Source organism: Bradysia coprophila (assembly GCF_014529535.1).
Source record: "Bradysia coprophila strain Holo2 chromosome X unlocalized genomic scaffold, BU_Bcop_v1 contig_173, whole genome shotgun sequence".
Classification (NCBI taxonomy): domain Eukaryota; kingdom Metazoa; phylum Arthropoda; class Insecta; order Diptera; family Sciaridae; genus Bradysia; species Bradysia coprophila.
This window is the reverse complement of record NW_023503302.1, coordinates 3151584-3295762: the sequence shown is the minus strand read 5'-3', so window position 1 is coordinate 3295762 and position 144179 is coordinate 3151584. Positions and strand designations below refer to the sequence as shown.

At 34.8% G+C, this 144179-nt stretch overlaps 7 protein-coding genes and 1 long non-coding RNA gene across 13 annotated transcripts in view; 6 read left to right on the top strand and 2 right to left on the bottom strand.

Moving 5' to 3' along the window:
• The first annotated feature begins 18831 nt into the window (after positions 1-18831).
• LOC119068186 (translation initiation factor IF-2, mitochondrial) lies at positions 18832-21737 on the top strand. Its single transcript, XM_037171681.1, has 6 exons — positions 18832-18892; positions 19153-19406; positions 19478-19996; positions 20055-20104; positions 20281-20495; positions 20557-21737. The coding sequence occupies exons 1-6, from the start codon at positions 18858-18860 to the stop codon at positions 21587-21589; spliced, it is 2106 nt and encodes a 701-aa protein (XP_037027576.1). The 5' UTR covers positions 18832-18857; the 3' UTR covers positions 21590-21737.
• A 17263-nt stretch (positions 21738-39000) lies between these two features.
• On the top strand, positions 39001-83331 carry LOC119068178 (papilin). 5 transcript variants are annotated; one of them, XM_037171667.1, is made up of 27 exons: positions 39031-39058; positions 39261-39416; positions 65648-65708; positions 65789-65964; positions 66051-66111; positions 71774-72007; positions 72074-72197; positions 72257-72869; positions 72935-73055; positions 73119-73298; positions 73358-74126; positions 74201-74776; positions 74834-74929; positions 74996-76789; positions 76853-77032; positions 77413-77583; positions 77700-78361; positions 78424-78607; positions 78935-79129; positions 79231-79404; positions 79746-80012; positions 80084-80412; positions 80481-80631; positions 80788-81261; positions 81804-81962; positions 82044-82160; positions 82442-83331. In XM_037171667.1, the coding sequence occupies exons 2-27, from the start codon at positions 39394-39396 to the stop codon at positions 82615-82617; spliced, it is 8067 nt and encodes a 2688-aa protein (XP_037027562.1). In that variant the 5' UTR covers positions 39031-39058; positions 39261-39393; the 3' UTR covers positions 82618-83331. The 5 variants fall into 5 exon arrangements, with proteins under 5 accessions (XP_037027565.1, XP_037027561.1, XP_037027563.1 ...); XM_037171666.1 differs by having other exon boundaries at positions 39002-39416; XM_037171670.1 differs by lacking the exon at positions 80788-81261 and having other exon boundaries at positions 39001-39416.
• A 2040-nt stretch (positions 83332-85371) lies between these two features.
• Positions 85372-86527, top strand: LOC119068196. The gene is made up of 3 exons (XM_037171696.1): positions 85372-85536; positions 85625-85879; positions 85952-86527. The coding sequence occupies exons 1-3, from the start codon at positions 85501-85503 to the stop codon at positions 86273-86275; spliced, it is 615 nt and encodes a 204-aa protein (XP_037027591.1). The 5' UTR covers positions 85372-85500; the 3' UTR covers positions 86276-86527.
• A 3717-nt stretch (positions 86528-90244) lies between these two features.
• Positions 90245-91350, top strand: LOC119068364 (polypeptide N-acetylgalactosaminyltransferase 5-like). The gene is made up of 2 exons (XM_037171933.1): positions 90245-91081; positions 91150-91350. Exons 1-2 carry the CDS (start codon positions 90689-90691, stop codon positions 91348-91350), a joined length of 594 nt encoding a protein of 197 aa, XP_037027828.1. The 5' UTR covers positions 90245-90688.
• A 2456-nt stretch (positions 91351-93806) lies between these two features.
• Positions 93807-97606, top strand: LOC119068199 (polypeptide N-acetylgalactosaminyltransferase 5-like). Its single transcript, XM_037171700.1, has 4 exons — positions 93807-93974; positions 96537-96676; positions 97085-97297; positions 97362-97606. Exons 1-4 carry the CDS (start codon positions 93935-93937, stop codon positions 97497-97499), a joined length of 531 nt encoding a protein of 176 aa, XP_037027595.1. The 5' UTR covers positions 93807-93934; the 3' UTR covers positions 97500-97606.
• A 1356-nt stretch (positions 97607-98962) lies between these two features.
• Positions 98963-104567, top strand: LOC119068189 (polypeptide N-acetylgalactosaminyltransferase 5-like). The gene is made up of 8 exons (XM_037171687.1): positions 98963-99080; positions 99138-99704; positions 99778-99974; positions 101899-102076; positions 102919-103096; positions 103848-103987; positions 104076-104288; positions 104364-104567. The coding sequence occupies exons 1-8, from the start codon at positions 99042-99044 to the stop codon at positions 104499-104501; spliced, it is 1650 nt and encodes a 549-aa protein (XP_037027582.1). The 5' UTR covers positions 98963-99041; the 3' UTR covers positions 104502-104567.
• LOC119068208 lies at positions 102201-115252 on the bottom strand. Of its 2 annotated transcripts, none has more exons than XR_005086106.1 (3): positions 115237-115252; positions 110585-110587; positions 102201-102291 (listed from the first exon to the last, which is right to left on the bottom strand). It is a non-coding gene; the product is annotated as an uncharacterized LOC119068208 (long non-coding RNA). The 2 variants fall into 2 exon arrangements; XR_005086107.1 differs by lacking the exon at positions 110585-110587 and adding an exon at positions 108605-108607.
• Positions 115253-133802: 18550 nt separating this feature from the next.
• Positions 133803-144179, bottom strand: part of LOC119068197 — a 23824-nt gene continuing 13447 nt past the window's right edge. The window contains exons 2-4 of the mRNA XM_037171697.1: positions 143656-143778; positions 136696-136818; positions 133803-136088 (exon numbers count right to left, since the gene is read on the bottom strand). Of these exons, the coding sequence (XP_037027592.1) occupies positions 135988-136088; positions 136696-136818; positions 143656-143778 (347 nt within the window). The 3' untranslated portion in view covers positions 133803-135987. The remainder of the gene's footprint in view (positions 136089-136695; positions 136819-143655; positions 143779-144179) is intronic.

The window sequence follows — 144179 nt, the reverse complement described above, 5'->3', positions numbered from 1 at the left end:
ATCGGTGTGTAATTTGTTTGCAAAGTACTTTGACTCTGTGTATAACCCGGTCATTGATAGCGGATCCGAAGAAATCATTTTTGATCCGTTCGTTTATCAGCAAGGTTCGGATCTTGGAGAGACGGATGTTGAGCTCACTCCAGCGCAGGTCGAGGCAGCGCTGAAAGGATTTGACGTAAATAAGGCTTCTAGTCCCGATAATATTCCGATGATGTCCTTCATTCGGTTATCGTTGTCGTTGAGCCTCCCGCTGTGTATTTTATTCAACAAGTCTATTAAGGAGAGTAACTTCCCTACTAGGTGGCATATTGGCTTTGTTTCTCCAGTGTTTAAAGAGGGTGACAAGAATGACGTTACTAATTATAGGCCAGTGACAATTTTGTGTGCGATGTCAAAGATTTTTGAAAGACTGACTTTCAATAAACTGTTTGATAACGTAAAATTGATCATTCACAGCTCTCAACATGGTTTTTTTGCTAAAAGATCAACTCAGACGAATCTTATGGAATATGTTGCACGCGTAGCAGATGCCATAGTAGCTGGTGGTCTGGTCGATACGGTGTACACGGACATTTGATAAGGTTGACCATTGCATTTTACTGAAGAAATTGGAGTCCATCAGTATTTCACATAAGATGGTCCAATGGTTCTCAACATATCTTCGAAATCGGTCTCAGTTTGTTGTAATTGATCAATCTAAGTCTACAAGAATCGCTCCGACATCAGGGGTTCCGCAAGGTTCCATACTTGGACCACTCCTTTTTATTATTTTCATAAATGATTTGCTAACATCTCTCTTCGTGCTCAGGATTCGCAGACGATCTGAAACTATACAAGTCTATAAGCAGCGTCTACGATTGCCAGTTGCTCCAAGATGATATATCGAAGGTGATTGACTGGTGTAGCAAAAACCATATGCATCTGAACGAGGACAAATGCGCAGTGATGTCAACTACTCACAGCCCGAACAAGATAATCTTTCATTACGTAATTGATGACCATATCCTGAAAAGAGTTGAAACGAAGAAGGATCTGGGAGTAATCTTTGATGACAAGCTTTCATTTATAGAACACATTAACGATATGACGAGAAAGTCGTATAGGCTGCTTGGGTTCATCTTTCGCTGCGGAAAGTATTTCTCGCATCAATCAAGCATGCGCCTGCTGTTTTGCTCGCTAGTCAGAAACCGTCTTGAATACTGTTCGACAGTCTGGAATCCTCATTACTTAAATGCCAACGACCAGATTGAAAGGGTACAGAGGAAATTTAGTAGGCTAATGTATTTTAAATTTCAGATTGCTAATCCGCGGCCTGAGTATCCTATACGATTGAAGTATCTGGAGATGCACACACTTGAATCGAGGCGTTTGGAGAACGATGAGATTATGCTCTACAAGATCGTCCACAATCATGTTGACACGTCGCTAAGACTCTCGTATCGTGAACCAGCGAGAACGACAAGACAAAATGCGATCTTTTACCTGCCGAAAATGACTACGAATTATCAAAGAAACTCGCCACTCAACAGAATACAATTAAATCACGATCTTTATTTTGGCAGTCTAAATGTTGTTGGGTCCACCATAAATAAGTATAAAGAGTTGGTGAGAAACTATTTCGACTGGTAAGCACCTGGATGATTTGGTTTACTCGAATGGACACGGACTAAACTAGATGATTTTTTCTGTTTGATTTTCTGATTTTATGTTTGATTTTCTATTCTAAACTTATTGTGATTTTCCCTTTGTTATCATTATTTTCATTTGTATGGACTGACTTGTCATTGGGCCTCGGCCTGTTAGTTGGTCGGTAAACGATAAAAAATAAAATAAAATAAAAAATAATACTAGTTACCAGGACTGTAGCTACGCCCGATTGTCTAACACAAGAATCGTGATTAATTAATAAGTTTGGATCTTTCGTTGCGGATTTTCATCAAAAGATTTCATAATGTCGATAATAATAATATCAACAAAGATTTTCTTGAACCGGCAGGAAGATATGCCAGAAATAACAAAGAATCGAGATTCATGTTCAGAACAGTTCGTCCTATCGAAGAGAAATTTTTCGAAAGTAACTCAGTAAGAAGCGACGGATCTTTCATCAGATTGGATTGAAATTTGGTAAATTAAAAAACTAACATCACGAGCACTAAATTTTACTAGTGTCGACGGGTAAAACTTTCTCCAAACTCTTTAATATTACCTGTAAAATTTTGGTTTCTTGTTCAAACTCGACTCGGTTAAACCATTTAAGCATGGTGGTGCAAGTATGTAATTGGACAACATAAATAATGAAGTATGTGCTGTACTTTATAGAAGAGATTCAGTTCCTGGACTAAGTGGATAGTAAGGTAACTTTTCGTTGCTTCTTCATTAAGCGGTAGTTACTTCATTGATAAAAAAAACTATTGAAACGGTACGGTGGGTGTCTGTGCAAATGAAACTGTCTATTGCAATTATTTCCACAACAACAATCTCGATAGTCACGATCTAACATTTATGATTCTTCAATAATAGTCAATCGCCTTCGGCTCGAGCTCCAAACTAGTACTTAATATAATACCATTAATGATTGGTACAAACTTAACCTACAAATCCTTTACTTCATAAGTTTACCATAATACTATGTCTATATAAGACAACACGATCATCGTGTTACACGATGTCGAGTTAATTGCTGATTTTTGTCGTGGTAGTCACTGACAGATGAATAAACATTTATAAGCACATTTTACATTAGTAAAATCAATCCTAGAACATTCTGCTTTGTTTATAGAAATTTTTGGAGTTGATTTGAAAAAGATCCGCAGTGTATTGCACATGTACATGATTCTTTCCACCACAGTATTTAACAACTTATCCAAACGATCCGTTTTACAGGTACTTCCTCATCGAAGTGCGTCTTTTTTATAACTTTCTATTCGACTAGTCGGTTGGCCTGTAGAGGCGCCACATTTTTTTTTATAGTACTTCAATCTCACTGGACTATTTTTTTGTGTAACAACTTCACATTGATTCATTTCCATGGAATGTCACAGCAGTGAAGTTTGTTCATGAAAAAATAATTCAGTGACAGCAGACTTTTGATGAAGAAAAGTACTAAATTGTATTAGATTTTACCCTTAGTTTCTAAACCCCATTCTCCTATTGTTGACCTAAAACTGTTTCCTGAAATCCAATTGCACTGAATTTTTATCATGTTGTCCGCAGTTTTTTTACGATTCTTGGAAATGAATAGAAATTTAGTCCATCAAATTTAATGAACCAACCTCAAGTCTTGACTTTTTTATTGATTTGCACTCTTGGTAATTATTTCTTTCTTTTTTAATTCACTTTTCTAACGTTTCGAGATCACTTGCACTAACTTGTCTGTTTACTTATTATTTCGATTGTTCATAGCCGGAACGTTAAATCAAAATATATTAAAAACCAGATACCTAGCACACATGCACTCCTCCTTTCCCACCTTCCGCCTCTTTCCATAAGAAAAGATTATCAATAAATTCACCCATATGCATAATTCTAACCCTCTTTTACGAACAAATTTATTTCCGCCACAGTCTACTAAACGCTTCCTCTTAAAAATTCTAAATCTTTTCCACTCAACACCCTGCGGGGTTTCCTAATCCAAACGCAATAAAACAACGCTTCTTTCATTATCTATACGGCAAAGAGTAAAAGACCAGCTTTCGGTTATTGCTTCACAATGACTTTCATTCGACTTGTTAACCACTTTATTGCATACAAAACAAGACATATTACGGGTATCACAAATTTTTCCATGTAATTTGAACATTGCTCGGAGAGGAGATAAAGCAATATGGGGTATATCATTGGTAGTAATATAGGAAATTATTTACCGTGCAATATATATAGCACCGTGCATAAAGAACTGATTAATATGGGGGGTGGATTTTTGTTTCTTTTGATGAGTTTTTTTATGCTGTTTTATTAGAAACTCGGTTGAAAGTAGGAAATTGTGTGCCATTCGGTTTTATTTGTTTGTTTATTAAGGTACTATGAAAACTACAAAAAAGAGAACTGAAGACCTCAACAGGTAAAACGTTGGAAAATTGTTTAGTTTATTAGCATCCTGTTCGACAGGTTCGACTCACTTAAAAAACAAAACAAGAAAAAAAAAGTTTTTATTTTTGGTATAAAAACTTGCGAAGTCCAATGCAATGTTATAAGATTTTTGTTGTTCTTAAATTATATTTACGAACCCTAAACACTTGCTGCAATGATGGTGACGATTTAACTTTATGGGTGGTCCCTTGGCTCAGTTCCATTTTCATAAATACACAAAGATAGATACTTATGCGATCATTGAAATATAGCACATATAAGTTAAAGGTAACACATCGACCAGGTAAAGATAATGCATGCATGGACCTTGGCATTGTGCTATATATAATGAATTGTATGTTTTTTTTTTATTCTTTAATATTTTGTTGTTATAGAAATATGCCGCGATATGTCAATATTATTTTAAAATTTTCAGATTTTAGTGTTTGAATTCTGCGTGATCTTCCATAAAATCTCGTATACATATAAAAAAAACTCTAAGCCGTGTTTAATGCAAATGAATTTTAATTATTGTCTCCGAAATTCTGTTTTTTAAAAAAACTTTTTTTTTTGTAAATTTCGATTTTCATTCAAAAGAATAACCGACATAAAAGAACTTATGTGGTTATTTAGTGTGGACATCAAAAGCATATATAACGTCCACGTCCAATAAGTGGTTTATGAGTGGATAATTTAGAAGAAGACGACGAAATAATAAAAAAATTGGACTCTTCAACCATACGTAGGTAGATGGATAACTTCAAAGATCCTGATCGAAAATTGAAATGATTTTTGGGCACGTTCGACTTGAAACGTAGTTGAAAAAATTCAGAACGGCTTAAAGGTAAATAAAACATTTTTTTTATAGAGAATGACAATTTTTGAGCGGCAGATAAAAAAGTAGTTGTTTCTAAAAGGAATATTTTTTGTAAGTAAACGGCAAGCGTATAGAGATCAACCATTAGATTTGTTACTCTTTAAAGTAGTGTCTGATGCTTGATGGAAAATCCACTACCTACTCATAATTTCTCGTCCCGCCAAAGGGGTTTGTATATTGGGGTCGGTCGATTTTTGAATATTTTCCATCCGAGCTTCTGGACCTAGCTGATCCGACTCAGCGAAGTCTAAAGAAAATTTTAATTCAAAAAAAATATTTTCAAAAATGTTCTATGCTTTGACCAAGACAATTTTTTGAAAATCTTCTAGTTTTTCGAGGTATCACTGTGAAGGCTTTCTTGTCTATGGTTTCGCAGGTTTCCGATACAGTCAAAGGCAGTCAATTTTCAGCATAAATTAGCTTCGGCTGTTTTTCAGCTGATCCATACAAACAATCACAACCGTTTATACGTCTTTATACGGTTTTACCACTATCATGCGCGTGCGTGTAGCAGCTTCAACCGTATGAACAAGTAAAACCAGTTTTGATTGTATGTGTGGATCAGCTGAAAAACAGCTGAAGCAAATTTATGCTGAAAATTGACTGCCTTTGACTGTATTTTTATTTAAGAGTGGTTTCTATTGAAGATTTTTCCACGAAATGAGTTTAAATTTTGTCGCACAATAGCTTATTTTAAAGCTATGTTGATATGGAACCAATAAGTAAAAAGATTTTGAGAAAAGTTTTAAATGCGGTCGAGTGATCGCCATTAGAGTGACTAAAAATTAGCCCTTTACAGTGTCGATACCCCGAAAAACTAGAAGGTTTTTAAAAAAATCGTCTTGGGCAAAGCATAGAACATTTTTGAAAATATTTTTTTTGGTCTTAAAATTTTCTTTAGACTTCGCTGAGTCGGATCAGCTAGGTCCAGAAGCTCGGATGGAAAATATTCAAAAATCGACCGACCCTAGTATATGAAAACGTGACAGTGTGATGTCAGTTGTGGACGGCTCCTAAGAGAATATTACTTAGAAATAATCGATTAAAGTTGTCTAGCTATTTTGAACACAGGAAATTAACAAAACGCACATCTATAGCAATGAATCATAATAAAACAGTCGGATGTCCTTTAAGCCAAGCCGAGCGACGGCTCGAGGGCTCGAAAATCGAAGACAAATGCCAGATTTACAAGCGATATTTGGTCGAGATCTATGTACTTTCCAAACCACACGACCGATTTTGTGAAACTTCATCTTGTCCTGACAGGTATGACGTCTATCAATTACGCATATTTATACCAACAATGCTACAGTTAGAGACAATGAAATTTTAGCATGTTTCAGCTGATCCACACAAACAATCAACACGGTTTATACGTCTTTATTCGGTTTTACTACTACCACTCGCTTGCGTGTAGCAGCCTTAACCGTATAAACAGTTTTGATTGTTTGCTGAAATTTCACTGCCTCTGACTGTACAGAAAATATCGACAAACTTATCCGGACCCTTGAGAAAAAAAAACTATGTTTTGGGTGTATATCCAACAGCCTTGAACCTATCGGAGCTGGAAATACACTTCTTATCAATATCTTCCAGGAAAAAGTTTATGCAGAATAGTGGTTATACTACTAAGCTATGTAAAAATATCACAATTTTGTAACGCAACTAACTTCTTTGATCAAACAGGTCTTGTTTCTCCATTTACAACTTTAAAAATTTGGTTGACGTTAAGGTGGGTTGACATTGTTGACATTTGTAACGCAACCAACTTCGAAATGTCCTATAGATACAGCTGCGAAATATATTTGAACATGAATAAAGTAAAGGGCTTTCATACTTTTAAAAGTATGTAAATCTATAACTTCATTCCGGGAAGTCACACATTTAGTACTAAACTATTAAATTGTAAAATTGTAAATTGTAAACAATTAAATATTTCAAGAACCACCTTCCTTAAGTATATATCAGTAGCTTTTCAATTTATATCTCGAAAATATGTAAAACTCTTCTAACGCAAATTAAATTCATTACATTCCTTTGTATATTAAGTTGGAAAGAGTTTTTAATTCAAATTTTCAAATATATAACAAATAAAACTCGAAATAAATTTTATTTGAATCCTGCCATACAGCAATGTAATCGTGTAATGAAGTTTTAATGAATTATGAAAGTGTAAATAACATATTGCTTTTCATCTTTCGCTAAAACACACCCTTTACTTCCAACAAAATTGCCTTAAATGATTTAATACTATGAAAGCCCTTCGGTGTATGTGCGCCAATTATATATTTATAGTACAGCTTTATAGCTTTGCTCTAACACACAATTTCTAATTTATTTAAAATAAAAAGTTTCGCTTTTAAAACATAAATTTCAACTTTAATGAATATACGATGAGAATATTTAATTCTTTACATCGTCTATATTCATCTTAATTAATAAAGTTTTTGTATAGCTCAAAGTAACTTTCTTCTTCTCTCTTGATTCAACTAGAGGAAATTTTATCAAAGCTTTTAAATATCACGAACATAAAGATTTTCTATTACATTAGAGACGAATTTCTTCGTATACACCGTTTGAAGATAAAAACGCGTTTTATGCCGCGCGCAATGTGAATTCTATGGTATATGATGTGTACATCTACATCTCACAAAAAAAACTTTTGATTTTCAGAACTTTGTGCTTCTTATTAAATTAATTTCAATTACGTTCTGGAAAAAATTATTTTTTAATTTCATTTCGTTCAACTCGTTTCGTGTAGAGGCAGAAAAAAATGAATAAATTTAAATCAAAGCATTTGGCGGAGCTATAAATTTATTAATTCAGCTTATCGCATTGGCTTGGCATCCGAACGGTTTGTATTTTTCGCAGTAGAATGGAGACAATTTACATTCCGAGTTAATTTTCGTAATTAAATATCCGTTCCATTATCTTGTCGTAATTTGATAATAAATAATTGATGGGAAATGTTTTCGGTCGTACCATTTCTTTCAGATCAATCATTTAGAACGCATGTCATTGTTTATACCGCACTCGGTCTTATTAATGTAATAAGACATAGCAAATTGACGGCGTCGTTGGGTCACAATTTAATATTTAAATTAAGAAAAATGTTCATTTGTGAAAAAGAACTTGGGTATTCTCTGTGGATTTCGTTACTTTTCCGGTAAGTGTTGACCGAAAATTATCTACCATGCAGTCGTACCTCTTAATTTACAAAAAGGCGTACTGAATTATAAGAAGTAACAACTACAATCGAATCGATGCAATTCGTTCCATGCGTATGGATATATATTATAACGTTTAAATCGCATGTGGAGTGATTAATGTCGATTGTAATTGTTGAAAATTTAACATCTTTTATTACTTCTACTTTATATCGATAAAATCTGTTTTAAGGTAGGACAATATTATAATGTGACTATTGGCACACAACTTTGAGGACTGTAAACTTATGTGATTTTATTCTGTATTCTGTATTGTAGGTCTAAGTTCGATTCAATCGACGTAAGCTTCAATGAAAATAGTCTCTATTTCAATATTTGGACTACACCTACACTATAATAAGGAGACCATTCGCACTGAAAGACAATAGTCATTGACCAAAGTGCAATGAAAAATCTGGTGTTCTCTCACATTTTAAGAAAAACTAACGTTAATCTATGCTAATTTCAAAATGTTAGCAGACCATTCGACTGCAAATAGCTCATACATTGACTAATCTTTCGTTTCAACTATCAAAAGAACATGCTTTTCAAACCAAAATTTCATTTCGTTAGATTTAGTGAATTATATTGACATTGAGTCGTGACAACAATCTGAACAAAAATAATCAATATTTTTTACTTCCGACGCTTTGAGATTTTTGAGATGAATAATTCAGTTGGAACAAACGAAACTTCATCCTAACACAATCTGTAGAAGGATGAATTCAGTTGGAACAAACCAAACTCCTTCCTAACACAATCTCTAGAAGGATGATTTCAGTTGGAACCAACCAAACTCCTTCCTTACATAGTTTGTAGAAGGATGCATTCAGTTAGAACAAAACAAACTCCTTCCATACACAATCTGTAGAAGGATGAATTCAGTAGGAAAAAACGAAACTCCTAGCATTTTCGATAATATAATTCATACGGCCTGCGAACAATGATTTTTCAATGATTTTCGAGAAATTAAATAATTCGGGTGCAAATAGTGTTCGTTGTCTTTTTATTTATCGTGTGCCAATAGTCACATTATAATACTGTGGCTATTGGCACTTTGTGCCAATAGTCTCTTCATGATAGTTTAGCTATTGGCACAAAGTGCCAATAGCCACAGTATAACAAAGACTCTTTGTCAAAGAGTATTATAATGTGACTATTGGCACTTTGTGCCAATAGTCTCTTTGTTATACTGTGGCTATTGGCCATATTTCTATCTGAGATGTTAGGCGCACTCACTATTTATTAGAAGCATTTTGCAATAATCATGTTTAATGATATTTTTAAATTATAGAAACTTGGTTATTACAAAATGGTGTCCTTATGTGCTTAAAATAGACTTGTTTTATTTTGTAGATTGTAGATAGATTGTAGATTGTAGATTTGTAGATATTTATTCAGACTTGTTTTACATTTTCATTGACAAAAACAGGTCTGTTATTTTCCTTAAGACACAATCGCCAGAAGATGCTCCTAAATCGTCAGTTCAAATCGAAACAGTGGACAATTTTTGTAAGTTCGAAATATGTTATCTCTTTCGTTTATACTAAACTACTACTGCAAAATCTTTTACTTCATTCAATTCGCCATTTCTTCTGCTGAAAAGAACAGTGGTCAATATATATGGAATAAGGATTATATTGGTCGTCTCTGTCGATACAGATAACTAGCAGTTTGGAAAATACATTTACTTTACTAGTGAGGTAATGTGGCTATTCCCTCACTAGTGAAAACCTTTTCCCTCGCTCGTAAAGTAAAACGTTATACATTACATGTGAAATAATTTGATATCTCGTATCACGATGAGTAAAAATATCCTGAAGCCCGAGGCCCGAAGCCCTCGGATACTTTTACTCGTTTGGATACGAGATATCAAATTACTTCTACGATATAGTAATAAATTTGGTAAATGGCAAGATCGGCAAAAAACTATTCAAATATCCAGTGTAACCAAGGCCCAGAAAACATATAAAATGACTCATCTATATGTTACATAAAGTGTTTTAATTAATTGACATAATAAAAACATTCATTTTGTGTTTTCGGTTTTTCTTTTGTTTTTCTTGATTTCCCTCTAGACATTTGCTTTTATGTTTGTTGATATTGTGAGAGGTTCTCTGCTCCATATATGTATATATACATAAAATGATATATGCCGAAGCATTCTGAATGCTGATATATAAGTATATCCACAGAGAAAGCAGCACTCAAATGTAAACAATGTAGTTGGATGTACCACATTATATTTATAAGGGTGGTTTATATAATGATGCCGGTCGAAGATGTGATCAAACCGAACAAACTGTATTGCGTTCATGAAGGCATACTTGTATATACGAATTATATTGATGTACGTACAAAACAATGATGCAATAAAAATATATCTGCCTAACGTGCTGTTTAATTGCTGGACGTAAAAATTAGAGATTTTCCTTCGATGAGACGATGCAAATATGATGGATATGGAGATGCATAGATTTCATTTATTAACTAACAGCAACATTAGGAACGATTACAAACAATTTGCATCAATATTTTGTACAGAATATCGGGAGCGATTTTTCTTTGATGACAGTTTTGTCGACAATAAAGCCTACTACAACTGGAGAATATTTTTTATCAACCTTTTTTTCGTATTTAGGCCACAGGAATTTTATAAAGTCAATTTTTCGCCAACAATGGGTTTTCTAAGTATAAATTTTGTGTGGACGGGTAGGTAGGATCTCATTTTCGAACGGGAAATCCATACACAAAAACATATAGAGATTCATAGAGATATAATTGCAGGTATGCAGTGTGCAGTGCATAAATAAACGAAAACAATGGTAGAGACATAATACCGAATACTGAATTGTTATATCCATACAAAATTGAATGAGAGTCGAGGGTACATTCTGATTGCTCTTGAAAACCACTTCAGAAACAGTTCTCGACTTTCTATGCACGATGTCGATTTATGTTTTCATTTATCATTCCGCAACAAACCTCTCTTGGACATCTGTTAATATTTTAGGAAAAACTGACATATCAAACAACAATATTTCCCATTGTTGTTTCTAAACGCTGTGTATACACACTCCACACAACCTTTATTTTCTCCAAGTAATAATCCTTGGTACTTCGTTTCCAACAACGTTTTCTGTAGATGCACAGAAGAAGGGAAGGAGTCCCTATGTAAAGCGAATTTTCCGTCGTCGAATTTGAACAAGAATGTTTTTCTTCACAATTGAAAATTCTTTTTTTTTTTATTCGTTTTAACCTAAAAGAAAAGTTAGTTGCAATGGCTGGACGATGTGTGCTTTTGATGTCTATTATTCATAGAGGTTTTAATTTTAAAACTTGATTTTCAAAGGGATTTTCTTGAAGACAAATTTTCTTAAGAAATGTGTGTATGCTGGATGGAAAATTTGAGGGTTGACAAGAACATGCCTTAAGAGTTTTCTTTTGTTTCGTGTTGTTGTGTACGTTTACACTTGGTAAATAAAAATTGTAAATGGAAAAGCAAGCTTTAAAAACTAGAGAATTCTTCTAACTGTTTTTAACTTTCAATTAAATAAAAGGAAAAATTCAACATAATTGAACCGTTGGCATAAATTTATAGGTCTACTGAGCCTATTGTTTTATAGCGAATCTGGAAAATATTTTCGTTTGGAGCAGGCTCAAATTATAAGTAAAAAAGATGACAGTTTGTAATACATGAAGTTGCCCCCTTTTTGGGTGCCAATATTTCTTATGTCTTATGGTTTGGCTCAACTAGTTCTAGTTCTAGTACTTTTTCATTTTAAAATTAAAATGAAAACTCATAGACATATTTTGGGCGGAGACATTCTTCAAATCAATCTTTTACCACCATGCATCATTTTACTGCTAATACAAAAAAAATGTTGAAGACAACACGGTTTACATATTTGTACATTTACACAAAAAGAGCCATGGTAAAAAATATATTTAAAGACCTGAATTACATGGGTCTTTCTGGTATAATTCGCGTTCTTACGATTTACTAAGCGTATCGCGATAAAATCATTGAATCTGCTACTTCTTTAGTGTAAGATATATAATGGTTTTTAATGCAAAATCTTTTACTTCATACTGGGTAATGATTCATCGCTTTTTTTTGTCGGCAATGTCGATAACAGATAACTAGCCGTTTTTGACAGACTGGAATCAAAGGTCTCACTAGTGCCAGATTCAAATTACATAATGTTTTTGTAATTCTACATGTTTTTCTGACCAGTTCCACTGCTTTGAATACCTTACAATCCACTCGTTAAGTGCGGTACAGGGTTTATTTCTAAGAATTTTATTTGTAAAAATTTCGAAAGTGTTCTGAAAAGTCCCAAAAATAAACCCTGTCAGAATTCGCTTACTCCGAGCACCCTTATTGGTTGCTTCATTTCATCTTCAAACGCTGGAAATAATAAACGAATATTTCAGTTGTTTATATTCGATTTTCTATAACATACGCGTCACAATAGCACATAATGTCACAATTATATAGATATTCAAATATGCACAAAAATGGAAGAAGGATAAAGAAAAATACAAAAACGAGAAATTGTATGAGTGCGTTTCTTCATATCTCGCGTATACTATGCAAAGTTACATTTAAACAACAGGAACGATTCGATTTGTTATTTCCAGCGTTTGAAAATAGAGCAATGAGGCACCAATAAAGATGCTCTCAGTTGTGTACATTTTTTAGTTACAATTTTTTCATGTGATATATGCTTCACCGTCTTTGTCAATCTTCGCGTAACGCGTTTAAGGAGTAAATCCCAATAATCCGAATTGTATGGCTATGGTTAATGAGGCACAAGTGGATCATTGTGGATTTGAAATGATTCATTTCTGATGACACTTTTTTATTTCGACCTTTCGCATTGCTCCCAGCAACATTAATTTCCATTTTCTGTAGAAATTAAGTTTTTATTGAATTCGTTCAAGACCAACATTGCGATCTGTTCCTGTCTTGAGAACTTTTATTTACTTTTGCTAAAATCTTGCAAGTAAAATGACGTTAGATCTGTTTTCTTTGTTAAAACTTACAGCGGATGTTAATTTAAGGTACAATATTCGCGAAAATGTATTACATCTCCGATGTGTATATTAGCGAAAAAAAGAATCCGAAAATCTGCGATCTCACCATTACCTATTGCATTTTATTTCTTTATCATAAATATCGTACCGAGTCATGTACCATTATTTTATTAAATATATCGTATATACCGTACAAGTTCTCTTCCACATTTAATTCGTGTAGCCATCGGCCATATTTGTTTGTTCAAGTCCCGCCTCTTATACATAATCCTCTTCTTTAAGATGTTATGGTTTGGTTATGTTCCCTTTCTCCGTGTAAGAGTTTTCTTATATTTTCTATATGAAAATAATTTGTCGTTTGTTTTCTTGGTATATACTTGTGCGTGCATAAAAAATGCTGTAACGGAAATTAATCATCGCATCCTCTATGCGCATTTTTCTTAATTTTCTCTATATGCACATTTGTGGTGGCATTGTTTATTTTTCTAGTTAAATAAATTGCCTGCAAAAATATGCATTCAAAAAAATGAACTTTAATTGGTGAGAAAAAATCGCAAAGCGCTGCAACAATGCCACCTCAATACAAAATACTCCTCAAAATTAGAGCTTATTAATTTGAATGTGTATTTGTGGTGGCAAATATATTATAAATATAAGAAATTGCATTTGCAACATTAGCTTTGCGTTTTTCTCAATTAAAGTGCATACAAAGTGCAACACAAGTACAAAACAGAATGTTTGTATCGTTAATCATTGCAATATGGGTTCAATAGTGGTGTGTTTGATGAATTTCTCATTTCTCTTTTCGTATGTACAAGTCGAAGAAATTATTTTTGATTTTCATTGTTCTTCCCGTTACAAATGTGACTCCGAAAATCTTCTTCTGTGCCACGTCCCTTTCTTCGAATTTTATCTACAATGTTTTCCTGGTATACGCTGTGTGGCGTATACTCTAATTTTAGATAGTCAAACATAATTAAAACCAAATAATCTTAAATCCCAAATAAAAACAATATTCCATATACAAACTCCCCGACAGCCCTCGGTGGAATATTTTTCGTTTGTATACGTACAATTCATTACCATAAGGATTGCATGTAACGTACGAAAGGTGCCTGCTTATAGCGTATTATTAGACAAGTTTAATTTTGTAAAGAGCCGAGAGACAGAGAGAGAGAGGAGGAGAAAGAAAAAACAATTTTCCATTTTCGACAAATGAAACGTGGATTAAGTAAACATTAACACACGTTACTTGTGTTGATTTTATTATTGCTCGCATTATACTCAAGTTTTCATTAAAATCATTTCATCCCCGAGTGTAATAAGTGTGTGAGATTTTGTCAGATTTTTTGACAGGAAGTGATTGCACGAATAGTGATTTGGTTGTACATGACTGTGCTTCAAAACATTCATTCTTCGATTTCAACTCAGAAAATCGTTGGACAAAACTATCAGATCAAAACTATGCAACAGCCTCATAAGCAAGTATCGAAATAGTAGATTACATTGGATGCTGCGGAGGTAGTTCATTAAATGAGGGATCAATTTTGTGATACGAGCCGAACTCACAAGTGTGGTTATAAGCAACAAGCTTTGGAAACGGTTATTTTGACAAGTGTAGAGTTTGCATATCCGAGCCGAAGGCGAGGTATGCAACTACACGAGTCAAAATAACCGTTTCCAAAGCGAGTTGCTTACAACCACACGAGTGAGTTCGCGAGTTCACAAAATTGATTACGAGTGTAATGAACTACCAAGCAGCATCCAATGTATGCTGTTTTATTGCCTATCCACCCGGAATATTGTTGTTACGAGTACATTTTCCCACCCAAGGACCTGAGAGTTCAAAACCAAAAGTGTTCCTAGAACACTGTTCCAGTAGACAACTGGCAACCTCTTGAATATCAAAAGATTATTCTAAATTAATGCACAATTTCACAACATTTATGTCGCGCTATTTCATTCACTGCCAGACTAATACTAAACATAAAAACTACCGATACAACAAAACCAACAAAAATATCTGTTGTTGCATTGAAACGTTTAAAAACGAATCTAGTCTGCTGATGAAATCGGCTCACACTTCTTCATTATATTAATCCCGAAAGCATCACTGGCAACACTACTGTTTTGGTGACATGTTGACAAACTACTTCGACTGTTTTGTTTTTGTGAAGTGATAGATTCATATTTTGCGTAATATTTGTCGATTTTGGTGGTGTTTCAATAAATTTTGCTGTGAAGTGAAGTGAATACATGATAATAAAAGTAAAAGTGTTAAGTGTTTTTGAAAATAATTGAAAAATGCAAAAATAAAATTGTGCGGCCATTGGTGTTCGTCGAAGTTGAAAAAATTGAAATTATGGCTATAGACAAAACTTTTATTTTTGTGTTTTTTATTTCATTTTTTTTTTCGAAAGTTTTTAATGAATTTGCTTAGATTGGTGTGCACTTCATTCAAGTGACAAAGTTTGTGATATCAAAACTAAAATAACATCGCAAGTATTGTTTCGATTTCAGTGTTAAAGAATATTTCATGTGATACATTTTTACTGATAAGTAATGAAAATCTGCTGGTATGTAAAGAAAATCTCCTGATATGTAATGAATTTTCATATGAATATTCCTTCACTTGTGATGTAATGAAAAAGTTCCCACATGTAACGATCGCTTTCCGCGGGTGGGAAATGTACGTGTAACAACAATATTCCGGGTGGATAGGCAATAAAGTTATTTTTCATATGTACGGTGTGATGAACCTAATTTTGTCCATTGAGCCATGAGAAAATGACGTTCCGTGATGACAGTTCAGTGGAGAAAATTTTTATTTTTTTGCTTCTAATTTTGACAGGGGAGAAATAGTATATTACTATACAAGGGAAGGAATTTAGCCCGAGGTACTTTTACTCATCGTGATACGAAATATCAAATTGAATCGTGAATAAAAAGCTTAATTGGAGTTGCAACAGCATCAGCAGTGTGTTCTGTTATTTTTCATCGCAATCTCTCTATTTATTCTATTAGTATTACGTAAACTAACTCTTTACCAAGGGTATCCGGCGTAAAACGATTAAATTTGTTAATTTGTTGTTCGCCTAGTGTTTGGTATCAAACCTTTTATTTCGTTTGTTCGGACCCTTAATTTTCCTTATATATAGGACTAACGCAAGCGAAAATTGACGCTTCATTTGTAGTGATACAGGCGACAGCAGATGACAAGCCGTTTCTGAAACGCTGTTCATATGAGGCGTTATTTTTAGATGTGTAGACCCCTTTTTTCCTTGTCCCTGTCTGTAGGGGCCATCTTAAAGATGTGTCGATCGATTTCAGGAACCATCGATAAAGATGTTTGGTATTTCGACCCCATAACCCATTTTTTGTACTTTTTGAATGCCTATCACTATAACCATAGCACTTGACTCGCTTTTGCAACCGTTCGTGACTGTTCGCGTCGTTATGAACCCATTCTATTTTTTCATTTTCCTGTTTAGTTTTTCATTTTAGTTGCATTGTTGATCATAATCAATTAATAATCGTAGCTCTCGATACAAAATTGATTACGCAATGGTTATAATCAATTTAGGATCGAATTTATGTTTCGCATAAAATTCTCACAATTACTTTCGTTTGTAATGTTTAGATGCATATATAGTTATATGAAATATATAAACATCATCCATTTAATTCCAACTCTGACTACATATAGTCCATATTAAAATGATTGCTCTTCTGCAAATATCGCATCTGTTTGAATTATGATGGAACGCGCAAATATTCCAGAAGCAAATATTTACTATCGTTTCGTGAATAGGAGAAAGGGAAAATTATAGAGAACGGGTGTACTCAATGGGTGATTTGATGTTAAAAACTAAGCCTTTTATGAGCGTTATAGTAATGATATTATCTTTTACTTTTGGGGTTTTTGCTTTTTTTTATAAATGAAATTTTAGATTAGAATAGTGCGTAAGTTTTTTTTAAAAATAAAGTTTGCAATTATGTGAAGATCAACCCATTTGAAATTTGACGAAAACCTAATTAAAATTTAAAAAAAAATCTAGCCAAATAAATGTTGCGATTGTACAAATGTAAGGAAAGTCAAATTCAAGTAAAATTTTGGTATACATATTTACAAAGAAATAGAGAAGACAAACATCAAAGTCGCTACCGATACATGTTGCTCCATCTTTGGAAAAGCATTTAACTAAATGAGAGCTTTATACTACTTGTTAGCATATCTTGCGGCTAATATATTAGGCTTTGAAATTCGTTCAATGAAAATGAATCTTGTAGTGAAGTAATTATTGTAGTCGATATGTGATGTGTCTGTTTTTCCTCAATTTTTTTTTTTTTTGTTGTTGCTTTAATTCAATATTTGAATTGATTCTGCAACTTAGAACCATAGCATAATACGTTGTAGTTGTAAACATACGCTTTAACTGCAGGGATAATAGTAGATGGCGTATTTGTTTGGAGATTTTTATTTTCCCTCGTGTTAAATTAACAATATCCAAACAATTACGTAAGGTATTTTACTTGCGAAGCCTTGCGAAAATGAAAATTATCTCAAGTGTCAAAGGTGTGTCCCATGCGAAAATTTCATTTTCGCAGGGTGCTGCAAGTAAAAATATACACACGAAATATTCACAGTTCTTATGATTATTTTCCGTTACTGCTAAACATCTCCTGGTAATCTTTGAGCTCCTTCGGGGAAAACGTTACTAGTACAATTTGCAATGCATCGAGTTGGACTTTGCGTATTTGTAAGTTTAAATAAATCATATTTAGATAGAACACGCTCGCTTCACCGAAAGTATAATCAACAAATCGACTTATTAAGTCTGACGATAATTGTAATGAGTAAATTAATCGTAGATAAGTTAAATTATTCCGAAGGAATGTCTTTGAAAGTTCCGAAAGATGTCCAACTTTTTTTCGATTTGAATAAATCGGATTTTTTTCGCAACTAATCAACTCAAGACACACGTAGCATCGAAAACGTGTTTCGACTAAAATTCTCTTTGTTATAGTTTCGTTGAAAGCTAAAAAAAAATTGCTTCAAATACGTTTTCGATGACTCGTGTATTTTGAGCTTAAGGCCGTTGGATATAATAAATCATACCTTTTTGACCCTGGGTACTTGATATAATGTTACAATTCAATTTTCTCAGATTTTCAACATTTTCCATAATTAGGTGAAAAAATCGGAGAGTTCTGTTAAACATGGGAAAATTTTAGAAAATATTGGAAAATGTTTTTCCAAAAATAGTCCCTGATATTGTCTAAATAATTTTTAATACGTAAGGTAGGAAGGAATATGAAATTCGTAATTTTTCAAATTGCACTGTGTGACTGTAACATTTTTATTTTTATTTTTTAAAGAGATTTGTGACAGCAGTCATAACCACTCGTTTCCCAAGTCAGATAGGAAAAGTTAAAAGAACATTACTATCAGTCAATATATACCTCCAAATGTTTTTCACAAAACCGAAAGCTGGAGCTGGTCTGCTGGAAATGCTAACGTTCAGATTCAAGCAGCATTGTTTTTTGTTGCTCCACTCCAAATAATATTTTCAAATCTGCCCCTTTTTTCGCATATGAAGCACGATTTTTATCTATTGGGAAGTTTTTTGTTAGACAATTATTGACAGTTCTCTTAGTTCCATAACATGACTTCGTCTGTCATACGGTGTTTGGTTCTGAGGTAATTTCTTTCTTTTGCTGTAAATCCGACCCCCGGTTTTCTCACTTAATTTTAAACCATATCCTCTCGCAATGTTACTATTCATCTGAAAGCCGGTTGTCAATTTAGTTTTTGTCCAATGATGTAATTTCATTGCAATAAAACCTGCAACCGATCTTCTTCTTCTCCTTCCAATGAAAGTGGCTTCAATATTGAAATACACTACGGTCAGCTGTTTTAGCGAGAAAAAAAAATATTTGAAAAATAATTCACAATTTTAGAACTACAGTCACCGACCTCCCATGGAAACATTTTACTCGGAAATGGGTTCATCCAGCCACTTTGTCGGGAATGGTATCGAATCGTGGTATAGTCTACTCAAGGATAAATTACAAAAAAAGAAAGGTCGACGAAAAAAAGGTTGTCAATGAGACGGAGAAAAAGTTCAAGAACAAAATCAAAATAGTGCGAATTGCCGATATCTGGAAAAATATGACCGTTCAGGAATTGGCAGATTCACTTGAAAGAGAAGTTGGTATGACTTATGCAAGAAAGTTAAATTAAAAAATCAATTTTGAAACGTACAACTTCTTTCTCACCAAATAGAGTCCGTTCAGGAGGTAATGCTGTATGTGGCAGATGCCAATAATTTAGAACCATCCGCTCGATTGGAAGACCTGCAAATAACTCGAGAAATTGCCTTAAAATGCGGTCAAAAAACTAGAGTCGTAGCACCTCCCACCAAAGATACTGTGGTCGAAGTCAAGGAAAAGGATGTTTTCCCTCGACCACCTGCTCCCAAGGCCAATTTAAAATTACGTGCGCCCGTCGTCACTGTAATGGGACACGTCGATCACGGTAAGACAACGTTACTGGATACACTACGAGGTGCTTCGGTGGCTGCTGGTGAAGCCGGTGGTATAACGCAACATATCGGTGCCTTTACGGTACGCTTAGAAAATGGTGAAATGGTTACGTTCCTGGACACGCCTGGCCATGCAGCATTCAGTGCAATGAGAGCTAGAGGCGCAAATTGTACTGACATTATTGTATTGGTCGTTGCGGCTGATGACAGTGTTATGCAACAGACTAGGGAAGTTATACAATTGGCCAACGATGCAAATGGTGAGTTGACGATTCGGTAGTGTGATAAAACATCAACGGATGAATGTTTTCCTTACAGTTCCCATTATTGTGGCCATTAATAAAATTGACAAACCTCAGGCTGACATCGTAAGTAGTTTCTGTCCTTACAAATTTAAGATTGACTCGAATATTACAGTACTCGCCATGGATTCGGTCAATATAACTTTTTCCTTTTATCGCTACCGTAGAATTCAAACGCAAAAAACTTTCAATCTCAATAGTTAGTTGACCGAATTATGAATGTCTCGCTTACCGGATTTTAGGAACGCACAAAAAAAGATTTACTGCAAATGGGAATCGCGTTGGAGGGTCACGGCGGTGATGTTCAATACATTGGAATATCAGCATTGCATGGAACCAATCTTCAGGAGCTGGCTGATGCTGTGTCGACACAAGCTACTCTTATGGATTTGAGAAGTGAATATACTGGCCTTGTCGAAGGTGTGGTGATTGAATCGAAAAGGGATCCACACAGAGGGTAAATCTGAAAATTGTATTTTATGTCCGGTACAATGTGACCAACCAATTCAATTTCGTAGAAAACTTTCAACGGCAATAGTTACTCGTGGGACGCTTCGAAAAGGGGCAATTTTGGTGAGCGGCACTGCTTGGGCTAAAGTTCGTGGATTATTCGATCACACTGGGCAACTAATTGAGTGTGCCACTCCAGGCACACCAGTGGAAATTCTTGGTTGGCGTGAGCTTCCATTTGCTGGCGAAGGAATTCTGGAAGTAGAATCCGAGAAAAAGGCCAACTCAGTCATCAGTTTCCGACAGTCAAAGAGTCTAACCGAAAAAGCTCTCAGCGATTTAGAGGAATATCGTCAGAGAGAGGAAAAACACAATGCCGAGTATCAGGCAAAGCGAGCGCTACGCAAACAAACCGGCCATAGAGCGAGAATTGCAACACGTCCAAAGGAATCGGAAGCGGATGACGGCATTCCTCGCGTTAACATCGTGCTAAAAGGTGACGTACACGGATCTGTTGAAGCCATACTCGATGTGCTGGACACATACAATCGAAGCGACATCTGTCGTTTAGGTGTCGTTCACTATGGTGTGGGCGATGTTAATGAAAGCGATCTGGAATTGGCGAAAGCCTTCGACGCAATCGTGTACGCTTTTTCTGTAAAACCACCAGCGGACAAACCGAAAGGAGTTGTTGTCAAGGAATTCAACATTATCTACCGACTCGTTGACGATTTGAAGGAACAACTCAATGCCAAACTGCCACAAATCGAAGTGGAAGAGGTGCTGGGCGAAGCAAATGTGTTGCAGATTTTTGAGGTGAATGAAGGTCGCAAAAAAGTGTCGGTCTTGGGTTCTCGTTGCGTTAAAGGTGTGTTAAAGAAAGCAGGTCGATACAAGTTGAAACGACTCGACGAAGTTTTATGTGATAGCACATTGGCATCGATGCGCCACCTAAAGAACGAGGTCGACACCATAAAAAAAGACGTCGAATGTGGATTGAAGCTGGAAAATCAAGAAGTAGTGCCACAACCTGGAGATGTATTGGTCTGTTACACAACGAAGCTGCAGGACCAAAAGACAGATTGGGATCCGGGATTTTGATGGTGTCATTGGGACATGTTTTAGGCAACAATTCAAGATGTACGTTTCGTAAGCTTTAGTATTCAAATCGAATTGACAATACGTTTATTGTTTGTACAAGCAGAGCAGTGCTATGAAGATAAAATAATAAAAAGAACATTCTATATCATTTCGCTTGATGGTTTTCCCCGCTTTGGCCGAATATCACTTCACTGAACGAACTCCAACCGATATATTACTCGTGATTGAAGGTAAGTTCTACTAAGACTAACAATTTTGTTACACAAATTCAAAAACAACAACAAACAGAACACAAACATCTCGTTGGAGCGTACGCGCAATATTTATTTAGCTTTACCGTACAATGAATCGTTACGTGCTACTGACGATTTAAATGAAAATGTTGGAAGAGTGAACAGTCGTGTTACACGCACTGTTGCAACAGTAAGATTAGCTACACACATGTAACAGACACCGATTTACACATTATATCCAATTGATAACATCTATCCCGAATTGAAATAAATTATAAAATTGACCACACTGAATTGTTACACAGGAATGTCAGGCTCGTCAGGCTTTCAGACACGTAAATCGTTGCTATTCGATCGTCCTTAAAAGGCTTAAGGTTATAAGATCCTTTTATAGGCCAGCTAATCTACGAAAAACTAAGAACGGTTGATGAATTGAACACTGAGACAACAAATTGCCTTTTAGGTACAGGCATGAAATGAAGATGACTGGAAATCATCGGTCGAATACGAAGCGAATAATAAACGAGTCTAACTTGTAAATAGTTGTTTTTACGAAATTGTTTCATCGAAGATAGAAGGACATGCAAATTTTCTGTCTAATGGGAAAAGCTCAGAAACCAGCATTTATGATCCTCTGCTAGTATTTGGTATAAAGCGGTTTGAAGAAAATATTTGAATTTCATCAGTGTTTAGGGCACCACAGACGGTAGTGATGTGACTGCATGTGTATGTGTGTATATGAATATAGCACGGGTCTTATAAACTTTTCGCTGTCGTAACGGAGAAAAATGCGCGAATCCCATAACATGCACAAACTTTGGGACTCTGGCTTTCTCTAATTAGAGATTGTCTGATTACACCCAAGTTTCGCGACTACTGCCACACGGTTGTGGTCGGACTTACTACTAGCATTGTTATTAACTAAAATAATAATCACAAAATGACCCATTACAATTTGGCACATGAAATCCTTAACAGGGATGAAAATCTTCCCATTGAAGACAAAAATGACAAAAAGGTTTCTAGTGATGAAAAATAAGATGAACAAATTTTAAAGTAAAAACTTTCTCTTTCGAAAGGTAAAGAGAAAATAACAAAGTATATTTGAAGTCTTGAAAGTAGAGAAATATTTTTTTACTTAGAGGATGAAAATTTTCTTGAATGTAAATGTAAAGTTGTCTATTCATGTGGGGACAGATGAGATATGAATGAACTATCATATGGGATGACACACAAGAGGACAATTTTCTTACTTGGATGTGTGTAAATTATTTCAGCAAATGGGCTTACCACTTTAATGTCAATTTTTGGCCCACACATTCTTAAAATCGATTTTTTAACCGTGACGGCATGATGGCACATTTTTGGCCAAATGGAGAAAAATGTACATCACGCTGTCTTCCACATCTTTCTCCATTCGGCCAAAATCATGGCTTCACTATTAAAAATCGATTTTAAGAATGTGCAGGCCAAAAACGGTCATTTAAGTGGTAAGGTTCCCTTGACTCAAAGATAAATGAATCTTTGCATTCGATTCGTCGCATATAGTAATGTCTGCCTTGCCTAATATCAGCCTTGGATTTTGGATTCGGAATTTCCATCAGGGCGCTTAGCTTCAAAATTCATAGTCTTCACTATCTTTGACATTGCGGAGGCAATTCCCAGGCTAGAGTCTGATACTTGATTTTCACCAATAACTTCAAATCATACCAAGTTTGCAATGGAACAGCTGTCGTCACGGAGGTTGGTGAATCCACTGCATCTAGTGCAAACCTCCAAACAAGCAATGGCCGTAGCAATTTACTTTCGAGCCGTTTAAACTTGATCATTAAAGGGAACTAAATAAATTTCCATAAACAACATCGAAATTCACTTTCTACCCTAGAAGAGAGAACAAAAATTTCCAAGAAAATTCAAACATCTGAAATGATTACCCAAAACGAAACTTTAAACAGAAACAAAAAAAGAAATTTGGTTAAGAGAGATACAGAGTTTCTTCATTTTCATACAATTCTTGAATCACTTAAAAATCACTTAATCACTTAATTCTGATGATTTTATCCATCGATGCAAAGTCATTGTTTCGACCTAAGGATTCAGTGACATACAGAAGCTAGCGTAATCTAGCTATCATCAATTGTTTCCACTGATACATGGCCTAATATTTGAGAAATGATTCTCAAAAGATTCCCTAATATGAACTAAAATTTTATGAATCTTTTTGTGAATCTTTAAGAATTTTAGGGAATCTTTCTGAATCCGTTCTCAAATACTAGGGCTTGCTCTCTTGGAAAGGGATCAACTTCCAAGACAGCAATTTTGAGAAAATTTAGAACAACACACTACCGAACATTACGTCTTTCATGTTGGGACCAAGGGCGAAACTACGCGAGCAAACACTGGGACAGGTGCCAACAGATGTACCAACAGTTACCAATAACACATAGATGGATGGTACAATATTTGCTCCTGATTACACCTGATTGCTTCAAAATTTTTAATTTTACGAATTATCTGACTCACAAATTCAACTTATCAATAACCATTTCCGAACTTATTTCAAAATACGCGGAAAATAAATACGTTGAGGCAAAGGACCTGTGACGATAAAACGTCTAAGCTTAAACTAACGCTGGAACCTTTCCATACTATTTCTAATGTCCAATAAAAAGACAGTTAACTGAGTAATATATGAAATCCTTTACCTATTTGAAGGACTCAAATAAGTCAGTTATCGTAAGTGTTTGTAAAAGAAAGTAGATGGCCAAATTTTGTATGAGTTTTTGGGTTCAGTAAAGAAATCAATTTAAGTTGCAAATAATTGGAATTTTTGTATATCCGCATTGTGAATCTATGACTAAATAAATACTTCAACAGCATTTAATTAACCAGTAACAGACAGCAAGCATATGACCAATATTATTATCGGTATATACGGTTATACCTCTATCGATCAAAGTATTTTCATTCTGTTGATTTCAAATCTTGTACTTCAATTTCTTTAACATACATTCTACTATATAAAATACCATATTCTGAGCTTGTTATTACCTTTGTCGTCGTTATCGATAACAAATGAATAGACGTATGTGACAGGTTAAATCATTCGGCTGCGATAATAGTTTATAATTAAATGAGAAGGGATGAGAAGTAAAAAAATCATGTTTTCGTGTGAATTATGTTGATCCGAGTCAAAGCCGAGGTCAATAAACACTCGCAAAAGTGATTTTTCATTTTTATTCCAAGTTTCGAATATTCAGTATTTTGTCGATTTTTGTCAATTTTTTTCATATATTTGGCTTCGGTATCGTGTGCGTCACATATTATACACATCTCACTATCGTATCGTTCAATATCGTCATATTTGCAAAATTGTTGGGAATACGACGAAAGTAAAGCCTAATGTGTATCCGCCTTTACTTTAGAGCTTTCAACAGATCAGATTGATCTGAACTATTTTCAGATTTTCTAGCTCTCCCTGAAAATGTATGGAGAAAACCCATTTTTTCCAAATATTTTAAAAATTTACCGCTAAAATTATGAGGTGCCGGAACAAAAAAGTTTTCTTATGAACTCACAAACAATTATCCGTCGAAACATTTCGTGAGCATCAACTTTTTATTTAGCTTACCGTGTGCAGAGATATGATAACAGGGATATGGGTCATCTGTTATCATTTCATCATCTGTTGATATGCAACAAAATACTTTGTATACTGTCTAGCGTGTCTGGCAAATCTAACGGGACCGAGTTTCACAATAGTTTATCGTTACAATGAACAGGGAGCCCACTCAAAATTCGGCCTCCTTTTTAAGGAACAAAGGAGGATATTTCGATAATTTAAGGATCATTTCAATTTTAAAATATGAGATTTTGGATTAAATTTGATGAATTCGATTTTTTTTTACTTTCCAAAGTAATATTAAGGATACATGAAGTAGATTTTTTGGTGTTTCTCAGAGTATAGTCAAAGGCAGTCAATTTTCACAATAAATTAGCTTCAGCTGTTTTTCAGCTGATCCATACAAACAATCACAACCGTTTATACGTCTTTATACGGTTTTACCACTATCATGCGAGTGCGTGTAGCAGCTTCAACCGTATAAACAAGTAAAACCAGTTTTGATTGTATGTGTGGATCAGCTGAAAAACATCTGAAGCAAATTTATGCTGAAAATTGACTGCCTTTGACTGTATATTCTTTGGAAAATATTTTCCAAATTTTTCACAAATATTTCATCGACGATTTTTCCAAAAAAAAATTTTACTCTACTTACTTAATTTTTTGTCTTTTTTTAAATTTTTTTGATTTTATCTTCGTGCTGCTTGTAATGCCTGCATTTAAAATCATCTGTGCCTTGGCCACTGATGATTTATATAATTTATACAATGCTATTTCAGCTTCGATGCTTTGAATTTTGGCCTCTTTCTTATGCTTTTCGTTTTTGTCTGACTCGTTTGGTTTTGATTTTGCTAAAAACGACTTTCGCTCTTTTTCTACATCTAAATGTAAAAAATATCTTTTACGGACCGACGAGCAGAGGTCTAACAATTTTCGAATAATTTTAAAATCTTCCACTTTATCGTAGAAATACAAAGTATTCTAACTATCCGAATAGCTGCAATCGTTTCATCAAAGAGCTTTTCTTTGAAATTTCGGGAAACACAAATTTATTTACGCTAAATCCTCGCTCAGGATCAGCATTCCTATGATTGAGGAATAAATACGCATTGGCTAACTTAACCAGATGGCCAAACTTTTCTCAAACACGATACACACCAGACGAAAGTTAACAATTGATTGACAATAAATGATTAAGTTGCCAGCAGCATCAACACAATCGATGAAAAGAACAATTGAAGCAATAGGGTTTTGCAAGTACCTTTTAGCACTATCGATCACATTTGTTGAATTATTTAGGTTTCATGAGCTTTTTTTTGGTGAAGTAAGCGAGGAACGGTTTTGAATATATATATATGATTCCACAGTCAGAATTAAAATGTTAGATATTTTAACTAAAGTGAAACTAAAAATAATGAGATTGAGGAGGTTTCAGGAGGATTTTTGAAAATCAAGGAGATTTAAGGAATCAAGGAGGAGTGGGCTCCGTGAATGAATGATCGTCGCCCACGTGAAACAAAGTGAAATTTGTACTTCTATACAGTGAAGACTGAGAGAGCCCATGGAGATTGACAAAAATAATTCTGGGAATTCCCTTTTATAATCATACTCATGAATTCGCTTTTATTTAACGACGAACAATTTATAACTTTTTCTCTCTGATTGATCTAGTAGGCCTATATTTTTTGCGAACAAAATTTTTCAATTTGTGTCAGTGTTCATTTGAGTTCATTTTCATCCAGTGTATTAGGTCCCTTATTTGACGTTTCGAAAATGAACCGCTCCTGCCTGGTTTATTTTACTCTGTCGTGCACTGAGGAAAAAGATTTGAAAACTACAGCTGCAATAGGTAATAGATCAGCTATAATTGGTAATGTTTGGAAAAATAACCCACAGGAAGGAACGTATTACCTGTGGTGAGTAATTTTTGAAAAAGTTACTCAATGACGGTAATTTTTTAAGAAATTACCTACAACAGCCGCTCTCAATGATTACCTGCTACGGCTAATGTTGGGTCTTTCCAGCAGCTCTGCATATTCAGGACACGTTTTAAAATTAAAAAAACGAAATCTTTCGAGAAAATGGGACAAAAAAAATTAAGATAAAACTTTAACACCAACTTACTAATTGTCCGCTTATCGAAATTTTTAATTAAAAAAACGCAATTGGCGGGGCTATTGTAATAGACTCCATGCTGCAAAAATATGGAAGTCATTCGATCTGCTTCTTCAGTTCAATTTTATTTCGAGGGTTCTTTTGAATTTCGACAGGCCGAAATCGGTGCTATTTTTTCCGGGACTTATATGGATAGTTAGGCTCATATATTTTTGATCTTCCATAACTGGCTGGTGGTAAGCGGCCAAAAGTCGAAAAATGAGGTTTCGTAGTCTGGATTTCATTTCCGTAAGGTGATGAGGACACGGACGTGTATGGGCTCGTTGGAAATAATTGCATTAGTGAGGTCACAGTCCTCGGCAAAGTTCATCGAGGTTCCATCGATTCTGAGAAATTTTTCGGATGTCATATTTTCGGCCGTTTATCATCAAACTTTATGAAGGTAATATTTGCTTCGAGAGTACTCGACCTCAGATCTCCAACGATCTCCACGAAAATGAAATCCGGACTACGAAACCTCGTTTTCGACTTTTGGCCGCTTACCACCAGCCAGTTATGGAAGATCAAAAATATATGTGACTGGTTTTGGGGCCTAAGCACCAAAGCCTAACTAGGCATACATAAAAAAAAGTCCCGGAAAAAATAGCGCCGATTTCGGTCAGTCGAAATTTATTTTATTTTATTGAAAAAAAAAAACTTTGTCTTCCAGCCGGCTGAGGCAATCTACGAGGCAATCTAAGAACAACCGGCGACTCGGTTGGGTGAAGAAGTGTCGGCGGGTCTCTAGCCAGTGCTCGTTGAACCATTTTTCCAGACTTTAGCCCTAATATTTTGATTTTCATTTTTACGTGAATCAATATTGTCGCAATAATATCTTTCAACTATTAATGACAAATTACGTGTTGTATACACAGTTTTCATATGTGTATCTCATGTAGGTAATGTTACACCCACAATACAGCTACTACAGGGATGTATATTACCTATCAACGGGAATATGCGTTGTGTAGCTTACATTAACATAAGGCATTTGTAGCATACATGTTCCGTAGCTCAGGTGGATTTTTCTGGACTGGAGATCAAGAGGTCCCGGGTTCGCGCCCCAACAAGGCAAGAATATCAAAACACTCCCCAGTACTGTGAAATATAACTCTGAAAGGCCAGAAATATTTTCTTTTTTATTGAGTTAATTTTGAACTGACTTTTATCAAAAATGAAACCAAAATTATTTTTATTAATATTATTAAAAAAAAAAAAAAACAGGATCCGACATGATTCGAACCCGTGCCTATCGATCACAACATTTTGATTGTAGGCAATCACACAGCTATTGTAGGTAATCACAACTACAGCTCTGATAGCAAATAGAAAAATACAGCTGTGACAGCTACGAGCCGAAATATTTTCTGTGACAGCTGTATTTTCTCAAAAACTACAGCTGGAGACAGATCGCAGCTGTAGCAGGTAACTACTTTTTCCTCAGTGTGCTAAAACATTGCGAAATATAAATAAAGTGCACAGACAAGAAATAAAATTACTTCGAATTTCTTAACTCTACATCCGATGATATTTAATCAGTAAAATTAACTCAGAACACGTTTTAATGATCAAATCTGAAATCAATCTGAAAAAAATCTGATCTGATCTGAATCTGGAAAAAGACAATCTGAAATCAGATCAATTAATTAAATTAATTAAAATCAATCTGAACTGAATCTGAAAATTTCAGATTGTCGTTTTTCAGATTCAGAGCAGTTAAAAGTGATCTGTTCCGATCTTTCCTTTACTTTCAGCTTTTTTCGCATTGACTTTAAGTGTCAAACTTGTACTTGCTATCAAGTTATTTTTGATTGATTCATTTCAACACGGCAGAGTAAAATAGAACAAGCAGGAGCGGTTCATTTTCGAAACGTCAAATAAGGGACCTAATACACTATATGAAAATGAACTCAAATGGACAATGACATAAATTGAAAAATTTTATTCGCAAAAAATATGGGCTACTAGATTATTTAGGTCCCTTGTCAAACGTCCACTCCTGCCTGGTTAACTTTACTCTGCCGTGATTTCAATTGAGAAAATTTAGCAACAAATACAAGTTTCACATTTTATGACAATGGGAAAAGAGCTGAAAATAAAAGACATATTTCGTTAACTTTATATTCAGCAGTTACGTCACAAACCATAGACTCATTGATTGAAAAATATTTAACGAAACGAAAATTTTGATGGTTCTTTTTTCATTGAAGGCTTCGTCATTTTCTACCACTTTTAGAGTTAACCGTTCACAGACCGCAAGCATATCGGACATTTCGATACCACACACATTTTCTCAGTCGGAACGTATCGTGGTGATACCAAATATGTTTTAAAATAAAGGTCTGTCGTGCCAGACATTTAAATTTTTGTTAGGACCACTTCGCCGTCCTTAAAAATTTATTTCGCAAACTTTCAAAAATTTGTTCAGGTTTTCTGCAATGTTAATTTTGTTTTTTTTTTAGAAGTAGAATTGCTGGAAATGTTATAATGGCACATATACTAATAAGGCCCACTAAATTTCAATTTCTATACCTCGACCACGCGACATTGACCTAAGCTGTTTTTTATGAGGTAAACAGTTGTCTTAATTTACGAGTAGCGATGGGGAAAAGAACCTGAAAAACGAAACACGTTATGACATGCACAAAATCTCAGAGATTTTCAATAACTCTTGTGTTTCCCAATGATTTCTGATATCCTTAAAATATATCAGGACAAAGAGAGAGTCTGCTTGAGAAACTTGTCATCTTTGTTTGAAAAATTAATGCAACTTTTCAGGAGATCGTCGAGCTATTGTGCTTAGATTTTCCATACGATTCTAAATTAGAATTTCTAAGCAGGAACATTTATTTATCGGCTTCATGAAATGTATGAAGTGTTGGCAAAAACGGGAAACACTTGAAACTTGAGTAATTTTGGACCAATTTTTGAAAATTTTGGTTCAAACTGACGTGAAATCAAATTTCAGTCTCCTTCGTAGATGAGCAATATCGACCTAATGATCTGGGAGTTATTCATAAAAGAATTTGGTCTGGGTTTACGATGGCACGTTATTTGAAAATTTGTTTTTATGACCAAGAATGACATTTTTGGTGGTGATAAGTTCATACATGTACCGTGTCGAACTGATAAAAAAATCTGACAGCAGTAACTGATGCTCCTATTGAGATGTAAAAACGCCTGCAACAGGCAATATTTTTGCAAACTTTACCAGACCCCCTTTACAACTCCGTGTGAACCTCAGAGCATATCGTTGAAATTTCCAGCGCCAATTTTCACCAGTTTTATTCAGCTCTTATACAGCTCTGGTGAACCTTCTTACCTATGTCTTCAACTGCATTGCAATGGATTTGAAATAGCGTTTTATTGAAACGACTCAAATTACTGGTAAACAATTTCTCACTAGGAATCATCCCATAGGAATCGAAGTAAAGAGAGGTATTTCAATGTCATTTGATACAGTCATACGGTGGAAATTTTTTGACTGAAATTACTGAAGTTTACCAAAATTTTAATGAATTTATTGAAAAACTCTTTCGGTAAGGTTTAGTACATTTCGGTAGTAATTTGTCGTAATTTCAACAAATAAAATTGGCCCTGATTCTAAAATTTATCTAGGATTTTTCATTTATTCTTGCTCATGATTCTACTTGGTCTCTTCTTAATTCTTGGAATTAATCCGAGATTTCACAAGGTGGACTCCTGGCGAATAGTTTCATACGTATAAAGGTTAGGATTGCATGAGGTAGTTTTAAGTCAAGGTTCTTTTTTGTTAAAACTGTATTCGCGCAATACGTAGAGCCGTTGGTGCGGTTTCATAGATATTGCGTCATGTCCTATGAACTGCAGCAACAAAACATTCAAGTTCTGAATGAACTAAATCAAACTACTTTGCTGCTTCCATAGTTTATACCACTAGCGTGAATAGGAAAATTGTAAACGAAATAGACTAAAGATAACTTGAACGGAACTATGAACTGATAAGCAAAAAGAGCGCGATTTCATTTTTACATCACGATTCATAATGGGTCTGTGGTTTGCGTATGTGCGTATAGAGTGTTTACGATTTGTCTATTTCATAGAAATAAATCTATTTCTATATCCCGTATTGTTGGAATATGGTTTATATCGCACCATGTCCCTGTTTCATCGGAAAAACATTCATTTTCACAGAGATGGTCTTTCTATTCGGTATAATTTGCTGGTATCAAAATAATCAGTAAATGGAACAAACTTCCTTCAATGAATGTTACATTAGAGCATTTAATCCATATTCATTCACAACAACGAAATAAATAAATTTATGAATGATTTCAGCAGAATGTGTAGAATAGAATTAGGTTCACTACGGTCAAGTCAACGAGTAACAAACATTCAGTAACCTATAAGAAGCGGCAACAATCATTAGTCATATGATAAACATATGATAATATAATGGTCCATGGGACGAAACTGTTCTTCTCTTAGATTTTCGTCAGTGTCACTTATTTCAAACTATTGTGTTGGTAGAAATATAAATGCACCAGCACCACTGTACAAGAATGTAAATTTAGTGTGGGTTACGCTAGTTATTTGGACGTATTTTAGAAAAATTCACCACCATTTCTGTGATGATTAAAATCATTACGTATCAAATCATTAAAGTCAAATTTCCTGAAATTTAATGAAATTGAGGTCTGTCATACCTCTTCAAATTCACTTTCAACTTTCTTCAGAACTCGATATTAAAAGGTGGAAAGTCTCTTTTTCGTGTGTTTAATGTTTATTAAGCTCGGCCTCGCCTGACTCCCACGAGAACTGGAATTCAACTTTTAATCCCTAGTTATCTAAGTGACTATTTATGGTGCAAGTCAAGGATTGTTTTCTCCGCGTACGTTATTCGTGAAAAACTATTCTCTTACCTCAGTTACGAGAAGTAAAACTTTCGTTGATTTTTTTATTGAGTTAAAGTTAAAACATTTTTAAGAGAACTTATAGTGTCGCTCCTAAACGTGGATGACGTATTGTGAATATCTTTGATTTTGATATTTATGATGTTTTTCAATCTTGTGCGAGATAAATCTGTGCACTAAGCTATTATTTATAATCAAACCGAACAAGTAAGAAGTGTGTTTCGTTTAAAGTCAAAATCGTGCTAATTCCTTATTTATTCTTTCTGTATGCACCTTTGTGAACGAAAGTTTTATTTCTCGTCACTACGTTGAGTAAATAACTATTTATGCTGCATGACGTATATAATGCATTTAGAATCTCAAATTAAGCTCAGACTAGTGAACTGGGTCCTCTACCTTGTCTCTCCTGGCGTTTACGTCACATTGTCTTGAGTTGAAATACCCTTTTCGGTAGAAGCATAAATATTTTTTGTATACGCGTTAATTGCAGAAACGTCTTTCGTTGTGTGAGTTATTATGCAATGTATTAATGAGAATTAGTAAGCATTTGCTCTCTGATCGAATGCAGAAAAGCTATCAATGTAGTCAAACCATTCCGATAAACAAAAAAAGAAATGAATTCGGTGTATGTATGCAATCATTTAGGAAATGTAAACTTGATCTAAATTGTTCCAAACGGCATCTAGAACATTATACGAACAGAAATTGTAAATATTTAAACGAATTTCAAACGGCATATTGTTCAATTCAAAAACGAACGAAAATAAGTAAAAAAATGAATGAGAAACTTCTAATCAATTAGCTAAAAAAAAAATGAAAAAATGTTTCTCGGGCGATAATATTCCATTCAAAAATAAAACACGTTTCCTGCTGTTATACTTCCGGCGATCGCAAAATTTGGCAGAAATTTTATCTACAATTGTATTAATAAAGCGAAAAAAAAAGAATTTTCTAAACCAAATCACCAGCATGAGACTTGAAACTGTGGAATTAATTGGGTCAAATTAAAATCGTGTTATATTTTTTTCCTCTTCTAAACATATAAGTTTATTGTATCCCGGTGCCTATGGAAGTGATAAGGAGTTTCCGTTTTCTACATATTGAAATCAAATCTAAAATGTTGATGTTGATTCTTATGTTGGTGCTTTCGGAATTTTATTTGATTAAATGACATAACACACTGATTTGAATATGTAAGTTTCTGTTTATTAAAATAAAACGCTGTTGGAGGTTCTTTTTATTTCTTCAATGATTGCACCTACATACACACAATACAAACGCATAAAATGTTTTACTTTCGATATTAATTTTAATCACACGGTGAAATTATTTTTAAGATTCAAGGGCACTGGTCGATAGCAGAAAGGAAATGGTTTAGCACACTACAATGTAACGACGGATTTCTTTTGTTGTTGTTGTCACATGTACATTTTGTACACTTAGAGTTTTCAGTTTAAATTGACGATTTTTGATATTGTTAACGGGAAGTTGAGTTAAATAGCAATCGTTCGATTTTTTGAAAACTTGGAAAACTTGTATTCTACCACAGCTCTGCCCCTATGAGTGTTCGTGCTATGAGCAGTGCTTATGAAAAAGGGAATATGACATTTTTTCTCAATATTGTCTGTGAGATGACTTTTCATTGAATTTCGCTTCATAATGACTAATAATGAGTACCTCTATGAGTAGTATTTGAGTAGTATGAAAATATTTACACATTTTTACAGTGCCAAAATTTATTTGATACACTTTTAGAATAAATAGTAATAGACTGGCGTTCGTACAAATTTTTATTTTTTTTTCGAGCGCTGAAGTAAAAGTAAATACGAAATGTCTAATAGTGTAATCGGTTTACTTTAGCTTCAGTTTTACGTCTACGTATTGCCGGTCTAACCTATTTAGTCTAAGGATACACTGTAGAGTTTAAGTACTCTATTTAGAGTACTTTCATGCTTGCAGTGATTGAGGATAATTCAAAGAAAACGTGTTTGTAATGCCATTGAACTGCATATTCTGAATTTAGCACTTCAGGCTAAGTAGGACTAACTAATGAATGAAAAAATCTCAATACTTTAAAATCGAATCAAATTGAAATGATCAGTGAAATGATTGTGATTCGAAAACAAGTAAATACCTACACAGCGATCTTTCAAACTGTATTTATTACATTTGCAGGGCTTATTTAGTGTAATTGATCGCGCACACGTCTATTATACCGGTTAGTCGAGTTTATGCGGAGCCTTTAACCTTTTTTTGGTTTCACTGAATAATCTCTGCAAATGTAATTAAAACAGTTCAAATGCTCGCTATGTAAGACTAAACTTGTTTTCGATTCACAATACACTCATAATCGATATCCTCAGAATCGATCATTTTAATTCGATTTTACTATGAAACCATGTCGCATGTCGGTCCTAAATTAGAATTTAACATTTTTTTTTCATTTGATTTCATTTCATTTATTTTCATAAAAAGTAAACCTTTAACAAATGATCCGCGTAGCTCCAATATGTGTACAGTTCTAAGTCTAAGGAGCTACATTTTTATTAATTTTTTTGAACAGAAACATTTTTTAACCTTTCACAAACTAGCTTTATTATCAGATTTATCAGATCTACTTCATTTTCAAGAGGTTGATTTCAAATCTGTTAGGCCATTTTCTTAAACATTTTTTTAGCTATTTAAAACCGCATTATAGTGTAGTTGATAAGGATCACTTTTATGCAAACGATTATAACTAATTAATCGCTGGGCTATCCTTCTAAACATTAATTTATCTCACTGTAAAGTAGGCCAAATTATCAGTGGGTTCAATACTAATTTTTAGAAGGGTAGCTCAACGTTTATTTGATTGTAAAAGTTTTCATAAAAGTGGTCCTTATCAACTACATTATTAGTCGAGTCAGTACTTGCCGTTTATTCGATAACAGATGATAGTCATTATGTTACTTTCGATGTTTACTTGGAGCTATAAGTTAAAAGTTTTTCTCATTTGACGTCAGGAATGCAGTTGATAAGGAAGTCCTCTTATGTACCATCTAAAAATGAGCTATAGCAGGAAACCGAATTAAAATCATCAATTTTCGATGGTATTTCAAAGATATTTTTTTGCATAAATTGTATTCAAAAATTTGTACAATTTTGCCCTCATCCACCGGTTAAATCATTTACTTCATTTCATTGGAACTTACCGATTGTAGGTGGTTTTCATGTTGCAAGTTTGGGAATTATTAGGCTGACACGATGTACTTAAAAAAAATGAATTTTTCATACCTAGGACCCGAAAAGTGCGACCTCGTCGCACTTTTTCTCCGTCCAATATGAAAAAAACTATTCGTACCACGGACTAAAAGTCTTTTTTAGCGAATTCGATTCCAGACCTCGCCTTCGGCTCTGTCTGGAAACCTCTCACACGCTAAAAAAGACTTTCATTCATGCGTACGAAATGTACTATATCATTCGGTTGCATAATTAACTGAATTTTGTTACGAATGATGAAAAGTGGCATTTTTTTTGGTAGATTGGGCGATTCCGAGTCGTGTCAACTGGAAACTTTTATTTCGAATTATTTCACTTCAGCGCGGAATTCGCTCCCTGAATTGCATAAAACGTTGTACGAAACACGAATCGTATGCTGGCTTCGCCTCTGGTTGACAATCGACATCTAGTGCGATAAATCTTCATCCCATTAAAACAAAATCCATATTTGTACTACTTTTCTTCATCACTTTCAAACTGAAGAGTAGAAAACAAACAGAAATTTTTTTAGGAGATTTTTCAACACTGTCGAACTATTCGATCGAATTACAATAACCTTTTCAACTGATAAATGAATTTGAATACATAAAAATGATAAGTCCATTTCGATTGATATTTATTCTTCACGGCGTACGCACACTCCCTACAATCGCGAATATTCGCAAATGTGCAGCATTGTTCATGTGTATAGCTGCTACATTGTATCTGACTCCATGGATTCAACTGTCAGCCAGTTTGAATTTTTTTTCTTTAAAGTAAAAATTTTATTCCCAACGAAAATTTGCTCAACTTTGAAGTGAAATCTCGGATCATGACTAGGTCAAATCGATCGTTATTTAACAGAAAAATTCACGAGGAATTTACAACAAAAGAGTTTTGAAAATTGGATGGAAAATGTCAAATGTGTTCCTGAAATAGATTGTCCTGAAAGAGGTTGAACTCAGCTTACACCGTTGCTGTGACAATTAGAATTTTTCTTTGTAATTGCTACCCGAAGTAATTCTAAATCCGAAAATTTTGATGTTTTTGTTATAACTTCGGACTTTTTTCGACATTTTGTGACTTATCTCATTGTGGCAATGGGAAAATTGTTCATTTGAAATATTTAAAAAATGGAAATTCTTTAAACGAAACGTTGGACTTTTTGATCCAATTTTTAAAATCGTCTTCGAAAGTTCGTATACGACATTGGTTGCACTTAATCTTACGATTCCAAGAAAATATTTAGAAAACGAAGAAAACCCCTAAATTTGGAAGGTATAAAGAAAATACGGTAAAACTGCTTGATTGAGTTCCAATCACCAAGCCTAACATGATTTGTAGAATGTTAGCCCATCCATTCATCTTATTTAACGCCTCGTCAAAAATATTTAGTTGTAAGTTTTCCCTGCATCTTCAAGCATTCATACAAAAACATGAACAAATATGGAACATTTCGAGCTGGAAAGTAAAGAATTTCATTCCAAAAGACGGCTAGGTCTTGGTAGCCTTAAGAAAATCACAACTTCTAAGAAATGTCTAATTTGTTCATCTTTTTTCATAATTTTGCCAAACTTAGACATAAATTCGGTTTACGTCAACTGGTAAATTTTACCCTTATGGGTGGGTTAGGTCATTTCTGTTCAAGTTTTCAAAAGAGTTTGAAACATTATTTTACATGCGTCGAAAACCGTACTTTGCTTGTTTCATGTTTCAAGCACTATTTTCGACGCCATCAGCATGTAAAATCCACTACATAACTCGGGATAAAAATGAAATGTCTCATTTTTGTGTGTTTATTGACCTCGGCTTCGCCTCGGATCAATACAATTCACACGAAAACTTTACTTTTCATCTTTATATCCCCAGTCATGTAAAATACTATTATTTTATTTAGAATGGCGGTACAATGAATGCAAAACGACTGCAAAGTAAAAAGACACAACACAATCGAAGGCATAGATTAGGAGATAATATCACATACAAGTGGATGACCATTCCAAAATAAGGAACATTAATAGCTCTCTTATGAAACTTTTTTGGTTTGCCTTGGTTCCTGATGTATTTTTGATGGTTTAAAATACTTGAGCCCAGACACGCTGCAATGAGCCTAAAGCAAATGGAAAGAGAAACAGCACAATCGAAAGTATAAATGAGGAGATACTGTCACAAGAAATTTTATTTCAATTCTCGCTGCAGCCATAAATTAATTTTGATTCGATTTTAACCCGAAATGCCATGTTTTAGGTATTGAAAAGGCATGCAAAAGGAAGGTGGAGGGAGAATCAAAACCAAAGGAAAAATTAAAAAACATTGTGCTGTTATAATATTATCAAAAAATAAACCGCCAAAAACATTTTTCTTGTGCAATGTGAGATGTTCCTTATACGAAATGCGACAGAAAGTCATAGGGACATCTTCCTTTTATAAAATGTAACTAAAAAAAATGTTTCATCTGCTTAAACAAGACTCTTCAACTAATAAATTAAAAAATATCGACTCTTTACAACTATTATTATAGTCAAAAATCACCCGACAGTTCAACGATACATTTTTTTTTATTACCTCACCACTAAATTATGATTCAGTGTAAAAAGATTCCAAATACTTTTCTTTGAATCTCAACTGGACTCAAATCTGATATAATTAAAATGTTGAAAATCTAAAATACCTAATAATACGAGGAAGATGACGGAACCCTATTACCTATCTAAAAAAAAATCCCTAATCATTTATAAATTGTGTTAATTCAAACATATTTTTTACAATCGATAATCTTGCCATATTCACACTATCTGCGGTTATATTAGCTGCATTAGCCTAACCCGATTGTCTTAATAAATCCTGCTTCCATATAAATCCCTATCAATACAACAATATATTACTGACTTGTTAAACAAATCGCATCATTTCAAATAAATTAGAGGCGTAAAAAGTCTAACAGCATTCTAATATAATTTTGCTACATCTACACCGCTCCGATATTTCCTCCAGTTATACTCTTTTTATGAATCACTTAAAGGGCCATGCTGATGCTGAGATTTTACATTATCGTTTCTTTACTCTCAATAACATTTTTTTTCTTCCTTTAAACAATCTTCGAGCACGCGGGTATATTACTTATACATACATCACATATAATATATACGAGCGATATATGTATAGATATATGCACACGCAACGATAAAAAATAATCAAAGAAAACCATCATTCTTGCATAGAGAAATTTCTTCTGTTACTTAGCGCGGTCGATTTCAAATATATGGTCAGTCGTTTGCTGACTCTTCAGAGGATAGCACGGTTTTGTTTTTTTCAACTCGCCTTTTTGGTGGTGTGTTTAGTTTTTGATTAAAAAAAAATTTCATTTCAAATTCAAATCTCCCAAATTTATATTTCTTTTGTGATGGTGACTCTTCACAATCATAGTGTTTTTTCGTAATTTGCAGATTTTTCATTGATTTTGATCGTTTAAAAAAAATATTTGGCATTACTTTGTGTTGTGAATTTTTTTTTTCCGTTTCTTTCGGTCACAGATTTATAATTTTTATCTGGAGTTCTTGTGGTTAGTTTTTTTGTATGCAAGTTTGTTGTGAGGATTTGAAGGATTAACATTATATAAAGCCTAATCATATTCGGCCAGTGCTGGTCGATCTGTTGAACTGGAATATGGATCTTACAAGGCGATTGCAGTAAGTTTTTTTTTTCAACTAAAAAAATTAGCAAAAAAAATTTTAAAAAAAAAATTCCCTTTTGTGCATATTTTTGATTTCTGCGAGTTGTTTTATAATTGCAAAAAAAATCGAAGTCAACGAAACAACCGTTCAACGAAACAAATTGTACGAAAAAAAAACATTTAATTTAACAAACATTATTCAATACGAAAAACCAAAATCGCTTTAAAGAAGAATTGAATAATAATACCCTCTCATTTAACCAAAAGACCAACAACATTTTTCAATTCTGTTCACCGTCAAATGTGTACATTTACAAACGATCTTCTTCTCGTTCAGATTAAATGCGTGGTAAAAACTTCAATTCTTCCACCATACATAACATTATGTGCATTGCGAATTTAAACAAAAAAAAAAAAAAAACGAAACGCAAAGATCAAAAGTCCCCCATCACATATATAATCACCATACTACAAAATCCAACAACTCAAATTCGTTGGCATGTGATTTTGTTGTGTTGCGCTCACTCACAAATCCTTTTTACTCTAAAATTATTTCGCGTGTCCCGACCGATAAGTCATTCATCCGTTGCAAATCGATTCAGCCCCAAATGAATGACCATTAAACATGTTAAACAACAACGTGAAAAAAAACGTTGTTTCACATTCAATACTCACGCGGACAGATATCGGCTGATATTGAGAGACTGATCGGCTGATCGGTTCGCATTTTTTTTTTAAACATTATTTTCAAATAATAATAACTATTTATTAGGCCTCGCTTTATTTCTCATTTTTCACCTTAATTATTCACTTATCTGTACTCCGTTTAGTAATTCCCTCTTATTTGCAGAGTGAAGAAGAAGAAAAAAAATACGAAAATCTCGTGTCGATGATGACCAATGATCATTTTTGTAAATTACATAACATTAAACAATTTACACAATTTGAAATATAAAGAGAAAAAATTGAAATTAAGGAACTCACGGATTAACAATAACAACAGCAACACGATGTAAAAGGTGATTCGCTGTATGACTTTTAATTAGGAAAACAGATATTTGTTTAACGCGCCAATATTATTATTCTTAGTGTTAGCCTTTATTTTCGTTGGATGGAGTCATGTTGTGTTTAAACTGAAATCATCTTAGACAGAACACTTCTCAAAGTATGTGGTGAATCAAATATTTTACATGAGATTTTTATGATGTTGCTGAGATTTCAGATATTACGAAATTTATACTTACCTTCGCATGCTTATAAATATATTATATAGATGCGCTGGTCAATGCGAGAAATTTAAATGAAATTACTTATACACTTGCCATGATCGTGAGTGATAGAGAAATTCCACTTTTATGATTTTCTCCACAAATTCGAAGTGGCTCTGATTAGATGAGATTTATTCAGCAGTGATTTTGTTTAGAATGGACCGACCGAATGTCTTGTTGATTCGAAAACAAATCAAACTTTTCGATTATTGAATTTCGGCCTTCTTCTAACAAACATAAAAAAAAAACTTCTTTCGAGCAAACATCAAAAGTATTTGATAAATAAATTTATCTGTGAAATTAACACATTGAGATGCCGATTTTAATATTTCTAAAAAAAATTATCGAACCTAATGTATGATCTTACTGTAATTTAGAGGAAAAAATGTTTTTCTTGACAACATTTTTTTAACTTGACGAACTGAACCGAGAGCTGAACATACCATGAAGTATATTACATTAATAGTAAAAGGGAATCGCAGGATCTGATCCTATCAATTGAATTCAGTGCCCGACTGGTCATACGGGCGATTCCCGAAGCGCCTTTTGCATTTATATATATGAAAACGGCCGTTTTCGAAATATATCCTTGTCAAGATTTTCCCGAAGGGTCCGCCACTGATTGAATTCAATAGTCGATCTAATAGAAGCTAAAACGTTTTTGAGCAAATCTTCAGAAAATTAGGTCAGATTATCGGTAAGGTAGATCCAATCATCAGTAAAGTATATGAAATAGGAGGTAATTTATAAGGTTGTGTATAGGGAGGGTATGATCGCCATTATTTAACTGGGCCCTCAAAATGGGTCGGTGAATTCAACCGCATTTTAATATAAAATTTCAAATGAACTGAAATTGTAATTTTGTTCGAAAATTACAACTTCAGAGGATTTTTCAGTACGTAACTTCGTCATTAAAACCTTGATTAAAAAGCGAAAAAAAAAACAGTGTTATTGGAAATCGACGTCAGGGTAAATAAATGGTAGCGTAAATATGTAATAGAAGATTTTGTCTACTTCATTCACACTTCGTCTTTAATTGCTAATACATTTCCCTTGTTAATCTAAATCGCACATTTTCCTCTTTCATTCGATACGATCTGGTCCCAGTCAGGCCAAGAAGTGCATGAACCTAACACTCAACTCAACAAATCCAACCTTCCAAGTGTTACTCGTGTCGTTATCCTACTCAACAAACAATCTAAGTCAATATTTTACTTGTTACATGAATTGATGGAAATCAATTCAATCTTGAATTTTACGACTGAAAACACCGTTACGATACTCGATTTTACACCTAGTGTTGGTGTTACAACAAGAAAAAGTCGAAATTCGTTTCTTGATGGGAAAAGTTACATTTTCTGTCTTCGACATTTCAATATTTTTTCAATTGTACACCGATTTTGCCTAGAACACTTCCTTATGTCTTAGGTAAAAGAAACCTTCGGGTACAAAATCAATTTATTCTTCAGCAATACACACGTGTCGTTGGGGAAATGAAAATGGGAGAACATTTATACTTAGTGCTATAAGCGATAATAAATTAAAGTTATGGGAACTAAATAACTGACTTGCATTTATACATCATACATATCCATACACACAAAGTGTGTACATAACAATTTCCCGCCTCTGTTGATAAAATGCTTTTTAGTATTTTCCACAACATTAATTTTTTCCGTAATTCGAATACGTTGGGACGGTAGGGTTAACAAGTGTAATGTGTTGCCATTTAAAATGGAATTTATTTATACTTCGTAACCTATTAAAATATCGTTTTCTTAACAATTTCATACCTGTGTGTCTATGGCACAATTGAACTATTCGCCAGCAACAATGTTAATTTCACTCTTGGTTTTGTTTTTTTTTTTTTTCGTGTGTACGTCTTCGGTGCACACACATATTATATAAATACCATGACCAAGATCATGATCGTAATGACTGAACTTCATCGTTTATCTTGAAACATTTATCCTCATAAAATCTAAAAGTTATTCGTAAAATGTGCAATAAAAAGACGATAAATCTTGGATTCTTAACTTTTTTCTCACAGAAGAGCCACAATATCATAAGACGAAGATTGAAAACGCACATATGATATACCCCAGAAGATGCAATTCCTTTTTATGTATTCCATTTAAAAGACTTCCAATAATCCCATTTCTACTAGACCAGACGATGTGTGCATCAAATTAACTCACTGAGACATCCATTGAATGTTTAACTAAAAAAGCACCCGACAAAATGTGCTAATGAAGTGTAACAAAGTACATTCTTAGTTAGAGCTGATTTTCTCGTTTACATGAGAATAGAATAAAAGTGAGCAGAATGTTGTGAATTACAACGCTAATATTTTTCTTTTAGAAAGCAGAAGTGAAAACATTATTCTCTTTATTTATGTCTAACCGGTGAAGTACAGCGCTCTCTCGATTGTGTATTTCACCAGTTCGTTTTTTTTTTTCTTGTCTTGTTCTTCTTATTCTTCAAATTTATTTTAACAGCTCTGTTAATTCTTATTTATTAAGAGGCTTTCCCTAATACAGAATATTGGTTTTTATCTCGAAGAATTTTTTTGAGATTATATTTTATACCCCAAACGTGTTATAGAAATTACAATAAAATAGTTAATTCATCATTGGTATGGTATAATATAAATATACCCTACTGAGCGTAAGAAAAATAATTTCATGGCATATATTGGTGTTACGGATGAAACGCGAAGAATCATCGACGTTTTTTTTTCTCTACTTCTTTCGTTCTTAATTTGAAAATTTCGAGTCGTCTATTTACATTTCTATTTTTTTTTCTCTATGAATATTTGGTTAATAGTTGACAAATACGGAGAAGAATGTCAAACTGTTGAATGTATACATTTTGGTATAATAAATGCATGGGACCCCTCGGATTTTCCTCGATACCTCACACAATGGAGACGAGAAAGGAGAGAAATGTAGAGATATTAATGTAATCATGTGACAGAGTATATTTATCTATATAAATTTATAACGATAATAAATGATGATAATCGCTAAATATTAATAATGACGATGTTGTTGAATTCTGTGCCAGTGGTAGTATCAACAAACGTTCTTCCAGCTACGTAAAGATAAATAGTAAGAAAAAAAAAATCCAATTTACAAATGAAATATTTCATCTCGCGACACCAGGACTATTGTTCAAAATTTTCTGTATTTCTTGAATTAAAGAAATTTATTTGATCGATGTGGTAGGAGTACAATAGATGGGCTCACGTTTAAGTAGGAAAAAATTAATTCTCTAAAAATTCTTAAAATTTTTTCAAATATCTATCTATTAGTATTAATGAATGAGAGAAGGACCAAGAAAGCTTTGTCGTTCGAGGTTTCAGGTTGATATTTTTTTTATGTTCTGAAGTTTTTGGAATGGAAAGATACCGATGGAGGTATTGTCAGATTTGTTCGGAAGTTTTTGCTAGGGCTCGAAACAGATCGTTCTGACCCGATCTGAATCTGAAAAAAGGCGATCTGAAAATTTCAGATTCAGATCCAGATATCTGGCGGCTTGATCTGATCTGATCTGAAATCTGAAAATTGAAAGCAGATCTGATCTGATCATAGAACTGAATATTTCAATCTGGAAATTTTCGGATCAATCTGAAATCTAAAAATCAGTATGACTAAACAAATGCTAATTGATTAGAAATTCTTGAACTGCTGGGCTCCGCGATAATAAACAGATTTCAGATCAGAATCAGATCAGATCAAACTTTTCAGATCAGATTCAGATCGGGTGAATTTCAGATCAATCTGAAAAAAATCCAGATTGATCTGATCTGTTCCAAGTCCTAGTTTTTGCATCTGCATCATTTCCGCTAACCACTCGTGGTCACCTCTATTAGACATGTATAATCTCGCAAAGTTGTAGAAAACTACACAGGTCGAAAAACTTCCCATATATTCTTCAAGGCTAATGCCCCGATTAGATTCAGTCAGTCGACCTGATTCAGTTTAGATTCATTTGAATCTTATCTTAAGGTTCACTTGAACTTGATCTTTAGGTTTACTTGAATCTGAACTTCAGGTTTACTTGAATCTGATCTTCAGGTTCAACTGAATATGAACTTCAGGTTCACTTGGATCTGATCTTCAGAATATGATTTCACCCTGAGCCCGTTATTCACGAATTTAATCTAATTTAATAGACCAATTCTTTGCACTTTCGTTGGTTGCAATGTTACACTCAAAGTTATATACTACGAGAAATGATTCTTCAGTCCAAATTGTGATATTTTTACTCCATCCATATTACTCATCACACCTGATGATGAAAGTCGAAATTATTCTGAATCTTCGCCGAACATAAAGTCAGTTGCGCACAATCAACAATTTAAAAAAATTCGCAATATCACATAAAAAAAAACTCTTAAAATAATTTCAAAAGCAGTTCAAATCCGACTTGTGGTATTAACCTAAACAATTAAAATGGAGAGAATTACACGATGGAAGGAAGAAAAAAAACATTTAAAAATATTTTATATTGCCGGCATTTTAATACACACACCGCGCGCGTAGATAAAATAAGACCGGTAAACGATAAATATATATATTTTCCCCGTAACTTATGCGTGGAACTTGAAGTATTGGTATACATTTCTCATTCAAGGTTTTATGTAATTCAGAGCATGTTTAAAATGTAAATATTTATCTTATTGATCACCAAAAAAAAATTTTTTGGGTGTATTTCACTCGAAATCAAAACGATGCTTAGAGTATACTTCGGTTCGAATGCTCGTATGGTACAGGTCAATCTCAACATCAATATAATATGTCTTATGTAGCCACAAAAGGCGCATAAATACATGCTGCTTAAGTAACATATAGAATAAATAAGTTCTTCTTCTTCACAAATTGTTTTTTTTTTCTTGTTCCAATGTTTAAATCAGTACCCACTGGATTAAGCATTATTCTAACAAAAAGTTTTTGGTTTTTTATTTCATTGGCATGGATGAATTGTGTGGTGGCAAGGCAAATAGTGTAGGGAAAAAAATGGTGTTTACGTTGAAACTATACTCTTGAAGTATCAAATGACGAAAAAGGATTTTCATAATTGTTTTAAATGTAAAATTTATATGATGCATCAAAAATGCAACCAACTTGCATTTTTGGGACTATGTGCTCGGTTTTGGAGAGTATATGTTACAAAACAGAACCAACCAACAACAAAAAAAAACCATCCTAAAAACTAAATAAGATAAAAAAAACTCCAGACTACCGATTCTAAGAATTATATGTCCTAAAACCCGAACATTAAACTAAGACCGCCTGCCAGTCATATAGACATTATCAGTCAAGAACAACTTATGTCTGCATTTATATGCATCATATTGTAATGGTACAAAAATTAAGATACAACTCATGAATGAATGGTTAAATCAGCAACATATGGTCGAAATGTATAATTGTTTTGTGTTCCCGTTCATAAAAAGTAAAAGAAAAAAAAATAGAAATGCGACTGTGAAAACATAATTTTCCATTTATTCTAATTGAAACAAACTAGATTGTTCCGAGTATATTTTGCACTAAAAACAACTCAATCGATGGAACATTAGAAAAGAACGAAAAGGTTTCGTTACATTCATAAAATTGATTACCATTAACGAGTTGCTAATTTTAACAACGGTTTAGCAATTCGAATTATTCTTTATTTAGAACTCTTTTTCGTTCGGACATAAAAACATAATCATTTCTTTCGACATTTCCTCTTCAGAAAAGTATATCTTTTCAAACACGTGCTGCTGCAGTCTGCAAATGGTATATATATACGAGGTTTTAATCGCATATAATTGCATTTTATTTAATAATTAAACAAAACTTGACTGAAACTTTTAGGAATGATTGCTTCAGCCTACCCAGCTGTTTATACAAACGTATAAAAATAGTTTCAAATATTATACACTAAAGTGCTACACTATATAGATTTTGTGCGGTCTACGTTACCTATATTATACTTCTTCTTAAAAACGAAAAAAAAAATCTCTCTGATCGATTGGAAATAGGATCGGTTCATAGATGTTACGGCTGGATTATTCGTTCAAATTTCACATTTTTCTTTTGCTTGAACGAAACTACCGATTCGGCGATGGTAAATTTATTTTCTCAGAACGGTGTTGTTTATCACAATTTTTTTTTTGCGATCCGCAGGGTGCATTCGTATACCAATTTCAATAAACAAATTGCATTTATCGACATGCAAAAGTGAAATTATATCAAAGAAAAACTTGTTTTCAGTTTTTCTTTTTGATTCGTACATTGCGAGAATCGGGAAAGGTTTCGATAGATTTCCTAACTGATGATTTACTTATATGCTTTGATTTCATTGCACAAAAATTGTGAAAATTGTTTACCAGGTCGTATGAAGAATGTATTCAGCCAAAGCACCTAGCAGGGTAATAGAAGTTTTACCACGTCAAATAAAGTAGTATTTCGCTACCAAAAATATCGTTAGCAGTCTTAATGATAACTTTTTTTTCTATTAGGTAATCTGATAGGTGCTTTGATTTAGCTAGAATGTTTAAAAAAAAAACAGGCGATGTCGCTTTGTGATAAAGGGAAAATTCTAAAATTGCCGACATATTCCGAAAAATTCTGGAAAAGGTAAGACAATCTGAATTTTTCGGAGCTTCTCCAGAACATTTCGGAATTCTTAGAATTAAAGAGAAATATAATTCCTGAAAGAAGCCCTGGATGAAAAACGTTGTATCTGTACTCATCATGCAATTAACCATGAACCTGTAAAATGTTAAGTATTATTCTTATAAAGACAATTACAAATTGCTGTTGACTCACGTTAACCTCTTGCAACAGCAATTTTACTGTAGTTTGAGAAGTTTTGCAACATTGTTTTTATGAAGTTAAATATTGTAAAAATGAATGAAGCAATCTTTCGTTGTTTCACTTTGTCTTCTCAATTTTATTGAACATCAAAGGAGCAACTTTCTTAAAAAAAACACGATTCCAAGAACTACAATGTTTATATAGTGTCCTAGACTCTCACAAGAAGTACCAAATTTAAACACATAACTCCATCTCAATGCAACATGTGTACGTCTCGCAATGTCGCACAGTTTATGCTAAAATATACGAAACATTTGTGTCGATCCACCAAAAACAAATTAATTTTAATCGCACAATTTATCAAATGCAACAGCCGAAGTGTGCGATTATTTTCATAATAAATACACCATGGTGGCCTGCATTTCATTTACACATAATTCATATCATTAAAACTTCATTTTTTTTCTCTCACTCATCCAACCACTAAAATTATGCGAGAAATAAAGAAAGAAAAAAAACTTTGTCTTCGGCTTTTTCGACAAACCTAATTTGTTTAAGTGATCCTATTGCTATAAACATAATAATTCATCGTTATTGCCTGTTTAACATACCACCGCACTTTGTATTAGGCCCCATAAAAATATGTGTGTCCAGAGAGAGAAGACCTCAGACTCTGTGTGCTGGTATATATTTATACTTTGTGATTTTTTAGTTTAGCCAAGCATCAAAAATATATTTTCACGTATATCATAGATACCACACATCTAATGTGATGCATTATGTGTATCGTATATAAATATATGATGTTGTATCCGAAGCATTGTGGAAACTAGTTTAAACATGCAATCAAGAAAGAAAATAAAAAAAAAGAAGCGAAACACAAAACTGTATCGAAAAAGGATTGCATTATAAATCGCTTGTTTGACATTATAAAGTAGTGACAGGGTCGAACAGGATCATTTTATCCAGACGAGACACAAGTTTCGCTGGAGAATATTCAGCTCATCCCGGGGGGTTGTTGTCTACTTACGGTATTCAGAACAATTGACGATGGTTAAATAAACAAATCCGAATTGAAAAAAAAACTCTTACAAAATTTCGGAATAGAAGTCTGAAGACAATACTTTAATATGCATAAAATCCTACAAACATTTCGTTCAGCTCTGTTCGTTCACAATTTCCATTCCTTTTTTTCCGTTCGTATACCAATTCAGAACAATAAGAAAACGGCACACAAAATCCCCAAAAATCTTTCTAATTTCTTGATTCGTAAGAAAGCGGTGCATTGTCTTTGAAGACTATGTGTACAAGAGGCATGTTAGTCGTTTGTATATACGTACATATATGAATGTATTGGTTCAGTCTCATGCAACATATTAAGCATTAAGGCAAAGACTGTTCAACTGTTCTTTTGAAATTCAAAATAAACGACTCGTTACACAGGGACTTGGTATAAGAACTTTTTATGTTCGACGAGAGCAACGAATTCATCGATTCACTGCTTGAACCTTGAAGTAAAGAAACTCCTTCTTCTAATTCACTATTGTCATTTATTGGTACTTATTAAGCCATTAATATATTATATGATTCCCGGCTACATAACAATACTTTCATCGCCGATATTAACGTTTGGATGCAATGACGTATTTAAATGTCTTTTAAAAGCCATCAATTTTTTTTTTTTTTTCATTTCGATTTTATTAACAAGTCATTCTCCTGTTTTACGTTTTTATGCTCTCAGAACATGTACATATTTATATATATAAAATATTCATGCATAGATTCAACATTATCGGTTCTTTGTGATTTTGCTTTATTCTTTTTCAAAATATTTATATTTCTCTTTTTAGTCCATTTTTACCTGGAACGTTTTGGAGTTGAATAACATTATTTCGATATAAATATGCTATATGAAAAAGAACCATCGCAGACGGTGTTTTCGTGGTTTTGCTTTCTGGTTAAAAATTTATAATTATTGACCGAAAAGAATTTTTCATTCCCTTCTTTCGGTCAAATGTTTTAGATTGTGTCGTCTTGACACGTTTCTTCTCTTCTCTTTTTTCTTACTTTTTTTTTCTTATTTTCTTTACATTTGTTTTAAGGTACCAATAATTAATCTTATCTTTGCGGTGGCATGTTTAAATAACAACTGTAAAGTTTTTGTAACAGAAGTGGGTTCTTCTCTCATATTGTTTTTTTTTCACTTCTTCTTCCTTTGTTTGAATAAGGGTCTTTGACATTTTATCATGCATTTTATGTCCAAATACATAAACAAACACAAACAGATGATTATATTGATTTAGATGACACGGAGTAAAGATCGGGAACTTTGAATGTGCGTGCGGTGTTGAGAGACATTCCAGTTTTATATTAGTGTTTTGAGTCGTCCGTAAATTTCGACAATTTACGGGTTTCTTAGCGTTCCAATAGGGATTCAAGCAGGGAATATTTTCGGAAACAACTTTTTTCATAGTTTTCCAAATTTCTTTACATTTTCCAATTTTCTCTCAAATTTCCCACAATTTTCAAAAAACCAGTTTTTTGAAAAATGGAACAAAATGTGGGAAAAATTTTATCCCAAAAATAGTCCCTGGATTAACTATTTGTCAAATCATGGCATGATGACAGATTCTGTAATGACAAACCAAATAGTCTCACTATATTATCATAATCAAATTTCTATCATGTTAAGTCCACATAAGGCTCTTCGGTTGCCGATAATTTAAGTTTCTTACCAAAACACATATTCTTCAATAAATTATCTAGAACTTTAGGAAACTTCTTATTTAAAAAATTGAAATCGTGAAAGTTGGATGTTACAATCATTCAATCCTTGAGATGAGAGACTATTTTTTGATTTTTTTTTAGAATTTTAAAGATATATTTGAGAAATTGATTTCCCAAAATAGTCACTGTCCACTCTTGAACATTTTTAGGCCAACAAACTTGTTTTATTAGCTTTAAAATCAAAAAATTCGACTAAATGGTCAGCTACGTATTTCGTAAACCTTAAAAACAGACAACTGAAACGGGTTCTAAACTATGCATCATAAGTACAAAATCACAATAGGCGAAAAGTTGCGCTCCATACCATCACCATCTACTTGAGCAACTATGTTTATAATAATAAAAAAAACCAAGCGAACTTTCTGCATAAAAAATAAATCTTTCGTCAATCAAAGATGCGAGTTATTACAAAAACGTGGGTGATCGTGTGAATAACTAATAACTCGCATCAACAAATATTTTTCTTTTTTTCACTTGAAAAATATTAATGAACCGAATTAGAACTCACATAATAAAACAAACATCATTAAACCCAACGGAAGAAAAGCAAAATTAACTCGAAAAGGAAGTAAACTTCAAGAATCGATGAGATTTTGAGTGAATGAAAAATGTAAAATAAATAAAAAAAGAGAAAAAAAAATTGTTAATAGAAAATTCCAAGCGAACCTATCGATTCAAAATGCACATTTCACGCACTCAATAATTTTTTGTTATGACAAAAGAGCCTAAACACAATAAGCAAATGACTTCCAGTGTTATTTTAACCCAGATTTTCCGTGTGTTTATATGGAGATTTATGCGTTTCTTATAACATCTTTGTGTGTACACAACCACATTCTATTGACTGTTTTAGTACTAATTTGAATTCATCGAGAAAATAAATAGACATTTTCGGCTATTTATAGACAAACATAAAATTTGTGTACTACACCACAGATATTGTTCATTAGAGGTGTTGTTTTTCATCTCTCTCGACCAAAAACGAACCCAATATCCTAGTTGATGTGGTACAACTAACGTCGATGGAAATTACCATCAATTTAATGACCACACTTCGGTACTATATATCAAATGCCATGAAATTTGTCATTTTATGTGTAGTTTCTCGGGTCTACAACAAAGTTAGGTTTGATTGGGCTTGATTTTCATTGATATTACCGATCAACCCAGTGTTTGCATAATTGTCGATGTAATTTACAAAGTTCAACGTATAATAATATCGACAACAGAATCTCTTCAGCAAATATTATTGTTTGTCTAAGAAAAAGTCAAAAAGTGTCGTAAAACAAATTTGAATTTGTTTATTGAATATGAGTATCGCCGAATGGAGTATATAAAACCTCATATACGTATACAACACGACAAACATAATAAACAAACGAAACATCAGAATTGGATAAAGTGATGGAAATAGCGATCACAATATCCTAGAAGTGAAACTGAACATATTAAGATGGGCCAAAAACTAGTTTGGTTTTCCAAATATTAAACCAGAATGAATAAAAAAATATTTGAGATACGACTCGTTTGTCAGTCATTCTGAAAAAAATATTTCTGCTAGGAAAATATTGTTTTTTTTTTTATTCAATCACCAGGTCACACATCAATTTCAGCAGTTAGCAAGTACACACAAAATAATATTTTGAACAGAAACAAAAAAAAATCATTCCAAAGCCGACAGACCATCCACAGTTCATCTTAATGAATTTGTGGTAAATCTTTTCTCTCTACACCCGTTTTATGAAGTGTTTGTAAGGAAACCACAAATCTGAATCAATTTTACGATCCGCTAACTTGCCATAAACAATATTCATAATGATAATGCTCGCAGTTGTCGGAAATCAGGATAGTGTAAAATTATCAACTCTTTTTACGAATATATACAAATTGACGTACTCCTCTCTCTGCCTTCAGATAAATAAACGAGTGAATGGAGCCTCGCTTTAAATCATTGACTTCTTCCAGTACACACCATACAATATAATACGAAAGGAGATAAGAAACATGGAATGTAATAACATATTGAAACGAAGCCGTATAGTTGTTAATGATGACTTCTAAGAGCTCAATATAAGCGATAATCATGTCTCCTTACTTTCGTTGTTCTCCGTTAAACATTCTACCTCGTTACGTGGTTTACACTTTTGTACAACGCTGTATGCACATACAACCGAATTATCCAGACAAAGCTGCAAGGTCCAAGGGACACATTATTATTTATTGTGCAAAATGATGCGATTATTCGAATTGTTTGGTAAAATTTCGTGACTTTGTTATTTTCTGATTATATTTTTTATGGTCTTCGGATCAGCCGCAAATCCTTGCAATAAAAATTTCTCATTTTCATACAAAAGCCACAAAACGAGACGTTTGTGAAAATGCCTCGAAACTTTCTTCGTAGCATTGATGCCACCGCAATGTTTATTTTGTAGTGAATTTAAACGGCTCTTCCACTAACTGTGCAATAATTTACGTCAGTATAAACAACAATTTACAGACTGTTACATACGTCGCTGTGCTGAATAACTTTTCACCGAAAAAGAAAACTCATCCACAAAAACAGACCGGAATGCGGTCACTGTATTCACTAATAATATCATTATCGATCACTAAAAAAAAAACACTTTTCCACTGATCGTTCATGTGTGTACTAACCTTCCGATTCAAAAACGTACATTCAATTATGTTTCAATGCTGGGTATGGTTCATTTTATTCACAGCTAACAAAAAATAGTTTGAAGAAATTTACCGAGAAAAATGTGCGGTAGTTATCAATATATCCATATTTTTCATTTGTAACATAAATAAATTAATTAGACAACCTGGGATGGGAAGTAAGCGAGTGGATAAAATTTATCTTTGAGAGTGGATGTTAGACTAAAACATTTTAGAAAGAGACAAACATATAGTCGAATAATCATAAGAATTTGTTTAGGAGATCAGAATTGAATGGCCGCAAAGGACTAGATGCAAACTTGTGGAAATATTTTTCGTAAAATATTTTTTTATTCAATATTAAACCTACTACTTCGTTTACTTAAAATATCGCAAAGTTTTGGTGCAAAATCTCTTACTTCATTAGTTGCAGAAAATATGTAACCAGAGTCAATCGCTTAATGCTCGGAACAGGTCAGGTTTGACCTGACCTGAAACCTCAACTTAAAAAACCTGAATTTTTTCAGGTCAAGTTCAGGTTTGACCTGATCTGAACCTGAATCCGAAATACCATTTTAGGTTGGATAGATTCAGGTTCAGGTCAGGTCAGATTCAGGTCAACCTGAAATTTTCGGTGCAAAACTTCAGGTTGACCTGAACCTCACCTGAACCTGAAGTTATCCGACCTGATTACAATCAGGTCAGGTTCAGGTTGAACCCGATATATTTTATACAGATTAAGGTGAGATCAGGTTCAGGTCAACCTGAACTAAATCAGGTCGACCTGATTTCGAGTCTTAATCGCTTATTTTTCTTGTTACTATCGACAACAAAGGACTAGCCGTTTTTAACAGATCGAAGCAAATTCTAGTTGACTATTTGCACCCGGAGAAACGATGTTGTTTTTTGAAATCGAATAAACTAATCTCATAATAAGAATGTAATTTTGGTGGGTTTCGTGTTACTTTCGTTTTATTTGTTCCACATGTATTCCACCACATAAAATTAGCATTTGTCTTTACGTTTCTTCAATTCCTCACGTATGTGTGAGTGACAAGACACTCTTTACGCTTCGTTTGTACATGTAGAACGATGTGGAACAATTAAAACCGTAGAATGCTAACCAATTGAGTTGAGTTTAATTTCTATATATTTACAATTTGAAACATTGACATTGCATACAAAAAAAATCTTTGCGGTCCTCTCTAGTGGCTCGGAGGAGTCGTTAGAGGGAAAAGCAAAAATGATTATTTTTATGCAGGGTATTAACTGCTGTTAACAGTTTTTGAGATCTTTTATAATTTCTGATTTCAAAGCTGACTGAAAAATCGATGCAATTTGTGCAATCAAAAATCGAAGAAAATGACACGCTCTTTCAAAATACCAACATTGATGGGTGGCTCAATTAAATTATTAGTTGTAAAAAAGCTCTAAATTCGTTGAAATAATTAAGATTCAAAAGTTAATTTGTTCTTTAAACAAATCGTCAATTCAATGACAATAATCATAATTTATTCGTAAATTTATTCGAGACACATTGTCGCCTCGCCTTTCGATTTATATTGCTGTGATTATTTCGTTCTTTTTTTTGGTCGGCATAAAAGAATTTCAATTCGAAAATAATGGAATGAACTAGAGAGACTATCTCTCTATCGTCATGTTCATTTTCCATTCAGTAATTTCAGTTTGGAATACTCACACACAACATATGCGTTGAAGATGATTGTAACATTTGAATTCTTTTATTTTTATAATTATGATTCATCTTCCTCTCAAGTTACATTAACCTCATCATTTGCATAATAGTATCAAATGTTCTTATCGCAAAAATTCATTCATAATGTGTATCACTGTTGAGTAGATTTTATTTTGTGTTTCTCTTGTTTAGTTCGTTAGTTCCTCTGTTTTTTTCTTTGGTTGTGGTGTTTCATTCCACACCGTGTTTAGGTACTATGTCTAGTATACTTGGACATATTTTCGTTTACATTTTTCATTGTTGCTACAATGTAACTAAAGGATAAATAAATTAGAAGGCCGAACTGTTATTCTATACCAATGGATTTGATGTGATTTTTTATTGAAACAAAAATGAGCTTATAGTTTGACGGAATATCTGGCATATGTTATCGGCAGCGATGACAAAAATGAGCGATAAACTGCGACCATTATTCTCTTATATAAACAAAAAGTACTGTTAAACAAAAGATTTGACAACAAATGAAGTAACAGATTCATGGCAAAACTCCTGTTCTTTTTTAGGACTGACCATATTCTCTTGAATTTGTACAATTTCTAGCTCGTTGAATTTGATTTTTGTTTTCGTTTCAGTGGTGTCATTTTACGATCGCACACCATTGATACCTATAAATGGTCTCCGTCTGTCCAATATTCGTATCAATGGCTTGTAATCACTACCATGCATGCAAACAACATCTCAACACAGTTCTTATTTATTTTCAATTTTAACATGCGATACGCAACGAATTACAACCTTACAACAAGCATATATACACATCTTTGTTTGATAAGTTGACGTAACATTATTTCCCTTTTGAGAAATGAGTATTATTATAAGTGAAACTTTGTTTTCCTCTAAAGCAAGCAAGCACCGCACCAACGTGTAATGAGTATTTATTTATTAATTTCTAACTGAATAATGTACCTTACCCAGCACCAGACTATTAACACATTTTATTATAAATCTAGTTGAAAATCATCAATGATCATCACTAACATTACGATGTGTGAAGGTCGTGTATCATGTTACCGTGCGCGGTAAATTTCGAATACGAAAGACGAGAAAAAAATCATTCAAAATTTCATTGGTTCATTTGGGCTTAAGTAAATCGATTGTACGGTAGATAGTGTATACAAGAAAAACAAATAATTCAGTTAATGTTGGGTGATGTAATTTTAAGTGTTTGACAAGTTAATAATGTTGTAAATGAAAATCCATAGTCGTTTTTGCTCCTTCCTTCTTAAAAAAATTCATTGATAAGTAAACGTAAAGCATTTTAATTTCGAATGTCGCTGAAGCACAACATTGCTCACAACAAATTGTAAACTTATGGCAATTGATACTTGCGACTTTGGATTTCGAAAAACATTTGGCATAAATTTCCGCGTCAGAAGTATTTTTAATCAAGTAAGTCTGTTCTCCCAAAAAAAAATTATTCCAATTACAATCTACACGAAATTGCCTTATTGCAAATCCTCATGTTCGTCTTAATTTGTTTTCGAAATAACCACCACCGTATTGGACCCGGTGTGCCAGGTATATACGTTGGTTGACCGCCGTTGTTCGATATCAAAATGAATTTTTAAACGAATTTCGTTTGCTGTTTTTAAGAGTAAGAGTGATGATTTGATTGTACTGAAGATCGGTTACTGCCAGTCTGTATTTAATGCTATGCCGAGAAACGGATAAACGCCCCTTTCTGTCAAGTGAAACGTGTAATCAGAATGGAAAATCTTTCGGACAAAAAGTGTAAGTTATCGCCTTATCTTCGGTGCAGTAACATTTTATAGGTCATGGCTGGAGGAAAAAAAAGCGAAAGTTGATTTAATCCTTTTTCGAAGCCATTCGTGATTTTCGTCATAATTGCTATCGAAGATCCGACGTTTATTAATCGCTAAAATCGCGATTTTATTTGCCAAACTTACACACTGTGATGTGAGAAATTGAACTGTCGACGCGTGTTTCATCTTAACTGAATTCTAACAAATTTTTTTTCTGTTGATTTATCGATTTTCATTACTCGAAGTGGAGGTCTTTTCGGTATTTTTTTTTATCAAAAACATGTGGTTAAAATACCGACAATGATTTATTGCAATATCCAAACATCAATGCACAAATATTTGGAAAGCTACGAAAGCAAATTGATTTTGAAATTGTGATGTAAAACTCGATGACGATGAGATAGAACTTGTTGCTGTGTCGAAACAATCAGACACGATCTAGCATTGTAAGTCATTAGTTATTGTATTTAGTGAAAACATATTTTATTGGATGCCCCATGTGAAAGTTGACCATTACATAACGGTTTGCCGTTGAATAATTTTTTCGGTTCACTGATAAAAAATTTCGTCAACGAGTGACACGAACAGTCACAAACAGTATGTATGATTATACGTCGGACATGTACGGTACACATGTCAGACATTGGAATATACATGTCCGAAGTAAGGCAGAAATGAAGCTGTCTGCCAGCCATTTCATACATTCTGGACGTATGTTGACGAAATTTTTTTATTAGTGTACATTTTACGTGAATTCCTTTTGTGATAATCGACTTTCGCATTCCGAAACAACTTTGTGATACTCGCAAACTTACTCGGTTGTTTTTGAGTTTACATGGGTAACTGTTTTCCGACAATATATAAGTTGTATACTTTCGGCCTCGACATATAAAACTCTACACTTGATGAAAAAACATTTACCGAAGCTTGTGAGTTTGTTTTTATCACAAAATTGTACCATCATGTAATGAATTACTTTCGCAGCATGCAATGTAATCTAATATTCTCACCTCTTCCTCAATAAATGAACATTTAAATTGAAATGTAGTTCTCGAAAGTAAGAAGACGAAAAAATGTCGAAGGAATATTATCTCAATCCGAACTCAATAAATCATTTAAATGCATTTGGAGGGTCCCGACAATATTCTTGTTTTAATAAATGTAAACTGATGAGGAAACGATCCCAAAACTTTGAACGTTCAATAACATATTGCCGTACATTAACTGAAAGGCGGCTTAACAAATTAGAGAACGTTGAAAATAAGTTAAAGGAATTATACATCGAAATCTTGAATTTTAATCGTGTATCCAATAAATACCCAAACAAACATTTTTCGTCTTACGGCTGTGGATGAAAAAAAAGACAGCTTCACCTTTACTTGTTGAATGGGAATAATATAATAAATTTCGTCACTGACCTACACACGGTTGGCTTACACTCATATCAGATGGGAAGCATTGTAACAAAACGAAAAAAAAAAATCAACAGAAAAAAAAAAAATTCTCAAAAGTCAGAATAAATTAACGTGACTGTGTTTATGTATCATTCTTTCCAATCAACACCCATCATCTGTAATAAATTAACTATGCAGGGGCAAGTGTGTTTCGTATTCTTTTTTTCCTTATTTTTTTTTTCTTTCCATTATTGTCAAAACGTTTTAATTGAAAAACTCATCTCTGAAATTTTTCTCTTCATCATTTTTTTCTTCTTCGTTTTTTCATTTTTAACAGCTCTCATGCATTTGGTTTTTAAGTCTTCCTGGGAATTTCATGTTAGTTAAATTATGTTGTGACGATCACTTGAGTGTTCAAATACAATACATCTACTTATGTGTAGCCTGTGATGCATTTTGGTAATAAATAACATTTTCACAGAGATTTTTCATATATTAAATGCTATGCGACCATAAAATGAGAGACGATTAGGATTTGAATGGATGCAATAAAAAACACCATAAATCCACTAATGAGTTCAGTGATATGATGGGCTATGCATTATTTTATGTCTGTGAATGGATTTGTGTGTGTGTGTGTCTGTGCGTGCGTAATGTTATGTTTTTATGTAATTTGCCTCTTGTTTTATTGAAGCGATATAATAATAATCTCTTAGTGGTTTGGGTTTGGAAATATCATGTTCGAAAAGAAAATGTGTGTTGCAGGAACCTTTAATAGTGTTTTATAGACGAAAATGTGTTCTATTTTAATGAAATACCATTTCATGCAGTTTATATTTTCTACTATGGGGGTATACTAACACACAATCACTTAGGTACTATTACTGGAATTTCAAGTCGGTTTTTGTTTTTTGTTGTTCTGAGAATAGTTACGCAATTTACATTTTTCAGTTCGTTTTTTTCTGATTTTGTTTAAATGTCGCGATCAGAGACAGTATTGCAACATCCAAACAATCGTACGAAATTCTATTTCAGACTGAAAAAATTGAATTTGAAAAATATTCCAACGAATTTTCTCTGAGAGGACACTGACAGGTTGTATACTATCACTTTTGTTAGGCATGACTGACGTTTTCACGAAGAAAAACGGGACAATACTTGACTGTTCACCCTATATGCTAGTTGTATGCTGTAAACGTCCTATTGATAAATTTTACGGTACTGCTGTTAGACGTAAATTCTGACGTAAATAATGTGCTTCCCCAATGTAATGCAAAAAAATCTTTTATTATGCGTTCAGACACGTACAATGTCCCTTAACTGTTACTGTGGATTTACATAGCAACGTAAAAGTGACAGATGCAAAAATTTTCTCATACGGCAACTCGAAATTTCATTCATAATTTTAATTTTATGAATGAAATTTCGGGTTGCAGTATTTAAAAAACATTGCATCTGTCACTTTTACGTTGCTATGTAAATCCACGGTTAGAATTTAGAATTGTTACAAACGGCAATCATGTTTAAACTTTTACTTTAGTTGATTATAGTGAATTACTGTCTCGCTGGGACAAAAAAAAATCCCAGCGAAAAAGCACGGTATTTTGTTGTCTTGCCAGAAAATGCGAAAAACTGGTTTTTGCTAACATGGTAATGATTCGTTTTCTGGCCGCAAGACAACAAAAATATTTCTAATGTTTGAACAAAATCTTCTACTTCAATTTTGCTATATAAGAGAACCCTGAGCCAGAGCTTCTCCCTTGCAGACACCAGATGAGTATTGAAAATTGACTCGATTATTTATTGAAATGGTTCAAAAAACTGATCGTGAGTTATGCATGCAACTTCTAGTAAATTTTCGGTACAGACAGGCCATATTGTATTTACTTAAATCACAAGGACGTAGTGTTTCCTTCCAATCTCAAGCAGCAGTTGCTGTTAATAATAAAATAAAAATAGGAAAGACGTATCTCAAAGAACAGATTGTTTTACGACATCCTTCTCATGGTTGTGAGTCTAGAGCAACAAACCATAATTTTGTAAGATCTTTTTTAATTCTACGGATAAATATAAAAAAATTTCTTTGTGATAGAATGAATAAAACCAGAACAGGAATTTCCTCAATGATTTAATAGTTTTTATAGGCTAACAGTCAATTAAAAGAAACTGTTTTAAGGCAATAAATTCAATAAAAAGACGAACATGATTTACCACCAGTAACCATTATCAATATTTCATAGTACACGTGTTTTACAGAATAATTGTGATAAATAGAATGCTCGCTTAATCGATTTTTTTTTTCTTCTGCTCTCCGTTGAGGAAGTGCATGCGAAGCATTAGTCGAATCTTCATATTTATACACATAGACACACAAAGACAGAGAGATCTGTGTTTGGAAGACATTATAACAACATTTTCACGTAGTCAATTAAAACATCATGCCAGCAATTTCATTTAAAAAAAAATTATTTTCATTCCATTCTGTGCCCTTACTTTAAAACATTTATAAATAAAAATTCGTCTGCAATGCATTACATTGTATATTGCATCTGGAATGCCCAGTCAGCTATTATATATCTTTTGCTGTGGATTATCTTACAGTATGACCTTCCACTTGAAATATTACCCATGGATGAAAGTAAACATTAAAAAATAGAATTAAAACATGGAGAATAATTTAATTTTCTTTAAGAGAACTTCGGTGTCAAAAGGTCGTTCAGATAAATTAAGAAAAATCAATTAATTTCAGTTGAAATATTTACCTTAAAGTAGTTTGATTCGTAAAACATTACTGTGTCTAGGCTATACATTATATTGCAGACAAATTGGAAAAGTCTTAGTGAATTATGACAACAGTACCATTTGTTTAGAGGTTGTGATTTACTGAAATGAGTTTGTTGCCTTTTAGTAATCATTGGATAATTATTTATGAATTACTCATACAGAGATTCAATTGAATTGAATGAATCGAAACGGATGAACTCACCACCAAGAAGTACAATTTCTGGGGGGGAAAATGACAATCTTTACATTCAAGGATGGTTTGAGGGAAATACATCACGATATGATCATTAAAACTGTTCCTTCGTTTGTTAAAACGATCACCTAGTTTTGATGCAAAATCTGTTACTTCATTATTTTAACGTATAATTTTGCTGTGTAAAAGTACGCCACCCATTCTTATATCCATCTTAATTGGAAAAGACAAGAAACCAAATTAATTAAAGTAAATAGCATAAGTGTGACTCAAAACTCACTGAGGCCTAACAGGTTATGCTTCTTAGTTTTTTTCTCTTCTAATTCAAATAAAATACAAAACAAATGAACACGATTAGTGTTTAATAAAAAAATGAAAGAATTAAATAACTAGAAATTTCAATAAATGCATAATAATGAGCCAAGAACAAAGTATAGAAAATCGTGAACTGATAAATACATTCGGTGTATATTTTGTATACAACAAAAGAAATGTTTGTGTAATAAGTGTTGCTAAGTGTTTAATTTAATATTTCGATTTTTTTTTTTCAAGTCTGTAAATCATTGGTTTCATTTACTGTATTTTAAACAGAGACCCCACACAATCGCTAAAAGACATAAAGAAATTCATATGTACTTATAGATATATAAAACAAAGTCTGTTTAACGACACAAAAAATCCTAAAAACCGAAGACCTTGCTATCATGTTTTTGTATACCGCGGTCAGAATCTAAAATTCGGATACATGAATTATGATTATCTTTACCTGAAGAGGATAATGGCAAATAAATTTAATTGGCAATTTCCCTTTGTTAAGCAATCACATATGTATTATGATCCAAGTTATTCAACGTTCAAAAACGAACACGGTCCGAAGACATTCGCAAGAATATCGTAAACGACCTGACGTGACATAAGTTGACTTAAATGTTCGAATACAATGGCGCGTCTGCTTCTTGTTGCAGATTAGACAACTAGAATCCTCATTATGTTCCTTAAGAAAATTTTAGTGATATCCTTATACAATGGTATAATCGGGCCTTCCATATGAAATATCACAAATCTAAAGTATCACGTTTCAGCATTTTTTTAGGGACAGATAATTACTAGGCCCCACCTTTTGGGCGGGTCAGGTCCCTTGACTGACAGTTTTTTCAATATATTTTTGATTAATTTCATTGCAGAACTTCCGAAGCATCACTGATACAAATGCCTACATTTGATCCCAATTTATTTTTACATATGCTGTATTCCTAAGAAATTGTCAAATTTAGAACATTAATACATCGATTACTCTATACATGACAACAAAATTTGACAAAAAAAGTTCTTCAAGTAAGACCTAATGATCTTTGAGTTCTCATTTTTCTTATAAATTTGAGGCAAGATTTTCAATTAACCATAAATCGTAAATAAAATGCAACTCGTGTGAATTACGGCCCTCGCTCCGCTCTGGCCGCAAACTTCCCACTCGTATGAGGTATCTATTATTCTGTTTGATTGCCATTTTGTCAAATTTAATCAGAGTAGATGCGAAGTTTTGCGAATGTGGAACGATAAAAAAAGTGAAGAATAGAAAAAACGTCTTTAAGTTACATTTCGTAGGATGAATTCCCTAGGAAAGAACAAAACGCCATCTCGTTACATTTTGTAAAAGGATGAATTCCCTAGGAATGGACAAAACGCCTTCTCATTACATTTCGTTAAAGGATTAATTGAATTCATTGAATTCCCTAGGAACGAACCGCCTTTGCTTTATATTTCCAAAATCGACAAAGTGTGAAGGAAAGACAATTTTTTTTTTACTTTTTACTGATTTACTGAAGAATATAATATCCCATAAAATATCACGACTCGTGAGAATTACGCAAACTACACACTCGTATCGGAGTTGTAATAGTACTTTATTTCATATGGAGTAGGATCCTCGAGCGACAGCGAGAATCCTACTCCATATGAAATACAATGCTTTATTGCATGAGCGAAAACGAGACAACAACATATGACTGTTTTGACAGCAAACTATTAATGTATGAATTAGCGCTCTAGATAAGTAATTTTTCGGGTAATCACACCGCGAATGCAATAAAATATTTTGTTTGATTGTTGGAATAATGAATTTAAAGAAAATATTCAGAAATTAATTGAGAATGATTTATCTTATGTTGCCTACAAAGAATGGAGGTTTAACGTTTTTCATAAAATTTCCAACACTTTTCAATCATAGTGTGCTCATTTGATAGCAGTCATTTTACTGCCGTAAGACATTGAGTAAAAAACATCTTTCTATGTTAGTCAACTATCGAATTTGTTAGTCAATTATCAAGTTGTTAGTCCAACTATCAGATTTGTTAGCAGTTCACTAACAAGAGTTGTTTACCGGTTAGAGGCTGCGCATTTACTGACGAAATTTTTCTTCCTACATGTTTCATGCACATTATCGAAAACAAACTTAGGATGATTTTCTCATACTACGCAACAAAATCAAATTTCATCAAAGTAATCTTTTTCGATTGAGGCTATAATCAACAGTGTAAAATGCTGTTTTTCTGGGATAGCTTCCGGATCCTTCGTCCCACATAGCCCATCTTCGAACTTAGCCTCGGGATTTTAGTTCCACACATTTAAAAAAAAGATTCATCTAAATTGGTTCAAAATTACTCAAGTTATCGTGCCTTCAACAAAGAATTGTTACCCACATTTAACGTTTTTCATACCATTTCATACATTTTCAATCACAGTAAACTTTTTTGTTACCCACATATTTCGGTATTTTCTGGTGTAAGACCCTGACTTTCAGTCAAGGGAATAAAGACAGGAGTTATCACCGAGAGCGAAGCCAGAAGGAAGAAGACACCACGTGCTTATTGGGATATTTGCATTTGGGATACTGTGATAGATGAGAGTTCGTGCACAATTAGGCTCACACAGTTAATCGCCCGCAAAGAATGAAATAAGCGGTGGCTACCGGTTGTTGTGTGTTTAGAAAGTAAAAAAGAATGAAGTACGAGATTTTCCAGCACCCACCAGGCGATACCTTGATCAAAAGAATTAAAAGATTTAATGATCATGTCGCTAGAAAGCTTGCCCTTTGGAAGGCTAACTGAATTGAATTGAATTTTAGATAAACCAATTCGCAAAATAGTCTTCCCCTAAGTGAGAAATACAACGAAAGACAATTTTGAGTTTTGATGAATTTTTGGAGTCGTTAGGTGGCAAACATCTGTTCTAGCATATTAATAGCACTGAAGACATGCTAGAAAAAAAAAAGAATTCTTACAGGTGGGACATTTGTGTGGAAAATTGAATTGTTTGAACAAGTTGACTATAGTTCACTACAACTATGGCTATTAATATGTCTTTGATCTACAGAAAACATTGTTCGTCTGAGCAAACAAAAGAGCACCTCGTTTATTAACTATTCTGTTGAAAAACTGATTCAATTTAAGTTCATTCAATTCCCTGCCGGTCCATTATGAGAAAATTAAATATTTTTAAAGAATTAGTCAAAAGTCTACACAATTGAGGCTCGGGAAGTTTCAGTAAACATTCATAGTTGATCTTTTTTTTTATCGTTCGTTTGTACGGTTGTTGATGTTGTCTTTTTTTCGAGAATAGACAGAGTCTCACCACCGTGCAGATGAATTTTTATGCCAGTTATTAATATTTTGAATTTATGATTTATGATTCATCGACAGCAGAAGGAATGAAGACGAAGAAAAGAAAAAAATTTATTCATCGCTTCATTTGAAAATAATTCTCATTTTTATTCAGCAATTATTTTTAGATTTATGTTTACGATACTACGATGTATACAAATAATAAAAATCGAAATGTTTATTTTTCGATCTTAAGGAGTGCAGAGCAAAATTTATTTATTCGGCTCTTATAAAACTTGCATTGCACATTGATATTAATGCACCATTGAGATTCAATAATAATAATAAAAAATTGTGAAATGTAAATGAAGATTAATATCAACAATAAACTTGAATTGCAACTTAAAGTAACAAAACTATTGAAGAAAGAAAGAACCGAAAGAAAGAAAATAAAAAGAATCTCGACGCATAAATATATTCTGGGATACATTTTATTGACGAATGTATCAATTGAAGTGAAATGCAGTGCATCAAATTCCTGTTGTATAATGTAATCGAAGTTGCAGACAAATTGTTCATTAAAATAATAAATTTTTTTCTTACAAAAACAACCGAGATGGAGATGGAGATGTAATAATTATTTCATAAATTTTAAAGTAGTGAGAATACTCTGCACATAATAATTACACTCTCGGTCAGAATACCATATTTATGTTGTGTGTGAAATATGTATCTGTCTGTATATACAATGCCCTCGCGTATATTATACGGAGAAAAATCGTTTTCCCAATCGATATCTTTATGCGTTTTTATTAATGTTCTCGGCCAAGAAATGTAAACAAAGTGCAATTTATTTTTACATTTCGCTCATAAGTGATAATTGTTGTCCATATAATATATTGGATGTGTATATGTGTGTGGTCCGGGTCGCTAGCGTTCTAAGAATTTGTTTACATTATTAGATCAGATTTTTTTTTCGCTTTTTAATTTATATTTTTCTCTGCCTTCAACAGTTTGTTCGTTATTATCACATCCTATCAATTGTTTCGTACATATTTCCTATATAGTCCGAATGAATGTGTTGTTGGCAGGGCTTATTATCGGAATATTTTAAAACAATTTTTAGAATTTTAAGAAAGTTTAATTTTTTTTAAAGAATTTCAAAGAATAAATACTGATACAGAAAATCTATATAGTAAACTATTTTCTTCTAACTCCTTTTTTCTTGTGTCTTTTCAGATATGCCGCCTTGACATTATTTTTAATTACCCTAGTCATAGGTTCCTCACACACTAGACTGGTAGGTGCCGTTTAAAATTTTACTTTTAAGCACCAAAACGAAAAATTCTGTCAAAAAATAAATGAACTCTTCTTCCAAAGCATGGTCGTCGGCACAAACGACAACATGGAGCACATTTATACCTGCCTGAAAGTTATATCGTACCAGAAGGTGAAGGTCGTCACGGAGAATGGGGAGACTGGGGATCACCATCCGAGTGTTCGAGGACGTGCGGTGGTGGTGTAGCTTATCAAACTAGAGAATGTTTAAATGTTGGGTAAGGAATATGAAAATTTTGCATGCGAAGAAAGTCGTTTTTTAATCGTTACTGACAAATCATTTCATTTACCAAAAAAAACGCAGATCCGACGGTACGCCAAGATGTTCTGGTGGCGATAAAAAATACTTTTCGTGTAATTCTCAAGTAAGTAATTTCTTTGTTTGTTTTTTCATTTTTATGTTCAACAACAATTTTCAAGCGGCATCACTTTCAACTGAAAGATGTTTGTGATTAAACACAACTTTTTCCATTCATTCATGAAAGAAAGAAAAAAACGTTTATGATGAAAAAGAAACGTGTGAGTATTTAGTGTGACAAATAACGTAATTTTGTAGAAGAAAACAAAAACCCGCTGCGTCCAATATATTAAGTAATCGTGTGTGTACACAGTTCGCATTGATTCATTGATACAGGGCGTTTCAGAATTTTCATGAACGAAAATGTTTAGATATCTCGGAAACAATCGGGGTAGAATGTTAAGGAAACGTTGTCAAAAGTAGTGGATTGAGTGCATCTTTTCAACTTCAATTCACACATTATGTTAACTAAAACTACGCTTCATTATGGGCAATATCGTTTTTTAAAAATGTTATAGAACTCGAATCGGATTCCGTAAAGGCTTCAAATTTTAGTCATAGAGTCAGTCAGTTTTTAGATAGAATGTTTCCTTTTAAATATTTTACAATCAGCCGGCATGCCGCGACACGATTAGCAATACATCTCTTACTTCATATGTTTAAAGTGTTTGCTAAACAATCTTTTACTTCATTAGTTTTTACAAGCATTTTCAGTATAAGACAACTATAGCCTGAGGGAGCCGCTCATTTTTGTACAAGTTGTCGATAACAGATGACATGTTGTTGTACGGACGAGAAATTAATTGTAAATTTCCCTACCGTTTCTGTACTGCCGGTCGGTGTATTCAATTTGTTGGACCAGAAGACGATGTTGTTGCGACTGGTGTTTGTATTGCTTACGTCAGCGACCAATATGAAAAATATATTTATTGTTGGATGTGGCCGTGCATTCAATCGGTCGGACCGATCATCTTCAGGCTGGTTTATTTATAATTTTATTAGTTTACATTTTGAACATATTTTTCAGGTTAATTAATGCTTACGCTAGTGTTTTATGTGGATTTCACACTCAAATTGCACTATGTTTTGTAGGTGATTTACTTATCACTATGACATGTGAACATTTGGTGGGAAATTGACACTAGCGTAAGCATTAATTAACCTGAAAAATATGTTCAAAATGTAAACTAATAAAATTATAAATAAACCAGCCTGAAGATGATCGGTCCGACCGATCGAATGCACGGCCACATCCAACAATAAATATATTTTTCATATTGGTCGCTGACGTAAGCAATACAAACACCAGTCGCAACAACATCGTCTTCTGGTCCAACAAAGATGACATGTATGTTTCGAAAATTCTGCAGTTCTTATGGAGTTGGTTGATAAATTGTTTTTCTTGGGTCTTGTTTTTGTTACCTGATTAAATCTACCAAGAGAGGAACGTTCGGGAGAACAAGCAAAAGAAGATGGGGTCCACAGGTTTAACATCTTGGTCATATGTACATACAACCTCTGTTTTCCATGTATATGACTTCGTGAACCGTCTGTGCAAGAGCATAGCGCCAACGAAAATAATAATTAGACTTTTTGGCGTTTACATTTGGCGTTTAAAATGTTTTGTTTATTATTTGTTTTATATTGATTTTGTTTTTTTGATAGTAATTTCAATTAATATTTTGTATTTAACACACCGTAATTGCTGTCATCAATATACGGCACTTTTTGTTTTATAAACATAACATTTCAATTTTGTTTTTATATAAATATGAATGTGATTTCTGGTTGGCCGTTGATCGTTGATAAATAAATACAGAAGTGGTGAATATTTATGGAGGAGTGCAGATTTGTAACGTATATACTTTCAAACTCAGTGGGCCATAGTATATAATAGTAAACACGAAAGAATGCTTAAAATATGTTCAAAATAAGGCAAATGGGGATGTTACTGCTTAATCCTGGCAGTATACGAGCAAAGCAATCATCATTTCTACAGCGCTTAGCCTAATTTTCATAATAAAATCATATCAAGCATAAAAAACACGCGATGGTCAATATGGTATCTCGTCATTTTTACTGTTTTTTACCCATCTTGTATTGGTCCATCAACAAAGTACGCATGACCGAAATTATCAGTTTAAGATCCTCTTCGCTGTGTGCTCCGGTTGCGCCTAATTACAAAAATCGACTGAAATGAACGGAGGTACCAACTTTTTTTGTCTTCAGAAATACCGATCTTTGGCCTTTTTGGCGCACGTTACTTCAACAGAGTGTCAATAGTTCCAGAAACACATCCCAAATTATAATTTTCCTAACTTTTGTGTTATCTCACTTCATTTAAATTGTATTATGCCAATTGGTTGTTTAATTACTTCAGTTACATCACCCTACTCATTCAATCTAGCATTCTAAACAACATAAAAGCTTTCGAAGTAAATATCATTTTGTTTGAAGCCGTGGGGAGGTCACGCATATCGCCATTTTATTAGAACAAACAAATTCACCAAAATTGAATTTGTATGGCGTGGTGAATTTTTCTGCGTGACCTCCCCAAAGTATACTTACAGCCTTGGTGGCTTTGACGCTAGAGCTCTTGACTCATCATAATCGAGAGGTCCCGTGTTCAAATCCGCGCTTGGACAAGATGATTTTTCCTTCATTCGTTTCAATGTTATCAATCATATGTTATTCTAATGGTCCATTACCAATTCGTAACGTTAAAAATATCGAATGTCCTTAATAGACGAACTTTTTACTATGAGAGTCTAACAAACGTGTATCAAAAGTAGCTTAACTTTTTTAATGAAATCAGGTGTGTACAATGTGAGACTACGTTGTTACTTAACTAAATCACTTGTGAGGGATCATTTTCAAGAGCAGCCAACCGAAATCGGACACATTTTCCACTGAAATTTTATATATGTGTCTTAGAAGTGTAAAGAACCCTAGACGCCTAAACAACTTTCAAAAAAAATCCCCGAAGCTTGTGTGACTAGTGGGAGGTGATCAAAGACCATAAAAACTTAAAACACCCACTTTTCATATGGAATATGGAATTTCTCGAGGTACAAAAAAGATAAAAGGCCGTGTGGTAATTAGAAAGGTAATAATTTCCAGGGGTCGTACTACTCCTTATTTTCCTGATTTTCCTTATTTTTGAAAAAACCACCTTATTCCTCCTTATTTTTGAAAAAGTTCCTTTTTTTTCCTTATCTTTCAATAATTTTGACGAGAAAACTACATTTTTGGATAACAGATAATAAAAAAAAATCGCTGCGCGGCAGAATACTGAGCAATAGGGTCATCGTAAATCTTCACCCGATCTCCTACTGCTAGTAAACAAACCATAGAAATGTAGTTCCTTGTTGTCGATTTTACTGAAGAAAAATATCCACGTGGATTACAGTAATTTTGCTACCTTCCCACTCAATGGATTGAAGAATTGAAGGTAACGGACGAATGTTTGGAAAGAATTGCCTCTGTCTCACGCTAAAAAGCGCGGTCATACTAAGTCAGTTAAAACATCGACTTTACAAAAAGTCAGTCTAAGAAACAATCTAACGACAATAGAGCACAGTGGGGGAGGGGGTCCCAAAGTTTCAAAATTTTGGTGGACGCCACTTGTGTGCTTGGAGGCTTGAAAAGGTCAATGGAATCTACCTGTTCCAAGTCATCTTTGGGAAGAATCATTATTTTATTATTTCACTGATGTACTAAGAGGGAAACTTTCCCAACAAACTATTTGGTGGTAGATCACACAAAAAAACAAGACCTACATAAACTTAAATTCATTTGATCAAATTATTGTGTTGTTTACAAATTTGATATAATTCTGACCTCAAATCTCTACTTCACCTAAAAGAAAATTAAGGAATGTAGCATATTGAGAAATGTACAGTTTTATCCTGAGGTTCAAAACACGACCTACAACCAATGTTGTAAAGAGCCATAGTCTTATTTTGTGGGTTGTGTGGATTATTTGTATTAATATTTACACGTAAATATTCACAGTCCACAAAATAAACAATTGACATGGTATAAGAAAGTAGCGGTAAGCTAAGGTTAATAATTTCAAATTAACTTTTACTATTAAACCATGGTAATTCGTTCAGGCCGCGTTCAGGAACGAAAAATTCTTCACTGAGTGAACATTCGTTTCGTTGAGTTAACGCTGTCAAGTTTAACTTTGAGGTTAGATTTCTCACGATGTACTTTGGTCGTGAAAGTTTACCCAGATGTCATGAACGTTTCGTTTCTGAACGTGGCTCATTGCGTTTAAGTGGATTTAAGTGGATTAAATTAGTGTAAAATCGTTGAATATGGGTATGGGAATTTTTGAAAAACTTCGTAATTTTTGATTATGAACCTAAAAAAGCGTGCAAGGGGTTGTGCGTATAAAAAATCATCAAGATTTTTACCCAAAAATTTACTTCCAAGCTCCTTATTTTCTCCTTAATTTCAACCGAAAAATTCCTTATTTTCTCCTTATTTTTTTAAAAAACCTCCTTATTTCCTTAATAAGGCACGCCATTTTTGAGTGCGAGGTCTGAATTTCATGTACTTTCAGGGCAAATAGGGTCTTATGGGAGTTTGGAAGCATCAATGTGGTATGAACTATGAGAAGTTGAAGTGTTTGAGTAGTCATATTTCATCGTAGAGTAGATTCCAACCCCCATAAGACCGTATTTGCTCTGAAAGTACATGAAATTACCTTTTTAATGACACCCCATTTCGTGCACCTGAAGAAATTTCCATATGAATAGTGCACTCATACAAGCTCCAAGGAATTTTTTGAGAGTGGTCTTAGCTTCTAGGGTTAAACACCTATCTAGGCTCATATAAAAAATTCCACAGCGTCTGACTTCGATAGGCTGTTTTATTTTTAAAGAATGCCTCTTGGGCATATACTGATCGTAAAAGTACCTTGCTGCACTGCTACTTGTTTAGGAAATAGATCAAATCGAACAAACAGAAATTGACTGAAGAAAATATTATCGATAACACCAGATGTTAAACTCATTCAATGTACTTTGAAATCGATAATTAATTTCTCTCGTTGTTGAGTGAATTAAAATCCGATACAGAGCTTCTGCAAATTAATTCCACACCAAAATAAAAATCATATCCGCTACAACCGAAAGATAATATATTTGAAGATAGATAAACGTTCCATCCAGCCTAAAAATAATTCATTTTGTATTTAAACGAGCTCAAACCAACATTATATCTTTCCATTTTGCATTAAAACAATCATTGGAAACATTGAACTTAACTTAAAAATTAAATATTTTAGTGTAAACAAAAGTGTAAAATACACACACTTAGGTTCTTGAAACGATTCATCATTTTTTTCGCTTTTTTTTCCTGAAATTCTCAACCGAAATGATGTAATATTCTATTTTCCATTGCGTTTCGTATACTACATCAACAAACATTGTGTCTAAATGCTGTGATATAATTTCGCGATAAAAAAAAATTATTGTATAATAATGTGAGTATCTCAAATAATGTTTATTTAAGCCGTTAATGATGGCAAGCACATGTTCTAAACAGTTTTAAATCTCCGGAAAGATCGTTTTGAATATTTTTGTCGAAAAAATGCTGTGTTTATGTTTGCGGCGCTTTCACCTTTTCCACATTTTATTTTAAGAAAATTTTATGCTTAACCTTAATTAAAAAAAAAACATTTTAAAACGAATCACAATAAAACCCTTTTCCATTTCCAGGATTGTCCCGAATCCGAACTGGATTTCAGGTCACAACAATGTGCACACTTTGATAGTGTACCATTCGAAGGAATTAGATACAGCTGGGTGCCCTACACAAAGGCACCGAACCCTTGCGAATTGAATTGTATGCCGAAGGGCGAACGATTTTACTACAGACATAAAGCGAAGGTTATCGATGGTACACCGTGTAACGATGAATCGTTGGACGTGTGCGTGAATGGAGAATGTCAGGTACCTGAACTCACCACTTTTCCGCCAGCAATCAATAAAACATTCAAAATTTCCATAAATGTATAGCCCGTTGGCTGTGATATGATGCTCGGTTCGTCAGCTCGTGAAGATAAGTGTCGAAAATGCGCTGGAGACGGTTCGTCGTGCAAGACAGTGTCCGGCATCTTAGACATGAATGATCTTCAAGTTGGTATGGTTCAGAATTAGTCAATTTTTATCGTGCTCTAACTTGAAAAACTCCTCAACTAGGCTACAATGACATTTTACTGATTCCATCCAGTGCCACGAATATTGAGATCCGTGAAATATCTCCGTCGAACAATTACTTGGCTATCCGAAATCTAGCCGGACACTACTATTTGAATGGCAACTGGAGAATCGACTTTCCCCGCCCATTGACATTCGCAAATGCTATCTGGCATTATGATCGAAAACCGCAAGGATTTGCCGCTCCAGATCATGTGTCTTGTATGGGCCCGATATCAGAGCCAGTGTATCTCGTGTTACTGTATCAAGATAGAAATGTTGGCATTCGATACGAGTACAGTGTTCCCGAAAGTTCAGCACATCTGTCTGAACCGGAAACGTACGCTTGGACGTTCACCGATTTCGGACCGTGCTCATCAACATGTGGAGGCGGTGTTCAGACGCGTACGGTGACTTGCAACGGAAGGACCAATCTTACTCGAGTTGATGATGAATTATGTGACATAAGCAACAGACCGAATGAAAGCCAGAAATGTGGGAAGGGAGCATGCCCTGCCAACTGGAAAGAGGGTCCATTTGGAAAATGTTCAGCACCATGCGGCAATAATGGAACGCAAACAAGGACCGTCACTTGTGAAAAAGTATTAGAAAATGGGTGAGTTTGAACGCTGAAGCTAGGCAGCTAGAATAAAATTTAAAACAGAAATCTGGCCTATCTAGCTCTTCACAGCCCATCGACGATTCAGTGTGTTTGCAACAAATTGGAGCTAAACCATCAACTATCAGTGAATGCAACGTGGGTAAAATTTGTGCTGAGTGGCATATTGGATCCTGGCAACCTGTAAGTAGATTCTTTGCTATCTCGATTTCTGTTTCTGTACGACAGCATGACAATCTTTTCTAGTGTGATAAACTTTGCGGTCCTGGTACTCAAAAACGAAAACTGAAATGCTTCCATAAAGTGAATGGTAAGATCGAAGTTCTAGATGATGACCAATGTGTTGACGAAAAGCCAGAAGAAAGCCGTGAATGCACACTACGTCCATGTGAAGGTGTGGATTGGATAACATCGTCATGGAGTGGCGTAAGAATTGTTATTTATAGAATGTAGGGAGGCTATTTACCCATACGACTTGTTTTCAGTGTAAAACTTGTGGCCTTACTCAAGAAACGCGTACGGCGCATTGTGCTTCGAAATCAGGTACCATTTACAACGAAACATTTTGTGCAAATCGAAAAAAGCCGGAACTCACACGTGAATGCCAAGCACCTGATTGTGATTATCAATGGTTCAAATCTCAGTGGAGTAAATGTTCAGCAGAATGCGGCAATGGAGTGCAAACCAGACAAATTGTGTGTGGTAAACTTGCCGGAAATGCCATTGAAAAGTCAGATGACGAAAGTAAATGTACCGATGAGAAGCCAATTGCCGAAAAGGAATGCTCAGTAGAAAAAGAGTGCCCTGGACAATGGTTCTCCGGACCATGGGGAGAATGTGATAAAAAGTGTGGGGGTGGAAAGCGCACTAGAAAAGTTCTATGCATTGCAAATGGCGTACCGGTTAAGGCAAATGAATGCAACGAAGACACCATAGAATTCAGCACCGATGAGTGTAACAAAAATGCGTGCATTGAAGATGAAACAATTCCCGTTGATTCGACAAGTAAACCAATAACTGAAGACGATGAAGGCGAAGATTGGTGTGACGAAGAAGATGAAACTGAAACTACGGACGAAATGGAAATTGTTAAAATTGTACCAACTGACTCTACAGGCATTTCAGATGGATTCGAAGTGGATTCAACGTCTGATACCACCGAGTCGTCATTGATCACCGACGATTTGATGCTTAGTGATGCAACTGGCTTCGAAACTGAATCAACACAAACGGATAGCGTCACAGATATTTCAAGTAGTTTCTTATTGCCCCGACAAGATGTGTGTGCAGAAGTGTAACTTTCGCAAATTTTCTTGTTTTATTTCCAGTTTCAACGGTTGATGGTTCTGGCGATGTAAGTGAAGATGATAGATTTGCTGGAACTGACGGAAGTGGTGATGACGAAAGTACTGCAACAACAGATGGCTCAAGCGTCACAGATTCAGCATCAACAGATAAAACAAGTGGTGGTTCGGATTCAACAGACCAAACTGGATCAGATTCAACCGATCAAACCGGATCAGAAGCAACAGATTCCACAGGAAACACTTCCGAAAGCTCAACTGACAGCATCATTTCTTCATCACAATCTTCGCAATCTCAATCTGAAAGTAGTAGCAGTTCTGGAGCAAGTTCTGATGATCTTCCAACTACAGCTTCTGATTTGGCCGACACAACCTCATCAGCGCCAGAAACAACCACCGATCTACCGACAAGCGACACCACAATCATATCTACAACAGATTTCACAACAGACACAACCACTGATATAATTACCACAGAATTGAGTACTGAAGGTACAACAGAGGGAAGCACCGAAGGAAGCACTGAAGGAAGTACAGCAGGAAGCACAGAGGGAAGCACAGAAGGAAGTACTGAAGCGGCGACAGAAGGATCAACTACGGGTAAGAAATCTTTCAATTATGTCTAACGTATAAGAGACAATGAATCGATCGATATAGGTGCTTCAGAGGCAACATCTGACGCATCAGAAACATCAACACAAAGTGGTACTTCAATTGATCTCACTGAAACAACAGATTCTTCGGCAGTTTCAGGTAATTTTATTAGAATTTGAAAGAAATTCTCTTCTCTTCAAACTCACTTAAAATTTACTTTTTTAGAACAATCAACATCATCTGGTCAGACAAGCGCAGATGTAGAATCCTCTACGGTAGCCAGCGATGGTGCCACTGACACAACTGGTATTTCGACTGCTTCCGAAGATGGAACAGATGTAACGTCATCAACGGACTTGCCTGATGCAAGCGCAACAACATCTTCTGGTACAGGTGAAACTGATGCGACAGAAACGACGGATACAGCTGGAACAACTGAGTCTACGATTGCAGTAAGCACTGAAGAGGATGTTGAAGGAACGACAGTAGATATCTGGTCAACAACAGATGCATCCGATCAAACAGATGAAGAAGATAAATTTGGAAGTACCCCGAACACTCTAGAAGCCATCATAACTCAAGAGCAAACGCCAAAGAAATGTAAGCCTAGACCAAAGGTTTCCGCATGTTTGAAATCAACATTCGGCTGTTGTGCGGATAACACTACAGCCGCAACGGGACCGTTTGATGAAGGATGCCCTGTTCCTGAGACATGCGCAGATACCAAATATGGATGTTGTCCAGATGGTTTATCACCTGCCGAAGGCAAGAAATTTAAGGGATGTCCCGAAGCTGAATGCGTTGAGAGCTTATTCGGCTGTTGTTCCGACGGAATTACCGAAGCCGAAAACGAAGAACAGATTGGATGTCCGATCATTACAACTACACCAGCACCTACAACCACTACTAAAGCACCACCTACACCTGCAAAATCAGACGCTGTCAAAGGTGCTGCCCCACACAAATTCTGTCAAGATTCACAATATGGTTGTTGCCAAGATGGTGTATCAGAAGCAACTGGCCCTAGATTCCATGGATGTGATTGTAAAAAGAGCGAATTTGGTTGCTGCCCCGATCAAAGAACTCCTGCTGAGGGACCAAACAAAGAAGGTTGCTCGCCATGTCTTTCTGAACCATTTGGATGTTGCCGTGACGGTGTCACACCAGCTCATGGACCGAATCATGAAGGTTGCTGCCTCGAATCCAGATTTGGGTGCTGCCCAGACAATATTAATGAAGCTCGTGGACCAAATCTTGAAGACTGTGGATGCGAATATTCTCCCTACGGATGTTGTCCAGATAATAAAACATCGGCTCGAGGTGGCGACAATGACGGTTGTGGTTGCGAACATGCTCCTTACGGTTGTTGTCCAGACAAATTAACGCCTGCCAAAGGACCTAAATTTGAGGGTTGTCCATGCCATTCGTTCCAATTCGGTTGTTGTCCAGATGGAGTCACCATTCCACAAGGTCCACTCAACTACGGATGCCATTGTTCACAAAGCGAATTCAAGTGTTGTTCTGATGAAGTTACCCCAGCCAAGGGACCAAACTTTGAAGGATGCTCATGTTCCACTAGTAAATACGGTTGCTGTCCAGATGGTCATACCGAAGCTCAAGGAAGCAACTTTGATGGTTGCGAAGACATTCCAAAGACACCGCAAAAATCCTGCAGTCTTCCGAAAGATGGCGGTACCTGTGGCAATTTCACCGTTAAAAACTTCTTTGATGTTGAATATGGAGCTTGTTCACGATTCTGGTACAGTGGATGCGGCGGTAATGATAATCGTTTCGAAACGATCGAAGAGTGTAAAGGTACATGCGAAGAGGCTGAAGGAAAGAATGCTTGTTTGTTGCCGAAAATCCATGGTCCATGTACCGGATATTATCCGTCATTCTATTACGACACCGACCGAAATATGTGTTCACAGTTCGTGTATGGCGGATGTCTGGGTAACAACAATCGATTCGAAACAATTGAAGCTTGCCAGGAACTTTGTGTCGTTGATAAGGCTTTACGTAAGTGGTCAAGTATTCTGTGCTGGGCATTTCATGTATGATTTCGATATTTCCTTTTCACAGCTCCATGTGATCAACCTCTTGATGAAGGGCCGTGCCATGGTAGTTTCGAAAGCTGGTACTTCGATAAGGAATCAGATACGTGTCGCCAGTTCTACTTCGGCGGATGCAAAGGAAACAAGAATCGATATGCTACAGAAGCTTCTTGTAACTATCACTGCAAGGCTCCTGGCATTCACAAAGGTAAGCGGTTGGGAATTGAGCTAAGGTTTTTAGTAGTTGGTTGATTGACTTTTGTTTGAAATTTTTAATAATTTTTTGTTTGGTTTTTTGATTGGTTTTTGAGTCTTCTTTGATTTTTTTTTGAATTATTCTATCTTCTATCGGAACGGTGTTTGATTAGAAATTCGACAATAGAATGGTTTTATTGAAATGTTAATTTTCTTGGTAGTATAGTGCAAAGCGGTGACATGAAATTTCGTTACAAAAACGAAATTCCAGCGGCAATATTTTTTGAGTCCACAAAGTAAAATGAATCCACATCGTCGGACGTTATGCACTTTACTATGACCTTCTCTATGACTAACTTTACATTTTATCTAACATTAACTAAACCACATCAGAGAGCTGCTCTTTGCCAAAAGCAACTGGTTCATGTGGTGGACGACAAGCCCGATGGTATTATTCAGAGTCTGACAAAACTTGCATGCCCTTCTATTACTCTGGTTGTGATGGTAACAAAAATAATTTCGTGTCTCAGGAAGAGTGTGAACAACAATGTCCACCGGAAATCAGTAAGGGTCGTGTATTTATATGCTTTTTGCAAGTATATTTAACCAGCTTACGCATCCACTCAATAATTGTCGATAAAAAATTAATCGGTTTGCACGTCTCTTCCCGATAATCGCAGTTAAAGACCTTTGTGCCAAGCCCGCAGAATTGGGTGAAGGACAAAATTATGAAACACGCTGGTACTACGATACAAAAGAGGAACGTTGCCGTCAATTCTATTACGGTGGAGCAGGTGGTAACGACAATAATTTCCATGATGAACAGTCTTGCCTTGCACGATGTGAACAGCAGCAAACCACAACAACTACACAACGACCACGACAACGACCAGAACAACGACCTGAGCAGCGACCTGAACAACGGCCTGAGCCACAGCAACCTGGACGCTTCGAAACAAAACACTGCTTCCTGGACTACGATTCCGGTGAATGTAGAGTGTCCGAAGCCCGATACTATTACAATAAGGACGAAGGCCTTTGTGACGTTTTCGCATACGGCGGATGCGGAGGAAATGAAAACAATTTCCATTCGGCTGAGGAATGTGAACAGCAATGCGGTGATGTTCAAGATCTTTGCGATTTGCCACCTGTGTATGGACAGTGTCAAGATAATGTAACCCGTTGGTACTACGATCGACGATCAGAGGAATGTGTCGAATTTTCGTTCAGTGGCTGCCGTGGTAATAAGAACAATTTCTACACTGAAGGTGAGTGTAGGAATCAATGTAGCCGACGAAGCGATCCAAGAGACGAAAGAACACAGGCACCTCCACATTCAGAAGTAAGTTGCTTGGGGATGGGTTTAAACATTGTACAGAATCTGACGAACGAATTTTTTTCCAGACTGAATCAATTTGCTCAGCTCCAATGGAATACGGTGACTGTGAAGACAACGTATTGTCCTATTTCTACAGACCAGACACTTCAGCTTGTGAAGCTTTCTACTACAGTGGATGCGGAGGCAATGGCAATCGTTTTGAAACCGAAGAACAGTGCGAACGCCAATGTGGATCTTACAGAGGAGTTGGTAAGTTTGCTTGAACATTTGTGAGTTCCAGGGAAGGGGAATTTTTGTTTGCTGATAAACACAAGTCTTACTGCCGAAGTGTAAACCGTGGTCTGCTCTGCAGTGGTTCTGTTCCATTAGTTTGTGCTTTTACGGCAGTGTCTTTCAAAATTAAAATTAGCTAAAGAGTTGGTTGACTTTTAAAAAGATGAAGAAAAAAATTCTCGGACATTCCTCCAAACTATAAGGATTACCAGGGACACTGACACGAAATTCCAATCGAGAAACTGTCGCCATACAGACACAACAACACCACACAATATTTCACAAAACACAAATTCGTTCTAGACGTATGCCACGAAAGAGTTGAGCCGGGACCTTGCGATCAATGGCAAACTCGCTATTATTATAATCAAGATGCTCGTCGATGTGAACCGTTCACATACGGTGGATGCCAAGGAAACGGCAACCGGTTCAATTCCGAATCGGAATGTCAATCGATCTGTATAACTCATGAAGAGCCTGCAAACAATCAGAACAAAGGTAACGGCCGAAATGGAACACGACTGGCTTTGTGGATTTTTTTGTGCATATTTTTTCTTAAAAACTTTTTTTTTGCATTTTTTTTCCGTATCGCTATGTAGCCGTCTGCTCATTGCCCGTTTTAGTGGGTAAATGTTTAGATTCGCAAGACTATCACAAGCGTTGGTATTACGATGATAGTCGCGGAAATTGTGTCTCGTTCATTTATAGTGGTTGTGCTGGTAATCAGAACAACTTTAGGTCATTTGAAAGTTGTACTGAATATTGTGGTAATCGTAAGTCGCCAAATAAATTTTATTTCTGATTTTTCGACCTCAATAATCTTCAACGGCTTTTTGCACTTTTCATCCAATTGTCGATGGAAAAAAATTTTTGCACCTAACACCATTCACACACGTTCTGGCTCAAAATATTACATCGCATTTTCATCAACAAAAATTGGTGGTACGGAATCACATTTCAACTGCGATAATGCCCTTTGAAACATCAAAACCATTCATCAACATTCATTCCCTTGGATTCTTTACAATCTCGACTTAACCATTTATCTCATTGCACTGAAGCACTATGTGCAAAACAAAACTTGGCTAATCCACTACCTGTTCCATCCTCACAGTTCGTCCCGATGACAGCGAGAACGTTATTGATCACGGAGACTCACAAACGGCTGTACCGGACACTTGTCAGCAATATATTGATGCTTGCAGTCGCCTCAACTGTCCGTATGGAATATCCAGAAGCTATGGTCCGGAAGACGGCTGTGAACGTTGCGAATGCGATGATCCATGTCGAACGTATTTGTGTCCGGACGACAGTCAATGTGCGGTTGATATCACACCTGATCCTCAGTTAGGAACGGCATTCACACCGATTTGTCGAAAAGGTTTGGTCTTTTCGTTTGATTGTTATTTTTCGAGAACCAGCACTAAATCGTTCCCTCACACCATATTGTAGCAAACAAACCAGGCGATTGTCCAACATTGGGTAATAGCTCGAGATGCGATCGTGAATGTTACAATGATGCTGATTGCCGCGGTGAAAGTAAATGCTGTGTGGCGGGTTGTGGTTACAGTTGTGTTCTACCAGCTGAAGCTGACGTTTCCATTCCTGATGAGCCTATTCAACCTCCCGTATATTATCCTGGCGCACAAGCTCCGAAATTGGAAGAAAAACCACAAGAGGAAATTGATGTCATTCAGCCGGAAGGAGATTTGGCTACGTTACGCTGCTTCGCAACTGGATACCCGTTACCAACTGTTACGTGGAAGCGTGGCCAAGTTATTGTAGGTTTTCGATGAACACTTAGGAGACGATGAATTGAGTTTCAATACAAATCTCATCGGCTTAACAGATTAACACCAATCAGGGACGTTACGTTCTTACATCAACTGGAGACTTACAAATTGTTCAAGTTCATCGATCTGATAGTGGAACATACGTTTGCGTGGCTGACAATGGTATCGGTGCCCCGGTTGAAAGAGAAATCAAGCTCGATGTTGCAGGTAAAATTAGAATTAAGATATTTTTGCTCGTTGAGATGGTATTTTGGATAAGAAACACAATTTATTGTCTAAAATGCATGAGACATTGGTGGATTGCTAAACTAAAACGAAAAACTATTTTCCTTTCTAACTCAATTTAACAAAAAAAACGTGTAGATCCTGTACAACGTAAGGCTTACATTCTTGGTGACACTAACTCAACTAAAATTTTAACGCTCAACCAACCGGCAACTGTCCGTTGCTTGGCTGGCGGCTATCCAAAACCATATGTATCATGGTGGCGTGGAACTGAAATGCTTCCATTCTCTTCGGCGCGTCACGAGATCAATCGTGACTTTTCGCTAGTTTTCCAACGGCTTGAACTGTCCGATCTGGGTCCGTATGTGTGTCAAGCGTATTCCGGTGAAGGTAAACCGGTTTCCATGCATGTTACACTTAAAGCCGTGGGTCCTGTGCATGTAAGGAATAGAGAGGATGAACAATATCTGAAGTACTTGGTATCGTCACCCGAAGTACCGACAACACCGCGACCGGATCCTAGATATCCGTACAGACCGGTCATAAAACCACCAAGAGTTATTCCACGACCTGATATTCCAGTTGTGGTAGAAGAGCCACAACAGCCGTCGGGTAAGTACGAAGGCATTTATTTCGATTTTTTTTGGTGTTTGTTTGTGGTCTCCCAACTAGTTGTATTTAACGCTTCTATGCTAACAAAGATTAGTTAATGACTGACATTGGAAACGGTGATGGCTTAGACTCACTTTAGATTTTAGAAATTGATTTTTTGATATTTTAATTTTATTTAAATTGGAAGAACCGTTAGTTCAAACTTATTGTTCTCACGTTGGTAACATCTAGAATTGGAATCTTGGACTTTATGTGCTTGATTTATTGATGTATCGTACTCCGAAAAAACAGTTGTTCGTCCGCTGGCATTCAGCAATTTACATCTGATTTCTTTTGTCTCTGATAGCACAATGCTGAATGAATCTGTGTTCGAAGAAGCAACAATTTCGCTTCAACTGACTAGCAGTAAAAGTTTGGATACCTTTTGAGTGATGAGGATTTTTTCATTTGATTATGATCCTTCGAAGAGATCCCGACCATTTGATTCGATTTTCAATACTCTTCAACTAATACTCCCATTTCATTGTGTTTCCATCGTATAGTTCGTGTAACAGCAGAAATGACTCTTCCGAATGGACACAGTTTCGGCGTTGGATCGGAAATTTCAATCACATGCAATGTGGGCGGCTACCCAGTTCCGACAGTGATATGGTACAAGAATGACGTTGAAATTGTCGCCGACAATCGAATTCGAATTATCGGTCAGTACTGATTCGAGTGAACTCGAACTTTTGAAGTCGACGATTTGTGAAACTAATTTTTGTAAATTAATTGATCAACAGAACAACCACATCAGCTCATCATCGCTGACACAAATGCCGATGATGCCGGTTTCTATAAATGCGCAGCCAACAATAACATTAGTAGTGCATATCATGCTGAACAAATAACTATCGATGGTAAGTGACTGTAGGGTAAAACTACCAAATGCAAGGCTCTGCTGTACGAACCCTCAAAAGCAGGGTCTATTTTTGGCTAAAAGTTTTCCAAAATTTGCTAAAATTGTCCAACATTTCCTAAGTCTTTCCAAAATTTGTTATTTTTTTGGAAAATCTTAGCGGTCTTGAAAATAATTTTTCCAAATTATAATTGCGCTGCTTATAAGACAATCCATAAAACTCTTAAAAAAATCAATTTGATAATTTTGAATCTGACGTTTTTTTTTATAATAATCAAATAGAAGACAACGTTCAAGGCATTTACGTACCGGCCGACTGTACCGACAATCCGTTCTTTGCCAACTGTAAATTAATCGTTAAAGCCAAATACTGCCAACACAAATACTACGCCAAATTCTGTTGTAAATCATGCACATTGGCTGGTCAATTGTACTATTCGACAAATCGAAATTATTAATTCCCGGGATTAACGGCACAAATGATTTTATAGTTTAGAAAGTGGATAATGAATCAGAACAATATAGAACAAGAAAATAGATCAAAACAACAACCAACGGACTAGTAAAATTGGATTGTGAAATTTTTTTCCGCTTAATTGAATTTAAAAAAAAATTAAATAAAAAATGTTCTCAGGCCAGTTTCCTTTCCTCTCACGTTAAGTGTTACGCCATAACTTTAGTTCTCATTTTTCTTCGATAAGATTTGTTTTTTACATTTAATTGACGGCTCGATATTACCATAAATACACTAAACGGTTTAAGCTATAAGATCCGATTTTATTTTTAAAAAAAGAACAAAACAAAGCAAAAAGTATTACAAATCACATTTCATTTTTACATAAAAACTATTTATTATTTTTGTAATTGTCTGTGGTTTTAAATAAATATTTAAAAAAAACGTAAGTGCGAAGGCTGTAAAAGAATAATCAGAATTTTGATTTTGACAAAAGAAAATTCCGGTTCGTTTTTTATTGTCCTTGTTTTATTAGTCATTGAATCAATCAAAAATGAATAAACGGTGCCTTTAAAGAAAAACCTTAGTAAAATGAAAATTAACAACAAAGAAAACAAAAACACAAATCATTCTTCTAACTTTGCTACGAACGATGAATGAAATGTCTAATTGTTAAAAGAACACATAAAGAAAAAAATCCCTTTAATGTTTAAATAAAAAAACAAATTTTTGTGCTATACATTTCTGCCATTAACTTTATTTTAGTACAAAGAAAATTTCTTTTCATTAAAAATAAAATGAGAAAATCCCATTTAACTTACTTAAAGCAAAAATCGATTTATTTGTTGATTTATTACAATTAATATAAAGTGTAAAATAAAAACAAACAAAAAACTGTAAATAAATATGGATGAATATACGTACACATTGTTTCTATTTAACGACGCAAAAACCCCAGATTTTAATGCTGATTCTATGACCTCAGGACCTATGGCAATGCTTTGCCCTTACCGTCTACTTCGAATTCCACATGTTATTATCACGAAAATAGAGAGCTAATTGTCGAATTATTTGACATATTTTTCAACACTTCTATATCGAATTGAAAGGCATTTGCGTTAGTTCAACGCACTTACAAGCAAAAGTGGTAATCTAAAAAGGGTACTGAAACTTGACAGTGCTCCATACAAAATTTTACATTGTAAAAAGAGTGGGGATAAAATTTCATACAAAATAGTACTCTGTTTGGCAGCTGTCATTAATAGCACTTTTGCTTGAAGTGCGTTGGTTAGTTTCGTTTCAATTTTATTTGTAAGTTTAATCAAAACTTATAATCAACCTGTGTGTTTTATTATTCTTGTTGATTATTGTGGAAGATTTAGACCTATTGGTGCTGAAAATCGACAGGGCACCATAGGACCATAATTCGACGTTTTTTGCCATGGCAACAGGAATGTCTGCGACCGTAAATAATACGTTTCCTAACGAATGCTAACAGGTCCTTTTTAGCAAATGGGTCCAGCACGATCTGAAGCTAATTCTTGAATTGAATTATCTAAAAAAAAGTATTTAGCCTGAGAAAGGAACTATGTTTTGTCTATAGCGTAACGGATATGAGCGAAAAATTCAAAATGGAAAGTAGGGGTTAGCATTCATTCTCATAAGCGTTTAAATTATTTTTTTTTAATTTGTTCACCAATACGTTTACTTAACATTCGCATTCTAAGACGCAATTACCGCACCTCCGATGCTTGCAGACTGAAGAAACTGATTGATTGTAACAACTGAAATTGGCTTTTTTATGAAGCAAAAGCCGTCGATCTTTTCATATCGCACAACCCCAAATCAGTGAATGATATTTTTGACCCTCTTCTAAAAACGGTCAACAAGGAAGTGGATAGAAGAGATCAAGAGTAATTTCCGGTGTGCGTGTTGTGCCACAAAGTTGCAAGATAGAGGATGTAAGTGAAATATTTGGTGTGGGGTAATCTGGCACACCATACGAATTGATGGTGTGTCAGATTCACCTCTAAGGGGCGAATCTGGCACCGTCATGACTTTTCGTTACATTTTGTAACCTTGATCGTCTCCCTCCATCTTCCGAAATTCAGCAAGGTGTTCGTTTAGTGAAGTGTGAAAACACTCTTCCTGTTGCTGATGATAAAAGGAGACAACTAATTACAGCGACAACACGAAAAAGGATGCAAGCAATGCAGAAATCGAAATGTCGCTTTCACCGCAAAACTTTAACTACACAGCCATATGCTAGTCATACATTCATATAGTTTTTGCCAGTGGTCAATTTCCACAAAAAATACAGTATTTAGTTAGTGTTGCTATCACCACCTCATTCAAATGCAAATTTACAATGATTGCTAATACCGGAGGTGTTACTGAAATTACTGAAAAATTGATCCAATTGATTTATGCAGGTCTTTTTCATTAAGTGCGACACTCAAAACCAGAAAATCAACAAAATTTTGTTATAACAGAGTGCCGTTTTCAAGTCCCGCTTACGTCTACATCTAAATTTGAGACAGTTTTTTAGGAACGTAGAGCTCTGTACAACTCTGATTCCTTTCTCAAAATAAAAGTTACCATTAAAAACCTACAAATGTTCATACAGAGTCATCCCACCTCAAATTTGAACTTACTTCCCGCTTTTCGAATGTGCGCATTGCGATCTTTACCAAACTTTTTTACCAAAAACGTTTTCCAGTATACTAAGGGGAAAAATCGATAATGCGTTGACATTTAACAATGCAACAACTCAACCAGATGTGTAGGAAAATACAATTGAGTTTCACTTGAAAGTGCATATATAGAAAAACATACGGAAAAACAGTTATCTTACGCCGTCGAATAAAACTCATAAATACTTAGAATAATGGAAGATAGTGGAATTGATAGTGGAGACGTGACTGTGAGTTCAAGGAAATTATTATTATTTGTATTGCATATTATTAGTCTATTATATACGTAGTGTGTATCTCACTGAACAATTTTCACAGAACAAACACAACAGCATTGAATGCATTGAAAGTGATGACTCTACAAACAATAATTTAACCGTTGCATTCAAAGAAAAACATTCAAAATCGAATTCAATCAACGACGATCTGAACGTTATTATCAAAACAAATTCAGGGACAACAGGGAAAAATAAGAGTTCATTGAATTCGTCGTGTCGAACGCTGCAAAGAAAATTGGAGTTGAAGGTAGAACGTGCGAAAAGGAATTATAGTCAGCTGCATGATTCGTATTTCGTAAGTGTATTAGACTTCTATGCACCCACAAAAAATCCATTTCATGTTCTCATCTCTCTCGTATGTCTTAAGGAACCGAAGCCAAATTCATCAACACTTATACCAATCAATCGTCTTCAAATACCCGGATGCCAAGAAATCGTTCCGCTAGTGGAATACAAATCAGCCAACAGTGACGACGATGACGATGAAGACGAAATTGCATATTTTCCGGTTAAATCGAAACATAACGTGAAACATGACCTTAGTGATACATTTAGCCTACAAGAAATGACAATAATGGGAACCGAATCGGATGACAGTGAATCTCAGACATTGGAATTTTTATCTCCCAGTGTCAGTCACACAAATTTAGATAAGTTTTTCGGTTGGATATGTTGTGCCAATCGTTTTTGAAAGTGGTCACAACACATTTTCGTTAAGTTGAATTTAGTGTTGGACACTACGAAGATTGGGATTCGTACGAGCAAATTTGGTTCGAAGTTAATTTATCGATTGTAGACGAATGGATTGTTTGAATAAATCGGCGAACAGGAAGATATCCGAGTGTGTTTGTGCTGAGTTACTCTGAAACATTTAGAAAACAGTAGAAACTGCGAGATTCAAATTCTGGCTAGCGTCCAATTATAGGACTTTTGTAGCAACAATGTAGCAACATTTTTATCACATCTACTAGTGAACCAAATTTTGAAGAATCTAAGATTTTGGCGATCGGTTATTTATTAGCATTTTACCATTCAACGCACTTCAAGCATGACTGGTACTATAAATAGGGTACTGAAAGTTGAGACAACTCTAAAACAGAATATTATCGGTTGTAACATTTGATTCAACAACAAAATTTTAATACAAGACTACACCAGCCCGACCTCATCACTCATTTTCTCCGCCACTCGGTTACAGCTGGAGTCTGCCCTCAACAACTTCAAAAAAAAAAAAAAAACACTTTCGCTTCAAGCAGAGTAGCCAGACCGATAATGATTGTACAAATTCAATTTAACATTTACAGTAGTTGCACGTCGGCTTCAAATTCTTATAGCAGCAATCTCAGCAATTTCTTAAAACAACAGCTCCCGATGTTTTTTAGTAGACCATTCGTTGTTAAGACAACAAAGTAACGGTCGTTAACCGTGGATTAAAGTTTTAATGCTCAATATATGAAAGTCGGCTCGTCGGTAAAACTGTGTTGAACAGGAAAAACATTACGAATAAGCGTTCTGAATCGCAGCGGAATCGACGGGTTGGTACGCGCATAATTAGGACCTGCAGAATATAAAAAATTTAACCACCTCTTCACCAATGACAAAATATTTAAATATTTCAAAGTGCCAAAGACATTTTCACGCGTTTCATAAATGGTTCCCCACGGAAGGAATGCATCCACTACGTCAACAGGCAAAAGAAAAATTTCCGCGTCAAATAACGCATGAGGGTGAATTTGTTTTCGTGCGTTCGTTCTAAACTTTACATTCTCTAGGACTTGCCGTTTAAGCTCTTATAGGACAAATAAACATTATATGTAATTTATTATCGAGAAACATCGATTCAAAATTTGTCCAAGCTTTGGCGATATGCCTCCGAATTAACCACATTGATAATGAACACAATTTCCAGTCGGTTGTATAAGACCAATTTTATTTAATTGTGACGGTATATAAAAAGAAAAAAATTGTGACGGTATTATGTAATATTGATGTGATAAGAATTCGCTGCGTGCACAAATTCAGCTTTCTCAAACAAGTCAATACCTCGGTCAATACAATATTTTGATCAATTACTAGGAAGAAGAAAGTCTACTTATAAACTGCTATCAGTGTTGATAGAAGACGATGCACAATAGTGAATAGGTTATGTCATCATCAGTTATCATACCATTGGTAATCTCCTTTCCATTACACGATCGAGTTGCCAGTGTGAGATTTCAAAACTCAACCGCAAAGGTATTTATATACTCGATTGTCAGATTTGTAAACAAAAAGCTAAAATTGGTTTAAGTCTGGGGTGGTTGAGCTTTCGCATGGCTTACCGGCAAAAGCATGTCGGGAGAACAGGTATTCGATTCATAATAATTTCTTGCTCCTGGTATGCATCATAGATGACACTGTGTATCTTACTCAGATTACTACTGGCACAGTAAGATATTTCGGTAATGAAAGTGCCTAAAAAATTTGAACCCATGAGGATTGAATACCTATAACGAAAATATTGGCAGAAATGCCGCACTCTCACTCTCTATCTCTATCACACCAGAACTTAATGTGTCAATATCCTACGAAGTCAAATTTTTAAAGTCTTATCAATTGAGTTGACTCGTAATGGCGATGTGTCTGATTAAACCATTCTGGTAACGGTTATTGAACAGAAATTATTACAACCTCGTTATGATAGCACTGCCAATTATCGGTGTTAAGGAATCTCGCGCCGCGTCATTCACAATAATTCACAAAGTGACATCTTCCTTATACAAAATGCGTCAAAAAGTGAATTATTGTGAATAACGCGGCGCGAGATTCCTAGCAACCCAATTATCGTATTTCTATTTAGTTATAGCGGTGTAGTTATCTGCTTCTTTATTGTTTTTACGTCTTACTATGATCTTAATACATGCATCAAGCGGACGAATCACGTATCTGTCCAATTGGTATGATGTTATCAAATAGTGTTAATGGTCATCATAAATCTCTGCAAACTTTTCTAGGCGAAAACGTATCCAATTATTATGACGATGATCTGTGTGTAGGTTGGCCATTTCAAACTACGAAAACCTAACAAATCTAACTGAATCTAACATCCAGATTCTGAGAAGAAGGGGCTCCTATTTTTATATGTGCGGTTAACATTATGCATCAGCTCGGAGGGGGAGTTTGGGTTTATCTTTGCATCGACCAACGCACTTCAAGCAAAAGTGCTTCGAGTGGCAGCTGCCAAATAGAGTACTATTTTGTATGAAATAGTATTTTTCGTACCAAGACAGGAAATGACGATTTTTTCAGCGCCAGCCCTAAGTTTTCCTTCACATTCACATTCACCATATTAAATTTAATCAATCGTATAGTCATAGAAAAATTCATGTAATTCTTTTCCCGCACTATAAATCGTAAAGAAATGAAGTTTTTCCCACACAATATATAGTTCGGGAAAAACTGACATTTCTTAAGGGCATATTTTGTTGAATTTGAACTTTAGAGCCTCGGCAATTCTCCGCTATCAAAATTTTTTCTCCGCCAATAACGGATTTGTTCCACAGTTTTTCCGGCTCTTTCCATCCCCGAAAGTTTTGGTTGTACTCCCACATAACTCGGCGGTTCGCTGATGGTAAATTTTCAGAATCTGTAAAATCGTCTATCAGCGGACGCCTGAGTTTCTATGGTAAACGAATAAAACTTGGTGGAGACGATAGAGCGTAAAAAACCATGTAACAAATGTAGCGGAGATCGCCGTAGAATATGGGTTTGAAAATGCAGACCTCCGCCAATTGCAATAGTTTTGTATGACCAGTTACCTCAGATCAAATTTTTGACACTTTGAGGCAATCGACGAAGGATCAGTCTAATGCCTGAAACTACGATTTTTTCTTGAAACTAGAGTTTTCAGTCTTAAAAATTGTAACGCAACAGACCGTTATTGGCAAAATCTGCCCTTAAGGCCAGTTCATGGTCGCATATATCGCAAAAATGTATGCGAGTATGAACTGGCCTTAACGAAAAATCATGGCAAAATAGGTCGTATTTCAGTTGTGGGGTGGGATGCACAAAATGTTTACATATTTTTTTTACAGTGTCAAAATTTGTTCGATACACTGTCCCGTTTCAGTACCCTATTTAGAGTACCACTCATGTTTGAAGTGCGTTGCAGCGACACATAAAAAATGATATGCACTTTATGTCCAAATGTTTATTTTGACAGGTTGGATTATGATAAGCGCCTTCGCCTTAGGATCACAATCACCAACTCGTTCAAATAAACAATTGTTATATATTTATTATCAATTAACAGTAAGAAGAAAGTTGATGAGTTCAGATAGACTACCCATCAAGTTACTGTTAGTGTTTAAAGTTAAGACGATTCACAGTAGTAAGTAGGGGGATCAATCGATTGAGTTGCCAGAGCTTATAACTCAACAGCAGAGCGCAGAGGCATTCGATTCATACTAGCTCCTAGCTCATACTCGCTCGTGGTATACATCATAGATGACGCTGGGTTTGTTACTCACAATAAAATATTTCATTCAAAAATTTGAACTCATGAGAATTGAACTTTCAACATAAGGGTTAACCAAAATGCAACACTCTCTTACTAGAACTTAATGTGCTAAAACATTAGAATATCCTACGAAATGAAGTCAAATTTTTCAAGTCTTATCAATTGAGTTGACTGGTAATGGCAATGGCGATGTGTCTGATTAAACCATTCCGGTAACGGTTATTGAACAGAAATTATTACAACCTCGTTATGAAAGCACTGCCAATTATCGTATTTAGTTATAGCGCCGTAGTTACCTGTTTCTTTATTGTTTTTACGTTTTACTATGATCTTAATACGAGCATCAAGCGGACGAATCATGCATCTGTCCCATTGGTATGATGTTATCTAATAGTGTCAGTGGTCATCATAAATCTCAGCAAACTTTTCTAGGCGAAAACGTATCCAAATTATTATGACGATGATCTGCGTGTAGGTTGGCCATTTCAAATTACGAAAAATTATGATGAATCTAACATCTTTGAATGGAGTGAACCGATAAAGCGAGTGAACAGAAACCGATCGGGATTCTGTGAAGAAGGCGCTCCATTTGTTCCGCCTGAAGATATGAAGGAGTTGATGGAAACACTTATAAAGGAACACAACTTTAATTTACTAGCGTCGGATCTGACCTCATTGCATCGATCATTACCAGATCCAAGATTCGATGAGTGCAAGAATCTTTTGTATCCGAAGAAACTGCCGATGACGAGTGTGATAATTATTTTCCATAACGAAGCCTGGACAACCCTACTTCGCACTGTTTGGAGCATAATTGATCGGTCGCCAGTCGAGCTAATCAAAGAAATTATTTTGGTCGATGATTTGAGCACTTGGTCATTTTTAAAACGGCCATTAGATGATTACATCGAAGCTATACCGGTTCACGTTAAATTGATTCGAAATTCGAAACGCGAAGGTTTAATGCGTGCCAGAATTATTGGAGCGCGGCATGCAACGGTACATTTAACAGTTTATTTCGTTGGCAGAGAAATAATGTCTGAGTTTTTCAAATTTGAATAACACAGGGACAAGTCCTTACATTTCTGGATGCTCACATTGAATGTTGTGAAGGGTGGTTACAGCCATTGCTATCGCGCATCGCGAGTGACCGTTCTGTTATAGCAGTACCAATGGTCGATGTTATTAACTCCTACGACATGAGCTACGCCGCTAGCAAGATCACTCAAATCAATGGATTTCACTGGTCGCTTACATTAGATTGGTAAGCTTTTGTTTAGCGCTAACATTTTTGATTAGAAATGGAGTGTTTTCTAGTGACACGAATTGACGAAACAAAACACTCTAAGGTCCACTTTCAGTTTCGCTGATGATTCTGTCTTTTAAGCCATGGAAAGTACGGTTTTCCACGCATGTGCCATTTCTATTCTTCCGGTAGCATTGATCTTTTCTGTCACCATTACTTTACATAACATCGACAATCGACATCCTAAATTTAGATGAATTTTGATTTTGTTACAATGAGCCTTTGTCGGTACTTTTCTAGCACACAATCAGATATTTTGTTTCCTTTTTTTATTGCGCGTATGCATTTTTCATGTTTCGTGATGCTATCAGCTGATGTAGCAAGGTGTAAGGGTGTTTTCGATACGGTTATATTTACAAGTTCACAACACAGTTTCATTAAAATTCTAAATTTAGCGCAACAATAATATCTATTTTATCACAAACACACTTAGGTATGTTGAAGTTACTGTACGCGATTGAATTAAACTCCCGACCTGTTTGATGTAATACTGTCCACAATTTGCCAAATGTAGTTCTGCTTTCAGCAGCCTAACCAGATAAAGCCGAGGGGTAAACTATTTCGAAAACGCTGTTCCAAGATTTTATGAATCTGTATGAGGCTGTGATTCAAGCTGAGCCAATGACTTTGACTTTGCAAGTGATTTTTCTGGGCCCTACTATGTCTTTTCAGTCTGAAAGTTTCAGAGGAGTTTCTCCATCGGATAAAACGTTTTGAGCCAAATTCAAGCGACCATTCATTGAGAATTTGAGAATTTATTTTCCGAATCCCAAATTGTAGGAAGTCCTAATCCCGAACTGATTGGTATCGTAAACACCTTTCACTTTCTGTCATTTGTGGTCTCTCCCACATTTGTGGGCTAAAAAGAGATTGAAATGTTTCATTGTAAAAGAAAAACTTTTTTGGTAATTTCATAGCACTGTGACTTTGACAACACTCAATTAGAAGGCCAAAAATACACCTGTTGGCTTTAAAAAAATTGATGGCCATTCTATGAAAAAGAATAGCTAACTTTCATTTTTTCAGCCCTCAAAACTCAAAAAGCTTAAAAGAGGCCATGCCACACATTCGTGTTCTATGCGGGTATAATAGCTTAGTCAGCATCAACGACCGCGAACATTTTGCATAAATGGTTGTATGAATATTGGTGCAAAGTACTTTATTAGGCTCACGATGTGTACACATCTAGAGCCTAATGAAATACTTTGGAATCGATGTCATAAAAAACCATTAACGTGCTAGTGTGGTTTGCACTATGCGAATACCTGTTCATGTTTCAATGCATTCACGCAACGAAACTGATCAGTATCACAGTAACATAAACTAACTTTCTATATCTTTATATGGATTTTAAAACTGAAAATCAGGATGCCCGTCCCTGAGAGAGAAATTATTCGAACTGACGGCGATAAAACTGCACCTGTAAGGACTCCAATGATGATAGGATGTGCATTCTCGATTGATAATGAATTTTTCTTTGAAATTGGTGCATTCGATGAAGGCATGGACATTTGGGGCTCAGAAAATGTGGAAATCTGTGCCAGAGTAAGAAAAATTACCTTGCCAAATATTCATTTATGCAATGGAATGACAAGCAATTTTTTTAGGCACTAGATGTGTAATTGTCAAACGAGGCTACAGTCCCACATTTATAGTTATGTCGAAACATTTACATTTACATAAATTTTCACTTCGCAGTGATAAAACGGACGATCATAAATTTGCGGCCAAAAAATCAGCTATGTCGGCCGTTGTAGAATGCTGGTTTCGCCTCGAAACACAAAAGTAGTACTTTTCTCCTTCAATTTGTAAGACATTGGCACTATCACATCTAGTGTGTAAAGCAGCAACGATTCACTCGATACAAAGCTTTTTGTACTTTTATGTCAAAATTGTCAAAATCAATAAACTTAGTTTTTGTTTTTCCATAATATATATTATGTGAAAAAGTGCTATTATTTCGTCGTCGGTAGATAAAATAGCGTATTCACCTCTGTCCAAATGTTTATTTAGACACTTGGGGTTATACCATTCGCCTTCGGCTCATGCAATAACTCCCCAAGTGTCTAAATAAACATGTTTACAGAGGTGAATAATCTACTATTATCTGTCGACATATCGAGATAAACAAGAACTCCCTAGAGGGATAAACTCAAGATTATCGTTCTAGACAGTATACGATATCTGCCTAGAACGACATTCTCGATGTTATCCCTATCGGGCAAATTTGTTTATCTCGCTACATCTGTTCTCGACAGATAAGATAGTGTACACCTCTGTCGTATATGTTCATTTTGACGATTTGGATTATGTAGCACGCCTTCGGCTCCGTACATAACTTCCAAATTGTCAAAATAAAAATTTTAGACAGAATATTAAATGTCGTCTTTTTTACTCTCTCAATTCAGGCATGGCGATGTGGTGGATCTGTTGAAATTTTGCCATGCTCTCGCGTTGGCCACTTATATCGAAGTTCAACCTACTCATTTGACGGCAATGTCGCAGCAATTACGTCGAAAAATAATATAAGATTGGTAGAAATTTGGATGCCAGAGATAAGAGATGTATTTTATGCTGCCAATCCGGGTAATACAAAATTTTGCAATAAGATCGAATATCGATAGTTGAATCATTAATGCATAAGATATTCGTTCTAAAATTGAAGAGATTGTTGATATTCTTTAAGCATTAAAAATACGTAGGGATGAGTCAAGAAAATCATTTATCTCAACTAAAGCAGAAGCTTTAGTTCATTCGGTGCTTTATACCGCTGTAGCATCGAGTAACATTGTAATAGAAACGTCATGCTAATATGACCAGTCATTATAGCATCGTGATAGTGAACGTACACGATATTACAGGTGCGTAAGTTTTGTAAGGCTAAGCATGATCAGCCGATGGCTCTAGTCAAGTTTGATTTTGGGAATGCGTTTAACATGCTTTTTAGGAAGTTTATGTTAAGTGACGTGAAGGACGTTTGTCCTGAGTTGCTGCGTTTGTTGCAGCAAGTGTGTAGGCTTCATTCGAATCTTTATTTTGTTGACGACTCTTTTTTGTCTAAGACGGGATTTCAACAAGTAGATCCGTTGAGTCCACCAGGTTTTTGTATAGGAATTATGAAGATGACTCATTCTCTTTCACCTTACGCATATTTGGGCAATAAATAAATCAAATCAAATCAAAAAGTATAATGGTTGGTATTTGGATGATGATTGTATTGGTGATGAAGAATGTTTTGTCGTTTTATGATGTGTCAGGACTGCGCTTGAATGCTAGGAAATGTGAGGTTTTCTTTATCAATGCGACTTCTGATGAAGAGGCTAACATGTATGATGAGATATCGGCTTTGTTGCCAGGTGTTAGGAAGGTGGAGTCATCCCTGGAGATGTTAGGTATCCCGGTGTTTGAGTCAGGTTTAAAGAGGATGTTTTCTTCGAAGATGCAGGAGGTGGAGTTGATGTTTGACAGGTTGAAGATGATGGATTTTCATCCTACTTTGTGTGTTCAGGAAGTCTTTGAGTAGTTGTAAGTTCAGTTATTTGATGCGTACTTCTGAAGCTTAATTATTGTCGGATAGTCTTGAGACTGTTGACGAAATTTTTCGATCAACAATGGAGGCTTTTTTTAATGCTCGAATGGAAGCTTTGTCGTGGGATCAGGCTTCTTTTCCTTTGTCATTTGGGGGTTTGGGTGTTAGAAAAGTTGAAGATCTAGCAGTACCAGCTTATTTGTCTTCTATTTATTCTTCATCAAATTTATCTAACATGATACTTCAGAAATTTGGTTTAGAAATTTATTGATGAAGAAATTTTAAAATTAATTTCTGAAATGCCAATTGGCTTTGTTCCAGAAAAAGAAGCATTAATAAAAGAACAAAGAAATTGGGACGTTCCGAAGATCAAACATCAATTTAATGAAATGTTCCAATCTGGTGATCTTAGGACTCGTGCCAGACTACTTGCGTCATCAACTAAAGAATCATCAAAGAGGCTGCAAGTAGTACCATCGAGTCAAAGCGGATTGTTACTGGATAATAACACTGCTAGAATTGCTGTTGGTCTTCGATTAGGCTCCCAATTATGCGAAGAACATAAATGTGTTTGTGGTGAGATTGTTAAAAAAGATGGTTTACATAGTCTATCATGTGCTAAATGTGCAGAAGGAAAATTCGCTAGACATGTGATTTTCTCTCATTCCTAGCATAATACAGCCATTTGGTATCTCAAGAGATGATGGCAAAAGACCTGATGTGTTGACTTTAATACCGTGGAGTCGTGGTACGTCATTGTTGTGGGATATAACTGTTAGAGATACAATGGCTGCATCGTATATTAACGACTCACCAAAGAAAATACGCTCAATTAATTCTGACAAAGCGGAGAGGCATAAACATAATCATTATATGAAATTAAAGCAAAATTATTTATTCACCCCGCTTGCTTTCGAGACTTTAGGTTCCATGGGTCCTGAAACGAAAGAAATTTGTAGAAAAATTGGGATCATTAATGAAAAGATCAACTGGTGAGGCTAAATCAAAGGACTATCTTTTGCTACAAATTTCAATCGCTATACAACATGGAAACGCTGCCTGTATTTTGGGCACATTAGGGAAAAATAGGATAGATGATTTTTATTTATTGTTAATTTCATCTGTATTTAGAAAAGATCGCTTTTTTACTGGCTGCGTCATTATTGTGAGCAGTCTTTTTTTTGTGCATTTATAGTACATTAATTTCCAAGTACGCCTCGATCGGCAAAATTAACTATATTTCCAGAAGTACCATTTCCAACATTTACCCCATTACCAAGCCAAGTAAGGTATTTTATTCAAAAACTTGGGGTAAAGTTTTGGTTCCGTGCAGTAAGTTCAACTTTACCTCATGTTTTTGAATAAAATAATAAATTAACCAATCCAAAAAAAAATTATCACAAGTCACCTAACAAGTTACTATGCAATAATTATTAATATACTTTACGTGTTACGGCATGTTTCATTTTCATTTACATTGCCTAATCACGTAAAGCATTGTACTTACGAGGTTCCAAGTTGTTCCCCTTCGGGTCGGGCTGTAACACCCCACTTATCAAATACACAACTTGGAACCTCGGAAGTAATATACTATTCTGTGCTTTTACAACGATTTTCAGGGTCTAAGCAGTATTCAGGCGGTAATATGACAGATCGAATGTCACTCAAGCAACGTATCAGTTGTAAAGACTTGCATTGGTACTTTAAGAACATCTTTCCCGAAAGTGCTTTGGACAATGAATTTATTTACATCGGCGAAGTGAGTATTCTAACTTAGGGGAAACAAAGAGAATAGAAGAGAAATTTCCTTTTCATGCTATTGGACAAAATTACAGATTTTTTCTAGTAATTTGGTCACTCGGCATGAAAATTTGTATACGCATCAGTTTTGGACGGTAGGTCTTAGGCACTTTCGCTTGTCGCCCTCACTTCGTTCGGGCTACAACTCGTGACATTGCCTAAAATTTCACTTCGTTAGGACTACAACTCGCGAAATTGCCAAAAAATCTCCGCCCAAAACAGGTACGTAAAATAACCAGACATAAAGTATGTCAGGCATGTGAAAGAAATGCAAGATGTGGCTGGAAGCGTGAAGAAAGATATACAAATAGCAGTCACGCACGACATACTTCATGAAAGATCCTTAAAAAACCTAACATCATTTCAGATAAAAAACTCGGCGGACAACGGTTGCTTAGATACATGTTTCAATGGACCCATGAAAATATTCACTTGTCATCATCAAAGTGGAAACCAATTGTTCGGTCTTACAAAAACACAAAAAATGGTTACGTTTGCCGATACATGTGTGGGCGTGGATAAGAATAAAATCGTGTTTGTCGATTGTAGTAAATCACCGCGATGGAAATATGATAATGAGGTAATCAGTATTTTGAGTAATCTCGACCACTGGCAACAGCTACGGATTTGTTTCTTTTTGTTAGACAAAATGGTTGGTACATGTTGATAGTGAACGTTGCATACAGAACAACATGACGGAAGTGATATTGGGAGAATGTAATCCGAATGATGAGACATTCCAATGGGAAATAATATCCTTATTTTCGTACATAATCCTTTAATGTAGCCTTTCAATGCAGACATATCACCAATCTAAATTGGCCCCACCTTTGAGTGGGGCACGACGCTCAACTGGCTAAATGTCTCAATAGATTTTTGTCATTTTAATCAGAAAAATAAAAATTAAGTAAAAATGGTACAGAAATGATGGAAACGATATTAATACCCTTAATCACGCAATTCTTTCATTTTCACTTTTAAACTACACATTTAGAAAGACAGTCCCTCTCATTTTTCTTTCGTCTTCCAGAAGAAAGCATATAAGTGGATATGACTTGTCTGCTCTAATTACTTATTTTTTACATTAATTGTAGTAGTTAAAATTACAAGATTTTTTTATGGTCCTATTCGAAATTTAAATTAAATTATTATATTATATTCTGTGCCGTGAATCATAATGAGACGAAAAACAAAACAAAAACATTGCAACAATTTGAGCTTTCCATAGCAATCCCTTTTCGATCGTAGGTGCAGTGACGAAATACGTCGAATTATGATCCTAAGGCACAGAAAATATTTTCACGAGTCAAATAGTTATTTACGTATCGATTGAGTAGGCCGAAAGAGTTACGTATTAAGTTTTGTATGCTTGCTTGTAAGAATATTTCAGACACATCATGAACAGATTCACCATATTAAGGTTGATTGCATAAATTTTGCAAACATCCGTGACTCTGACATATGCGAAGTGCTTTTTAACGTTACAATTGCGCAACGGACTATTTCTAACATTAGCACTATCCCACAGCATGTAAAATCCATTACATAACTCGGGATAAAAATGAAAAGTCTCGTTTTTATCCCTAGTCATGTAAAATGCTATTACATTCGACTTTCATCGAAAACACGACTTTTATTCGAATTCGCATATTTAGAAAATGTCAAAATGTTCCCAAAACCCAAAGCCCAAAACCCGAAAATCAAAGAAAAAAATTTCTTGGTTTTTCGAAAGTCTACTGTTACTGTAGGGTAATTCGGTACATAAAGGGGTCGCAAAGTGACGTACTGATGTCAACAATAGATTTATGAATGTGGCAGTAACGTTTTGAAACACTGTCATAGATCACACTGGGTTTGTTATTCAGCTTACTACTGGCACAGTAAAATATTTCGGTCAAAAATTTTAACTCATGAGAATCGACCATTTCGGTTATAGAGTTACACTCGAGAGGTGGCATGGTGGCGCTAATGCTAATCGGCACACAAAAATTACATGGGCAGGGCACCCAGATATGTTTAAAAGTGACAGCGCCACCATGCCACCTATCGAGTGTAAGTCTATTTAAATGCCACACTCTCTCTTACTAGAACTTAATGTGACACAACATTACAATATCCTACGAAATTAGGTCAAATTTTTCAAGTCTTATCAATTGAGTTGATTGGTAATGGCGATGTGTCTGATTAAAGCATTCCGGTAACGGTTATTGAACAGAAATTATTACAACCTCGTCATGAAAGCACTGCCAATTATCGTATTTAGTTATAGCGCCGTAGTTACCTGTTTCTTTATTGTTTTTACGTTTTACTATTATGATCTTAATATGAGCATCAAGCGGACGAATCATGCATCTGTCCAATTGGTATGATGTTATCTAATAGTGTCAGTGGTCATCATAAATCTCTGCAAACCTTTTTAGGCGAAAACGTATCCAAATTATTATGACGATGATCTGCGTGTAGGTTGGCCATTTCAAATTACGAAAAATTATGATGAATCTAACATCTTTGAATGGAGTGAACCGATAAAGCGACTGAACAGAAATCGATCCGGATTCTGTGAAGAAGGTGCTCCATTTGTTCCGCCTGAAAATATGAAGGAGTTGATGGAAACACTTATGAAGGAACACAACTTTAATTTACTAGCGTCGGATCTGACCTCATTGCATCGATCATTACCAGATCCAAGATTCGACGAGTGCAAGAATCTTTTGTATCCGAAGAAACTGCCGATGACGAGTGTGATAATTATTTTCCATAACGAAGCCTGGACAACCCTACTTCGCACTGTTTGGAGCATAATTGATCGGTCGCCAGTCGAGCTAATCAAAGAAATTATTTTGGTCGATGATTTAAGCACTTGGTCATTTTTAAAACGGCCATTAGATGATTACATCGAAACTATACCGGTTCCCGTTAAATTGATTCGAAATTCGAAACGCGAAGGTTTAATGCGAGCCAGAACTATTGGAGCGCAGCATGCCACGGTACATTCAACAGTTTATTCCGTTGACAGTGACATAATAAAGTGTCTGGGATTTTTTAATTTGAATAACACAGGGACAAGTCCTTACATTTCTGGATGCTCACATTGAATGTTGTGAAGGATGGTTACAGCCGTTATTGGCGCGCATTGCAAGTGATCGTTCTGTTGTAGCAGTACCACTGATAGATGCTCTTAACTCCTATGACATGAGTTACTCCGTTAGCCCGGCCACTTCTATCAATGGATTTCACTGGTCGCTTGTATTATATTGGTAAGCATTTATAGTAGCGCATTGATCGTGTGTTTTCTAGTCGCAGTAGTTGAACTAAACACTATAATGTCACACTTTCGGTTTCGCATATAGAAGGTTTTCAAGTGAGCGTTTAACCGTTTTCACAGATTCCAATTATGTCACGAGCATAACTTCCGATTCTGTTAATATTTTGATCGAAAATGTGTATAAATATATTAAACAAAAATCTGTCAGTTCCAACAGATGAGATAGCCGTCCCTTAGAAGTCTTGAATCTCTTTCATTCTAGAAGTTTATCAATTACATATTTCGCCCAGATAAAAGTTCCTTTATATTCAGGCGGACCAAAAATGTCATATTCTTTCACCACATAAAGAGGCCAAAAGGAAAGAATTGCTTAATGCGTCGACGAGGTCGAAAATGGTTATTTTTCTCAAATTTTCTACGGTTTTCGACCCCTTACATGAAAAATGACGTGTCAGCTCACCTCGTTCATGAAACACCACGCTAAAACCTAAAACCCTCCGGCCAAGCATATTACTATTTCGCACTATGTGTGGTCGAATTCAAAGCAACGTGTCCTCTAGAATGCAATTTACAACGTTTTATCTAGTTAGAGTGCTGAAAGCAGCACTTTATTTGGTCAATTTTGTACGATCTATAATATAAAGTTTAATGTTTGTTGGTTTGTTTGTCTCTCTATAGGAGCCCAGACGGAAACAGACTTGAAACTTGGCATACCTACTAATGAGAATAAGTTAGGAAGAACGCGCGAAAAAAATTTCATTTTCATGCGTTATTTGACGCACGATTTATTTTGCCTGTTGACGTCGTATTTTCAACGCGTGAAATTATTTTTGAAAGAAAATTTTTATTTTGACGCGTGAATTTTTTTTTTTTTTGTAAAATTTATTTTGATGTGTGGAGGGATCAAAGGAGAATTTATTTTTTACGCATGAAAATATTTAGGATATTATATTCGACTGATAAAAAAATTCAATTTTACCGATAAAAAATAATAAACTAACCGATAAAAGTACTACAGATAAAAAATAATAAAATACCGATAGAAATGTGATACATGTCGCTGGCACCCAGCTGGTTGTTGGTTGACGACGAAGTTGACGCGAGTTTCACGACCTGCACCATACTTTTTTTTTAAATGATGTGGAATATCTTAGCACAACTCAAGATTTTGTTGAGTTGAGATTGAGGCCTTAAGGGCGTTTTGTTGGTTCCTAGGGAATTCATTCTTTTACGAAATGGAACGTAAATACGCTTAGTTCATTCCTAGATAATTCATACTTTTACGAAATGTAACGTAAAATTTGTTCATTAAAATAATCCCGAGCATAGCCGAGTGCTACACTAGTATTTTATAAATGACGTGACGTATAGTACTTGAACACTATGTGCGTTTGTGATAAAATATGTATTATATTCTCGCGCTAAAATTAAACTTGTAGATTACCGAATCGAAAACACCTTACACCTTGCTACAACTGATAGTATCGTGAAACATGAAAAATGCATACGGGCAATAAAAGAAGGAAACAAAATTTCTGATTGTGTGCTAGAAAAATACCGACAGAGGCTCATTGTAACAAATTTATCGATTAGTTAATCGAAATACATCTAGATTTAGGATGTATTTTATATGTCATACAAAAAATATCAATGCCACCCAAAATAGTCATTTACATGCGTCGTTCGGAAAGCGGTGCGGTGCATACAACATTTTTAGCAATGAATAACTTCTAAGTTTTTGATGTAAATACAACACGATGAGATTTTATCGCACAGATGCGGACTTGAAAATTTGTCAGCGCAGAACAATAATCACGCATTTTGTTTATCTCGATGAATCAGTTCTCATGCGGCGCAACTGTTTACACAATAAACTTACTTTTGGTCTTTTTATTGATTTCAACACTGAAAATCAGGATGCCCGTCCCTGAGAGAGAAATTATTCGAACTCATGGCGATAAAACAGCACCTGTAAGGACTCCGATGATGATAGGCTGTGCATTCTCGATTGACAATGAGTTTTTCTTTGAAATTGGTGCATTCGATGAGGGCATGGACATTTGGGGCTCAGAAAATGTGGAAATTGCTGTCAGGGTAAGAAAAATACCGTCTTGACATCCTTTAATATGCATTTTCTCAACTCAAGGACGAAAGGCAAAACTTTCGTTAGCTTTTTTGTGAAAAAACGTGTATGCAACTTGGTGATAAATGCTTATTGAGGCACACAATGTGTTTTGTCACACTCGACTTACTGCCTCGAGTGAAAATCTACACATCTTGTGTCTAAAAAAGCATTTATTGCTCGGTGGCTCGGTGGCATGATGGTTATTTATGACATCGAGTGCAAAGTACTTTATTATTCCGTATATAAGTATGAAACATTGATATGCTCTTCAACTCGACCTCGATCTCTCAAGATCTTAGCTTGTGTTTCAGTTTCATTGACCGCTATGAAAGAGTAAAATGGCTACTTCAGCCTACCAATGTTTATATATGTCATTATGACATTACGCCTCAGGTTTGTGTAAAGCCATAAAAATTCACTCGATAATTGCATCAAACAATGGCGTTGTTATAAGTCAACCGAGAAAATGAAATTTCCCACTTTTTCCTCGAGTCAACACAACGATTTTTAACAACAAACCCTTCAAAAGTTTCATCTGAGGTGAGAAAATGACTATTTTCTCGCCTACGTTGTGAAAAGTTTTTTTTTGAAAATTATGATGTCGAAATCTCCAAAAACATCAAACTTAAATTTTTCCATAAAATCACGTAAACCTAACAGTACGATAGAAATGTTTGAAAATCCGTCATCGTGTACTGGTACTAGTGCCAAAAGGTCATCCGTTTCATTATTGAACTGGCAAATTGGACATTTAGAAATAAAGTTCCAAATTAGATGTTTTACATGTCGTCTTTTTACTCTATCAATTCAGGTATGGCGATGTGGTGGATCTGTGGAAATTTTGCCATGCTCGCGCGTCGGCCATTTATATCGAAGTTCAACTTACTCATTCGACGGCGATGTTGCAGAAATTACGTCGAAAAATAATATAAGATTGGTAGAAATTTGGATGCCAGATATAAGGGATGTAGTTTATGCTGCCAATCCGGGTAATACAAAATTCTGTTCTACTATGCAATAACATTGAGTATCGATAGATGTTTCTTCAATGTGCAAAATGTTCATTCTAAAATTGAAGAGTTGTTGATATTCAAGCATTAAAAATGCAGAGGTTGAATCATTTATAAGAAGTTGCGATGCAATACAGCCATTTTCATAATATGTGCCTGAATGGAAATATTGCGCAATGGATGTAAAAGTTGGCAACTAGAGGCGAAGCCGGGGTTGACAGTACATCGTCTGCACAAAATTCCAGTTTCGACACAAGTCACTTGAAGTGAGGATTTAGATTCTATGCAATTCAGTGATGATATTTGCAACTTACGCCGCGCCGCCTGTGTGCAATGTCGAATGAACATATTTTATCGCACTAGTGTGATAAAGAATTCGGAAGGGGTTTTATCGCACTAGTCCGATAAAAGCCACGTGGTACTGAAGTCACACTAAGATTATCTTTGGTATTTATTCGATTATCTTCATTTCATAAAACGTTGTATGCAACACGAATCGTATGCTGGTATATTATCGCACATGATGTCTTGCCAACCTCGGCTTCACCTCCGATTGGCAATCTGATATATAGTACGATGATATACCTCCATACAATCCTTGTTACATAAATAACTATTATGTACAGAATTGGGATCCTCATTTTTACATTGTCACATACGTCACTTTTACGCCCTAGTGCCTAGTGCGTATTATATAAATGCATCTTTTTGTTTTTATAACGGTTTTCAGGATGGAGGAAGTATTCAGGCGGTAATATGACAGATCGTATGGCACTCCAGAGACGGCTGAGTTGTAGAGATTTGCACTGGTACTTTAAGAACATATACCCCGAGAGTGGTTTTAACAATGAATTTGTTTACATCGGCGAAGTGAGTACTAACTGTACTCAGGAGAAATAAGGACAATCGAAGGGAAATTTCCTTTCCATGTGGAATGAAAAGCCTAACATTCTTTCAGGTAAAAAACAAGGCGGACAACAGATGCTTAGATACGTGTTATGAAGGACCCATGAAAACATTCGCCTGTCATCACATAGGCGGAAATCAATTGTTCGTTTTTACAAAAACGCAAAAAATTGTTTCATTTTTCGATATTTGTATGGGCGTGGATAACAACAAAGTCGTGTCTGTCGACTGCAGTAAATCACCGCGATGGAAATATGATAATGAGGTAATCAGTATTTAGAATAATCTTGACCTCTGATAGACTGTCGAGTAAAAGCTGCGGTTTTTTTGTTGTTGTTAGACAAAATGGTTGGTTCACGTTGATAGTGAGCGTTGCATACAGAACAACGTGACGGAAGTTTTATTGACAGAATGTAATCCGAATGATGAGACAATTGAATGGGAAATAATATCCGCACCTTCGCACAAAATACTTTAAGGTAGCCTTCCACAGTAGGTATATAACCAATGTAATAATTATCAAATACTTCTATTGATCGAATTAATCTTTTACTTTACCGTCATTAACAATATTCAAGTTCATAATTCATTCTGTTCACAACCATTATAATGAAAGTTAAATTTTTGGATGTAAAATAAAAATATTTTTCCTACAATTACATAGATAGATAGATTAGAGTTTTGGGAGACTTCTTCAATTGAGAAGCGGAAACCCATATATCAAAGATAATTTGTTCCCCACTCCCTGACCTTACAACTTCTATCAAGGAAATTTATCTGCCATTTTAAGAGTTCAAAATACCAGCGAAACCTGGAGACTGGTCTAAAGTAATTACCATTACATACTTATCCATTAACCAGGCCATCGATATTTATACATTTGTGCGATCTGCTGCGAGGAGGAAGATTATATTTCGAGCCTTTTGCATTGGGTATCATCAACGCCCTGCTCCTAGCATGAACACTATTTCGACAAATGTCCAATTCGGAGGCCTTTGTGATGAAAGCTACCGTTTAAGATTGATTGTATTGTGTGTTTTAACTCATACAACGAAACAAGACATCTGTCTTTACGAAAGAAACGCAGTGCCTACTGTGTCTTCGTCAGCCTCCAAATATTTCTTATGTTCATGCTAGGAGCAGTGCATTGGTATCATCCTTCGAGTGGAGAAACAATCATCCCGCAGTAAGTTGTTTTATTCAACAAAACAAAATTAACTCAAAAACATGAGGTGAAGTCACAAAAGACAGTGACATAGCTGAAGCGTTAGCTGACCAGTTCGAACAAAATCATACGATTACCGTCAATTATAGTAGTCTACTAGATGATAAAGTGAACAAGGTCGTCCAGTCTATCGATCGCATCCATCCGTCAGCTCTAAACACATCCGATAACCACGTTCAGATGGAAGAGATCTCGAAAGTAATCTCGAAATTAAAAATTCGTAAAACCCCGGGAATTGATGAAATACCGAACGGTAGCCTAGTGTCGCCATAAAGTACATGACGAATATTATAAACTCGTGCATAGATAAAAAGTATTTTCCAGGACACTTCAAGAAAGCGAAAGTTACGTCAGAAAGATCCAAAGAGCGCTGTCAGCTATCGACCTATCAGCCTATTGAGTTCTATTGGGAAGATATTCGAGAGGATTATATACGCGAAACTGAATGATTCTCTCACTGCAAATTTAGTGATCAAAAGCAAAACAATTTGGCTTCCGAACAGGTCACTCAACTGTTTATCAGATCCAAAGGATCAATAATATCATTAAAGCTAACAAATCAAGCAGGAAATCGACAGGAAATGGGCTACTCTTCAAATTGGATAAAGCTATAACTACAACGCATCTAGTAAAACTAATATCGTCGTTCTTAAAGGACAGAAGCTTTGCGGTTTGTGTCAATGGAAAACAGTCTTCTTTCAAAATTATCCCGGCTGGACTCGCTCAGGGCTCGGTTATTTCGCCGTTATTATACGCTGTATCTAATACCTAAAAGTGCCGTCAAATTGCGAGAGTGGATATTATGCCGACGACACTGATATTCTCTCCTCAACGAAACAGTTCAACACGATCATTAAAAACCTGTCGAAAGCTATCGAAAATTCACAAATACTTCGTAAAATAGAAGATCAAAATCAACTGAGACAAGACGCAAGCGATCCTCTTTAAATAAAATCAATCCAGTAGACGAACACCTTCGAAGGATTTGTACATACTTCAATAGATCGCCAGTCATCTTTAAAACCGAAGTAAAACCTATCTGGGGATGATAATTGACCACCAGCTAAATTTCACAAGACAAATCGAGTCGTGCAGGACAAAGGCGCTAAACAGCTTTAAAGCACTCTATCCGCTCCTCTGCAGGCATTCAATGCTATCAACCGAATCCAAGCTGAAGTTGTATAAAACCATCAATCGTCCCAAGATGACGTACGCGTCGTAAGTATGGATAGGCACATCGCACACAAATCACGGAAAATTGAAGGTGACTCAAAAAAAAATTCTGAAATGCATCCAAAATGTACCGCGAGGTCCTTCCCAACGAACGTGCTCTTAGGAATGTCCGCACCGCTTGGTGCAACGCCAAGCCGATGAGTTTTTTTTTTAACAAGTGTGCAGTTTCTGAGTATGAATTGATCAGGCATACAACAACGCGAGGATTATGATTGTTTTCATCCTTTCTTTTTTGAGGCTGACAATTATTAAAAAAGTCAAACTTTTGAGAAAAATATCTTACCTTGGCAATGGTACAATTTGTGAAAATGGCACTTGTTGTGTAAATTTACCAGCCAAGGCGTGGCCGAAATTTCGCAGATTTACTATTTTCACCATGATTTTCACAGTATAATAAACCTTTGACATGTAAGTAAATAGAATAGTAATTTATGCAACAAGTTGAGAAATGGGGTTGTTATTGTAGCTAGATGCGATATTATGAAGCGATCGAAGCTAGTTTGATAACTGCATTGTGTGACCCAATTTCTTAACACTTTCAAAATGCAAAACATATACATGCTCAGAATTATCAAAACCGACCCATTTTCAGTTTTGTGTGTTTCTGTTAATTTTGCATGTATTTACATATATGGAGTAATCAAAAACTCAAGTAAAACGCGTATAAAGAAATTGACAAAAAGAAAATGTAGAAAAACAAATGACACATGAAAAAGTCCACTTTAGCAGTACTGCTGCAGAAAATAAATAACTTGCAATTTCGTGCCGCCTGTCTCTAGTTGAATGTTACGACTAGAAAAATAAATCGAAATTAACTTAAGTAACTAATCGATTGCACAGTACTTTCGCAACGGGAATGCTATAGACGACCTCATCCATTTTGGCCTTGCTCATTTACGAAAAGATATTAAAGCAAAAAATGTAAGAAAAAACCAAAACTTTGTAAATTCGATTAAATTTTGCGAAATAATGCCGTCAGCATTAAGATTATATTATGCAAAATTACCAATTTCTATTCATTTACGAACCGGTATCCGTTTCGGTATCATTTCACCTGCTCATTAACCAATCTATCACCAAATAACTCTCGTAAATTCATTATACGAAACCAATTGTTTTGGTAACATAAACACAGACGGCTAAATCAACAACATTCCAGCTCAAACTTGTGACAAATATTTTAAATTGAAAATGTAATGAGCTTTCTTGGTGTGGTGGCGACGGGTGGCTCCATGATCAAGTCGGATGGTATGAATTTTTGTGTATAAATCTGACTACTGTATAAGTTTGGTGAAGGGAATATTTTCGAAAGACCTTGAATGGATTTTCCCATTGAAAAATATTAGAAAATTTGAAGAAGTCTAGCGTTGAAAGAAAATTAATTAAATTTTTTATTGAGGTATAAGAGTTAGCGAGAGAGTGAGTGAGTGCACGATTGAGTGAAATGTGTATTTTGTTTGTGGCAAATAAGTATTAAATGCTGGAAAACACTTATTGAAATACATTATTCAAACGCATCACCCATTACAATATTGCGCTCTAACCGAAACTATTTTCCATTTGGAACATCATGAATATCTATTTGTCTCGAATTTAATTTAAATGTAATAAAGGAGAGGCCCTCGAACATCATTGTCTCACTGCCGCTTGAAGTATACTTTGAAGTAACTGTTTATCACAAGTGACGTGATTGATGAATGAATAATTGTCGTAAATAATACGTTTTGAAGAAAATAATTTTATTTTGCAATTTCCAATATACCGAGCCACTTGCTTATAAAGACACACTTGCCTATGCTAAAATGATGAACCGAAATGTAAGTAGGGAGTTTGCAATTTATATAAGATGGCTTCAAGATTGAAAATTCTAAGTTCAGAGCAGACTATCCATTGAGGTACTTACATACATTTGACTTTTTAATAATATCTAAAACACGTCACGCAAAAACATGAGGCAAAGATGATTTTCATATCGAATGTTTTGTCTTATAATATCCTAGCGTGACATACTTAATTAATAACTCCTTAGATTAGATTAGATTCGGAGCTTATAAAGATGACAAAAGCCTCATCGTAGAGTTTGCAATATCCGCGAGAAACCTGAGCCCTATGTAAAAAATGACAATCTCTAATAAAGATGTGTACACCAGTCTCAGGTGAAAGACCTTGAGAACACAGAATAATCCCTCTAATAATCCATTAGCGAAAATACACATCACATAAAGTACGCCCAGTATTTTGAGGCCCAGTCTGGGGTACATTTCTTGATCGGGCGAAAAGTCGTTGTAGCTATAACACTTTCTTACTATTTTCTAAGTGCGGTGACCACAAATAAGCATTTCATTGTATTGGTTTTATCCCATTCTCCACTGGACGCATTGCCGACTACTTACATTGCAACAACTAAATTGATGTCGGACGTATAGGGTAGATGAACTTCGTCCAATAAATTTAAGGATAAATTTACATCCAAAAATCCATATTACATTCGTGATGGTTTTGCAGGTGAGCATATTAAGTATTTTAGCGTTTGGTTTTGGTAAAGAAAAACCTTAAATAAAATAAATGAATATTTCTGGTTCGTCGGAAACGGTTTTGTCATTAGAATAACAGACATTTTCCAATTCCCTTTCAAAGTACCTACCATATTCATTGCTTTAAAGAGCGTTCATGGTTCTGTTTCTTTTTCGTTTTCTCTCCAAAACGAATGTAGAGTTTTCGTATCATCATACGGAAAGCTTTCCAGCTTAAATTTACATATTAAGTGTAATTGTACAAGATGTATGACAAAACGTATGGATTGTGGTTTTGTTTTTAAATGAAAGGGCTAAAATAATTGACTTTCTCATATTGGTACATTCACATCAATTACTCACTCAGCATACTTATGATTTTACATGCGAAAACGGTCCGATCAATTAATGGAAAAACCCAAAATTTTATCTTCAAAGTTTTAATTATTTTATTCCAAGAAAATACCGTAGTCATCGCAGTAAAATCTTCAATTAGAATTTAATGTTTTCATTGTTTCAATTTAAAACTTGAAAGTAACCGTTGAATATTCGATTTAGAAATTCGATTGTTAAACGTCCATGTGAGATCTGCAAACTTGTATTTATAGGATGGAAATTACTCATTATCTGATGGATGTTGATGGTATGTGTGTCACGATTTTTAGTATGAAGTGGTAACTGTCCACTTTATGTTGAAACTTAGGTAGGTACCAGTCATCTTATGTTTTGAAATAATATTATGTGATTTGTCACGGTCGATAGATACTTATGAAGATTATGACGGAATACAAGCGCCGTTATTCACGCCGTAAGTGCGGTCGAAATTCAAAATGGAAAGTGCGGAGGTCTTTCTGAAGTAGCGTCATTTTCATACAAAGAAGCGTTGAAATTTATTTTTCATACCTAGGACCCGAAAAGTGCGACTTCGTCGCACTTTTTTACTGTTCAATATGAAAAATACTTTTCGTACCACGGACTAAAAGTCTTTTTTAGGGTATTGAATTATCTGTCAAACGAAACAAAAAGTAGCAAAGTTTGATGAAATATTCTCGATTTATGAGCAAAAACCACATAGGGCCACAAAGCGGCCTTAGTCGAAGGGCCCAAATTTGAAACTTTTTTCACCACTTTCTCTTTGTATTCAATTACCTTCCACAAAAAACTAAATCTAGCAAAACCGGATGAGATTTACTCGATTTATGTGCAAAAAACACTTAGGGCCGAGTAACGACCTTTGAGCCCTACCAACAAGCCCACGTTGCATCTTACCCAAAAACAATGTTCATCAACCTCGTTCTACTCGTCAATACCTTTCATTTGATATATCACAAGCAGCTATTGCGTCCGTATTTCGGTAGATATCGTCGAAAGACTGAAAAACACCTAGAGGGCCCTAGCTCTGGAAGGCCCTACCATGTCCATTTTCTAACTTGACCTTACTTTTGTCGATACCAATCGGGAAAAAAAAAGAATTTTGAAAAAAGGTTGTGATTTACTCAAGCTAGAGGGGTCACGGACGGACGGACGGACGGACATTTTTTTTATTGCGGATTCGTCATCTATGAATATAACCAAATGCTTTGCCCTTACTATCTGCTTCCGATTCGACGTGTTACAAACGGCATATTAATCTTTTAAGCCCCCAGTACTTCGTACGGGGCTAAAAATTGAATTTACCGACCAAAAGCACGTAATACATACGTATTGCACTGCATATAAAACACATCGAACAAATCATCTAACGAATGATGTACAGATGATCGATTGCTTCGTTGATCATATCGCTTTATTGCTGAAAACTCGAACTAACGGTGTGTAACACAATATACAGTAAACCACAATTTACACAGAAAAAATGAACACAAATTTTAGTTAGCTTATGCCAAACTTCGACGTTCCCATGTCAGCAATTTAGCACACTAAGCAAAATAATATATTGAAATGTTTATTCTAATTATCAAAGTTTTCCATTCAAACATAGACATCTACATTATATATAATTAATGAACAACAACACCGAACCAAAGTTTGTAAAGTAGAGAATGTGAACGGTTATTGTCTAAATTTTAAGTATAACCAATTTACTAAACATTCAACTCTTCTTAAATCTGATAAACATACTCTGTGCTAAACTCTGGATATATCATTTTTAACATAATATTATATTAACAAGAATTCTTCTTTTATTCTACCGGGCATTTATATACTTTGAGGGAGCGATAATAGATTAGTGTGCTGGACAACGATACATTTCCGAGTAGGAACGGTTGAAAAAAGAGTCCTACTTTACCGCACTTCCAATGACAATGAAATTTCATCCTATGGTGAGAGGCCGTTTGTGTGCAGCCTCCAGGCAAACTTTTGGTATGACTCGTCAAAACATCAATTTGGGACGTTATCGCATTAATTGCTTAAAATCGCATAGACTCCCTACAACCAGTTTTGCTGTTACAGTCGAAGAAATTTAGTTTTCGGGTTTTCCAAAGGTATTAATCTTATTTAACCCACACTTTATCCCACAACAATGGAATCCACAAATTTAAATTTAGTTAACTCAGCGGTCGCAATGACGGCGCTGCAGTCACGATTTCAAAATGTGATATAGGGTGGCTAATTAAATTTTGGTTTTAGCTACATTTTCTCTTGGTTTTTAATTATTATATTAGGCTTCTAAATTAAGAGTACCTTTATGCAATATAAACCGTTTGAGTTTGAAAAAAGATGTTTTGTATCAGTGAACGATATAGGAAAGCGTTCAGTACGTCTCAACATACAAAAGAACGTAAAATATAATTGTACATTTAGCCACCCTACGTCCGTCATCGCTTCTATTGTCTTCAAAAACATATTGTGTGCTTGTCATGATATGTATCAGACGTTTGTTTATTTATGTGTCTCATCTAAAATGCTGGCCAGCAAAATTTTGATCATTAAATTCAACGGCCAAATTGATCTAAATGTTAAAATAATTGTGAATAATAGTGAAGTTAATGTGGTTTTGTTTTCTCTTCATAAAGGAATTTGCATCAGTTCGATGTAAAGTGCGGAGCACCATTAGAAAAAAAACTTGTCGCTGAAGAATGATCAAAAAGTTGCTGGACGCAGTAGCTACAATTAATGCTTTGCAGGATATAGAATAAAAATTAGAGAAACACCAAGAGCCGTCCATTTGAAATCTTCATCATCATGATTTCAACTAAAGGTTTTTTTTAACGAAACGGAAGTTCGCTCGCAGATTCGGATCGGAACATCTCATTCGTTTTCGCTAAAGCTCGTAGCCGTCATTAATCATGATTCCCATGAAGAATCGCCAAAAATAAAAAATTGGCAAGGGATGAAGAATCGCCGGCAAAAACAAAGAATGATAAATTTGTCTTTGTTGCGTTTCTTCACACTTTGGCGATTCTTCGTGGTGATTAAACAAATCCTTTGAAATTTATCCTTTTACGAAATTTATCTAAAAGGCGTTATTTGTTCGAAGCTAGAGAATCTATCCTTTTATAAAAGTTACGAAATGCTGCCTGGTTCGATCCTAAGGAAACTCTTATTTTACGTCAGGTAACGGCATCTTGTTCGATCCTAGGGAATTCATACTTTAACGAAAGATCCCGAGGACACTATCATTTTACGAAAGATAATGTGGAGACATTTCAAAAACGTATTTTTACACTTTGGCGTTTCCTCACACTCTGGCGATTTTTCTCTTCTTCTCTTCACACTCTATCGATTTTTCTTGGCAATTCATCATTATGGTTGATTTGTTAAATCAACAAGAAAAATCGCCATAATGTGAAGAAAAACCAAGAAATATCGCCAAAGAGTAAAGAAACTCCAAGGATCATAGAGAATTGAAAATTTGTCTTTATGGCGTTTCTTCACACTTCTGAGACTTTTCTTGATGATTTAACAAATCAACTAAATATGATGAATTGTCAAGAAAAATCGCCAAAGTGTGAAGAAACTCCAAAATATGACAAATCGCCAAATAATACAATATTGTCGATTTGACTATAACTTTTATTTAAAAAAAGATTGTACGGGACAGTATGTACTGCATATCATATAATTCCTCTCTCTTGTGTTTATCTGTGTTCTACGAAGCCAAAATATAATTTCGGACTACAAGTAAACCGTCTTGACTGCCCAGTAGTTATTTTCCTAAGTTCCTAATGAGTGCAAAAAGGCTATTTCAACATTAGTTAGGAAAGCATAATTTTTATGTGAATGTTTCTGAGGTTTTCCATCTTAATATTTTCATGAAGTTACAAATAATCCACAGAAAACTTTATTACCCTAGAACGAGGTCGGAAATACATCAAATAAATCAAATGGAAAACAGGCTTGGAAATTGTTATTTTGTCTAAAAGTTGATATTAAAATTCTTTGGAAATCGTAAATCGCATAATTGCATGAGCAGGCATCTCAGGATTATAAATCAGGAACTTTGAAGTTCGTCATATATTCATATTCTTATCTTATTCCTGACCAGATTCTGTTTTCATGATTGAGCTCAATCATGAGCTTCACTTATACAAAGAGTTTAATTTATTTCCTATGCCAAATTGTAATTTGGCGAAAAAGAATGTTCCGAATCTGCGTTTCGTTTAAAAAAAAGCCTTTAGTTGAAATGATGATTGTGAAGATTTCAAATGGATGGCTCTTGGTGTTTCTCTAATTTTTATTCTATATCCTGCAAAGCATTAATTGTAGCTACTGCGTCCAGCAACTTTTTGATCATTCTTCAGCGACAAGTTTTTTTTTCTAATGGTGCTCCGCACTTTACATCGAACTGATGCAAATTCCTTTATGAAGAGAAAACAAAACCACATTAACTTCACTATTATTCACAATTATTTTAACATTTAGATCAATTTGGCCGTTGAATTTAATGATCAAAATTTTGCTGGCCAGCATTTTAGATGAGACACATAAATAAACAAACGTCTGATACATATCATGACAAGCACACAATATGTTTTTGAAGACAATAGAAGCGATGACGGACGTAGGGTGGCTAAATGTACAATTATATTTTACGTTCTTTTGTATGTTGAGACGTACTGAACGCTTTCCTATATCGTTCACTGATACAAAACATCTTTTTTCAAACTCAAACGGTTTATATTGCATAAAGGTACTCTTAATTTAGAAGCCTAATATAATAATTAAAAACCAAGAGAAAATGTAGCTAAAACCAAAATTTAGTTTATCCACCCTATATCACATTTTGAAATCGTGACTGCAGCGCCGTCATTGCGACCGCTGAGTTAACTAAATTTAAATTTGTGGATTCCATTGTTGTGGGATAAAGTGTGGGTTAAATAAGATTAATACCTTTGGAAAACCCGAAAACTAAATTTCTTCGACTGTACTTTTTTGTAATTTACTTAAAACAATACAAGTTGAGAACGATGCGAGAAAAGCGAAAAACGAATATGCAGTATCCGTTCTACCTAAAGAGTTAGTTTAAATTAAATGATAAAATTACAAAAATAAACGAACTCATTGTCAGAAAAGGTATTACGACATCAAAGGAAAATTTCTTTTGAAAAAAAACAACATAAAGGCAAAATGGCATCAGAAACATGGATAGATAGCAAAATTATTTCCAATGCGCTTACCAGTGTTGACGATAGAAAACTTGCAGACTATTTCTTAATTGATAAAATATCCGGAAGTTTCGTTTGATGACATCGTTCCATAAAATGCTGATTTTGATAAGCGGCTTATGTTTCTTTTTCTGGTATAAATGTAGCATACGTTACATTACATTTTATGTATGCAACCGGAAGTCGGAGTGATGTAACAATACCAATACATGAACATTGTGGAGCCTCTACTTAAGCTCGAATGGTTGATTTATTATTTACGGACTGAACATTTTCTGTATACTCTCTTGAAGTGGCTTTAAAAGTATCGAGCATTTCTGTAAAGATATTTTTTTTATTTAAATAAGTCGCCTGATTGACGAACGAATTGGGCCATTTTATTCTCAAATTTCTGTTTCATGCAAACGTTGGTCGTTTTACATATTTTAGATAAATTTCTTTAAAAATCCACTAAAACGACTTATTGTCAAATATCTATTTCATGCTTCGGGGCCGAAAATGAAGGCAATTTTTGAGGTTTTTTTCTGGTTTTCGGCCCATTGTATGAACACTTACATGCGCACCTGGTTAGGACGGTTGACTAAGAGCAATTTCGCGAAATTGCATAAAATCAATCGTCTAAAACAGGTACACAAATAACTGTTTCATAAAAACTTAACGAAATGTGAGCAAACGAAATGAAGTGCGGATTAAGTTTTATGGTGATACGGGCCGTCCATAAAGGACGTCCGCGATTTTTCTGGAATTTTAAACCCCCCTCCGCCCTTGTCCGCACTTTTACACTACACAAATGTATGGCGGTCACACTTTGGTGAACCCCCCTCACCCCTATAGTGCGGACGTCCTTTATGGACGGCCCCATAGAGGGAGGAACTAGGAATGTTGAAAAAGAAATGAGCGCCACCTGTGTTTTTTAGAATCAATAGTATTTTACATAACAACGGCAAAAAGATAACAAGTAGAGTTATCGAGGCGAAGCCGAGGTCAATAAACACATGAAAACGAGAATTTTAATTTTTATCATTTTCGTGTGTTTATTAACCTCGTATTTTCCTCGGACAACAAAATGCAGACGCAAACTCTACTTTTCATTTTTATCCCGAGTAATGTATTTTGCACTCGAGTTCATCCGAAGATTACAGCGTGGATTTGATCAATATTTTTCAGCACTGTCACTGATTGATGCTGTCGGCAAGTCAGTTTTCTTTCCCTCCAAATAATAACATTTTCATAGAAAACTGTAACGAAAACTTGAGTAAAATAATTCGACGTTTTTCTTCACAGCACTTTTATCGAAAAGTTCGATATTTTGGTACTGCCCATCAGGGCCTAATTTAAAGGAATTAATTCCCTAACATTCCTAATTTTTTTAATTAATTTTTTGACTTGTTTCCTTTCAAGGCCACATATTGAACAATTTCTGAAATTTTTTGCTGTTTTCGACCAGCCAGTCAAACAATTTTGAATGATTCACTATCAAATAAATTTGTGAATTTTCGGGAATTTTAAGTAATTATAGAACCTGCTGCTTATATGCTGCCGTGAAAGTAACTTTCTCTACCACGATAAACACGAAATTTCATTAATATTTTTTAGACTCCGTCTCGTTAGGGCAAGCTGACGACTAGCCCTAAAAAATTCCATCACTCGTAACAAAAAATACTATTTTTTGAATTTTGAGCGCTAACTGTTTCATCTTTTGATTTTTGTGGGAGTGACGAGAACAATTCCTACAATCTATTTTGTCGATGCTTTCATCCATGATCGCTTACGTGTCCGATGATTGCGTACAACAGGCCTATAATGTCTTACTGGATAATGCGTTGTACGTTATATCTCTAATCTCTATAATGGAATATTTTGCATTCGCCTTGATTTGCTATTAAACACACAAATGTCTTCATTTATCCATGATATGAAATTGTTATATCAAAAGTTTTAATCGGAAGTAATTTGTGTACCGTCTGTCAAAGACGTATTTTACGGTACCACAGCAAATAAATTTCATGGATTTTTTTTCATGTGCCGAATATAGACGCTTAAACCGTTTTAGTTGGAATATGAAAAATGTATAATATTGTCCCATTTGGAAAGTCAAATAAATTAAAACCAATGACACCAATGAATATTATTTATTAAATTTACGAATTTACACATTTCGAAAACAATTTCATTTGGAGAATTTTTGTAAAATTGTTTTTTACAGCTTTTTAAAATTGGGAAAAGTTATACATTTATTACGTTTTTGTGTGTCTTTTTTGGTATAACTGAACGTTAATGGCATAGACGCGTTTCGATTGCCGTCTGGGATATCCAATCAATTTTTATTGATTTTACACTTTACGCAACTTAAATGAAGAGTTTTTTATTGTAACGATATGAATTCTGATGCTACCTCACATTGTATGAAGATGGAGAGTACAAACGTATCTATTTACGTAAATATTTACCTTCGTTAAATTATTTGCTTCTCCAAGTCTCCACAAACTATTTCGGTCAAAAACTTTCAACCGCAACCTTCAGTGTGAACTGGTACGACCAATTGTAAGCATTTGAACAGGAAGGATTGGAAGCTTGGTACATGATACAACGAGATGAACCTTTCGAGTTTGAGAGGAGATTTCTTCTGTCAATATTTAAAAGAGTAAAAGTGGATGAAAATTGACGAAGAAGATTGCACCATGAGATATATCAGCTTTAAGCCCAATTCAGAGTCGTCCGTTTAGTTCATCCGTGTACTTGACAGATGTGTTTTAACAATAGAGCACGTGGTAGAAATGGCGTGGCCTCAAAATTTCGCTATTGTTAAAACACATCTGTCAAGTATACGAAAATGTACAAAGAATGTATGAGAAACACGTGCCCGTGAAACTACTAAATCCAGACCACAAACCAGGAAACCAAAAGCGAATTCGAACGATGCAGTTGCGCCGGAACTGAAAACACTAATAGTGAGCGATTTGACAATGTTGGCACGGAATAGGTCCGATTGGAGGAGTTCAAAACCAATGGTTGGTAGGAACCGGTTGAGAAGTAATTTGTTTTCAGAATGGAGAATGGCTCGTCTTAACCTGAAACGCTTACAATCACTAAATTCTCGAGTTTGTCATCCCTGATGAGTCCGTGCAATGCCTATGGGCTGTTTCCTCATAGATATCACTTGTCTCGCTCCTTGTGCATCGTAAATGGCACTGGTTTTGTCGGGCATTTCAGCGCACAGTAAAATATTTCTGAAGAAATACAGCTATCAAAAATTAGGTATTATCACATTTTTGTTTTATGTAGGATCTGATATTTCTTGTCCCAAACATTCTGACAGCTGTTATATTGAATGAAATATTTGAATTTTTTCCCAGTCGAAATTTTTGTCGCACACATGTAACGACCAGTTTACTGGGATACAAACCAAAAAACCATTCAATATTAAGACTGTCAAGTCTGTGAATCTAGAAATTATGTAGAATCTGTTGAAAACGAAAATGTGATAATAAGTAAATTTTTTTAAGTGTAGAACCATAGTGAAACTAGTAAAATAATTTTCAGAAATCAAACGAAAAATGAAGATTTTTTGCAATATTTTTCCAATTTCCTGCAAAAAAAAAACTCAACAAACTCTGCACAGAGGAGATAGGAAGCTGATTCAATTTTGTCTATTAAAGCTAACAAGCGATACATCAGGCTTCATGTTATTTTAAAAGATTTGTTTTTCATAAATACGGTGATCGAAATCAGTTCGTTTTTCTTTTGTTATATTTTCGCAGCATTTTGATTCATAAGGTACAGTTTATAGTTTCTGCTGAACATATTAGCTGGTCCAGAAACACTCACACAGTCGTAGCACGAGCTGCACGGCTTATTTGATGCATTGATTACGTATTATTCCCTTGACTGAAAGTCAGGGTCTTACACCAGAAAATACCGAAATATGTGGGTAACAAAAAAGTTCACTGTGATTGTTGAAATGTATGAAATGGTATGAAAAACGTTAAATGTGGGTAACAAAAAATCGTTGAGGGCACGATAACTTGACTAATTTTTAACCAATTTGGATGAATCTTTTTTTTAATGTGTGGAATTAAAATACCTGTGATATCCCAGATATCTTAGATATCACATTTCCTCAATTTCTACTCTGATTTCGGTGCAAAAAGTCTGTTATTTTAACGTAAACCTAACGTATTTCGATAGGTATATGGCGAAATGCAATTAAAGAATGCTTAATTGTTGCGCACGTGTGCAACGTTCGCGGAAAGACATGTATGAACTAGGTCGATCGCGCAGTTCATTTCGGTTCAAAAATAATGCCAATTATGCAAATTTATGTTTCGGTCAGCCAAAAGGTATGTTCAAGTTTCAATCGATCCAAAGTAGTCAGTCCAAGTTGGGGACTGGTAAGAGTTAGTCAAAATTATGTTTGGTGAAACTAAAATTATTGTTTGGTTTTGTGAAAGTGCTGGTGGTTTTACTATATTGGTGCAGAGAGAGCGAGCAGTCAGTGTCGGTAGAACATTTTTGAGCCCGTAGAACCCCGGGTCTCACATACCGAGGCTAAGTTCGAAAATGGGTTATTTGGGACGAAGGATCTGGAAGCTATCCCAGAAAAACAGAATGTTACACTGTTGATTATAGCCTCAATCGAAAAAGATTACTTTGATGAAATTTGATTTTGTTGCGTAGTATGAGAAAATCATCCTAAGTTTGTTTTCGATAATGTGCATGAAACATGTAGGAAGAAAAATTTCACCAGCCTCTAACCGGTAAATATCTCTTGTTAGTGAACTGCCAACAAGTTGATAGTTGACTGACAAATTTGATGGAAATTTTATGAAAACGTTAGATGTAACCTCCATTCTTTGTAGGCAATATAAGATAAGTCATTCTCAATTAATTTCTGAATATTTTCTTTTAATTCATTATTCAAACAATCAAACAAAATATTTTACAACTCCGATACGAGTGTGAAGTTTGCGGCCAGAGCGAGGCGAGGGCCGTAATTCTCACGAGTCGTGATATTTTAGGGGATGTTATATTCGAGAGATAGAGAAATTATTTTTATTTTTTTTTTTAGTTTTTAATTTAACCGATACAAATAGTACCGATAAAAAATAATAAAATACCGATAGAAATGTGGTACATGTCGCTGGCACCTCTTCGGTAAAACGATTTTTTTTTTGTCTTTTCTTCACACTTTGTCGATTTTGGAAATATAAAGCAATGGCGTGGCGGTTCGTTCCTAGGGAATTCATCCTTCTATGAAATGTTATTGGAAGGCGTCTTGTCCGTTCCTAGGGAATTCATCCTTTTACAAAATGTGACGAGAAGGCATTTTGTACATTCTTAGGGAATTCATCCTTCTACGAAATGTAATAAGAAAGCGTTCTGGTCGTTCCTAGGGAATTCATCCTTTTACAAAATGTAACTTAAAGATGTTTTGTTCGTTGCTATTCTTCACTTTTTTCATCGTTCCACATTCGCAAAACTTCGTATCAACTCTGATTAAATTTTACAAAGTCGCAATCAAACAGAATAATAGATAGCTCATACGAGTGGGAAGTTTGCACACGAGTTGCATTTTTTTACGATTTACGGTTGATTGAAAATCTTGGTGCAAATTTATAAGAAAAATGAGAACTTAAAGATCATTCGATCTTACGTTCGAAGATTTATTTGAAGGACTTTTTGTCAAATTTGGAGTAATCGATATATTAATGTTATAAATTTTACAATTTTTTAGGAATATGTCAAAATAAATTGGGATCAAATGTAGGCATTTGTATCAGTGATGCTGCGGAAGTTCAACAATGAAATTGATCAAAAATATATTGAAAAAATTGTCAGTCAAGGGACCTGATCCGCCCAAAAGGTGGGACCTATTAATGTGCACACAACACAAAGATAACTTTATTTATCGTAGCAAAGACTTTAGGCTCTCGTCTGATTGTTTTTAATATAAATGCGGTGTGTGTTTGTCATGAATATTCAGCTGCAGCAAAAAGAAAAACTGAAAAGCGATGGACGACACTAGGGTCACGTATAGTACATCTACTTTATACAATTACGTATGTTCTCTGCATTGTTTTGAAAGGGAAATTAGGAAGAGCATTTATTGTAGTTGACTGTTGAAAGACTTCAGACTAATGGCTTCAGTAATAATTGCTTCCTTTCAGCAGACAATTTAAATTGCAACAATAGATCCGAACTGTAGTACAAACTGTTTTAAATGTTGTTTTTTTCATCCTTTTTTTTTCATATAACACTGTGTATGCCACTGGTACTTTATTTAAAAAAAAAAATGAAAGACAATAATTGTACATTGAAGTTCCGTAAATTAGTTACTCAAGCATAACTTATTATCTTCCAGCAAAGGAGCGTCTCTTATTAAAAGAGAATTTTTTCTGAATCATAATCTCATAAACATCTTCAAGAAAGAAAAACCAACAACAATAAAACGACCTTTCCACCTTAATAAATCCATCATTTACATTTAATGTTCATTCACATGACGACAGATTTTGTCACACTTTTTTTTTCATTCTCTATCTGTATACAATTTTGCATTACTGTATCCATACATCCACGGTATACATATATCGTTATCATACACATATATAGGCATGGGGGATGATATGGAAATATGTGACATGGAAAAGTGGAGAAAAACAACGAAATAAAGCTTTGCTATGTTTTTCATGATAAATATAAGTTGTTCAGTACAGGATATTCACCATATCTGTACTCATATGCATATTATGTGAAAATGTTCGTATTTCGGTTGTTCACTTAATAAATGTATAAAAAAGGGGGTGTGAAGTAGTAAGTATTTCTCATGTTCAAGTCTCGTTTTTTGTGTCTGTTTTGTTTTGTTGTATTACAATACAATTCACAGACTTTTGAAATGCCTTGCCAGTTGGATACGTTTGTAAAAAAAATGCAATAAAAGTCCTTATCATAATATTTTGCTCATATATACATAAAAAAGGCACTGGAACGGAAGATGTTCACCCAGTTTGTTTTTCTCGAAAATACGATAACTAAATTCTCATAATATGCCTGAATATAATGCTTTGTCACTTCGTTTTTTTTTTCTTTATTATTTGCAATAAACATGAAGAAAAAAGAATCTGAAGAAGGTGCGTTCCACTATTCATGCGAGTTTAATCATTTTCAAAAAATAGTTTGATTTCAGTGGAGCCCTGAACGCCTGATATTCCAATTTATTTCAGTGTCTGTGTTAGTGACACAGTGTCACATCTCATTTCTCAATAAACGATTTTTTTTTAATTCTGAGAATTCTATTCTTGTAAAATAAGCAAATGAAAATCCAGAGCCGAAACAAAAAAAATTTTAATTGAAAAAACTTGGCTCGAACAGAAGAATTTTGAAGCATTAGCTGAGAAACGCAATCCAAAGTAATTAAACCATAACGGGTAATTTGAGTACGTTATTTGATTTCAATGTGACAAGGCTGACTTATTTAGTTGGATTTCGTGACATTGTACCGTATATTTGATGACTTACCTTTCTATCCGAGCGGGTTTTGGCTGACTACTAACACTAACGATCTTCACTCTTTATAAGATCATCGGTCAGGCTTCTCTGATCCCTCAATCAAAGTATTAAATAGTTATGGCTGACTAGCCGATCTAGCTTCAAAGCACTCGCAATTCATTTGACCGTAAATAAAAATGAATTACAAAATCTTTGGGTCCTACTGGCCGACATTAGACCATGCCTGTTTTATACTTGCATTACAGTACCAGACCTCCAATAATTTAGCATCCTACCACACAACCTTGTCATTTCTTCCATGGTCGCACTCTCGATCTAATTCCGCCAAATTTCCTGTCGCTGGCCTTCTTTGCTATTCGGTCGTTGTCCAATAATAGCCACATGTTCTGACCATCTCTTCCTTGCTGGTTTTATTGCGGAAGAATAAATTCGGATAATTTTCCACGTATCGAACTTGATTATCCTTTATTCGATGGGTGGAACTGTCGTTTTATAGAGTCGTAGTTTATCTCTTTTTATCATTACTTACGTTTAACATCCTCTGCTGATGAAGAAACCTGACTATTTAGCATCCACATTCAATATATAAAATTGCCTAGATGGCTACTTCGGTATTTTTAAATAATTCCATCACAATTAAATAGGACAGGTTCCTCTTGTAAATCACTAGGCATTCCTCTTGTAAATCACAAGGCGACACACGTTTTCTATTTTTTCTTCACTGAGATGAAGGTTAGATACGACTGAGTTTCCTTAGTATAAGTATAAGTACTCCGTTGGTCCCAATCTACCCTGGATTCTTCAGGAATACTCGACAAAAATAGTTCACAGATATGTGGACCTTCAGCACCGATCCCATCTTTTTTTACGAAATGTCGTCGGAATCCAAGACACCGAGGAGTCCTATATAACCTAATAACATCAGTGAAATGAAAACTTGTGATGTGAAGTGAAAATTGCAATAGGTTAAATTGTTGCCTTGTGAATTTAAGCAAAAACTTTCGTTTCAATAAATTGATATACAGTGGTAAATGCTGATGGTCCGGGAGCGTATGAATTTTACAGACGTACCGGTGTTCAAGTTACAACATACACTATCTGTACTTTCATCATTCAAATATAATATTTATTTACCATATATGAGGTTGAAAGACTCTCAGACTTTATTGCACATGATGTCGCAATATACTCCCGTCATTTAAAACGAAATGCGAATATTTTAAATAAATTAAAAAATGTCTTTAACATCGGCGAAGGTAAATATACCAGGGAGCGTTCATGCATTACGTAAGGATGTAAGAGAGTTAACGAGACAACTAAAATTGATGACATTTTTTATTGTATTGGAGTTGAAGAGGACCTAAGAACAATGTCAAACAAACTGACGCCATATGTGAACGCTCCCATGCGGGATATGAGGCAGCATTCCATGCATAGCCCTATATTTCCGCAGATTCCGGAAGATCTAAGCTTTTTATTATTTAAGTATTTTTTTCCCACCGTTGTATTTTTCTGCCTTATATATACATTTTATAAAAGCAACAATATCAAGTCGAAATTATATTAACAAAAAATAAGGACTCGACCTACTATACAAACATATTCTTAAAACTATGCTTGATGTTGAACGTTTCTGTTTGCGTTTTATGTTCATCACAATTAGTTTTTACTAAAAATGCAAAAATTTCCATCAAATAAATTCAAAATTTTATGTAATTTACCTTCATAACTTTATCGTAAAAGCCAATTGAATTTTTCGCAGGACATTTAACGTTGAAACGTTGCAGCATGCATATAAGACATAATCTAGGTGAAAAAATCGGATGAAAATGAAAATCTGCGCAACAGCAGCAATGTTCAAAGTACTAAACAAGTTTTGTTAACGAGTATCCAGTACACCTAAAAAGAATAAAATTTTGATGGATACGGTCGAAAATATTTATTTAGGTACTGTATAGTTCATATATTAGTATTTTTCGTTACGAGTGATGATAACTTCTACTCTCATCACGAGTGACAAACGACGTTTCTGGAGCTTGAAAATTACAAAAACAAAGAAATCACTCTTCAACCATTTCAACAACAAAGCGTGCACTTTCTGTAGAGATCGGCCGAGAAGGTTTTTTTTTTCGGCCGCAAATACCTCTCTTTGAGAGATCTGAGAATATTGAACTTTTCGATCCTAGTTGACGTGTCGAAATACGTAGAATTTCAGTCTTCAAACGTAAAATAGTTATCTGGATCGGACAAGTGACGAAAACTTTGTACGAGCTTACGGCATCTTGTATCTTTTAGCACTGTTCATGTTACTAAGAATATGCTTTAAGCTTATGCTCCTTGAGGAACGGTTTTTGATCATGAAATTACCCAGGTGAGTTTTACGATCTATCACGAATGCTGAGCACTGATAGAGGCAGTGCTCTGCTGTTCCGTGAATCCTTGAAAAGAAAAACTTGGAGAACCTCAATGCAATTCCTTGCTTGCCTGGCTATACGAGTTTTATTCCATTCGTTATTGAAAGTTTTTAACTTGCATGGGTTTATGAAAATAGTGGGTATAAACTATAATGGTGGCAACTGTCAAGTGACGAATTCTAACATCATACCATCTCTAGTAGCAAACAAACTTCGTTTTGACGCTGTCAAAATATCACATTCATTTGTTTGTAAAATCATGCACTGATGACGAACTTCTAATTTTACATGTAAAATGCAAAGCCTACGTTGCATTTTTACCACCTTAATAAATGCAATTAGGTTGCCAGAGAGGATTTTGTTAAAATACATTACAGAGACTCGACTCCCAAACTTCGACGTTTTTTTCTGGGTAAAGTGAAGTAAGCGAAAGTTCTAAACTGATCGACAAATTGTTTTAATATTCATTGCATTCGAATAATTCTTGGCTGCATAATTTTGTACAAGAACACGACAGAGTAAAGTTAACCAAGGCTGTAAACTTTGTGGAGGTTACGCAGATACAGATACGCGGGTGACACACCGCAGTTGATGATAAAATGGCCGATTTCATACAAAAATTCACCTCCTGTGATGATTATCGTCTCCTTGATGATGTGGTGAATTATTTTTACATGTAAAATCATCAGAAATGGCGATCTGCGTGACCTCCCCAAGTTTACAGCCTTGAAGTTAACCAGGCAGGAGTGCTGATTTGACAAAGGAACTGAATAAACTACTAGCCCTATACTTACAGTTGAGCTTTAGTTTCCCAACAGCATTTCCATACAGGCATACAGCCATACTAGATCAGTCGAAATTCGTATGATTTTTTTTTCGTTCGCCAGGTTCTATAGTATTTAAAGTTATTTTACATGCTACATGCATCGAAAACCGTACTTTTCATGTTTTAAGCACTTCTTTCGACGCCCTCAGCATGTAAAATCCATTACATGCATAACTCGGGATAAAAATGAAAAATCTCGTTTTCGTATGTTTATTGACCTCGGCTTCGCCTCGGATCAACAAAATTCACACGAAAACTCTACTTTTCATATTTTTATCCCTAGTCATGTAAAATACTATTAAATTGAAGACATTTTCAAACAAGGATGTGTAAATATTATGCATACAGGTTGAACAACAACGTAGTTCAAGAGTAAACGAGCAAAATAAAAAATGGAAAGGAAAATTGAAGTGTTCCTACGACTAAGGAAGACCCCAAAATTAGGATTTTTAGGAGATTTTAGTAATTTTTGCAGCTTTAAGATCTCTCTTTTTCTCATACACTTCGTAAAATACTAAAAACTTTCTGAAAATTGAGATTTTCTTCCGCCTCTTTATTCTTAAGAAGTATAGTTCCTTCAATGTGAACGATTCTCGAAATTTATTCGACTTGTCACTTGTTACAATTATTTAAAACAGAGGATGATTAAATAGCATAAAATTTAATAGTCCTATAGTCACGCAACGTGCAGTACTGTCAGCAATGCACTGCACTCTCTAGTCAAAATTTTGAATTAGACCAATGGGACAAGTGGGTTGGCCTGTAGAGGCGCCACATTTTTTTCATAGTACTTCATTCCCTGCAGCTTATTTTCATGTGAACCAACTTCACATTTGTCATTACAGAAGAAATGTCACAATATGAAGTTGGTTCACATGATGAAAATAAGCCCAGTAACAGCATAATTTTATGACAGAATGAACTAAAATATGGGAAAACTCTATTAATTTTTCTTTAGTTTCTAAATAGATATTACAGGGTAGTAAAATGAAAGCAAAATAAAATGATCGATTCTGGTTTTTGAGAATTGAAATTCAACTGTCAAAAACCAGACTCGATCATTTTATTTTGCTTTCATTTTAGCTCAAATTCATTGCCGCATAATTACAAAAAAACACTTCTGTATTTTCCATTTATTTTCATACTTCGTTTTAGGAATTTTGGGAGTTTTAGTAGATTTTAGGAGGGTTTGGTCAATTTTAGGAATGTTAGGAGGAGTGGGAATCCTGAAATTTGATTGCGTAAGAATATTTAAGTTCTTGATGCCTTCCAGTTTCAATCTTGCTTACCTATCGTAAAAAAATAGAGTGTATCAGTCATAAAATAAAGAAGTTTCTATGATTCTTGATCTAGGTATCACCATCTAAGTTTGTACCTTTCTCAATATTTTCTTTTTTGATTCTTATTAAGTATACGCAATCTAGCCTCAACCTGTTACAGACGGTAAACATATGACCAGGATTATTATTGGGTCTATTACCTTCGTCTACCAAACTTTTTTTTTAAATATGTTGATTTCAAATCTTATACTTCAATTTTTTTAACATGCATTTAACTTCATAAAGGACTATATTACCCTGAGCTTGTCATTCTTTTTGTCGTCGTTATCGATAACAGATGAATAGCCGTATGTGACAGGTTCACAGACAAACTGTTTTTGCGATCTTCTAGAGTAATCTCTATAACCAAATTTTATGAATAATTTGGACAACTTCCGTCATGATGTATGTTTGCTCAGAACAGTGTTTTGTATCAGTTTTTATTTAAATATCGAACATTGACACACTGAAGGAGTTTATATTAACTCTAGTATTTGACTAAATAGGACATATTATGTTTCTTTACAGCCGGCAGACATTTTACAACAAAGACGTGTAAAATGTCGAATGCATATTATGCACATAGTTTGTATAACAACGCAGTTCAAGAGTATACGAGCAAAGTAGAAAATAAGCAAATAGTATACTCATTTGAAACGTTATGTACACATTTTCCATCCACACACACACCATGTTTGTTACTATGATAATTTAGTAGCACTTTAATTAAAACTACTGCACTCTTTACGTTTTTCTCAATTTACTGACTCCCGACTCCCGACGAAAAAAGAAAAGAAAATCAAAATGTGTGCGTAGTACGCCAAGTTATGCAAGGACGTTCAAGTCAAGTGTAAAAAGAAAATTGTTGACATAGTTTCTATGTCTATCGATTCGAATTGCGATACATTTCTTTTATTAACTTTCGGATTGGTACTTGATTCTAAAGCAAAACGGGCACTTGTGCACTGGATGGATGCTTTTCTATTTGATTTCTTGTTTCGTTAAGTTGAAAATTATTCATTATTATTTTGGATGTTGTAAATATTGCTTCGGACACACCGATCGTTAGACGGCGGTAATTCATTATTATGTTGTGTTGTACACAAAATTCAGTGGCGGATTAATAGTTATTTTCATGTGTCGGGGCCGAAAATGAGGGAGTTTCGAGATTTTTCTCGGGTTTTCGACCCCTTACATGAAAATTTTTTTGAGTATCTGTTTTGGACGATTGATTTTAGGCACTTTCGCATGTAGCCCTCACTTCGTTCGGGCCACAACTCGCGAAATTGCCTAAAAACAATCGTCCAAAACAGATACACAAATAACTATTGTGTATCTGTTTTGGACGATTGTTTTTAGGCAATTTCAGAGAAAAATCTCAAAACTCCCTCCTTTTCGGACCCGACACATGAAATAGTTATTTGTATGCTTGCTAAGAGGACCGAAAGTAAAGCTGTCAATTCGCGGGGCGAAAGCTTTCGCTTTCGCCCCTTGAATTGACATTTCTTTACTTTCGGTCCTCTTAGCAAGCATACAAAACTTAATACGTAACTCTTTCGGCCTACTCAATCGATACGTAAATAACTATTACGTCACAACGACCGTTCACTTTCGCATGACGTATTAAGTTTTTCATGCTTGTTATGGGAACCGAAAGTGAAAAAATGTCACTTTTGAGGGGCTAAAGTTTACGGATTATACTCTTCTATAGGCACCGAAGCTAAATTTGACATCACTCAATTGATAACCATTGAATGAAAAAGAATAGCCAAGATTTTCCATTTTCCGGAAATTTGTTCCATAACTTTTCGTTTCATGGAATAAAGAAAAATCTTAAAGAACTTAAGGCGCACAGAATTACACATGTACCTGGACTAATATCAACATTGATTGTTTATCAGAGAGCATAAACAAGTATTGATACTTACTAAGTACTTTATTGTACGAAGCTTCAACTATGATCGCTCTGAAGCGTTGATGAATATTCCGGACATTTGAAGCTTGAGTTAAATGTAGCAATGAAGCCTCTTCAGAAAATTTCTTTATTGATAGAAATAGTACTAGGTCAAGGGTCTAAGGTAGAAAAGTGTGCGTACAATGTTTTCATTAGATTTTCTATTATTGGAAGTGAATGGAAATGTGATTATATATGCAGCATGCAGGATGTAACACAATGGGCTATTTTTGTTTACTCGATAAGACATCTTCAGTACAGTGTGTTCAGAAAACACAATTTTAGATTTTTCAGAATTTTAAAAGTGATTGATGTAGCCAGTCAATTAAAAGCTTTTCAGTCTATGATATTTTAGCGAAAAGTTTAATCCGCCTTAGCTAACTTTTAAAACTCTGAAAAAACTGTCAAATGTGTTTTTTTTAGAATTAACCAACTGTACTTCAGTCCTACGATTTTTTTTTAAATTTCATTCGGCGAGATTAATTTCAAAGACGAACTAAATGCACGTAGAATTTTTGCTTGGTTTCTTGGATGGAGTGTGAACTTTGTAGTTCGAAAACATTATTTCTATGCGGCCATCAGGGGCTATCCCAAATTAAAAAATTCAAATTTTGAAAATTTTCTTCCAAATTTATGTTTTTTGGAATATTTTGCTAGTTTTGTGATATAGCATAACAAAAATATGCAAGAATCTACCAAATTCACAAATATATGTAAAATTAACAAAATTAGGACATTTTTCATCGTTTGGCCAAAAAAAAACCTTCATGGCTTCCCGGTTAAAAATAGATTTTTAGAATGTCTTGGCCAAAAATATGTAACTAAGTTCTACGATTCTTTGAAATTTCTTAAAATCATGTATAAATTCACAAAAATTCGCAAAAATTCGTCAAAGTTCGCCAAAATTCGTCAAAATTCGCCAAAATTCGTCAAATTCGCCAAATTTGCCAAAATTCGCTAATAATTCAACTAAATAGCCCCTGGCGGCCATACAACTGTGAAATTAGTTTAAGTTTCATTTTCATATGCAGGTTTTTCTTATCATTTCCCCTCCCAACATAAAGAGCGTCTGAGTAAGCAAACTTTTCATTGAGAAATTCTTTTACATCTATCGTCAAGTCTATGACAGACTGAATCTCAGAAAACTGTTATTTAAGTTGTACACGCGATAGGATAAATCAAGAGTTGAATGTGATCTACAGTCAGATCAAGCATCGATATGAATTGTTTGGAGCTTATTAGATGTTTCGGAAGTTGATTTCATCTGAAATTAAGACTTCAAGTTGATATCAAATGATGAAGAAATCTTTTGAAACCCTTTTAGTGAAACTCTTTGGCGTAAACTTAGTTCCTACATAGTACTAATTGCGACGTTTTTTCGTCCCAAAAATGTTGTACTGCGACTCGACCCAAACACAACCGTAATTATAACTACAAAATAATCGAATAATCGATTCCATTCATTGAAGTGTGTACTAGAATTTTCTAGTGCCGGCTACAAAACGTTTGCCATTATTGCCAGGCTTTTTTAGATCGGATTTTCAGCTAAAATGGAATATTAAAATAGAGCGTGCAATGCATCAATGCGTAAAGCTCTCGCTCAATTAAACATGCTGGGAGATAATAGCGTTCACAATATTTACAACTCTCTGAATATGCAAAACTGAATGGAAGAAAAAAAGTACAACTTCGAATGCAACCGGAAATCTAAACATATTCAATTATTCCACACATTTTTCACATATGAGAAAATTCATCTGGGGATATGAAAAGCAATTCGAAATGAATATGTGTTTTGGATGTACAATATTTTAAAATTTATTTGCACACAATATGTGCATACGGATACACACTCACACCCAGACACACCTATACCTTGTATCCTACAATTTTTTTATTTTTTTATTTTTTTCCCCAATTTTCTATAGATCATATGAATATACTTATCTTTTTATGTTAGAGGAGAAGACGAAAAAAAACTGTCGATAAAATAAAGGTTTCTGCAGTTATTCTACCCTAACGTATATTTTAAAGCCCCAAATCGAATGATTAAGTACAGATAAAAGTTTTCAAATTGGGTTAATCGTCTATAATTTCGCCCCAATGTCAAAAACAATAATTTTGTTGTTGTTACGTGTGCGCTTCGACATGTAGATTGCATAGAAAATTGAATGGATAATAAAGAGTATGCAAAAATATTTTTCTTCCTATTTTTTTAAAAGCCCGATGGTATATGTTAATTTAGAGCGAGGATGCAAAGAATGTTTTCTTCCCGATATCCAAATTCGATTTACCGGTGACCGAAAATGTTTTCCTAAAAAAATTCCTGGTATCCTATACAGTTAGACATAGTGAAATTTTAGTATAAATTGACTTTAGCTGTTTATCAAAACTGATTACGGCTTTAACATTACCAGGCGCGTGCGTGCTGCTTCAAGCAGCTTCAACCCTATAAACAGTTTTGATTGTGTGTGTGGATCAGCTGAAAAACAGCTGGAGAGGGATTACGACATCAGTTCTCGTTTCTCTATTCAATCAAAACTCTACCGATGGAGAACGATTCACTATCTCATTGAAAGATGTCGCTGCAACAAAACCAATGTCATCAGAAACATAATTCATTTTTTGCTCGACGGATTTTAGTCATATAAAATGCACATCACATGATCTCAAGACTCCGGAACAGTAATCAGTTATTCAATCGTTTCATCACATCATGTTTTAAGACTCTCAACGCCAAGCTGTCCTGAGGTCATGTGCTTTACGATGGCATTTTATTTGATTAAAATCCGTCGAGTAAAAAATTAATTATTTTTCTGATGACATTGGTTTTGTTGCAGCGACATCTTTCAATGAGATAGTGAATCGGTAGAGTTTTGATTAAATAGAGAAAAGAGAACTGATGTCGTAATCCCTCTCCTGAAGTTAATTCATAGTGAAAGACCGTACAGTTTTTAACATTCAAAAGTATCGACATATTATACATTTTTTATTTTGCTTACTTCTCTCAATTCTCCATTTACTCGTTATAGAGAAATGAGAGAAGTTGGAGAAATAAGAAATGTATAATATGTCGATACTTTTGAACGTTAAAAACTGTAGTAAAAATTTTCGGAATTTGAGGTTAAAATTAAATATTTTCCTAACCTTTTATTCTTCAGTTATATCGTTCCGCATCCAGTTTCCAAAATATTGACCAAGTAAATGTTTTTTTGGTTTACCGCAACTGAAGCAACTAGTTTCAGTCTTAATCGAAAATTGGAACCCCTGGACTATGGCGAGTTTTTTCCGGATTTTTTTTTTAAATCTCTTTAGCGCCTTTTATAGCAGACAATAGGTTCTGACGATTGTTTGAACATAGTTCGCTTTGATTATTCTGACAATTTCTTTTGAATAGGTTTCTTCCATCGTACGGTAAAAACGAATTTTGACAGGCCGAAAACAACCGACCGTCATCCATAGAAGCAAACATAACCGCAACTTAAACAAATTTGTTCGTTAAAACTTCAAAGTGAGGTTGTGTTGGCTTCTCTGTGGATACATTTTGAACGGCCTTGGAAGAGACCTATGAAATAAAAAGAATGCACGATAGACAACTTGCATGGTCTTCTGGAAATATTTTATTATTGTTATTCGGGTTTCAAAACCATTAAATACACAATCTTACACATCTCTTGAGTGAATTAGTATTTTAAATCAACAATTTAAATTTTGTTAATTCGTCTACGTCATCATTCTCATTTGCGAGTAGTTGTTTACATTCGAATAAGTATTTGTTAATATTTTTTTTAATGTTGGTACGTAAATAGACGAACAACTAATGACGTAAGCGCAGCTTTATGAGTGTGTTAGTGTATGTATTACATATGAACGACCGCACTAGTCTGACGTCATACTTTCCTCTGAAATTAATGTTCTTCATTAATTTAAAAAAAATATAAAGAATATTTTGATAAGGTGTAGTGGTAAATTATGTGATTTCACGATTAAGCAACATGTAAGAAAACAAGTCAGGGTGCAGATTGTCGTATTTTTGTAACTTTACGAATTCGTAACTTGACAGTTCTTATTTGGAGTTACGCATGGGAATCGAAGCCCAGTTCTATGATATGTTTGTAACAATAATTGATTGCGAAAATCAGTCAGTCAAGAAACCTGACCCACCCAAAACGTAGGGCCTAGTTATTTATATGGCGATGGGCGAGCGAGAAGGCGAAAGGAAAATTTAACAAGAAACCTTTACTAATACTTGCTTTGACTTAACTTAAAACTTAAGACTATAACTGACAGACTTAATAGTTATATAAGTGTATTTTAGGAAATAACTTGTTGACAAAATACCAGGCTATTTGCAGGACAACTTTCATATGTCTAGACACTCCAGTTTGTTGATCATTCCTCCGTCACACCTCGAGCCAATACAACAAGTCGTTCTTCGTAAATATGGTGCTGGCGTTCAACAAGTTACTTAGTACTATCAAGCAGAGCAGTTCAATAGCATCCTTCAAGCGACGTTGCTTTGAACGACTAGTGGTACATTCATAGAGACATAAAGGCGGATCGTCTAGTGGCATTGACCATACCGTTAGTGCATTATGTTTCTAGCACTGACTGTTTGAGCATGCAGGCATTCGTTTTGTTGAGGAATTCATATGTTGTCTTTTAGTCGTTCTTGCGTAATCTTTTTCGTCTGATTAATTTATCTCTCTTACTTTTACTTTATTCTTTTATTTTTATTTTTCGATGATTGAGGCTCTTATCTTGTCTTGTTTAATTTATTTTTTTCTTTGTATTTTTTGTATAAGTTTCTGATTTTGAATTATCTGTGAGCATTTGCATAAGGAGTGATCCTTTTTGTTCTGAGTTAATTAACCAAATTGAATTGAATTGAATAGAAATAAATCTTTAAAAATTCTTCTTCATAATTTTTAAGAGCTTTATTGAATTTTTCGTCGTAGAATGTATTTCCTGAGAAATTCTATCCGAGATCATAGTATTGACCAGACAGAACTGTCGATGACTGATTGAAACATCTTGAAGATTTTATGCTAGTTGGTCGGGTCTTTAATTTAAAACGAACTCAATTTAATATACACAACTTTTACAGCGCTAACAAAATCGATAAAATATTGGTTTTACAAATGATTCGTCTTAACAGCAAAATATTGACAAAAATAACATCAAAATTAAAAACCAACAATGCGAATAAAATTGATTTTCATGCAAAGATTTATTACTAACCAGAGATCTCGTTGTGTAATAGCATTTCATCCAAATGAGATCCAAATGTCGCATGAAGGTATATTTTTTCGCCATAACAAGGCATCGTGTGCGATAAAATATGATCATATACGACATGTGGTTGTTATAACATTTTTTTAAATTTCGAAACTATATTTAGGTAAAAAGGGTAAAAAGTAAAAGCAAAGCAAAAATTACGATTGCATCTCGTTTGTGGACACACATCTTTTTATCAACTTTTCTACACAATTAAGTAAATACTAACAAACGATTGAATTAAGCATTGAGAGTTTGAAACCCAAATAACTTTCGACATAATCTTAACGATCTTAACTTTGCATTTTCATATTTTCATTTATGCTTGTAAGGGTAGATATAGTGTGGGGGAAATATCATTCAGAAGGCCAAGAAGATTAGTTTCCAAGGCACACGACCCAACATTTTTATGCATTTTTTGTTTTTTTTTTTTTTTATGAAAGGAAGATATGTTTTAAGTCTCGACCTTTCGTGCTGCCACGAATCTGTTTCGGACCTGGCCACTATATCTACCTTGGTAATATCTAGCTAGCATTGAATAGCAATGTTTTCACAATGCATTGTGTTGTTCAGATCGACAATTATGCAGCGTTTTCCATTGTTTAACGTATTCTACAAATCGGATTTACAGTGGAAAGCGCAGCACAATTGTCGTCCCCAGCAACTCAAGATTGATCGTCTGTTTTCGCCATTTGTATTGCTTCTCAGCAAATACAAAATAAAAAATAATAATAAGCAAACTCGTACGACTGTTGTTGCAGTGTGAATAGACATTGAAAAATGTGGTAAATTTATATTATGTAACACGGGCGGTAATTTTATCAATACTGACGAAGTCGGCAGCAAATAAATATAAATTTGATGAACATGATGAAACTCGAGATATAACATGCGTTTTTAGTTGCCGATTTGGTCACCTTCGGGTCTCGTATTTCTTGTGACCCGCTGAGGGATTTGCTTACTTTTTAGTGTTTGTGTACTTTGGGTAACATATCGTGTCTATAATTGATTTTTTTAACGAAATAATTCGCGGCGAAAGGTGATAGTTTTGTTTGAAACCAGGGTATCATCCGTATTGACTCTACCTCCTGAAGTCTTCAGTTTTGTTCGTATTGTAATGTTGATTTAAATGTTGTGCAGCAATATTTTTGACTAATAGATAATTCACATATATACTTAGGGAGGTAACATGCTATTCCCTAGAGGAAACCCTTTTCCTCGCTCGTAAAGTAAAATAGCATCCCGCACACGGGAAATTATTTGATATCTCGTATCACGTGAGTAAAAGTATCCGAAACTGCAGCCCGAGTACTATTATCCCTGGTACTATTATCTGGCTCTCGAATAGAGTCGAGAATGTTAAAAAAGAGAAAATTGAAGAAAACCAATTTGTTGTTCATCTAAGTGTCAGCTGTTGAAATGTACATCGTTTTATTTTGACAAGTTGTCCCGAATTCTTTACAGGACTGTAAACGTTGGGGACGTCACGCGTGTCGCCATTTTATTAGATATTCGAAAACTCACTTTTTCCTGGCAAAGGAATTCGCCAAAATTGAATTTTTATGGCGTGGTGAATATTTAGTATGGAAAAGGTCCCGTTTATCGTATAACATGTGACCTATCCAAGTGTACAGCTTTAGTTTTTCGTTTGTCTTTTTTCACAGCTCTGCTTCTAGCATGAACGTAAGGAATATTCGGAGGCTTATGCAATCAAAAAAGACCTTGCATTTTCTCGTAAAGGTAGGAGTCATGATTTGTTTGTGTGCATAAAAACACACAACACGCAATCGTACACGCATGAAAATTTAGAGGCTTTTTGACGTTGTAGATAAGAGTGTTCATGCTAAGTAGTGCCATGCTTTTTCGCAACAAGAATTCTCTCCAAACATCTGAAATTCGGGCAATCAAAATCTTTTTGTTTATTAAATTTAAACAAACCAAAAAAAAAATCCATCACACTCCTCTCACATCCCACCCACAACCTCAGTACGTACGAGTCGGAACAAAACAAATAACTAAACTTATAGAAAATTGTTTTTGTAAATTTTATTGAAATTTTTCTTTCTCTTTTTATCCTCTTCAAATTCACAAAGCACCACAACAATAAATGGATGCAACAACAGCAACCACAATACAAATGACATTTTCCATTTCCAGATAAATCCTTGAACCAACCGAGCTGTCATCTGCAACACAAAAAAATACGAAGAAAATAAAATAAAAAAAACGAAAAAAAACGGAAAATAAAAAAAATCGACTCGGTTAGAAAAATTACCTTACATGCTACCCCGAGAACCATGTATAAAGATGTCGTATGGGATTTTCCCAAGTAAAATTTAAATAATTCATATATCATGTCATCAAAAATGATTTCAATGTGTATCACATTGTTACGGGGGAAAGAGTAAAATGAGTAAGGTTTTCTTATGGAGATAAATATGTTGCCACATACACTCAATGATAAAGGATGTCTTCGGATGAAGAATTCAGATAGTGGTTATGCATATTAAAGGGTTTATATATGAGGTGTGTTTCGTTTTGTTACAGTTTTGGAACATCTCCACTTACTATCATTTTGTGTGTACCTTACGTACGGTATGGTATGGTATGGTATGGTATGTGTCTCCAAGGCTGATTGAGCTTCTGCTCGGCAAACAAGATTCATTTGTTTACGTTTAACCACGTCGTAAATGGATATTATTTGGGGTAGGTTGTTGTTGTTGTGAAGGGTTGTTTTGCTTACACTTAACTATGAAATGATTATTAATGAAAATAATCGTTGTGATGAATTACCTTCGCATGCCCACTTATCATCTGATACAATTGGATACTCTGTTTTGCACGTACAAATCGTTTGTCCTTTGCAATATGCCTTCGTGATGCAGTGACTATCGTACATACATCTTTTCCCAATGGCTGTAAAATAAAATATATTTTCAAAATGTTGGAAACGTTTCCACCCAGGAACTTAATACTAAACGAGACATTTGCATGGGGGTAAATGTTGGAACAATTTTCGGGAATTTAGTGTTGAGGGTCAATACCTAATCTTTTCGCTCCTACACCAGTCGTGCCACATCATAAAGTTTCGTTCTTTCTTCTTCAAATTTTCGGTGAATGATTCTACCACACTAAGCGCAGATTGTAGGAATATTGAGGCTCTTTTGATCGAATGTTATGACATGGTGTTGGGGTGGGTAACTGCCATTCGGAACGTCTTGCCATAATAGTGAAAGTTTATGGATACGTCCTACGGACAACATCTTGGCTATTCATTATTAGATACCCTAATGTGGAGATCACAGTATTGCACCGGTTAAAGTTTGTTTAAAAGTAAGAGTCGAAAGAAATTCCTATTATGGTGAGAGCAGAACTGCATTTATATGTCGCTCTGATTTCATTTCGAAATAAGCAAGATGTTTATCATATGGCAGGTCTTTTTGCGTACGTGCACCTTTTTAGTTTATTGCAAAGTTACCTGATATTACATTTAGACATGTACACATGCTGTTTGGTTATACATACGTATAAAAACGATCTACATCCATGTAATATGCCTTCACATAACATAAGGTTCCTCTAGTCTGCAGTCGCATAATTCAGTGAATGGCTTTTGTACGTTTTTCCTCCGTCCTATTCAACTTTATACAGACGCTGTGTTTTCGAACATACACTCAACGAAAAAAAAGGGAAAAAATATTTCAAGACGATTTTGAATTTGCAAACGCTCTGCTGGTATATAAGCGTAAAAGTATTACTTTGTTCATCTTTTCCAACCGTTTCAACCTGAAGTTCACAAGTTCATCTTGAATTTATACTTTGTATTCTTGTCAAAGAAAAATTGAATTTTTATTTATGTCGATGTTTACGTCTTCTGTGTGTGGTGGTAAATACACAGATTGACAATTTATGGCGTGTTTTCGGTTTCCAGTATTTTTTTTGTGGTGTGGTGTGGCTCCCGCAATTGATCGACCGTTGAATAAATCAGTTTCCATTCGATATTTCTTAACATGTCTTTTTAACGGTTATTGGTTTTTCATTCAATTTATTTGCCAACACCTAACCTGACCTTAATTTCACAAGTTGAAAATTTACACACAGACTTAAAGTTTTAAACTTTAAACCACAAACAAAGACTTTTACATTTTGATATAAATTCAATAATTTTATGAGGACTATTGCAGGAATTCATGTATGTAAACAATGTGGGCAAATGTCGGTGCAAGTAGTATTCGCCAATGAATTGAATGAATTGTGGAAATAGAAAGAAATTGACGACGAGTCAAGTAAAACATCTCCATATTTTGGTGCATCCTTCCATTGGTAGTGTTGGCGTTCTTTTTTATTGCGTGTAATCGCTTCTATTTCATTTGTGTGTCATTTCCGATGAGGTGACATAACTACACGGTCAATATCGTCAGGTATCGTTTTTTGGACGATAGTATCGTTTTTTAGACGATAGTATCGTCCAAAAAACGATAGTATCGTCCAAAAAACGATAGTATCGTTTTTTAGACGATACTATCGTCTAAAAAACGATATTATCGTCCAAAAAAATTTCATCCAGGACGATAATATCGTCTAAAATTATAAATTTTAAAATATTTTCAGGACGATATTATCGTTTTCTTGACGATAATATCCTACTGGATTAAAATATCCGCTGAACGATATTATCGTTATTTTCTTTTTCTGAACAAATTTATCGTTATTTTGGACGATATTATCGTCCTGGGCGATAATTTTTGGGACGATAATATCGTTCTGGACGATAGTATCATCCAGAACGATAATATCGTTTTTAATTAATTAATTTTTTTAAATTTGAGACGATAATATCGTCCAGGACGATAATATCGTTTTTAATTTATTTAAAATAAAAATTCTAGACGATAATATCGTCCTGGGCGATATTATCGTTCTGGATGGTTGTTGAAGACGATACACAAAATCTTGTAGATAAACACCCTTTTATAGACGGCAAATATATATTAAAAATTGGTTCATTTGGTTCCGTAAATTTAAATTTTATATAAAAAAATTACACAGACTAATTATGAGACGATGCGAGAAAAAAAAAATTAACTCCTAAGTTCCGACACCGTTCCGGCGCCCGGCTCGCATTGCGGCCCTCCGCTTCGCTCCGGGGCAATGGGCCTGATCGCTCGGCGTGTTAAAACGCTTTTTATGTACAATCAAAGTTGGTATTCATTTCGTAAAAAGATGAATTATTTAGGGACGAACTAAACGCCTTTTTTAAACACTGATGTGTAGGTGATTTCCTCTGACAATTGTTTTTCGATATTTTGGAAGAGAATTCGGTTCTTGCTGCACCTCTGAGTAAAATTGAGTCCTGGACAATATTACCACCCAAAACTAAACGATAATATCGCCCATGACGATATTATCGTACAGAAAACGAAAATATCCATTAGATTTTCTAGAACGGTAATATCGTCCAGAGAACGATAATATCGTTTTTTGAACGAAAATATCGACAAGAAAACGATAGTATCGTCCAGACAATATTTTAGAATTTTTCAATTTAGACGATATTATCGTCCTGGATGAAACTTTTTTAGACGATAGTATCGTTTTTTAGACGATAGTATCGTCCAAAAAAACGATAATATCGTTCCTGACGATATTGACGGTGTGGAAATGTCCCGCTACCGTTATTTCCCATAGTACCTACAAAAAGAGATGACACACCTCCAACGATATCATTCATTTTAGAAGATGCACAAGGCTAGCGACACACTTTTCTCTTTGGAGGTTTTTGTTGGGATATCACTCGTTTTGGAAGTTTTAGGTCGAAAATTTGACGAAAATCGAAAATTTGACGAAAATCGAAAATCTGACAGAAATCAAAAATTTGACTAAATTCGAAAATTTGACTAAATTCGAAAATTTGACTATATCGAAAATTTAACGAAAATGGAAAATTTGACGAAATTCGAAAATTTGTCAAAATCAAATGTCCAAAATGTCGGATAAAAACCTCACAAACATACCACAAACATTCACATAAGTCATTCTCCGTGCGAGAAACCCGAGTTTCACCCATTCCAAGGTCTCTATCTACCCTCCTAGTCACATCGTTGCACAATGCACAATTCCAAAATCCTTTCTATGTCTTCTATTGTAATATTCGATTAGTAACGAAATATCATCCGAAAAGATAGAAAAGCTTTCGTTTAAAGCTTTTTAGATTTCCGAAATTATATGTAAGGCAACAATGTCTTGTAATACATATTACGTTACAACACAAAAGTTTTCTTAAATTATTTATCGGCAAATTCATCAAACTTTTTGCGATATTTCAAATCGGAAAATTTTAATATTTACGTCATGTAACATTACAATTCTGCTCTATTTGGAAAGGAGGGTCGCGTAGAATTGAGGAAAAAACGAATTCCTGCGAAAATCATTGAAAATCCTGAGAAATGACGATTAAAATCTTTATTTATAGAATAATATATTTTGCAGGCACAACCAACGGTAACAACACGTAAACGGTTTATTAAATTGTTGGATTGTTGCTGTTATAAACTCGGTTTATTATGTATATATATTGGTATTGCTGTTGAACCGTATCGAAATAAAGACGGGTATGAGAATAAGACGAAGGTAAATTATTAGTCCGCTCTACAATAACACATCCAATGAATTTTATCGCAGACAATCGAAGCTTTTCTTAATTGGTCTCAACGTGATGTTTAGAAATGTTTATTTATCATTTTACGTGACATTTCGAAATCGAGGTCACGGAAATATTTTAAATCTTTTGATTAGCGATGGGCTTTACAGGTTTCTGTACTCGGCACATACTTTTAACTGACTTAACTCACGAAATTAGAAAATCTAATAATTCCATTAGTACAGAGGAGAATATTGGAGTAGATGGAAACGTTTGGTTAAATCGTACAACATCGCTAAAATCGAAAAATTTCGTAGTCCAACCAAACGATAACAGACTCTGGGTTTCCTTCGTACAGACAGGAGGTATCTCACATTTGAGCGTTAATGCTTGGAGATATGGGGCTTTATTGACAACCAGTCTTCCTCCTGGCTATTTGCAGAAGGAAGCGCAACTTTTCCTCCACACAACTCTTACTCCTCACATTTGTAGAGGGAAGCATAAGTCTTTTCCTTGACAGCTTGTAGAAAAGTAGCAAAACTCTTTCTTCGGACATCTTCTAGAATGAAGCATAACATGAAGGTGACATTTTACAGAACGTTTTCCTTAACGTTCTTAGCGATCAATGTCTAATTTTTTAGTGATCAAATTATAATTTTGTAGCGGTCAATTTATTATTTTACTAGCGGTAGCATGCACAGTGTACATGCTATCACTTCTAATTTTCTGTCATGTAGATAGATTCTTATTTCTCTGTGGTTTTTTTCCTATCGCATTTCCTAAATTTGTGCCCATCTAAAAAATTGACGGGTGCGAAATGGCTGAAAGGAATCGAGCTTCCATGGCACAGCCAGACGGTTCACATGGTTTATAATTTCTCATAATTTTTAAATTTAAAAAATCTTTGAATATGAAAACCACTGCAAAGGACCAGCCTTTCTTTAAGCTGAGATTTTTTTCAGTAGTCGAAACGATACTAATATTTGAATTTTATTCGTTCAATGCAATCTAACATTTTATTTGCATATAATTATCCATCTCGAATTCAATTCCTAATTCGATTTAACCAAACACAAAAGATACCAAATTTATACGTGCCTCTAATGCCTAAATGAAATACATATCGATGGTATATACGATGTACGATACGTGTTACGTACGTATAGCATTATATGCACGTCACAGTGGTACAGTATATATTTTTTCATCCGTGTGGCGTGAATAACCTCATTTTCTCCACTCAAATGCGGTGAGAAGACGGCGTTGAATGGTACAGTGATACAAACGAGCGAATGAAAAACGGGTGTTGTTAGGACCAGACGTTTGAAACTAAACTTCTAATAGCACTGCTGACCAGAGAGTAAAACGTTCCATTTGTAGATTTACTCGTTTATTGTTCTCAAATCAACTGATAGCTTTAAAATTTTAAAACATTGAAAAAACAGAAAGAAATTACAATAATTTCCCTAGATGTAAACGTGGATCCCAATAACAAACTTACGAATAGTATTTCGCGTACACCTGTCGTAAACTATATTATCGTCGTGCAATCTCTTCGTGTAAATTATCCTATGACCACAACGGGCTTATACAAATAAATTGACCACGCATAAACTAGGCTATTTACACAACACGAACGAATTGAGAATTAATTGTAATTTGTTAGGATGAGACAGAATCTAACAAATTTTAGTCCATATGATTCTGTTTTTCGGTAAGGTGAACGTAATTTGTAAATGACTTTTGCTAAAAATTCACATATGGCAACGATAAAAGGGATCGTTCAAAGAATCTTTCGTAAAAACAATGTTGCTCGATTGATTCGCATTCGTAACAGGTGTAATGGTAATGTTGACGCTGATAAGATGAGAGTTCAGGTGAGAAAAATTTTAAATTTTTCCCATGGGGTGAACCAGAGTTCTTTTTTCTTTACAATTGTCACCAATTGTCTCGGGTGACTTGTTGCACTCGCTACGCTCTGACCACAAACAAAACCACCGAAAAGAAATTTCCAACTTTTTTCCCGAGGTCAACAACGTTTTTCACAACAAAGGCTCGCGAAATTTCAGCTGAGGTGAGAAAATGATTCTATTCTCGCCTGCGCTGTAAAAATTTATGTTTCTATTGAAACGGCTGGACTTCCTTGATACTTTGCGAGAAGATTGTACAAGAAATTCTAGCTCTAATTAGTTTGCAAAGAATTTTATTTTGCACAAACAACCTGTTTGCATCAGCACCAAAACAAAAAGAATAAAATTGCTCGAGACATTAGAATAAAGGACGTTGAACTGGTATTGGTAAATTATGCGGTGTTGACAACAACATGAATAATTACATTCCAACAACAACAAAAAAACGGTTATTCACACCACGTTCGGATGAAAAATTATGTGTTCACCTCGAGGAGAAAATTCCAACTCGCGCGAATTGCCGCCCCTTCTACTTCCTGTTTTCTCTCCTTGGTAAACAAATAACCATTATATATCCTTTTGAATGTAAGCAATTCTCTCCTATTCAATCATCTTGAAAATGTGCCCCAGTGTGTAAATCACCATCAACATTCAACAACGAAAATCAAGAATCGTAAATAATGCTCGTTACATGAGTAATACACTAGAATGATTGTGATGTGTGTATCAAACACTGGTGTTGAGTGTTTCCAATTTTACCATACATTTCCGGCTTTTTTGATTTGTTTTTCCTCCTTTTTTCACATTATAGTTATGTTCATTCCTCAAGGCTCCCTTGTAGGAAGGCATCGGCATACCCACATGCTCTTTACACTTTTGTGTCATAAGATTTTTGTTTTCTTTGAATTTTCTCCCTGTAAATATTTTTTTTTTATTTTCTCTTTTGTATTTTGGTCGTCAGATTTCATGTTGTTTCTGTAAAGTCGGTATTTTTATATAATAGAAAACTTGTTTGATGATGTGAACGCCGGGGGTTATTTACATATTTTCACAGATCTAAAGCGAGAATCTATCAAAGATATTTGTGCTTTACATTCGCAACGAACACATAAACTGTTTTGCCTCGAAACCTCGAAAAATAAATGTGTTGTGCAATGTGTTATCGGTTAAAGCTTGGCGTATTTATATACAAAATGTATTTACCTGCAATGCAAGTTGTATTGCTGGCATCCGGTCGATAATACGAAGCACACTGGCATCTTCCGTCTCGGCACACGTAAGCATCTATACGGCAGTCTTCTGTTGTTTGACAAGAACCTCGTAATTCTGAAATTGAAATTACTTTTTTTATTGCAAATAAATTTTTGATTGGGATAAGGTAGTTGGTTGACAGGTAAGCAGGAATTATTTTCGAACATATGACTGGAGGATGCACTTTTCTCAGCGGAATACTTGTGAGTTATGCAACGTTTTAAATTTAATTGATTCAATGGCAATATATGACGGTTTTTTCGGTGGTGTTTCTCACATTTAAGGCGAGAAAACGAGACGACGAAAATAACGAGAAAAGTGAATGGAAACCACAGACGTTGCTGCACTAACAATGAAATTTCATTATTGTACTAGTGCGTTATTCAACACACTCAAACCAATCTTATAGACCTCAAAAGACACAACCGAGATTCGAACTCTCTCGATCTAATAAATCCATCATTGTACATTGCGTC

Coding starts and splice junctions, on each gene's coding strand:
- LOC119068178 (XM_037171666.1), top strand. CDS start 39,394: ATGGATCTTACAAGGCGATTGCA. Junction 39,417..65,647: donor GATCTTACAAGGCGATTGCA/GTAAGTTTTTTT, acceptor GTGTCTTTTCAG/ATATGCCGCCTTGACATTAT. Junction 80,413..80,480: donor GGAAGCGTGGCCAAGTTATT/GTAGGTTTTCGA, acceptor TCGGCTTAACAG/ATTAACACCAATCAGGGACG.
- LOC119068186 (XM_037171681.1), top strand. CDS start 18,858: ATGACTTCGTCTGTCATACGGTGTTTGGTTCTGAG. Junction 19,407..19,477: donor TTCACTTGAAAGAGAAGTTG/GTATGACTTATG, acceptor CTCACCAAATAG/AGTCCGTTCAGGAGGTAATG. Junction 20,496..20,556: donor AAAAGGGATCCACACAGAGG/GTAAATCTGAAA, acceptor TCAATTTCGTAG/AAAACTTTCAACGGCAATAG.
- LOC119068196 (XM_037171696.1), top strand. CDS start 85,501: ATGGAAGATAGTGGAATTGATAGTGGAGACGTGACT. Junction 85,537..85,624: donor TTGATAGTGGAGACGTGACT/GTGAGTTCAAGG, acceptor CAATTTTCACAG/AACAAACACAACAGCATTGA. Junction 85,880..85,951: donor AGCTGCATGATTCGTATTTC/GTAAGTGTATTA, acceptor GTATGTCTTAAG/GAACCGAAGCCAAATTCATC.
- LOC119068364 (XM_037171933.1), top strand. CDS start 90,689: ATGAAGGAGTTGATGGAAACACTTATAAAGGAACACAACTTTAATTTA. Junction 91,082..91,149: donor TTGGAGCGCGGCATGCAACG/GTACATTTAACA, acceptor TGAATAACACAG/GGACAAGTCCTTACATTTCT.
- LOC119068189 (XM_037171687.1), top strand. CDS start 99,042: ATGAGCATCAAGCGGACGAATCATGCATCTGTCCAATTG. Junction 99,705..99,777: donor TTGGAGCGCAGCATGCCACG/GTACATTCAACA, acceptor TGAATAACACAG/GGACAAGTCCTTACATTTCT. Junction 103,097..103,847: donor AGTTTATGCTGCCAATCCGG/GTAATACAAAAT, acceptor AACGGTTTTCAG/GATGGAGGAAGTATTCAGGC.
- LOC119068199 (XM_037171700.1), top strand. CDS start 93,935: ATGCCAGAGATAAGAGATGTATTTTATGCTGCCAATCCGG. Junction 93,975..96,536: donor ATTTTATGCTGCCAATCCGG/GTAATACAAAAT, acceptor AACGATTTTCAG/GGTCTAAGCAGTATTCAGGC. Junction 96,677..97,084: donor AATTTATTTACATCGGCGAA/GTGAGTATTCTA, acceptor ACATCATTTCAG/ATAAAAAACTCGGCGGACAA.